The sequence below is a fragment of the Amblyomma mixtum genome, chromosome 5 (assembly GCF_055824585.1).
Source record: "Amblyomma mixtum isolate Tamu chromosome 5, ASM5582458v1, whole genome shotgun sequence".
In the NCBI taxonomy this organism is placed as follows: domain Eukaryota; kingdom Metazoa; phylum Arthropoda; class Arachnida; order Ixodida; family Ixodidae; genus Amblyomma; species Amblyomma mixtum.
The window spans coordinates 184,276,216-184,413,893 of record NC_143016.1 but is presented as its reverse complement, the minus strand read 5'-3'; the positions used below and the strand labels follow the sequence as shown (position 1 = coordinate 184,413,893).

At 48.6% G+C, this 137,678-nt stretch overlaps 1 protein-coding gene across 6 annotated transcripts; it reads left to right on the top strand.

Moving 5' to 3' along the window:
- Positions 1 to 61,983: 61,983 nt before the first annotated feature.
- Positions 61,984 to 137,067, top strand: LOC149345085 (tRNA-queuosine alpha-mannosyltransferase). Of its 6 annotated transcripts, XR_016283246.1 has the most exons (9): positions 61,984 to 63,165; positions 70,543 to 70,779; positions 78,169 to 78,278; positions 88,643 to 88,787; positions 92,411 to 92,481; positions 118,704 to 118,814; positions 123,925 to 124,016; positions 133,702 to 133,843; positions 133,940 to 137,067. XR_016283246.1 is itself a non-coding variant. In XM_089546425.1 (8 exons), the coding sequence occupies exons 1-8, from the start codon at positions 62,813 to 62,815 to the stop codon at positions 134,021 to 134,023; spliced, it is 1,203 nt and encodes a 400-aa protein (XP_089402551.1). In that variant the 5' UTR covers positions 61,984 to 62,812; the 3' UTR covers positions 134,024 to 137,067. The 6 variants fall into 6 exon arrangements, 3 of the variants coding, with proteins under 3 accessions (XP_089402551.1, XP_089402553.1, XP_089402552.1); XR_016283247.1 differs by lacking the exon at positions 118,704 to 118,814; XM_089546425.1 differs by lacking the exon at positions 133,702 to 133,843.
- Positions 137,068 to 137,678: the final 611 nt, after the last annotated feature.

The following is a 137,678-nucleotide window of genomic DNA, read 5'->3' as shown; positions in this document are numbered from 1 at the left end:
TTCAGAGCTGAGCCGACAATTTATTATGAATTTTTAAAAACCGTGCTTTTTAAAATTCACGAGCCGATTGGTGTCTTCGTAGTGAGGTTTTTTAAAACTAAAATCGTGAAAATAGACGTCACTAGTCCCGTGACGTCGGCAGGCCACCATACGCTGTCATTCGCTGGAGCCACGACGTCACGGGCACACTTCCGGTAGCCGTGAAAATTGTCTGCTCGCTCCGCCGCGCGACCCCCTCGGACAAGCGCGAGCCAGCTAGGCATCCGAGACCCGAGAGATGCTGCCGACGCTGCTGCTGAGTGCGACGACCGGAAGTCGCAAACCGAACTTCTGCGAATGGCGTAACCATGGGCGGGGCCCAGTTGCAGAGCTGTTTTCTTTATTTTTTTCGGGTGCCCGCGTGTACAAGTTGAGGGTTGTTGTTGATGCTAGCTCGAAAATTCTTGCGCTGGGGTGACGAGTGGTGGAATGTCGCTCTCGCGTCTGCTTTACGTAATCTCAATTAATTTATTGCATATCCCCTTTAAGGGATGTGCCAGTATACCCTGCGCTGGCAGGTGCTCCCAGCGGTGGGCCTTGTGCGACCAAGGTTGCTCTTTCCGGGCGACCAATAATTAACTGCTTCTTGCCACGGTGGGCAGTTTGCTCGCTATCCGGTGGCCAGGTTGTGATGGCGCCACGTGACCTAGGTGGCCCAGCTGCCTCCTAGGCTGCTCTCATGGGTCCCGCCTGCCAGAGTCATGCTTGTGATTTTTCGCTCACAACATCGACACCAACAACGCCGGCACCAGGTTTTCTGGATAACTGGGCCTTTAACGTTATTACGTTTATATTCGGTTCCGGTTTGACACCCTGGGCGCACCCGGTGGCTTGGTGTTTGGCCTTCTCGACTACAGCACCGTGACTAGCCACCGTGCCCGGGGATGGCTTCACTCGCGCTACCGCCGGTGGCCGTTTTTCTGCTACACCTGGACAGTCGCCATTAACACGGCACCAGTGTAAGGAGAAAAATTTCCTTCAAGCAACAGGACTAGACGAAAAGTCACGGGTTCGGAAGAGGGCCTTCTTACTGCAATGGTTAGGAGTTGAGGGTCACTGGGTTTTGACTCCGGGACCGAAGAGCGCTGCAGAGGATTCGCTCGTTGGAACACGCAAATACTCCGTCGAACGTTTACGCCATTTAAAAAGTAGCGTGAATGTCCTCGTTGAGCGTCGCCGACTCACGCTGCGACGGCACCATCCGGACGCACCGATATGCGATTACGTAACAGCTCTCCGACAACTGGCAAATACCTGCGACTTTCTTGAGGCAGCTTTGCGTGACAAGATTGTCGGCGTTCTGTGGAACTGCGACAAAAATTGCTATTAAAAGAGTCGACGCTGGATGCGACATCTTGCGGACGTACGAAGAGGCAGCAGACGGTGCCCGACTTTATGAGGACGGTTACGGGCGTTTCCTCGTCAGGCCCAGTGAGCAAGTGCTACCGGTGCGGCTCAGCTAGAATCTAGACAAACCGCGGGAATGCAAGGAGCGTGGGAAAGGTTGTGCAAGGTGCCACAAGGCTGTGCATTTCCAAATAGTGTGTTAAGGGCGCGGAGAAGCAGAAGAGCGGGCTATTCGCGATGAAGACGGCACGGAGGTATCGGGCGCGCTGACGGCGACACAGGCATAACGGGGAACGTCAGTCAATGTGTGCATCGATGAAGAATAATTGCAGCTGCTGGTCGACACCGGCTCAGCTGAGTCTACTTCCATGGGCGTCCGGAAGGAGGGGCAACGGGGGGCTCCCCACCCTGGAATTTCTGACATTTTTTATGCACTAGCAGAAAACATCTACACAGCTTGGTTAGCACGCTTAGGTCTCGCATACCCGTATGAAACGCCCTTCAGGATTGCGAGCCAACTTTGCACGTTACACACTGTGATTTAGACGCTGCTGCTGACAAAGCCTTCATCGCGTTTGGTCCACAGGAGAGTTGTCACGTCGCGGGAACTGACTGTGCAATCGTATGTCAACAGAATTCTATTGGCGTCACATGCACAGTCAAACCCACTACCGCAATACCGGTTAGAACAATATATTGGATAACAATGAACAACCAGCACCGTCAGCTTTCACCATGTGTTCTACGGCAACATAAACCGCTTGTGACAATGCTGTCATAGCACATTATCGGTTCTAATAATTGCGTCATGGTCACTAAGAGACAACCTTAAAATATACGAAACCATGGAAATGCTAGAACTACACCAGCCAAACCACGCTCAAAGCAAAAGGGCACGTTGTTATTAAAGAGTACAGGCCTCCAGTTTCAGGAATTAACCAGCGGACTCCCTGATTTCATCCGGGTTGCGTTCGTGCCCGCAAGGACTAATTAGCCACTTCAACGTCGACTGCCGAGCCATGGCCGGGGACCACTTCTACGAAAAAAAGCTTGCTTGCTTTCACCAACGTTCGGGATTCCTACTTCAGCGGAATTCCGCCAAAACGGCCAAGGGATGCTCATCCCAGACCAGCCCATTCAACGAGCAGCGCACGCCGTGACGAACAAAGTCTGTCCGGTTCGGGGACGACGCGTCACCCGCTCCCCTCTCTTGCTTAGCTGTCAAGCGTGCTACTGCCGCTCTTGGACGCTTGAGACGGTTCCAGGAACCGACCGGGAAAAGTTCCGAGAAAAAAGAAGATTCCCGCAGATATGCATCTGCGTGCTCAAGGGCCGTGCCCACGAAACAGACGGGAAAGGGCACGAACTGGAAGCGCAAAGGTTGCCTCATCGGGAGGACTTCCCTCATTATTTCTACCTTGTACAGTCTGTCTTGTTTTCCTTGACTCTTCCTCCCAGTCTCCTCCTAATTTCTCTTGCGAAGCACCACTGCGGACCGTGGCACGCAACAACGTGCGTGCGACGAGCACATGACCATTGTTACGACTCAGCTTGAGACCCGCGATGATGACGGTGGCGGATTCAGCAGCGGAAATTTCGAAAGGTCGTTTGACCTCAAGATGACCCCAACAAAAAAAAGGATGACTAGCTGGGAAGTGGCCGATGGAGCTCTTCCCACGCTCGGCTCGGTGCGAACGACCTTCCCTTTGGTACGGACGACAGGGAAGAAATGATTCACCACGTCTGAGAGGAACCGGAACGAATCGGGGGAAGCCGGCGCAGATGCGGCCGCGGCGCCAGCCCGCCTACGCCACACCTGTGTTCGATGGACACGTGCTGCTTGCAGTAATGTTGCACCGCAGTGCGAAAGAGGTGCAGACTTGCGTTTCCTCCTCGACAATTCCCACGCGTGGACTCTGCACCAGGTGCCTCCGTGCTGTGCTGTGCTGTGCCGATCTGTGTGTCGTGTTGAATTGCCGCCTGGTGAAGGGGCGGATCCTTAGGGTATTTAACCAGCGCCCCAAGTGAGAACGAACGCTCTGAGCCCTGCCGAAAAGGCCCATCCAGACGCTCGACGCTTTGAACTCTTAATTTTTGATTCTTTGCTCTTTTGTACAGTATGTAAATAAGTGTCTTAAAAAGTGCCATTAAACCTGCTTGTTTTTCCGTTTCCCAAATTCCGAAGCTTCAGGCATTCCCTCATCGCGGACGAGCCCCAGGGACGCAACAACTGGTCACGCTACCCGAGCTATGATAACAGCGGTGGGATGCTGCTACACGACTTGTAACAACTGGTGGAAGCGGTGGGTTGCTGCAACCCGAGCCGCAATAGCTCATGGAGGCAGTGGGCGCGCCGGGTAAGCTTGCATGCCACGGCGACGCGAAGGAAAAGATTTTCTCCTGCGCCAATTGGCACCAAGGCAGAGGAGAAAGTGGGCGGGTCTCTTTGCGCTTTGCATCAAGCGGCCGTGATGTGTGTGTGCGGTTGCTCGACGGTGCGGTCAACACCGACGTGTTGTCTTCTCCCCAGCCAGCTTTGCCTCGAGCGGTCCCAGGTGATGGACATCCGACGCTTCTTCAAGGGTCAGCAGGTGTCTAACTTAGTGATCCCCGCAGGGGGCAGCAAAAAATAGAGCCACATCCCCCCCAAACGAAGCGACCTTGATGTCTGACAGAAATCCGGCTGCCCGGGCCGAAGGTTCTAGTGTGTCACGTGACAACGCTGCAGCATTTGAACATAGTGATGCAAGCTTTCATCAGTGGACAGCAGCTGAGGTCGTCGACTGCGTGGTAGGGACTCCACCATGTAGTGCCGGAGCCCACATTTCGCTTAAAGTCCCTTTATGAGCTTTTCTAAAAAAAGCTAAGTACCGAAAACGTTTGCGGCGCCACCGACGCACACTATTGGACAGCGCCCACTTCCGGTTGGGAACTAGTTCCGTTCCGCCATGTTCTTCCTAAGTCGTCCGGCTGCATAGTTTGACGGCGCTTGCACGCTACGTTTCTTCGTGACGCGAGAAGCGCCCGGACTAACCTCCACTGATCGCAGTCGTGCAGAGCTGCATCTACGTTTTTCCACATTACTGTAGATGATCCTGACCTGGTTGTCTCGAAGTTTCCTTGCCGGCTTTAAATTGAGCGATGCCGCGAGCGGCCGGCATTTCGTAGTTCGGCTACTGACGAGCACGTCTGTTGCTTACGGCGCCGCCGAGTGATTCAGTTGTTTTTCGGGCGCAAGTCAGCACAAATAAAGAGCTTCGTTTGCAAGTTTTGTTGCTGTCTTCCTGACCGCTGGACTGCCGTCACTACAACGTGACAGTATAGTTGTGCTGGCCACGGACATTCAGTGGAGGTGACTTTATATTTGTCGCTGTTTGCTGGAAGTCACTTTAGTTTATCGGGCTCTTTTTTTGTGTCAGCAGCAGCAGCCGAAATTCCGGGCTGTTGCACCTTCGGGTACTCAACCCAGTCAGGAAAAGGTCTGGCGTTGTTTTCAGTGCCGCTGGCGAAGAACGATATTGTGCGACAGAAAGCGTGGCTCCACAGGATCGGGAGAAAAAATTTCAAGCTGACGAATTCTAGCAAGTCATACGATGTAAGCTCAATTCCTGTTTTCCATCGTTGAGATTCGATGCTCTAGTAGCAAACTTTGGCTGGCGAGTCAGAATTGCTAAAGCTCCCAGCTCGCACTATGCTTGACGATTGTTTGATTACGCGCTGCTGTCCGCCTTTATCATTTCGAAAACATGCATGTCAGTGCAAGTATGCGCGCGTATTTCAGCCTACGGCCCCACTCCGGCACCTACTGCAGCTGGTCCATTGAGATCAAGTAGCCAAAACCTTTTCGCTCAGTAATGCGCCCTGAAACCGTCACCTCTTGCAAAGTGTTCTGCGGTACGCCCTGCCAATTCTTTAATAGTACCGCGCGACCGTCGACCAGCCGGCTTGTCAGCGCCTGATGACAGCGCTGAGCGGCAAAACGAGCGAGAACCAGTGCATCTGAAACAAATGCGCTTATTCTCGCTTGATTCGCGCTCCGCGCCATGATAAGGCGTTGTCCAGTCGACGCTCGCGCGGTACTATTAAAGATTGGCGGTGTGTACATAACTCGCGCTCCAATTAGATGAATTTACATGTGTTCACACTCGCGCATAGCATGTCTGATTTATTGGAGTGTCTGCTGCACAAGTGCTCTACGTGCCAAAATTTTGTGACGCGGGCGCAAAGGAATTTTATTGCTGTGCGAAACCAACGGTCAGTCTCAGCATCCAGTGCCCATAATATTCCTTTCATTCTATTCCCACCATACAAGTAATCCGCGAGGCAGCACCGTAATTATTTCGTGCATACCGGCACCCCGCAGACAACGGCTTCCGTCTGTCCTAGAAGTTCATGAAGGGACTTCAGTGTGTTCACCTGCACAGCTAGGTTTTTGTATTTTTCATCTTCATATATATTCCTAATACGACTACCCTTCTTTAAAGCTCCATTTTACTGAAGATCAATTCGAGCCCATAATTCTGAGGAAGCTTAGCATAAAGAAACAAATGCACTGCTGTCCCGTCAATATTCTCTCACCGGCCAGCAAAACTGCCCCGCAAACCGCCACAAACCGCCGTTGGTAGTCTTTGCAATAATATGCTATATAAAGTTGCACGCGTGTCCGTGTTCTCTCGCGAACTGGCCGCTGCACCACAACTGCAGTTTTGCCGCACTCGCTGTCTCCGACAAAACTGAACGCAAATCACATTCGGAGCGCATTACTGGCACGTTTCCCTTCTTCTCATACCAAGCTCATTTACTACATTTTTCACTGCCCCTTACAGCAAAGCCGCGACTCTGCAAGGTCCGCCGTTCCAGTGCATACAACCGCGCCATCGGAGCGCGTCAGGAAGAACATGGCGGACGACGCGAGCCGCAGGGGAAAGGGCGGTAGGAGAGGAGGGACTTGTCGCTACTTAGCAAAGCTGATCTAGGGACTTTAATTTCGCTGGCTGGCCTCTCTGGAAACAAGCGCTGCGCGCCCGCCGGCGCTCAAAGCAGGCCCAGACTCTCTCGGACATGTCGCGACGTGCAGCGTGACTCATCCCGCCACGCCGGCGTCGACACGGACCCTTCCTCCTCCCCTCCTCTCCGTCGGTGCGGGCTCCTCCGACGCGTCGCCGGCCGTCGCCTCTCGACCATTGGTCTAATTTGAACGGTGGCCAGTGCCGTGACCTGATTGGAGGATTTGAACTGCTGGCTGCCGCAACCGACAGCGGTGGCTTTAAAAACGGAGCCGCGCTGAGCCCGCGCAGCAGACGGGCAGCAGAAGAGCCATCACGCCGGAGCTACGCTCGCCGCCAGGGCCGCCCTTCTTCTTTGTGCTAGCCCGTGGTGCTCTTGACCCTTGTATCATGTAAAAGCCCTTGTACATACTGTACATAAAAGTAATTTGACTCACCGTCGCCTCGACCGTTTCCTGGCTCGGACTCCCAGTCCCAACAGTGGTGGCAGCGGTGGGATGCCCAGTCCCAACAACCAACAGTGAGCTCCCAGGACATAGTAAGCCATGATGACTCCCTTTTACCTTGCGGTGACAACAGTGAGAAAGCAAGTAAGCTCTCTCAAGAATGTGACTTGTGAGAGTTTCTAGGCAAAGTTAAACTCACAGGCATCCCGGACTGTTTGAAGTTGACCCATGGTCGCCAAATGCTACATACGACTTTATAAGAGTACGTAACACCTGATAAAAGCACTTTTCGCTACCAGTGGCTGGCAGAATACGCTCCTTGGCTTGCGTACTCAGCGAAAGGCGCCCTTTGTCGTTTTTGCGTTAATTTTTCTCCGAATGTTCACCGGGGTACTCAAGGCAGTTTTATCGTGTGAGCTTTCAGTAACTACAAAAAAAAAAAAAAATGCGCGAAGCGTGCAGGGATCACGTAAAACCCTAATGGCACCAGGAAGCAATGGCTGCATCGCAGAACTTTATGGATGCGTTGACTGGCAAGCCGCTACCCGTTGTGCGGCAGCTGAGCAGATCTCGAGCACTACACGAGCAAGTTCAAAAGAACCGCGAAAAACTATTTCCTATAGTTTCCACCATTAACTTTTGCGCGACACTTGGCTTGCCAATTCGCGGGAAGCAGTTTGTCCGTGGAGTCTTCAATGATCTCTCTGACTTTCGCATAGAAGCTGTAGATACTCGACTTCAGGAACACTTCGCTTCTTCTGTTGGCAATGCTAAGTACACTTCAGTCCGCGTTCAGAGCGAGATCATCACAATCTGTGGAGACATCCTCAGAGAACAAATAGTAGCCGAAGCCAGCACAGCGTTTGCTTTTTCCATCCTTGCGGACGAAACTGCAGATATTGCAGGGACAGAGTATAGGCTCCGTGCGCTGCAGTTCGGGGAGAGCGCGTGGCGCCATCTGGTTAACAGCGGGGGCGAAAGATGGGGGCAAACACGGCCGGCTCGATCACGCGCGCGCGCCGCGCGCTCGATCCAGGGTGGCCGTGGTGCAAAAGGTGGATGCCACTCTCGTTCAGTTTGCAGACGGCGATAGTCAGCGGTAGCGATAGCATGAAAGGACAGGGGGAGCTTTGTACCTTATTTGCAAAATGCCGTTGGGCATTCATTTAATCAGTGCTCTCAGGAAATAGCTGAAATAAAAGTCCTCTAACTTTGGTATATACTCGTCAAGAAATGCTTCGTCCTTTTTGATTGTTAGAGCTTGGTTTTTGGTTTTATTGGGGTTTAACATCTCCGAGCAACTCAGGCTATTTATTTATTTATTCAAAATACCTTACAGGGCCCAGAAGGGCATTGAGTAAGGGGGGCAAAAACAATAGATTAAGCAAATAGGAAGAATAAATTAAAAACAACACGTGATACAAGGCAAAAATTAAACACAATTATAAATATACAGGGCAAAACGAAACTACAAGACATACATCACCGCGGGCAACAAAAATTAAATTAGTAGCAAGAATGCATCGCATGTGCCCAATACACATCAAAAGAAAAAGCAGTAGCCATAAAAAAACATACAAATGGTTGAAATTGCACAAGAAACCAAAACTTTGTAAAATACCAACGAGAAGAAAAGGGAACCAAGGACACAGAACAACCTGAAACAAGACACAATGTCGTTAAAGAAAATGTTTGTGCAGCTGGTCTTGAAATGATTGGTGGTTGCCGATAGATGCGATACTGTTGGGAAGATCATTCCAAAGAATAATGGCACGTGGAAGTCAGATGAATTGAATGCTAGGGTTCTTCCGTAAATGCGTTGAATGCTATACTGATTATGTAGGCGGCGTGAAATGCGTGAAGGCTCTTCGAGGGGCAAGGGAGATGGCCTGGTGCTGTGACGATATTTATGAAGTAAGCATAAAAGAGCGATGGAGCGACGAATAAGTAATGGTTCGAGGGAGATATCAAGTTTAATCTTAGTGATACTGGACTGGGGGTGGTACTTTTGTGTGATGAAACGAGCGGCTCTATTTTGTACGGATTCAAGCATGTTGGTCAGGTAATTTTGATAAGGGGACCACGTAGGTGAAGCAAATTCTAATTGAGGACGCACGATTGTTAAGTAAGCGACTTTTCTCACGTTATTAGGGGCGTTTCGCAAGTTCCGGCGCAGGTACCCAAGTGATCTTGAAGCTTTGGCACAGATGGATTGAATGTGTGTGGCCCATGAAAGATTATCCGTGAGGTGAATACCTAGATACTTATAAGATGATGCCCGAGACACTGCGGTACCTTCAATGGAGTACGAGAAATTAGAATTAGTACGCTTGCGGGTGAAAGAGATAGCCTTGCATTTAGATGAGTTGAGCATCATTTGCCATTTACTACACCAATTTGAAATTAAGTTCAGGTCAGTTTGGAGGGCAAGGTGATCATGCATAGAATTAATGGGCCGGTAAATGATGCAGTCGTCAGCAAAGAGTCGTATAGAAGAAGATATGTCTGTGGGCAAGTCGTTAATGTATATTAGAAACAATAAGGGGCCAAGAACACTGCGTTGGGGTACGCCAGACTCTACATCACTGAGTGGGGAGGTGAAATTGTTAACTGTAGTGAACTGCTGGCGAAATGAAAGAAAGTTACGTAGCCATGACAGTGTTAAAGAATCTAGGCACAGAGCAGACAATTTTGAGAACAAGCGGGAATGTGCAACACGGTCGAAGGCTTTAGCAAAATCTAAAAATATACAGTCAGTTTGAAGGTTAGCATCCATGTTGAAATGCAAGTCAGTCGTAAATTCTAGCAGTTGGGTGTCACAAGAAAAACCTTTCCGGAAGCCGTGCTGATTAGGAAAAAAGAAAGAATTAAGTTCCAGATGGCAGTAAATGTGGGAAGCGATAACATGCTCGAGTAATTTACAGCAAATGCAGGTTAGCGAAATGGGGCGGTAGTTTTCTGGTGAATTTCTGTTTCCACTTTAGAACACCGGAACGATCTTAGCAATTTTCCAATCTGTAGGAAGTAAACCAGATGATAATGATTGCTGATAGATGAGGCATAGAATTTCACTGGAGATCAATACGGTGTTTTTCAATATTTTAGAATTTATGTTGTCAACACCTGCTGATGAGGAAACCTTAAGATTTGCAATGAGACGAGCGATACCTTCAGCGGTAATGGTAATAGGGGCCATAAATTGGTAATCATGATCAGGAACAATGGGTATGTTGGAATGATCTTCCCGAGTGAAAACTGACGCAAAGTATCTGTTAAATGCTTGGGGACATTCACTCTCCGAAAGCTGCACGTGATCGTCGCTGCACAGTGAAAATTAGTTGGTAGTACTGTCGGGAGATATCACGCGCCAGAACTTTTTGGGATTAGATTTTAGGAGGGTGGGTAGGTCATGGAAAAAATATTTTTTCTTTGATGCCCGGAGGGCCGAACAGTAAGATTTCAGACAATCGTTGTATTTTTTCCAAGCATCCGATGTAGATACCAACCGAGCCTTTCTGTACAAACGCTTTTTCTTTGTTTCGATGACGACGGAGAGATCTATTGAACCATGGATTAGATTTGTCGTTTGAAATTGAAACCAAGGGAACATATTTGTAAACTAGATTGGACATCATGATCTTATAAAGTACCCAGTTCTGATCGACGGACCTGTCCGCAAATGAGGGCAAGAACGTTTGAATAAAAAAATCATTAAGTGCAATATTCATATCTCTATATTAGCTCTATTGTAATCGCGAATTTTCCTGGATGTAAGACCTTGAAACGCTAATGGGACATTAAGTTGTAGATGAATGAGCTTATGGTCACTAAAACCGTCAAGGAGCAAGACTTCGTTAATCGTTTCGGGCGCATTGCAGAAAGCTAAATCTAAAATGTTTGAACCACGAGTGGGTTGGTTAATCACCTGAAAGAAATTAAAATCTAACATAATGTTGATAAGTTCTGTTGAGGCGCGGCAAGATGACGACAAATGTGACCAATCTATCTGCGGAAAATTGAAGTCACCAACCAGGTAAATGAGTTCAGTTGGGCATATTTGCATAGCTGAAGTAATACTGCTATGGAGTTTAGAAACGAATGAATGATCTGAATCAGGCGGACGGTAGCAAACACCAACCAGTACCTTCACCGATGCCAAAGTACAAGCAGCCCAGACTATTTCAAGCGAAGACCCGGTGTTAATGAGGAATGAATTTAATCCTTTTTTGATGGCGATAAGGACACCACCACCTTTTCTACCGGAGCGATCACAGCGATATACGTTGTAGTTATCTTTACTGGGGAAAATTTCGTTTTCCGCTACGTCAGGGTGCAACCAAGTTTCTGTTAGTGCAACAATATTGTTACGGGGAAATACTATTTACATTTATTTACAAGCAATCGGTGAATAGTTCCTAGCGGCGAGCATAAGGAAGCACCAACGCCAGCAGGAAGCACCAGCAACCTCTTCTTCTTCGTGCGACCCTTTCACGCGAGAGACCACTTCGACTTCCACTTCCTCTTCGTCGTAGCATGACCCCCGGCGGCAGGAGCGCCGTCCCGGCGTTAGGCCGGTGATAGAGGAGCGGCGTGGTAGGGCTTGAGGCGCATAACGTGAACAATGTCGGTGGGTGGTGGACATGAAGAGGATGCAGTTCTATGAGGAGCAACTTCATACGTGACATCGGTGACCTGACGCACAACACGATAAGGACCATGGTAGGGAGACAAAAGTTTTTCAGAGAGACCGATGCGACGGGAAGGAGACCACAGAAGAACGAGCGACCCCGGTTCGTAGGTGACATGACGATGGCGATTATCGTACAATGACTTCTGCGCTTGTTGGGACGCTTGGAGCCGAGTTCGGGCGATTTGGCGAGCGTCTTCAGCTTGAGCAATGGCGTCCCGGGCGAAGGCGGTGACGGGACGGTCAGCGGATGGCACGAGTGTGTCCAATGGCAGGACGGCGTGTATGCCGTATAAGAGATAGAACGGAGAGTAACCAGTTGTGTCATGCCTGGAGGTGTTGTAAGCGAACGTCACATACGGCAAGGCGAGATCCCAGTCTTTGTGGTCGGGGGAGACGTACATAGACAACATGTCTGTTAATGTTCGATTCAAACGTTCGGTTAGCCCGTTTGTCTGTGGGTGGTATGCTGTGGCAATCTTATGCTTGGTAGAACTCGAACGCAGGATGTCGTCGACAACTCTGGACAGGAAATAGCGTCCGCGGTCTGTGAGTAATTGACGAGGGGCACCATGTTGTAGAATAAGACTGTGCAAAAGAAAGTCAGCGATATCGGTCGCGCAGCTCGTAGGCAGCGCACGGGTGATCGCATACCGAGTGGCATAGTCTGTGGCTACTGCGATCCACCTATTTCCGGAATCCGAGGTCGGGAATGGTCCGAGGAGATCGAGCCCTACACGGTGGAACGGCTCGACAGGCACGTCTATAGGATGCAGAAGACCAGGAGGTGGTGCCGAAGGCTTCTTTCTGCGCTGACAAAGGTCGCAATTGGTGACGTAATGCCGGACTGTACGGTATAATCCAGGCCAAAAGAAACGGCGCCGTATGCGGTCGTAAGTTCGGGCCACACCAAGGTGGCCAGCTGCAGGCAGGTCATGGAGTTCTGCAATTATAGAAGACCGCAGCTGCTGGGGAATGACTAGAAGGAGTGAGGGCCCGTCAGGACGGAAGTTGCGGCGATAGAGAATGTCATTTTGAGTAACGAAGAGCTGCAGGGAGCGCTTCAAGCTTCCAGAGCTGAGACCCTCGATGATGGTTTGCAAATATGGGTCTTTGCGCTGCTCCTCGGCGATGTTGTGTAGATCAGAAATGCCAAACAGGGAAGGGATATCGTCAGTGTCACTGAGAGCAGGTGGCTCGACAGGGTACCGAGACAGGCAATCAGCGTCTTGATGGAGACGTCCAGACTTGTACACGACAGTGTACGAATATTCCTGAAGGCGTAGCGCCCAGCGGCCAAGACGCCCAGAAGGGTCTTTCAGCGAGGACAGCCAGCTTAGGGCGTGGTGGTCCGTGACAACAGAAAAAACACGCCCGAACAAGTATGGCCGGAATTTAGCTACAGCCCAAACCAGAACGAGGCACTCACGTTCCGTAATGGAGTAGTTTCGCTCGGCAGGTGAAAGAAGACGGCTAGCATACGCAAGCACGTGGTGTGGGCCCCGGGAGCGTTGAGCCAGCACGGCTCCGATCCCGTAGCCACAGGCGTCCGTGCGGAGTTCAGTAGGGGCCGCGGGATCAAAATGTGCCAGAATCGGGGATGATGTCAGCAGCCGGACAAGCGTGGAAAACGCATTTTGTTGATCAGAGCCCCAGGTAAAGTCTGTGTCCGTCTTCAGGAGGTCAGTGAGGGGACGAGCGATAAGGGCAAAATCTTGAATAAAACGGCGAAAGTAGGAGCACAGCCCAAGAAAACTGCGCACGTCTTTCTGAGAATTTGGGCGAGGGAACTGTTGCACCGCTGAAATTTTAGCTGGATCAGGACGTACACCGGAGGCATCGACGAGATGTCCCAGAATGGTGAGTTGCCGGCGGCCGAATTGGCATTTGGACGAGTTGAGCTGGAGCCCAGCCGTACGAAAGACAGTCAGGATACTCTTGAGACGTTCAAGGTGCGAGGCAAATGTGGGCGAGAAGACAACAACATCGTCAAGGTAGCAAAGACACGTAGTCCACTTAAATCCGCGAAGGAGTGAGTCCATCATCCGTTCGAAAGTAGCTGGTGCATTACAAAGTCCGAACGGCATCACTTTGAACTGGTATAAACCGTCAGGTGTGACGAAAGCTGTCTTTTGCGGTCTTGCTCGTCAACGGCGATTTGCCAATAACCGGAACGAAGGTCAATGGAAGAAAAGTATTGAGATCCGTGGAGACAGTCGAGAGCGCCATCGATCCTGGGGAGTGGGTAGACGTCTCTTCTTGTTATGCGGTTCAGGTGGCGGTAGTCGACGCAGAAACGCCAACTGCCGTCTTTCTTTTTAACAAGGACGACTGGAGAGGCCCAAGGACTGGACGACGGTTCGATTATGTCCTTAGCGAGCATCTTTTCGACTTCCTGTTGTATCACTTGGCGTTCGGAACTGGACACCCTATAAGGCCGGCGGTGCAGAGGAGTGGCGTCACCAGTGTTGATACGATGCTTCACAATAGTCGTACGAGCTAAAGGGCGGTCATTGAAGTCAAATATGCCCTGAAAAGATGTCAGAAGATGGGTAAGCGCCTCGGCTTGGTCGGCAGAGAGATCTGAAGCGATCATATTGGCAAAGTGGTCAGGTCTCGAAAGAGCGGTGACATGATCGTCCGGAGAGGACGATACACAATTTGTGACTGCAGAGATCACGTATTCATCGGTAGGGGACAGCGTGGCGAGGCGCATGCCTTGAGGAAGCGTCTGGACGTGCGTACTGAAGTTGAGAACAGGTAACCACGCGCTGTTTGCCGAGACTGCGACAACCGTATGGGCAAGGGCAACATTCTTTGTGACGGGCAAATCAAGGACAGGGGTGATGATATACTGGCCGTTAGGAAGAGGTGGAACAGATTTAAACAATACGTAAGTAGCGGCTTCAGGTGGTAAGCGGGTGAACTCGGCAGTACAGAGACGGTGCACAACTGGGGCAGGTGGTTCTGAGAGGTACGGTAGGTCCAACTCAACAACACTTGTAGCACAGTCAATAAGGGCTGCGTGCTCACTAAGGAAATCAAGGCCGAGTATGATGTCATGAGGGCACTGATTCAGAACGGTAAAGAGCACGGTGGTTTGGCGGTCAGAAATCGTCACACGAGCAGCACACAGGCCGAGGACTGGGGACGTTGTGCCATCGGCAACTCGAACAACGGCTGTAGGAGCAGGCGTCAGTACTTTGCGGAGGCGGCGTCGTAGGTCGGAACTCATCACAGAAATGTGGGCGCCCGTGTCAACCAGAGCAGAGACGGCCACGCCATCGACTTGTATGGTCAGTAAATTGCGCGGGGCACGAAGAACTAAACGAGGATTTTGGAGCCGGGTCGTATCTGCAGCATCACCTCTGGACGCTGCAGAAATTAGTTTTCCGCCTGTGATCGTCCGTAGGGGCCGGGAGAGGAAGCGCGCGGTCTTTGCGGCGAACGGGACTGGCGGCGCTGTGGAGATGGTGAGCGGCTGAAGCGGAGCGGCGGGACGTCGGTGGTGGGTCTTGACGTGTCCAAGGGTCGCGAGAAAGAGCTTGAGTCTGCAGCGTCGGGGCGATAAGGTGGGGTCGAGTAACGGGTCCGCTGGGAGGAGTACCATCGACTACGGCAATGACGGGCGATGTGGCCGACACGGGAACAGTTGAAACAGATAGGCCTGTCGTCGGGCGTACGCCACTCGGAGGGGTTGCGCGGTCGAGGAGCGGCGTAAACAGGCCGGACAGGGTATAGTGGAGGGACTTCGGGCACTTGGGAGGTATGAAGAGCGGCGACAGAGGTCAAACCCAAGTTAGCAATTTCCTGGCGCACGACGGCATGAATAAGTGGAAGGGGCAGGGCCTGGTTGGCTGCAGGTGTTGCTAAGGAGGCCGGAGCAATGGCTTCAAGCTCACGGCGTACGATACGGGTCACGTTCTCTGGTGAGGTTGGCTGGTTCCGTGGGCAAAGATCTTGGCAGGACGAAGACGCAGCCGTGTTGGGCAGGCGTGCGATATGCTGGGTGATCCGTCGGCTTTTGGCGTCCTCGAAGCGGCGGCATTCTTTTACGATGTCTGCAATCTTGTCGCAGTTCTTATAAACGAGCAGATTGAAGGCATCGTCTGCAATGCCCTTCAGCACATGTCCGACTTTGTCAGCCTCGCTCATCTCCTTATCGACCGTGTAGCACAAAGTCAACACATCCTGAATATAGGACACGTAGGACTCCGTGGATGACTGGGCGCGACTGGCAAGATCTCTTTTAGCGGCAAGCTGCCGGCCGAGTGGTTTGCCGAAAAGGTCAATAAGTTTCTGCTTACAGTCATCCCAACTGGTTAATGTCTCTTCGTTACTATCATACCACTTCAGCGCCGTGCCCTTAAGGTAAAAAACCACGTTCGCAAGCATGAAAGTTTGGTCCCACCGGTTGTTAGCGCTGCACCGTTCATACTTGCGAAGCCAGGTCTCAACGTCAGCGTCGTCGTCCCCAGAGAAGGGCCCAGGATCCCGAGGGTGAGTGAGGACCACCGAGGACACTGATGCTGCCGAATCTGGAGGAGCGGCTTCCGTCATTGTAAGCCGTGGAAGGTAGCGGCGGCGTGAAAGGTACGTCGGGGGTGGAAGGTAGCGTCCGCTGCGTAGTTCCGTCTTGCCGCACCACCACCAAGATGTTACGGGGAAATACTATTTACATTTATTTACAAGCAATCGGTGAATAGTTCCTAGCGGCGAGCATAAGGAAGCACCAACGCCAGCAGGAAGCACCAGCAACCTCTTCTTCTTCGTGCGACCCTTTCACGCGAGAGACCACTTCGACTTCGACTTCCACTTCCTCTTCGTCGTAGCAATATCATCGTCAGAATCATCCAGAAAAGAACACACCTCTTCACGTTTAGGCAGTAGGCTTCGGATGTTAGTAAATGATAACGATAACTGTGGACTGGAGCCACAAGACCTAGGCAGAGCCTTTGTGGGATGGCTGTTGCTGAGCTATCTGGTTGATAGAATGAAAGAATTGGTCTCGCTATCATATACGTAGGTATGTTTGTCAATGCGCAGCTTATCAACGACCAGTTTGCCTTTCTTATCCTGGAGCTTGGCGAACCCGAGTAGCTTTTGCCGTGCTTGCCTGGTTGGCAAAGAAAAATCCTCTCGAATTGAATGATTCGAGCCTTTTAGCTTATACGCTGACGAAAGAATCCGCTGTTTGTCCTTAAAAAAAGTTAGTTTCGTGATAATGGGCCTATGCTTGTCGACAGCGAACTTTCCCAACCGATGTACACGCTCAAACTGGGAGTTAGTGACAGTAATTCCCAGTTTTTCGTGGCAGAAGGTAATTATTTTCTGTTCCGAATCGTCCCAGCTTTCGTTCTCATCGTCTGTGAGCCCAAAGAACAACAAATTGGACCGCCGAAGCCTGTTTTCAGCATCAATACACCTTTCTGTAACTTGTGCGAGTTTTTCAGTAATGTTATGCAGACCGGGATCGAGAGTGCTGGCGTCAGGTTGGCTAAGTGGTACAGCTTTGGCCTCCAGTGCTGTAACTCTGTCAGAAAGCTGTTTAATCATCACATCTGTAGCATCCTGTTTTTCTTTAACACCCTTAAGCTCGTTCAATATTTCCGTTTGACCAGACTCGAGCCTCTGCATAGTTTCCAAAATCGAGGAAAGCACGTCTTCAGGAGAAGGACCTGGGTTCGATTCAACGTCCCCGGCAAGTAAGATCCACAAGGACAGGGCAAATGACCAACATCGCGACACTGGCAGTAGAAAACGCTTCACTTTGGCGCGGAACTCTGTTGGGCACGACACCGCTAGCAGACAGTAATCATCACTCTTGGCACAAGTAGCACCGTTGAGGTAACTAACCAGCACAATCAGGACCGGTAAGTTGTGCATGGCTGACGCGGTGTCGAGCCCAATTCCGCGCGCAGCTCTGTCGCCCTTATATACCGGGTTGGCTGTGACGTGGTCCGTTGTCGACCGATGTTTTGCGCTGTTCCATCAAGAATGAATAACCAACATGCCCAAGCTGCTGTCCTGGCCGTTGTCGACATGGAGGAAAAAAAACTAGGAGAGAGTGCGCTCAGCCTCTGCAAGCCATCCTCCTCTGACGCCGCTGCCGAGGGCCCTTTTGCGCACTGGCTCTTGGGAAATAGGCCCTCCTCCACAGTTACCAGACTGCCAACCAGCGGTGTTTTTTAGTGAACGTCCGTGCTCCGATGTAGCGCAGAAGCGCAGCGCCTGTGTTGCAGCTTTGGCGGAATGCGTACCGAGATCGAGGTTGTCTGAAGGCTCCGCGTCTCAACACTTCTGTTGATTACACTCGAGTTTTTGGGTGCACTGTAGAAAACTGCAGGTAAACTTTTCATCAAAGGGTGCGTCCGCGACCTCGATCGTCACTGTTCAGCTGTGGTTCATTAAGAGAATGGAGAGGAATTCCTTTCGTCGTTATACACACATACGGAGCGTTTATTTCAGCGCATGCTGTAAGCGGAGAACTCGAGAGTAGGCGAAGAAAATGAGCCTCTAAAAAAGGGCGCAATGTCTTCCAGAGCGCTCGCGGCGGACGGACGTGTTTAACGAGCGCTCCGACGCGCTGCGAGAGATTCTGTTTCTCGGGCAGGCGGACTTCGGCCCGCCCATGGGCCCGCCGTTCTCGAGGCACACGTCGCGCCGAATACGCTCGCGGTTCCGACGTGAAATGCAGCAGTGAGGTATTTCTCTCTCTCGCTGTCGAGAGAGAGTGCCGGCGGCTTTACGTCTGCGCGGGGTCTCCCGGCCAGTGCGCACAATCACTTACAAAAAGAAGTAAACTGTATCTACTACATAGCCGCGCGCACGTAGCGTCCTGTCTCGACTAATCGCGCGCGCAGCATACTGCACTAGCGGCCGGGGTGGGGCGCCCGGCCGCGTATACCGTCCGAGGCAGCAGGAGCGTTCGTGTCAAGCGTGCACTACCTGGCGAAGAGCAAGCGGGAAGGCAAGCCCGCCTGCTCGATGAACGCACAGAGGCTCACCATTGTTCCGTCACGGGTGCGAGCACTAACGCGCGGCCACAGGAGCGCTTCGAGACTGTCTGGTATGATTCCCAGCGCCCTGTAGGCCGCGAGCATCTCGCGACGCGGCACTGCAGAAGCGGCACAGCGAAGGAGCATGTGGTCTCCACTGCGCCGCAGTCATCGCACGCGTCGCTCGGGGGTGGTGGCCGCTGCGGCGAGCGAGCAGTTTGCGCTCACCACGGAGCCGTCAGTGAACACAAGCAGATGGTCGCACAGTTGTTCGTAGAGCGAGAGAGCGAAACCGAAACCGAAATCCGGCTAAGAGCTACCGCTGCCTTGTCACGTGAGGGCCTATTTCCCATGATTCTTCCCATTATATTTTTTATGACTAGGCTTCAAGATTGTGACGTCGTGCTCCCTCCTAGTTTTTTCTTCCTCCATGGTTGTCGACGATGGATGTTGCCAGATGAAAGTGTCGGTGGCATCCAAAAACAGCGAAGGCGGCAGTGAACCAAGAACGGGCGGCGGCGATGCTCTAAAACCAGCCTCGAGGTAGATGGCCGGCCAGCAAGCGACGCCACAGATGAGAGCACCCTGCACAATCAGGACCGGCAAGTTGTGCATGGCTGACGCGGTGTCGAGCCCAATTCCGCGCGCAGCTCTGTCGCCCTTATATACCGGGCTGGCTGTGACGTGGTCCGTTGTCGACGATGGATGTTGCCAGATGAAAGTGTCGGTGGCATCCAAAAACAGCGAAGGCGGCAGTGAACCAAGAACGGGCGGCGGCGATGCTCTAAAACCAGCCTCGCGGTAGATGGCCGGCCAGCAAGCGACGCCACAGATGAGAGCACCCTGCACAATCAGGACCGGTAAGTTGTGCATGGCTGACGCGGTGTCGAGCCCGTAGTGAAGGACGCCGTAGTGAAAGGCTCCGGGAATCACGACCACCTGGGGTTCTTTAACGTGCACTGACATCGCACAGTACACGGGCCTCCAGAATTTCGGCTTCATCGAAATTCAGCCGCCGCTGCCGGGATCGAACTCGCGTCTTTAGGCTCTGCAGCCGAGCGCCGTAACCACTGAGCCACCTCGGCGGGTGATTGTTAGAGCTATGCTTCTGTGAGGAGAATACACATAAAGTAAAGCAGTGTCAATTCTCATGACATACAGCATTATCATTATCTGCGTGTAGTACGAATGGGTTTTACGAAATTGTAGTGCCCATTCACATAATGAATGTCACATAGCTGATTTGTCTGGGTCAATCAGACACTTGTTTCTTTGACTGTAAGGGCACTTAATTTCAATAAGTTGAAATGTGCCGCCCGATGTTACACTGCCGTCGGGACTGCAACATAGACATGGTTGCTCAGAATCGATGATCAGCCCAACCTGAAAGCAATAGAAACTAGATGTAGCATGCCATCATTAGGTTTGTACTGAAGTTACTTCGTGAATTGTTGTCCCAAGTGCCAGCTCCAACTCCTTCCTGTCTAGCTATTTTTTCGATCTTCTTTCCTGCATCGTCATGGGGAAGTTGGAACAGAACTGCGTCGCATCTTGCAAAGACACTACTGCAAATGTTATGAACCACTTGAGGAAATTTGTAAGCCACCTTCTTTGCAAGGTTTGTTTTCCCTTGAAAGCTCTCTTTCCCGTATGACACTCTCGCAGTCTTGGCGGAAACGAAAAGCGGCAGGCGTCTCTTTACGGCGCATTCACATTTGCGAGTCGCTCTTTAAAGCTGAAGCCTCAAGAATGGGCCGAAACCAGTCATGCTGGAAAAGCAAGGCGCTGAACTATCCCCTTCACCCTCTATTTTACTGATAAATGGGTGGTAGTCAACCCATGCACCCTTTGGACACCCTGACACCTGACACCTGATGACACTTGATGACACCTGAGTCATCTTGTAGTCTACTGGAAACATTCCTGGGTTAACATAGGATTAACTTGCCTTTTCTCGTTTCTTCGAATAATACGAGAGTGTCTTCGGGGAACGAGACCTTTTGGTTGGGAAAAAAGACTTGTAAAGAAGCTGACAGGGATTACAACGAGTGGTCAGTTTAAACCGCTGTACAGAACATTTTCAGAGGCCAAATACATTAAGCAGGCCACGAAGCTTACCGTAAGAAGTTGCAGCACTACAGAACATCCTTGGTGACGTAAGGGTATGGCTATATACTGGAAGTCGGAAGTTCTTGTTTTTATGCGGTGTGCTGTCGAACTGCTCACGGGCACATTTCGTTCTTGGTGCTACCTTCATCAAAGATACATAACTTCTGCTCAGGAACATAAATAAAAGCAATCCAAACAAAAACAAACCGTCGAACTGCTGCCAGGCCTTTTGTAATGAAGGCAATTTCGATTACCTCATCAAGATCTTGTTGGACGACCTTTTTTGTAGAAGAACATCTCTCTTTTGTCCAATGTATGCTCCATGTCCCGCCTTCTCATTTTCAGCGGGGAAAGGCCTGTAATTTCGAACATTGCACAAATCCGCATAAAAGCAGGTCTCCCGCCGAGGTGCCATTCTCGCAACGATGTCACAGCGCGTCTGCTATGCGGACGGGTTGACGGAAACACACTGGGCATCCAGTTAACGCGGGGAGTGCCGTGCGGGGGCGCCGGCGACGCGGTCGCTGGTGGCTCCACCATATTAGCGCGCGGAGCCTATAGGCATTCGCTTCATTGACAAGGCACGCGGTTAATAAAAAAAAACATCCAAATGCCAATAACTGGCTTGTCCTCTAAAGCCCCACCTCGATGGACACTTCCGAGGCGTACACGCGAAGCGCCTGCGCGTCCAGCACGCGCCGCGACGGACGTCGTAAAGTGCCGTGCACCTCCTTGCTCCTGGTGCTGGCTCGCTCCCCCTCGCGAGCCGACTGAAAAAATGTCAAGCCGTGAACAGAATATGGTTGGGGAGCGTCAAGGATTCCAAGAAAATGCGGATGCGCAAGGCGCGTCGCGCCTTGCGCATCCGCAGGCAGGCTCCAGCGTACGCCCGTGCGCGTAGGCGCTTCGCGTGTACGCCTCGTAAGTGTCAAAAGGTGGTTTTATTTAGTCCATATAAATGGTGTATTTTATTTACTCCCTTATATAAAGGAAGTATTTAGGAGTACAAGGAGTAAATTTTTTGCTACCCACAGAAATGGAGCCCAAAAATGGAAACAGGCCGTAGCTGCGCGGGCCGCCGGCAACCCAACTTGGGAAACTGCGCTGCCCTAATGTGACCCCGCGTCACACATTCTTTTCGCCGTCTGCAAGCCCAGCGGCGCCGTAGGCGGCAGGAGTCGTCTGCTTTTGCTGCACGAGCTCATTTGGTTGGCCATGTTCGTAGATAAAGGGATGTAACATTATAATCAATAGTTGAAAACTGAAAAGGAGTCACTGGGTAGTTTTCACGGTCATGCACCACGCTATATTTGACTAAAAACCAGACCAGGAAAGTTGAAATCACCCCTGATGGTAGTTTGGAATGGCAGTGTTTGCTTTCATATTCACTTCATTAAGGCAATCAAGAGCTCGGCGTTGAAACCATGTTCTGTCACAGTTCCATGTTCATGCAACACATAATCATCTGCTGCAACACATTGCGAGAACCACACTGAAAAAAGCCTGTGAGAATTAGGCCTAAGCGGGGGCTGTAACGGGGTGGCGACACTAACAAAAGAAGGTCAGGTATGGTTAGAGAACTGGAGGCTTCCCAGAAGTAGTTCGATTATGTAGCTTACCGTAGCGGGAAATGGCGACAAGCCGATGTCTTGTAACGCGGCAGGCGCCCGTGAAGGAGCAGAAGTGAGCGGAGATCCAGCGACGGCGGTAACCAAGCTGTCTTCACTCACCGCCATTATCAGACGACTGACCAGAAGCAGACGAGACTCTAGGTGACGAGGCGGATTGCACAAAATGGTTTTTTTTTTTACTCCGTTGAGGACTTGGGGTGCATTGAGGCCAAGAAACTTAATTTAAAAATGCATACCTCCTTACTGAGTGCAGGGAGTAAAATAGGTCATTTCTCCTGCATGTTTGCAAACAAACGACGTGGCGCTGCAGTCGCTAGCGGGCACAGAGGCCAGGGAGCGGCGGCGCGGTAGGAGTCGAGCGCGGGTTTTCAAAGCGTGTAGGTGCGTTCTTAGTTTCTTAGAATCAAAAGAGTGCTTGATGCATTCCGCTCAGCAATTTCGCTCAATGTCCAAGGGGCTCGCGGGGGCCACATCCAGCGTATACCACGAAATACTTAGGGAGTGTATTGCATAAGTGGTGGTGGTAAACAGAAAGCGTTGCTGCCGTTGATTTCTATGCCAGACATTGAATAAAATCAAGGCTGCGGCACTCTGTACTTGCTGGCATGATATTATTTCGAGGCAGTAGTGAGGAGGAGCGCTGGTATCGTCTCGGACGAGCAAGCGTGCGTTCGCCGTCTGTTGACACACCTGCCGCGCAGTGCGTTGCCAGCTATAACGCTGCACTTAATCAGCTCAATCCCCATTATCTTGCTAAGACTGCAGTGAAGTTAAACCCATATTCAGCCTCCGCGCACAGAATTCCTCCGCGACGAAAACGCAGTCCGCTGATATACGTTTTTTATAACGTAAACAAGAAGTTTTATCACAAGAAAAAAATTATGATTTCTAGAACTTTGATACATGCATTGTCGGATATAGTCAAACATTAAAAAGCTGATTTCGTTTACAGTTGCGATTGGCCAGCGGAGTAATACAAGACGCCGCGGACCACGGCCCAGTAATAGCAACTGCAGTTTTTTTTTAAGTTGTATCGTACTATACAGTGTTTCACCCGAAAGTTGTCGTTAGCTTACACCTTTAAATAATCGGGTGCCGATTCCTTCAACATTGTGGGAGGAGGGGGAGCAGGAAGGGCTCTGCGGGCGAAAGAAAAGTACCAATGCGGCGTGAAGCCTCTGCGCCTGACAAACGCATGCTCAGTAGTCGGATACTGAGAAGGGCACCTAGTGGGAAGAGAAAGAGGGGACAGAAAAGGCAAGATGGTTGACGGGCTGGTTGCATCGCTTAAGGGGGCGAGGATGCTTTCCGCGATTTTTTCTGACGAGTTGTAAGGTCTCCAAAAGGTGCCTGCACGATTTTGAGAAAAGAAAAAGCTACATTCCGGTAGAAACATGGCGCAGTGGTAAACAGTGTGCCGTGTCTCTCCGGCGCCGTATTTTTCGCCACACACGCGCTATGCTACACATACGCACGCACACCCGCACGAACGCAAGCTGGAGCACCGAAAGCACACGTAGCGTGCGCCTGCATATCTGTGCCGTGTCATGTGGCCGATTGAGTAAATATCGCACTGGAAATATGCGCTGAATTTTGAGAAAACAACTATAATCGCAAAATCAAGAAACAAGTATGTAAGAGAAATGTTGTTAGACTTATTTATGGTGACAGCGACTAAGGGATAAGTGAGCACGCTGTCTGCCTCATCGACCAAGTAAAATTATAGTAACAGAAATCAGAGAGTGAAGGAAAACGAGGAATTCGTTTCCCACACTCCGGCCATGCGATGAGGTGATATATTTTGTTTTTGTGCAATGCTGTTCACCTGTGGCCATGAATGTATCGTTCAAGCGTGTATCAATACAGGCATGCATTTCGAGGCTACACCTTCGACTTTTATTTATTTATTTCAGTATACTGCAAGCCAGAGTTGGCCCAAGCAAGAGGGGCATACAACTAAAAAAAAAATTCTATAAGAGCATCAGTTACAACACCGCGAGTCAGTAAACTGGACACAAATCCAGAGTCATCAAACAAAATACTAGGAGCCATACAATAAGTTCTTTAGCTCCTTCTCAAAATTCCTAGACTTACATAGACCCGAAGGAAGACCATTCCACTCCGCGACAGTATTCGGAAAAAAAAAACTGTTCTTAAACCCACTAGTTCGTGCGAAAATTGGTGCTAATGACTGCTCATGTACATGACGTGTTCTCCTAGTGCTCGCCAGCTTCACACAATCAGGAAGATCTGCCTTCAGATTTCCAGACATGTAATTATGAAGCAGTACTAGACGGGTAACTTTTCTTCTTATCGCCAAGAACTGTAAATTACTCTTTCGAATTAATGCAGTTGGAGAGTCTATCCTTCTATATTTCCCATAAATAAAACGAACTGCTTTTCGCTGAACACGCTCCAGTTGAGCAATATCTTTCTTGTTATGCGGGTCCCACACTGCTGCCGCATATTCAAGTCGGGACCTAACACAAGCCTTGTATGCAGTGATTCTGGTACTGACGGGAGAGTTTCTGAGTTTTCTTTTAATAAACCATAATTTCTTTACTGCTGATGAGCAGATGTCAGCTATATGAGTGGACCAAGTAAGTTTGTTCGTGACGGTTACTCCGAGGTACTTATAGCTTTCTACTTCTAAAATGGGATGGTTGTGGAGTATATAACTGAAATCTGGGCGCTTTTTTTCTTGTGATTCTTAATAATACGGTTTTGTTTGGGTTAATATCGATGCCCCAGCGCTCACACCAGTCTGTAATTGCTAGTACAGTTTTTTGAAGTGGCAAGTGGTCAGAATCACTTACTACCTCTTTAAAAATTATACAATCATCGGCAAATAGCCTCACCTGTACATCCTTTTCAACAAGATCCACTAGGTCATTCACACAGATTAAAAATAACAGGGGTCCCAAGACACTGCCTTGAGGAACCCCTGAAGTCACATGCAGCATGTCTGAACAAGAGTCCTGGATTGCTACAAATTGCTGCCTATCTGTAAGATAGGCATGCACCCACTGAATTATAAACGAGGGAAGTCCAATCGATTCAAGTTTAAACAATAATTTTCCGTGAGGCACCTTGTCAAATGCTTTACTAAAGTCAAAAAATAAGACGTCTGTTTGTCCGGAAGCATCGATCACTCTTGAAAATTCATGCACTACAGATAAATGTTCAGTAACAGTAGACATACCTCTCCTAAAACCATGTTGGTAAGCTGTCAAAATATTACGGTCCTCTGTCACCCAGACTTCGCGCACTTTTAGTGGGAAGCTCCCAGACACCCTTAGAGCGTGTGGGGGTAGCGGTCTCGGACTCAAAGGAGATGCCCTCGACTCAGCGTGGCAAACTCAGCGGAGACCAGCTACCAAGTGACAAGAGGTTTTTGGGCGTCTGGTGCCCAGCTTTCGCCGGTCGCAAGCCAGAGAATGGGTCGGAGCCAAAGGTTTACAAAACAAAACAATGTTTATACAGCAATGAGACGATACAGAGGATTTCACAATCACTAGTACAAACACATACAAAGTGATTAATAAAGCAATGCAACTCGTGCAAAGTTAAACTCGAGAGAGAATACAATTTAAAGGCAACATTGCACCTAAAGTGCACTAACACAAGAGAGAGGTAAACAAACAAAACACAATTTGTTCACCGGGCACTGCGGCAGTCCGACGACCAGAGTTCCACGACGATGCCGTCCCGCAGACTGGCGAACGTTGTCTCGTTGGTCCGATGCTGGCCGAGTGGTGTTTTCCCGGGAGTCGAACGGGCGCGCTTCGATGAACCTTAAACGGCGGTCCGGATTGACTTGACAGCGGTCAACGTACTTCTTTTATAGGCTCGCTTCCACGTCTGTTTGTTCTAGGCGCCAAAGTAGGCGCGCACATACACGCAGCATCTCCCGTGTAGTTTCCCTTCCTTTCTCTCGCCGGCCGCGCGTCCTCATTGGTTGAAGTCAGGAGACGTTTCGCGAAGGTTCTGGCTACTTCTGTCGTGACGCCGCCGCCGACGGGCGAGGGGGACGTAGTGCACGCAAGGCTACGCGCTTTTCCCCCCGTCAGCTGTAGAAGCGACTCGGATGTTCTAGAGAAATCTTCCGCATGGATGACTCATTCGGCGCACGCCGCGTCGGTGAGCGGTGGTGGAGGGGAGAGAGCGCACACGCACACAGGCTAGGCGCCCAGCGGGGGTTTCCTTCTCTCCCTTTCGGGTCGCGCCGGCGAGACGCGTCCGCGCGGCGCTGTTTTTGCTTCTTTGTTTCCAGAATTGCGCCGAATTTTGTGACATCCTCTAAAAATTTTACAATATAACAAAAAATAGCATGCTCTAACAACTTACAGCAATTGTTCGTCAAAGAAACAGGGCGATAATTGGTAACTAGTTGGCAGTCACCTTTCTTAAGAATAGGGACAACTCGAGCCTTACGCCAATCAGACGGTATAACACCTGTTGTCAAAGACAAGTTAAACATATCAGTTAAGTATTGAGATATTTGTTCCGCGTAGCGTTTAAGAAATGAATTCGGAACACCATCGGGTCCGGAAGATTTTTTTGTGTTAAGTTTAAGTAACATTGCTAAAACTCCTTCGCGAATAATTATCAGTTCGTTACTACAAACAGAAGAATAATCATTACTACAAACACTGTGAGGTTTAAAATCATCTAGCTTTGTGAAGACACTCTGGAAGTAATTGTTAAAATGCGTTGCAATCTCATTAGCGTCTGTTATAGTCACCTCGTCAATTTTTATCTTCGTGATTTCGTGCCTGGAAGGATTCAAATGGCGCCAGAACTTTGATGGGTCCGACCTCATGAACTCTTCAAGCCTGTTTTTGAAAAAGCTATTTCTGGCTTCTCTTACTCTGTCTGCCATCTTGCTTTTTAATGACTCAAACAGTGGAGTTCCTGTCCTGTGCTGTTTCCTAAGTCTTTTAAGTTTCCGTTTAACATGAATTGCCTCTCGATTAATCCAAGGATTTTCACTGCGTTTAACGACTTTCTTGAGCGGAACAAATTTGTCAATACAAAACTTTGCTGCATTGCAGAATTGTGTCCAACAACCCTCACCATCACTGGTAACAGAGCTAAGGTGACATTCCAAATAATCAAGAATCGCGACATCATCAGCTCTGCTAAAATCTCTGAAGCTGATCACTTTAACGGTTGACGCTTGCCGCAAGAAGTCACCCGAAAAAAAAAAAAGTACATCTGGAATAATTTCAAGTTTCATCGTGTTTCTAAACTCTTTTAAGTGCGCAACCATAAAAGTGTGTGGCTTTGTGAACAGCTCGACTATAACCATAAGTCACCAGTGCATGTCTCTAGGAGTTATTTATACTTGCAAGAATTAGCTCTCTACCCTGAGCGGCGGGAAGCGACTGCATCATGGCAGAAAAGCAACACGAAAAGTCTAGAAACGGAGCCAACAGACAGAAACACTAAATGGATGGCCTAGGCTCTACAGTAAAACGGAGTTGTCGACATGAATGGGAAGAGAGGAGAAATTAGTAGTCCGAAGAGGCGTACTTTCGCCTGGCTCCGCAAACGCCACGACAAAGCGACAGCGGGCCGGGGCATCTGTCGCGGTGAAGAGGCGCCGAGATCACCTTCGCAAACAGCGACCGAGAGCTGAGAAGCGACGTTCATTTCATGCAGTAGCGTTTCCAGCATGTAGTCTAGCCAAGCCATCACCACACGCCCTTGGACACTTGGTCATAGAAGCCAGAACACTAAATGAGGTTCCCCTTGAAGTTTCCCTCACGCGGAAGGCGTCCGGGGCGACAGCACGTAATGCAAGCGCAACGAAACAAATTCATAAAGGTTTCCGTAGTGACAACGCTCGATACATATACATTGCTACAAAACACGGCACACTACCCATGCATTCTTGCAATGTGGTAGTCCAGGAGGAGCACGGATTGGAACAGTTTCTAATGCGAGAGCATTATACTCCTGCCATACTGAAGCGTTTAGTGCCACTTTCAACAAGTGACATTTGCTTAAAGTGTCATTTGCGCACTGTCACACGATGACACTCGCTGCAGAACGCACTTTCCTCGCAGTGAGTTTGGTGGGCTCCCTCAACTTGGTCCGGCAAAGCGAGAGTGTATACCTCAACAGCAGTTCTCCGGCATTCAAAATTTGCTCTGAGAATTAAAAATCTCCATCTTATTTTCATGATTGCGCTTCTTAATGAAAGCTTGTTTTAATTCATATGCAAATAAAGATAATGCGCACACTTGAACAGCTACTCTCGCTTTGCTGACGGCGACCCCCTTCCGCGGTAGGCCTGATGAGTCCACTGGGTGTGTGTACGCAATTTCGGTGATTGGGGAGAGCGAATTCTCAAGTTTCAGCGAACCCAAATGTACAGCGAGTGTAGTTTTGCCAGAGGTGACCTGAAATCGACTGTCGCTTACATTACAGGGCGCGCATGCACTGAACGGGAAGCGCCGTTGGGACTCGGACTACCGCTCAATGTTTTAGGCAGCCAGCAGCAGTCGCTGCCGTCGCTTGTGGATGACAAATAAGGCCGTTTCATTGAATGCGAACGGTCACCGAATATGCTTCTGCGTAAACTGATCCAAAATGAGGTATTCGTCTCATCGAAGAAAGCAGGGACGATTACCGAGAAGCGCCGGTCCTACGCGATATGTCAGCAACCAGGCTACCAAGTGTTTCCCAGGCGTGCAGTCGCATCGGCGCTTCCTACAGAGTTGTCGCACTTTGTAAATAAGCAAGGGTACAACCGTTACAAAAATGAGATTAATTAAGATAACTAATGCGCAGGTCGCGTATTATGCCATGCAAACGAGCACTAGCAGTTTGCATACGGTGATGCAAACAAGAGTACTGGAATGCAGTCGTACTCATCGGTGCATCTCTGGGCAAATTTCGCGCTTATGCGGTAAATATTCAGTCATGTACTATGGTCTTCAAGCACTCATTTAGCGTGTACACAAAACATTTGCTAAAAAAAAGAAGAAAAAAAAGCGAACAACCGACATGAAAATATTACATCTCCGAATGATTGTCTTTGGCTTCGTCATTGACAAGCCGCAATTAAACTATACTTGTTTTTTTCGGACTGTTACTGCTTTTTTTTTGTTCTAACCTGCTTTCCTTTCCGTTAAGTCCTTTCTCCTTATGACCACGCTTGCTTTAGCCGTTTTAATTGTATAAGCACTGAAGTCGTTTCCATAGGGCGAGTGAACTTTTATTGGTTCAGTGAATTTTTTTTTTCTGCCTTACAACAAGCTAATTCCATGTGCTCTATCTACTCTCGAAGAGTGGAATTTCATTGATCAGGGCATATTATGTACTGTATTTTTTTTTTAAGCAATGCCACTGTACCGCTTTCTATAGTGCTCGGGGGCGTGCGGCTCTGTCAAGCTCTCATTTATGACAACTTTTACTGCCGGCCTCCACTGTTCTGTACCCTGTGAGACGCGAATAAAAGCACAATTGTTATTAAAATCAATGTCCACACAACCAAAGCAGTCCGGCGTTGCTGCAGGGGGAGGGGGGGCGGGCGAAGCGATGGCGACGGCTGTTGGTCAGTGCGGGTAGTGCAGGCTGTGTTCGAGCTTCGGAGTCATCCCTAAATCTCGAATGAATTCGCGCAGCTTCGTTGACTGGAATGTATCTCAGCCGAATGATATTATAAATTTTGTCTAGCAGCATTATGCTAGTTTTATTTGTGTGCATCTTTTTTATAAGATAAATATTCCTCGTTCCACCAAAGAGGAAGAAATGAAGGCCCAATGAACGAAATCTCTTGTGGGAAGTGCCTGACGACGTGGACTGGTGGAACGAAAAGCTGAAAAATAAAATCAGCGCAAGAACTACTTTCGGAACTTCTTGAGGGAGCGCACGGAGCTACCGGTCATCCAGATTGCACCGACCACGAAGGTACCCTGAGAACACGACCGAAAGACGCGGGTTCGATCCCGGCCGCGGCGGTTGAATTTCTTTGGAGGAGAAATTCGAGGCCCGTGTACTGTGCGATGTCAGTGCACGTTAAAGAACCCCAGGTGGTCGAAATTTCCGGAGCCCTCCACTACGGCGTCTCTCATAGCCTTAGTCGCTTTGGGGCGTTAAACCCCATAAACCAAACCAAACCAAACCAAACCAAAATTTCAGTCCAAGTTTTAAGCACCAACTCCACGGACCCTTCCTGGGCGTACGCCAGAACCACTGTGCGCATGCGCACTGCAGGAGACGCCAGCGAACCTCGGCGAGGCGCCGATGTCTGTCCGTGATGATCAGCGCACGGGCGCTCGCGTACGCGTCGGAAGCCGGGTGCGGTTTGCAACAATCGGAGGACCGCGGGAGTCTCGGTGACTCTTTTCTTCGTGGCTTGAGCCTCCTTCAGGTTCCCCGAACTTTTCTTAGCAGTTTAATTGGTCCTTTCAGCGCCCCCAACCCCTTTTCTTCACGGCTTGAAATTCTTTCCCTCGACTCGAGAGGGGTAACGAGCCAGCACCAGACACATAGAGATGCATGGCCCTTTACTGGCTCCTCAGCCAGCGTTTAAAGGAGGCCCTCAAGCCAATGGCGTCAACCGATTGAGGTGACTTCGCGGCTAATCCTGTTAATCCGCGGTTAAGGCTTTTGCACCTTCCAGCCCCCTGCATTGTAATTGTTGGAGGTGCGGTGGGATTAACCACGGCACCATGACAATTGGCTGCTGCCATTCGCTAGAGGGTCTGCTTTGTCGGGCATTTGCCGCTTAATTCTTGAGCTCTATCCGACTGTATGCAATCTCCCTACAGGCAGCGTAGCGAAATGCTACAGCCGCTATACATACCATTTATATCTGCCATTTGTAAACTGCTTTCTTGCAGAGGCCCATATAAGAGCGGTTTTTCGAGGGACAGAAGTCGACAAAATTAAATTCGCCACTTTCTTCGAAACAATTAAACAAAGTTGGTGGTATCTCGTTGTACAAAGAGAACTTTGGTGACTCAAAAGCGCAGCCTCATTTCTGCAGTGACACCCCACAGATAGGATCCTGGCTATACGTCATGCATGCATATGACAGAAGTTTGAATGAAAGAGCACCAAAAAGAAGTCGCCCTTACGGCGTGGTTCAGGTGTCTACAGAGATATGTGAGGCAGATACTGCGCCATTTCCTTTCCTCAACCCCTCCACCCCCCCCCCCCCCCCATAAAAAAGCCTTATACTGTTTACAATATTTCCAAAAATATTTAAAAATGAACAAGTTCGTGCCGCTCGCGCGAGAGTGTCCAGGCACTGTCCGAATTTTAACCGCGTGCTAGCGACCACTGCGCATATTTACAATGCATAAAGACTGTATACAAAGCTGCACGCACGTCGCGTCCTAATGAATCCACTGCCCGGACAGAGTGATTGGCGTTCGGTGCTCGTACTTCGAAATCGCCAGTAGTTCATACGCTGCAGCGCGTATCAATAGTTGCAGCGTGTGAACTGCAAAATTACTCCACGCTATTGATATGCACGTGTGCCGAAGTCCGCTTAATGAACGTTGAGGCTTTCCGTGAGGCGAGGCGAGCCGTGTTCTGCAGTCGTTGAGCGCGTGCGCATCCCTGCTCGAGTGCAACGATGGCTGAGAGGGGTCCGTTCGGCTCATTATAACCTCTTGAAACTACATATGCGCGAACTTCCGCGAGAAAACAGGGCCGCTTCCTGCTTCCCGGTTGCTCCTCCGTGCACTGCGGCTAAGCACGTCTTCTCCTCGTCAAGCTCACTGGCCCGCCCAGCAAACCAAAAACCTCTCAGAGACGTCTAGCTAGACGTCTCTGAGAGGTTTTTGGTTCGCTGGCCTGGTTACCTCCGCTGTACACACATGACCGTCAAGAAGATTCTAAGTGTCTTTTGCCGTGGGTATCAGGTAGGACATAAAAAATTAAACGATGAATGTCCTATGAACTCTGTTTGTCTGCTAAAAAGAGCTAGCAAAAAAAAAATGTTATGGATTACCTCGTACTTATTACGGAATGTTTTTTTAACGGTCAGCAGCATATGCTGGGTACGGCGGCGCAGAATCTCAGGCGCAGGACTTAAGGTCAGGGGATTCTCGGGGGGTCTGAGACCCCCTTCCAATATTGACGAGGGGTCTGAGACCCCCTTCGCATTCATTGTATTTGGGTATTGTCTAATCGAAATTTGCACACAGTGATCTTTATTTTTTTTTGCGAGTGAGCATACACAGACCCCTCCCCCAAATTCGTGCACGCACGCACCACGGTCCACAGTTCATATAGCTTCACCGCCTACTGTCTAGTGGTGACTTGCTCGGTTGAATGGTTGAGGTTACGGGTGCGGTATTTGTCTACCCCCCAGGGGAGCGCTGCACAGAACCTGGGGGAAGGAAATGGGAGGAGGGGTAGAGAGGAAGGATGGGAATTGGTGGCTATCGCACTGGGGCATGAGTGAAGGCTGTGTACGGCCTAGAGCACTCTGGACAGGCCCGTGTTATTTAGGAAATCAGCAAGGCCTTGCAGGGCCTGAAGTCGCTGCTTGTTTGGGTGAAGTACTTCAGTTTCTGTGTCAGTAGGGAAACCTAATTGTGATATTTCTGCAGGAGATAAAATCTCTCTGTGGTATAGGCAGGACAGGAAATAAGAAGTTGTCCAGGCGACTATCGCAAGTGGACTCATGATAATCGCTTTATAGTGAACTTTTGCCACTTTTTAAGCAAGGCTTGTTTACACTCCTTCTTATAACTTTCCCTTCCTTTTTCATTATGCCTAATGGCAAACATCTCGAATAAAAAAAAAGGTTTCTTTGTCACCACAGGATGAGTAGTTAGGGGAGGGGCTTAGGCCTCGGCAGTATCTTGTGGACGCCATGCAGCAGCAACCGACCCTTGGTCTTAAAAGTAGCGACCGTTCACGCCTGGTCAGGTCATGTGTGGGCAGGGGCTTAAATGAAGAGCTAGTGGAGATCCTGGTATCTGCATGATGGGTGATGAGGGTTTCCCGTATGATGTGGCAAGAGTAGTCACAGGGGAATACGTGTTGTGATATGGGAGGGTCTTCGTTATGGGCGGTCTTTGCTAAAGCGTCGACTTCTCCGTTCCCAGGGATGCCCATACGTGATGGGAACCGATGGAGAGAGAGTTGAAGGCCCTAGTTCACTAGAGATAGGAGCCTGTGTTCAAAAACAGCAGCTGTGATTTGGGGGTGGCCTTAGGCCTAGTTAGGCTTAGTAGCGCCGCTTTGGAATCGTAGAGTATAGCGGTGGGAGTCGTAGGGGGTAGGGATTCAAGTATGTCGGCTGCAAGGTGAAGGGCTGTCATTTCTGCTGCGGTAAAGCTGGCTTGAAAGTCCAAGCGACAAGTGCGCGAAAGGGCGAGTGATGGGACGAGGCAGGCTGCAGTGGCTTCCCCAGTGGTCGGAAGGACAGAGCCATCTGTGGATATAAGGAGTTTATGCTTAAGTTCTTCAAATAGAGCACATGTTGCCTGCTTAATATGTGCAGTAGGAGAACGCCCCTTAGTGACCGCGTCAAGGTGTGTGTAGATGGTCAAGGACGGGTGGGTGGCGAAAAGGGAACTGATGTAGGGCAGATGAGATGAGTGACGATATCGTTGTATGTTGCGCAGAGCTTCCCTGATCTTGATGACTGGTTAGATGTGAGTCTTGAGAGGAGGGACATTCCGTTAGGGGCACGGTGCAGGCGATCGATGACATGTAGGCCATGTCGAAGGAGGGAGAGTGGCCAGACTCCAGCCTCTGCAAGTGTGGCAGGGATTTGTGATATCTTTGGGAGTCCTAGGTATTATCTGATAAAATTACTTCGAATGGTTTCGAGACGTTGTAGTCTGGAGGGGCGGAGATTTACCAGTGGCAGGGCATAAAGTAGTACTGAGGTCGCCGCTGCCTCAAAGGGTTTCACAGCAGGATTTTGGCTGCAGCCATTTCCTTGCGCGAGGAGTTTGTAGACAACTTTACCGGCGCGTGTTACTTTTGGAAGGAGGGCCTTTTCAGTAGAAATTCAGCTGAGTTTATAGTCAAAGATTAAACCAAGGTATTTAACCTCCTTCTTCCATAGGAATGGAGTTCCTGACAGTTCCTGGTGACCTTGGCCCGTAGGCCTTTCGGATGGATAAGCAGAGCTTCTGATTTTGAAGGGGACAAGGCCAGTCTGATGGAGTTGATGCAGTTCTCGACAGCAGTAATGGCCCTCTGTAAGGTTTTTTCGAATAGAGACAAGTCGTCTACGAGGGCCACAGATCCACAAGGCAAGGTAGTCTGCGTAGATTGTGCAGTAGACTTGGAAAGGAGTGTAGGTTGGAATTTTTTGCATGAGTCCCGCCAAGGCGACGTTAAAAAGGAAGGGACTTAAGGAGGAGCCTTGGGGTACTCCATTACTGAGTGAGCTTGGTGAGCTCAGGACATTTCCAACTCTGACTCTCACTTGGCGTACTTGGAGGAATGATGCGACAAAGAGCCGAAAGCTTCCTTGTATTCCAAGTTGGTCAAGGGCAGTAAATACGGATGTGTGTGGAAGGTTATCAAAGCTGATTTGATGTCAAGTAGTGCCAGGATAGCCACATAAGCGGTTGCTTCAGCCTGCTCTAAGGATGAAACAACACCTGAAATGGAGTCGGTGGTGCTGCAATGACGACGGAAGCCTGTTTGCTGTTCAGGGAAGAAGGGTGTGATAGAGGCTATCCAGTCTAGCCTTTCAAGGGCTGTAGCCTCTAATGTCTTGCAGGCTACTGAGGTGACAGTTCTGTAAGATGAAATTAGCTGCGTGGGTTTACTTAGCTTTTCGATGGGAATGACGATTGCAGTATGCCAGTCCTGAGGCAGGTCCTGAGGCTCTGCTCCAGATTTCATTGAATCTTTCAAGGAGGGCTAGTTTTTGCGGATGGTCAAGGTTGCGGAGCATTTGGTGTGTGATACCATCTGCTCCTGGGGCGGACTTCTTTTTTGCTTGGTTGAGAACTCTGAGTAGTTCATGTAGTCCAATAGGAGAGTGACATGCGGCATGGACTGCTTCAGCTGCAACGTCTGGAGTGGTGTGACTTATTCTTGAAGCAGGAGAGTGATGAATGTTGTCTCCTGAGCTAGATGGACTGCTGGGTGACCCTTGAGGTTCTTGGTGTGGAACAAAGTTATTTGCAAGATGGTCTCAAAGGTCTTCTGTGGTTAAGTTCTTAGCTATGGCGACTCCAAGAGCCGGGTTCCGAGGTATAGTGGGCTGCAGAAGAGAGTTAAGCAGTCTCCAAGCTGAAGCTGAACTTCGGGAAGTCTCTAAACTCCTGCAGATTCCAGCCCATGACCGTCTTCTCCTTCGTCTTGCATGTCTACGACAAGCTGCGCTGATTTTTTTGTGGGGAATCCAATCAGCTGGGTTTTTGTCTTTATGGCCTTGCGCTCTGCTCTCCGTCTTGCCGCTCTCAATGAGAGGAGGCGAATGTCTGGGAGAGGTAGAGTTCCCGGAACACTGCAGTGGTTGGTGGCTTTGGAGGCACATTCCTTTATGTGGTCTAAGGGGTCACCCCTGGGAGGCCGTTTGCAGAGGTCTCTGAAAGTTTCCCAGTTGATAACGCCATATGTTCTATTGCGTGGACGCCGGTTCGAATCTGGAGTGATAAAAATGGGAAAGTTATCTGATCCCCATTTATCAGCAGGTTTTTATAGTTTATTGATGTGAAGGCGAGATCAATGGTTGATGATGCGTTGCCCCATATGTAGGTAGGAGGAATGGGCTGAAGTAGATTACGACAGGTGGCAGTAATAGTCTCACAGAGTAGGCGGCCCCTTTTGTCGGTATAGGAACGGCCCCAAGTTCGGTGGTGGGCATTAAAGTCCCCACAGATAATGACGCTTTTTCCCAATCTTGCATGGATGGTGGCTATAGCAGAGGGGTCCCAAGGGGTGCAAGGAGCCGCATAGATGGAGGCCACGGTGGTGTCTACAGAGCCCGTGCGAACCCGGACCGCGCAACACTGGGGACCGCTGACTAGATCTTGAAGGTCGATTGTTGTATGGGGGAGGTTGCTGCGGACGAATATGGCACTGCGTGGTCCGGCCTGTTCGTGGTTGGGAGATCTGCAGGAGGCTGACGGGCAGGAGCGTACTTTGCATTCTGTAGGGCTTGCATATCCTACGTAGCCTGCGATTCTGAAATCCTGCATGGGTACGCGAACTTCTTGAAGAGCGAGAACATCAAACATTTGAGTATTGGTTTTTTAGTAATTCTTGAAGTTCAAAAAGTTTAGGACGCAGATAATTGGCGTTCCACTGGAGGATGCGTGGACCCACAGTGGTGCCATGCTCTTCTAACCACGCTGAGGAGTGGTGGGGTTCCGCGGCTGCAGCGCAGTTTCGCAGATTAAGTTTTCGAGAGAGCTTGTTGCGAGTTGTGCCGTGAGGGCTCGTACTGCGAGCATGAGGGCGGAAGTAAGATTGTCTTTTTGAAATGGACTCACTGTATCCGCCTGTGAGGAACTTCTCTGTGGCTTCCCAATGGTCTGAGGAGCCCTAGTCTCCTTAGCCACTTCTAGATATGTACGCTTTGGAGGGAGGTCACTGGGTTTTGTCGTACAGGCAGGTAGAGCTGAGGGAGGGGAGGAGACTGGCTTGCGATGTGCCATTAGAATGGCTCTACGTTCCTTTGTGTTGGCAGTGTTTCGGAGAGCTGCAGTCACCTGGCTCTCTTTCTGCCAGATTGGGCAGGATGGGTGGTTGGCTCGGTGTGGTCCACTACAATGCACACATTTGGTGGTGTTGGCTTCGCAGTGCTTTAAGAGGCGCTTGCCCCCCCCCCCCCCCCCCCCATTTAGTACAACGCGGGCTGTTTCTGCAAGACGCTGCTACGTGATCGTAGCCTGCACACTTAGAGCACTGAAGGGGTGTGTTCCTGAGGGGTTTGGCATTGTATATCATGCCCCAGATGAACACAACGTCTAGCGGTGAGGTGGCTGCAAAGCGGGCAGTTACGTTGCGGCCGCTCCGTTTTATGCTGGTGATGTGAACATCAGCCCCAATTGATTACGCCACGGCATTAAGGTCTATAGTGGGGTCAAGGCCATATATTATGCCTACAGAGCCTTCACTGTTCGTGGCCTCGAAGGAGCGAACATGAATGCCACAAAGGGATGTCAGAGTCAGAAGGCATTGGAGGGAGTCATCATCAGTAACACCGGCAGAGATGAGATTTCGACCGCGGTTGATTCGTACTTCGGTAACGCCCAAATGGGAATAGAGGTAAGCACTTATGTCTTCTTTGACAGCATCTTTCAGAGATTGGTAAGGGTTCGCTGGCTTTAATAGGACAGTAGCATATTTTGCGGGAATACAGTGGCCGCAACTGCCTTAATTGGAGAGACATGGGAGAGGTTTTTGCCCTGCAGTGGGCGTAGTCAGGCTGATGATGATGATGATATTTTGCTTTCGAGGGGTGAGGGCGTCTGGTTTTCATTTTAAGTTCAATCCAACCGCCCTCAGTCTGGTTCGAAGTGTCTGCGAGAGCATGAGAAGTCTCAGTTCTAAACGACTCGGGATCAGGTTCTGAATAGTTTGACTCGCCAGCGTAATCGGTTATGACAACACCACCATCCGATGTGTTATCTTCCTCAGTACAGAAAGGTATATCCTCTGATGATGAGCAGTGAGAATGAGTGTCGTTGCGCGCTTCTTTAGGAGAGAAGGAGAGAGTGACGGAATGCTCGGAGCGAACGGACGCACCTCTCATGCGTTCCTGATTTCTTCGGCAAAATTTCATTTTCCCGCCCACTTTACGTTCATCTTTTTGCCCTGGATGAAAAACTACCGCCCCGGACCCGGTGTTGTGTTTTTGAGACCCAGGCAGGTAAGAATTCCTGAATTTTCGACCAATTTCGTTTGGCCACGTCAGCAGCAGCGGCAGCTAAGCATGCCGACAGCTGCCGAGCGTCCTCGGCGCGCTCGCGTGCATCTACGGCGGCGACGCCGCGTCCCGCCGAGCCCAACTACGCCTCGACTATGCTGTACACTTTGGAAGGCCGCCGCGGAGTTATCCGACGGCACATGGACGGCGTTCGAGATGCAACGCCGGTACTGAAGACCATCTCCGACTCATCAACAACTTGTTGGAGCCCAGACTCCGGCCTCGACACCTGCTGTCCCGAAACCGCGGCCTCGCGGCCGCCCTTCCCCGCCGACCAAGAAGCTTCCACTTCCCCGCCTACCCTCGGAAGACCTCAAGATAGTCCTCCACCCGCATGGCACACTCAACCTCCACATCCTCGGCCCCGCATGACTGGCTGTTGCCATCTGCGAAGCCGCCAAAGTCGACAGCCTGGCGGTCACTGCAAACCAGGCCCGAATCCAACCCAAACACAGTCACAGTCAGCACGCCCGACCGTGCTCGTGCAATGTCTTACGCCAAGTTGCAAACCATCACCACCGACTCCACAACAGTCCCGGTCGCCGCCTATGCCCCAGCCCCGGACAATTCCGTGCGGGGGATTCTGTAAGGGGCCTACAGCTATGAAAGCGACGCTGAAATCCTCGCCGAGCTTCGGGCTCGCAACCCCGACCTCCCTATCGTTGCTGCGCGCCGTATGGGCAAGACACGACACTTTGTCGTCACTTTCGCTAACACCAAGCTGCCCCGATACATACGGTACTTGGGCTTTAACCTTCGAGGTTTTCCCTTACAAGGGACGCCCGAAAGCGTGTTTCAACTGTCGCAAGCTGAACCACAGGGCGGACGTGTGCCCTCAACCTCGCCAACCCACTTGCCGCCGTTGCAGCGTGGCCCATGAGCCCCAACCAGCCGGCCAACCACCCACCTGTGTCAAGCCACGTGCATCATGTGCAAAGGCCCACATCCCACCAGCAGCAGAAGCTGCAAATACCGTTTCGTGGCCACCAACTGGCCCAAATCATACCAATCATCTACGGATACGGACACTGACTCCGGAACCTCATCACATGGCCGCCAGTCCCGTTCCCGAGGCCGCGGCCAACAACGACCCCCAAGAGATGACTCCCGCTACTGCGAAGCAGCAGCTCCAGCCACAACAGCCGTAGTCGCTCCTCGTCACGCTCTCGGGATTCCCGGGCTAACTCCCAGACCAAGCCGGAGAGCAAGCCCGCCAAGCAGGTCGGATGGAAGACTCCTTCACCAGCTACAAGCCAACTGGCCAACCCGCAGGTAAGGGAACCGGCAGATGTGGTCAAATAACTATAGCTCCAGTGGGCACAGGCCAATGCCAAAATTCGCAGCCTGGAGTCCGCACAGGCACACCAATAACCGCAGCCGCAGCAGATGGCTCGCGTTCCCTACCCCGACCACAGAAAGGTTTCCAACATGGACACCGACCAGCCCAAACGCTCTAAGCACAAGGCTCCCCCACTATCCACCTCCGACATTGATGCCAAATTCAACGCCTTTGACGCCCGTATCTCTAAAATAGAGGACGCCCTCCAACGGCTGACCCCCACTATTGACCGTCTCATTGACGGCTGTGCCGCCATGGCAGTCAATATCCACACCCTCACCATCCGTCTGACCGCCTTACGGGCACCCTGCAAATGGTCGACCTCACTATCCTCCCGCGCACTCAGTCGCCTGGTCCGACTCCCGCGCCCGAGAGTACAGCCGCGCTCGCGTGTGCTGGCGGTATTCTCAAAACCGCTATAGCGCTTCCGCAGCGCCCCGAACCCTACACGAAACGCGATGGCTAGCGCGCCCATCATGGTATGGCAGTGGAACTGCAGGGGCTTTAAGGCAAAGCGGAGAGCCTTGGAGTTTACCCTTCAGGCCCAGCCATACACACCCCACATTGTCGCGCTCCAAGAAACGTAAACCGGTTCCAAATTCACTATATATGCCGCCTACAACCAACTGATGGTATCGGATCTCCGCCCGCAAGTACCGCCATCCTCGTACATCGCAACCTCACAGCCAATCAGCTCGATCTTGACTACGCCGAAGTCCCGCACACTTTCGTGCAGGTCCTTCCTGACAGCCTACCCCATTCCCCGCTAAACATCTTAAACGTATACAGCCCCTCAAGTGACAAGAGCACTAAGGTAGCCACTCTCCTCCGCAAGGCCTGTGCAGCCGCGCGGAACGAGACGCTACTTATAGTGGGCGACTTTAACGCACCGCACGCCGAGTGGGGCTAGCCCCGCAATGCCTGTGGTAGCAAAAGAGCCAAGGTGTGGGAGACAGCCTAGACACTGGGTCTCACGCTACTCCTCGACCCCGAACGACCCACCCGTTTCGGCAACAGCGTCACGCAAGGCAGCTGTCCGGACCTCACTTTCGCCCACAATATCCCAGACGCGCGCTGGGAAAATCTCGATATGAACATAGGTAGCGATCATTATGTTTTCAGCACTACCTTTACTGCCACACACAGCAAGGCCCCTCATCGCACTATCGCACACACCAACTGGGACGCTTTCCGGTACGTGCAAGCTCAGCGTCCGCAGAGCCCCATAAACGACCTCGACACATGGAAAGAGAGACTGCTCCGCGACGCCGCCAACGCCACCTCCATGGCCAGCCAGGAAGAGGATGGCCCTACCCCCGATGCCAAAGTCATGCACATGTGGGAGGCCCAGCGCAGCCTCCACACTCGCTGGCTCCGATGCAAACACTACCGCCCTCTCAAGCTTCGCCTCGCTCGCCTCGAACGAGAGATCGAAGACTAGTCTGCCAAACTCAGTCAGGAGCAATGGCACCAGACTTGCGACCGCCTCAACGGGCAGTTGGGATGCAAGAACACGTGGTTTCTGCTCAAGCACTTGCTTTATCCGACACACACCAAGTCTGCATCCCACAAGAATCTGAACCGCGTCATACACGCGTTTCAAGGCACCAACGAGGAACTCCTCGCTACCTTGAAAGACAAATACATCAACATCTCCACAGACATACCGATCCCCTCGGAATACACGGGTTCTAAGAACTCAAACATGGACAAAGACATCATGGCGTCGGAAGTCCGCGCCGCCCTCAACCACATCAAGACTACCGCGGCCGCCGGCGACGACCGCATCACCAACAAGATGCTACGCAACCTCGACGACCATTCGGTCAAAGCACTTGCGATCTTTTCAACCACCACTGGCATGAAGGTCGCCTTCCAGACTCCTGGGAGCATGCCAAGATAATCTTCATACCCAAACCAGGCAAACGACTCGAGCTGGGCAACCTCCGGCCCATCTCGCTCACGTCTTGCCTGGGGAAGGTTATGGAGCACGTAATTCTACACAGACTTCACACCCACGTAGACAAGGACGACCTCCTCCCCCCCCCCCCCCCCCACCATGATTGGTTTCCGGGCTTGACTGTCCACCCAGGACATCATGTGTCAGATACAACACGACATACTTGACCCGGATCCCATCCGGGCCACACGCACCATTCTCGGCCTCGACGTCAGTAAGGCGTTCCACAACGTGTCGCATGCATCTATACTGACCAACCTCTCCCAGATCAATGTAGGCACCCGCACCTACAACTATATTGCCAACTTTCTCCACAACCGCTCTACAGAACTCCACACTGTAGACTTCTGCAGCGACAAAATCACCATGGGCACCCGGGGGACACCACAGTCTTGTCCCCGTTCCTCTTTAACATCACTATGCGAGGCCTTCTCTCCCTTCTGGACACCATACCCCATATCAAACGCTCATTATACGCCAACGATATCACCCTCTCGATCAACTCTGGCTTGGACGGGAAGATACAAGATTCACTCCAGCAGGCAATCGACACCGTCCGCACTTTTGTGCATGCAAACGGTCTCGTTTGCTCGCCCACCAAATCCCAACTGCCAGTCATCCGGGATAGGCGGGTTCGCTGACCAGTCCCCGACCCCCATGAGCCAATCACGCTCCACATCGACGCCCATCTCATACCTCCCGTGAAAACCATCCGCGTGTTAGGTATGCTGTTGTAGAACAACACGCAGAACTCGGAAGCCATCCAACGCCTTCAAACCACCACCCACCAGAACAGCCTCATCCGCCGCACTGCCATTCGCCGCAGAGGCATGCGGGAGACCGACCTCTGCCGCCTCACACAGTTAAGCCATCCTTCTTTTGTTTATTCTTACCCCTATTACCACCTGCGCCGCAAAGATGAAGAGGGGTTAATAGCGTCATCCACTCGGCGTACAAGGCGGCAATGTTGCTGCCCCAGTTTGCCAGCACGCAGCGTCTGCTCCAGCTCGAGGTACACAACACCCTCACAGAGATTATCGAGGCACACAAGACTGCGCATATACACCGCCTTTCTCGCACCAAACCCGGTCGTTACATTCTCGACCGCTGTTAAAGATGAGGTATAGCATGGTCGTGCGCCGGAGAGGGAATGAAGGAGGTCGGAGACGAGGATGCGGGAAAAGACAAGGAGAGAAGAGTTTATACAGCAAAATTTACATATTTACAAGTGAGCTCGGTAACGATACGCTCACTGCTGGAATGCTGCATCAGAACAGCATATGAGGAGACCATCAGATGAAAAAGCCCCTGATGAAAAAGCCCCTCGTCCGTACCGCTGCCGAGGTTTTAAAGAGTTCCCTTTCCCTAGGTTCCCTAGATGGGGGCCGGGCCTGCCCAGGAAGGAAGTTCTCAGTGGCACCAATCACAAACACACACACACTCCCGAGGGATCACCGCCGTCACGCGCTGGGAGAGGGGGAACGATGCCATCCATGTAGCACAGACGCCGGAATGTCCACGAGCGGCGTTCCCGCGCATTTCATGCGTTCGAACGTGCGTTCGCACTCGGTGTAGGGGAAACGCTCGCTCAACCGGGCAGAGGGACGCGGCTTCCGTGGCAATCCAGGCGCTCACCCAACGCGCGTCTCGGGGTTAGTCGGCGTTCCGCTGCAGCCATGCCGTTTCCTTCCCCACGACGAAGGCGAAACGTAACACCACCTTAACATCAACCCTACAGGTGATATCCACCCCACTTCTCCACTTCCAACTGGAGTCTATAGTCGGCTGATCGTCCAACCCATGGCCAAGAACATGTTGCCCGGCCGCCACGATACGCGCCGCCAACTCAAGGCCCAGGCTCTGGACGACACGTACTCCACCTACGAGCACGCCATGTACATGGACGCTGCGAAATGTGACTCCAACACATACGTGGCCAGCGTAGCCACGCCAACCACCGCCCTCATCAATGCCGCCACAGTGCGCACACATTCTCCCACCGCTGCCGAAGAGTTCGCGATCGCGCTGGCCATCGTAGATCTTCGCACACGCACGATTCTCAGTGACTCTAAACGAGCCATTCAAAATTTTTCGACGAACTCAATTTGTCTGCCTGCCGCATACATCCTACGCGGCTGTACTCTCGACCGCACTGTAAGCTTAGTGTGGGTACCTGCGCACGCGGGGAACTTTGGGAATGAAGGGGTCGACCGTTTTGCCCGAGGCCTAACCAACCGGGAAGCCGGCTGCTCGAACCCGGAGGCTCTCGCCGAGGCCCCCCTATCCTATGTGGAAATCGCCAACTTCTACAAGGAGACAATTAAGACGCGTGTACCCGCCTTCCCATCCCGACCTCGATCGAGCGCAAGCCACCATGCTTCGCAGACTGCAGACCAATTCTATTCTCAGCCCTTCTAGACTATACCTCATCACTGACGGGGAATACGACCCCGTTTGTCCTAATTGCGACCACGGAGTGTTTGCCACTCAGGCACAGATCCTCTGGGGATGCGAGGGTAACCCGCCCCCACAAACACTACGCCCCCCCCCCCCCCCCCCAACTTTGTTACAGGGGGGCAGCGCCCCCCTTGTATCTTTCCCGATAGCTGATGCGGTTCGCCCGATCGGCGGTGCTCGCCGCTTCGGTATAAGCACATAGACGTACCAAACGCAGACTTATGCCGGTTGTTACATGGGGCTCGCCTGCGACATCCCACCGCTGTCGCACGCTAGCCCCATGGGTAGGCGCTGACCTGGCGGCCCGGTGTCCCGGGGAGAGCATCGGCAGGTTCCGGCAAAGGACGATGGCATCGTCTAACAAGAACGAGGTTTAATACTGCATCTCGTACGAACGGCAAGAGCAGCTGGCCCCAGAGTGAAACTTGACAAGCCCACACAGCAGATGTCTCGACGGCGACCTAGCGGCGGGAGCATCATTCAGAGGGAAAGGAGTAAGGTTCCGAAGACGCGCACGTGTCGAACCAGCGGTCATGTTCATGGCAAGCGTTGCGGACTCAGACCCGGCGGCGCCGTGATCTGGATCCATCCGGCCCGGGGCGAACACTCTCTCCCCGAGCGTCGTGCTCTCACAAGCGTTTGCACACACGCACGTACGCACACGACGTCACGTGGAAAGTGGATCTGTCTGGACACTATTCTCGAGACGGCTCTGGGCAGCAGTCGGCCAAGCGAATTGTCCGTTGCTCGGAATGATACTCCTGCGTCCACTGCAGCCACGTTGATCTCTCACGGCGGTGGCGAAACGTAACGCGGTCTACTTGCACGTCTCTCATCCCTTGAGTGTATTTTTTAATAACTGCAGATTTACAATCTCGTTGCCTCGGAAGATATCTGGGTCTCAAAAGAAGATCAACAACATCTTCGTGCCTGGGACGAAACGTTTAGGCCATGGAAGCGAGGTTGCACAAAGTATATTGCGTCACATTTTTGTCACCACTTTGATTATTGATGTGTTCTTAATGCCCCTTCGTATTTTGACTGGCAGCGGGAAGCACCTCTCATGAAAGTCAACCAGATGAGCGTGCGATAGGAGCAGCAAATACTGACGGTACGTTTTTGCAATGTTTTATTTTCACCGTGCTCTTCATGTGCCTTTTATGAACTTTTTTGCGTGTCATGCATGTTTTGCATATCTTACTATATTTCTTTTTTTTTAAAGAATACCATATATACTCGTGTAAGGGCCGCCCCCGTGTAATGTCCGCACCCTCAACTTGGCCGCCGGCAATCCGAAAAACAAAAGGGAGCCAAAAACTGTTTCATGCGCTCATAATTTTGGCCGCGTAAAAATCGCTACGACCACGAACCCGTCGTCCCGCGCGCCGTGCTCGGCCTGGAATCCCGCACACGCGGTCCGTCATCGACGCTAGCTCGCTCGGCGTTCGCACCAGAAAGGATTGGCAAAACGTTATGCTGCGAAAAAGCCAGGATGGGGTGCAGGCGTGTTGGGTGTGCCTCAACGTGCAAGAAAACGCGAGTGGCGCGTTTTTGGGCGGTGACGCGCCGCTCCAAGCCGTCACAAGCGCCGCACCTTAGGTGGATCTTAACTTAGGATCACGTGAAATTTTCCATTAAAGTAATACAGTGATCAAGCAACCGCTAGCAACCTATCATACTCGCTGTTTCGCAGCCGCCCAGAAGGCTTAAATTCACAGACAAGCCTGAGGAGCTTGCAGCGCTTGACGGAAAGTCATTACAGAGAAAAGAGTTTTTTGCCGTCATCGATCGTATTACCACTGAGATCCGACGGCGATTTTAACAGCCTGGCATGGAGCAGCTGATTTGCCTCGAGCGCATTTTGACTGACGCTGCTGAAGGTCGAAACGTAGCGTCAAACGACCTAAATGAGCTTTTAGGGGCACACGCTGCACATTTTGACATCAGCAGGCTTTCAGCGCAACTCGTGCTTCTCCCAATGCTCCTGTGTGACGAGGGTCCGGTCGCAAGTGAACGCATTTTACAAATTCTGCAGGGGAAGTCTGCAGACATGCGTAATATGATGGACCAGGTTGTCTGGTAGCTGCAACTCGTGTTTTCTGTGCCTGCGTCAGCTGCTTCAGGAGAGCGATCTTTCAGTGCTCTGAGGAGAGTAAAAACATTTCTGCTCAATCGAATGACGCAGAGTAGGCTGACACACCTTCTCCTCCACGAGCACAAAAGAGAGTTGCGGACCTGCATTTGGATGCCGTTATGAAAGAGTTCGTATCTAGAACGGCAGAACGAACAGCAACCTTCGGCTTCCATTGAAAACCTCTCCTGCCCAACGTCCTCTTGTCATGCTAGCCTTGAAGCTCGTCAGTCTGCGATAATATAGCTTTGTACCTATAGTCACACGTGAAGCTCCACCCACATTCAGCCTCCGCGCACAGAATTCCCCCACGACAAAAAGTAGTCCGCTGCTTAAACGTTTCTTATTACCTAAACAAGAAGCTTATCACAAGCAAAAAAATTATGAGTTCTTTAATTTTGATACGTAGATTGTTTGATATAGTCAAACATTAAAAAAGCAGGTTTCATTTACTGTTGCGATTGGCCAGCGGAGTAACACAAGACACCGCGGCCCAGTGTCAGCAACTGCTGTTTTTTTAAGTTGTATCCTACTATAGTGCCTACTTTCATGTCTACTTGCATGAATATATTAGTTCACATTTGCTTCAGTGCGAGCGCGAATTCAGAAATATTAAAAATGTTTTTTTCCGCAGCTTTCGAATCCGTTTACTCACTTGCGGGGCCTGCGCAGGTTTCAGTAATTATGAAATTTCCAACCATTTTTAAAGTGTATATACCAAAATTGAAATGGCTACAATGAATTGAATCATTAATAATTAATAAGAATAAGAAGTTTGCAGGAGTCAACTGGATGCAGCTAACACAGGACCGGGTTAATTGGAGCAATATAGGAGCGGCCTTTGCCCTGCAGTGGGTCTAGTCCGGCTGATGATGATGAAGCAAAGACAATACTTGCTCCCCTACTCTCAAAAACGTTTCGGAGTCCCTGCTGCCAGCTCCCTAGCTCCTCGGAGGGTTGAATCCAACTCCTTGCAAGACCAGACAAGAAGACACAGCTCGTCTCGTTGGCTCACGACGTCGCCCCCACCTGGGGGTCACACTCAGCCCACCTGCCCGAACTCCCAACCCTGGAGTGGCAAATAAAGTTGTTCTCTCTCTCTCAGGAGAGAATGGAGGGGGATTGCTGGGGTGGGTGGTAGAGGTAGTGCTGGGCAAGTCATTGGCCTCTTTGGTGGAGAGAGCTGAAGACTGCACAGTTTGTTTGGGTTACGACTTTTTTTCCCCTTTCGCTGTGGTTTGGGAGGAATTGGCGGAGGATTGTTACCCTTGAGAAATTGAACCTTCGAACGAGTTAGTGCAGGTGGATTGTTGGTTCATATTTGAAAGGTAAAAACGTAGCGCAAAGAGACAAGGACACAGAAAGACAGACAACACACGGCGCTATTTTACAGTCGAAGGATCCACAGAACACATAAAAGGGCCCGTTGTACTAGAAATATATTTCAGAAGGGTAAATGCTTGGGCTTGTTGGTTCATATTTGAAAGGTAGAAACGTAGCGCAAAGAGACAAGGACACAGAAAGACAGACAACACACGGCGCTATTTTACAGTCGAAGGATCCACAGAACACATAAAAGGGCCCGTCGTACTAGAAATATATTTCGGAAGGGTATATGCTTGGGCTGGTTGGTTCATTTTTGAAAGGTAAAAACGTAGCGCAAAGAGACGAGGACACAGAAAGACAGACAACACACGGCGCTACGTTTTTACCTTTCAAATATGAACCAACAAGCCCAAACATATACCCTTCTGAAATATATTTCTAGTACAACGGGCCCTTTTATGTGTTCTGTGGATCCTTCGACTGAAGGACTACTTCAGGGCGTACCTGGCGCTTATGACGACTTTTCTCTGTTCCATCACGGCTTTTAGATGCCACAGAGGAATGGGGTCGGGGGAAAGGAGCTGGGATGGGTGCATCGTTTCCCTGTTCAATGGGGGCTTCGGAATGTTGTGGACCACAGTCCCTCAAAGATGATGCTTGCTCGAGGACTCTCTGCCCCTCTTCATATGCACTGAGAAGGTACTCTCTTCTAAGATGTAGGTGACGCAGAGAGAAATGGGGTTCGATGCCCACCCTCACGCTGCGACGTCTGCCAGAGTCTTGCAGTCCACGGCCACGGTGGGCGCATCCAGTAGCCATGGCAGTAGCTCGGTAGGAAGCCCGAGAAACCGGGAGAGCTGGCGTCAGGGGTCCGCTCTGTTCGGAACAGACGCGAGCCGCGTCTGTTTGTTTCTAGCGCCAAACCAGGCGCGCACATACACCTAGTATCCCTTGTACATACTCTCATTCCCGCGAGCCGGTCTCGCATCCCCATTGGTTAGGAGTTCATCATCCGTTCTCGGAGCTTCTAGAGATTTCTTTCGACCCATCGTCGCCGAACGCCGAAGGGGAGAAGGAGACTTTTAGGTTCATGGGTTCATGCTCATATATGCAGAATTTGTCTTTCTTTATACTTAAAATTACCACAAGCACGGATTCACTGGGATTTAACAACATAATACTAAAAAACATATCTCACAGTATTTTCCAAGTTTTGTCGGCACTTTTTTCTCAGTATTTATCATCTGGCTCCATCCCTCACGACTGGCGTATAGCCAAAGTAATTCCAATTTTCAAATCTGGCGTCCGCTCTGATCCTCTAAACTATAGACCCATTTCATTGACTTGCACGTTCTCCAAGCTCCTTGAACACGTCCTACACACTCAGATCATTCATTATCTTGAAGATCATAACATCATATTTAAATATCAGCACGGTTTTTCGCAAGGGCTTTTCTTGCGACACTCAGCTCGCCGGATTTACTAACGACTTATTTACTTCTTTAGATGCAGCAATTCAAGTCGATGCTTCGTTTTTAGATTTTTCAAAGGCATTTGATCGGGTTCCACACCATCGACTACTTCTCAAGCTATCGCATCTTAATATTCACCCTCAGGTACTAGCATGGATTAAAGACTTCCTTTCATCTCGCGTTCAGTTCACTTCTGTTAATGGTTCTAACTCTACATTGGCGCATGTCACATCTGGTGTGCCCCAGGGAAGTGTTCTTGGTCCCCTTCTCTTTCTAATATTTATTAATGACTTACCAAATTGCATTTCTTCACAAATTAGACTTTGCTGACGACTGTGTTGTGTACCGAACCATTACAAACGACTCTGACCGACAATCTTTACAAACTGACCTCGATTCTATTAACACTTGGTGCCAACAGTGGCTTATGACCCTAAATCCCTCTAAGACAAAGCTCGTCTCCTTTACTAGAAATTCTTATCGCATCCCAACCACATACTCTCTTAATGATATAACAGTTGAAACAACTTCCACTTACAAGTATCTAGGAGTTTACCTTCAATCAGACTTAACTTGGAACTATCATATTAACTTCATTCTAGCAGCTGCCAACCGTTCTCTTGGCCTTTTAAAACGTAACCTTCGACATATCCGGCACACGTGCGTAAACTTGCTTATATTACACTAATTCGACCTAAAATTGAGTACGCTTCCGCCATATGGGACCCAGATCAAGCCTACATCAAAGATAACATAGAATCCCTGCAAAACCGGGCTGCTCGTTTCATTTATTCCGACTACTCACGTTTTACTAGCGTCACGGCGTTAAAAGCTCGTGCTGGTCTTGACAGCCTTTCCCATCGTCGTAAACTCTCCCGATTAACTCTTTTTCACAAAATTTACCATCATCCTTTGCTTCACGACGATTTCTTTCACTTACTCACAGCAGTGTTTCCACGCCGTGACCATCCTTTCAAGATCAAACGCATCACATGTCGCACTTCAAGTTTTGCCAAATCATTCATACCCAAAACCACTATTGATTGGAACCGGCTGCCTTCCACAATTGCAACTGAAACTAACGCGACATCATTTCATGAACTTTTAAAAAATCAAAGCGATGTGTAGTTTTCTTCTAGTTCTGTTCTGTTCACCGTAATGTGTTTGAGTTTCGCTTTTCGTTCTGTTTATTTCGATGTTATTATTTTTTTGTTTTTTTTGCGTCTTGTTGTTCCGCCACATTTCGATTGTTGCTGACTACCAGTTATTGCTCTTTTCTTGCTTCTTTTTTTGCCCTGTTACTCATGTTAAATGTTCCTTTTATGTATACAATTTGTAATTTTTACCACCCCCTATGTAATACCCTCGTGAAGAGGGCCTTTAGGGGTATCTTGAAATAAAATAAAATAAATAAACGTCCATAGATCCTGGGAGTCCTCATACCACTCCTGGCGCGGTGGTGTAGCTAGTAAGTGATGCGCGACTGCTCTGCGATATGGCAGTCGCTGCCACCGGTGGAATTTGTACGATCCAGGTTGCTATGGTCTAGCGGCCAATCATTAATTTAACTACCACCTGCCTCTGTACGCAGTCTGCTCGTAACCCGGTTGACAGGCTGTAATGACGCCACAACGTTACGGGACCTACACTGCAAAAAAATTCCGTACCTATAACGTAGACTTTCTACGTTTAAAAATATAGAACCATTCCTGTTTTGGATGAAACGTAGGTAATGACCGTACTTCAATCCAGTAATGAAGGAAACGTCCGTGTTCCACCGTAGTCGTTGCGGGGGAAAAAACCTAAACATTATATTTTAGGGATCACAACTTAACACGACACGACGGTTGACCCCATCGGCGTTGTGTACCACCATACACAACAATGTCCGCAAACTAGCATGTCTAATGAGATTAATCCCATGTGCAATGGTGAAGATCCGAGGAGGGGTGATAATCGAATTAGACCCAAGTGGCCCATAATGTGGCGTCAACGTTAAGTAATTGCTACAAATTGTGAGCAACGTTAAATAGCAAAGCCTAAAACATTTGCTATAACTTCAAAAGAAGAACGTTGACTTCATAAAAATAAAAACGTTTTCACCATGTTGCTAGCCGCATGACAGGGTAACATTTAATAAAAATGTTACAGCAACAATTGCTTTCTGTGAGAAATGCAGCGTAATGAGGTCAACAGTTCAGAAAACACTTAGACACAGACAAAGGTTAGACAACTTCTCCAAATTGAAAATCAGCTGAAAATACATTGCATATATGATGAAAGTGCACAATTTCAAAGCCGAATTATCATCTACGTTTGTAAAAAACGAACCACTGAGAAAACCAAAAGCACGGGCAAACAAATCTGTGAACGCAGTGTAATGTAGCAGCCACATCTTTGCTACACAACCATCAATCAAAAACGCTAACTCCTTCATGGATAACAAAAGCACAGGCGCAACAAAATATTGCTCATTGCAATGTTTAATTTATTAGGTACCTACCGCCTGCCTATCATGCCTGCTCTTCCTGCAGATAAATGAAACGCTGTCAAAAAGCAGCGAGAACAGAATGCCCGTAGCTCTCGGCCGTGCACACTTTAAAGCTTAGGACGAACTTTCGAGATACGACAAGCAAAATAACCGCAGCAGTCCCGAATAAGGTAAAATCGGCTCTGCTTGGCTGCAGTCATTCGAAATAAATCTGGTCGCATCTTGCGTCCAAGTTGTGGGGTTTAAATAGGGAGATAAATCCGTTCTCCCCGTTTAAAGGGCCACTGCCCAGGGTCCGGACATTTTTGAAAAACAAGCCCACTGCATAGATGAGGCATCCAAGATAACCTCTGCAAAATACTAGAGCCATGCGCGCCCCGAAAAGCTGCGAAAATTCAAATCAAAGCCCGTTCGTTCTTTCCTTCCTTCAGAAACGGGCCCGGCCCACTACTCTGCACCCCGCTGACGTCAAGGGGGGCTACTTTCGCTAAAGGCACTCCATTGGTGCATCGTTCTGACTGACGGGAGAAGGTTGGGCGTAGCCTTGGCGTCGCGTCGTCTGCACAAGGCTTTCCGCAGCGCCTTCTGTTCTGGCTCATGCCTACAAACCCGCATGAAGGAACAAAAAAAAAAAAAACTGCGGAGGGAGCGTGCGGCGACAGCCTTGAACCCTAGCAATAAAAAGTAAAAAAATAGTAAAACTGAGGGAGTTGGTTCGCCCCCCCCTCCCCCCCCCCCCCCGCCGTGATCACGTCACGAGACGCTCTGCGTGCGCGCTCCCTTCTCAGTTTCTTTTCTTCTATGCGAGCCCCCCAAAACAAGGTTTTAATTAGTAGTGCAGCAGAGCCTTTCCCTCGCTCGCCCACTTGACCGCTCCGCACACACACCGCTTATCTTTCGTGCATCTTGCGTACGCCTTGACTCCAATGAATGACATATGCTTTGGAGCGGAGAAGAGACACAAACACACAGAACCCAAACACGCATGGAGAAAAGCAAACGGGCGGTTGCCGGGTCCGCGCTTCGCCGTGTGTTTCGAACACAACCGACTTCCGCCCCTCCGCTCGTGAAACGGTGGGGAGGCCTAAAAGAAAATGAAAAGGTGGGTCGTTAACTGGGAATGACAAACAGATGTATGAAAGGATGCGCTCGCTAACAAGTCTAGGTGGTCGAGCCGATCGCGCCTCTCGATCGTTCAGTGTGCGGAGAAAATGCAAAAACCAAGAAAAGAATTCTATTGAAGGCGGGGCCATGACGTCGCCCTGTGACGCACTCCACAGACACCACGCCTCCGGCTTACACCGGAGAAGGAAGGGGTGATTTTGCCTTGCCGAGCCTACTCGACGAGGAGCGGGAGGGAAGAATTTCGAGGAGGGAATGGAAGGAGAGGAGGCTCGCTCAAAGAGAGGTAGAGAGTGTCTGCTGCGCTGGGGTGGGCACGGGCCCTTTAAGCGCGGCTGACACGGTTCAAAGCCGCGCGGACCCCACCCCGTGGTCGCGTACGCTACCGAGCGCACGCCGACCACGGCGGGCCGTGCTCTGCGGGAACAAAGGAACGACACACTGGCTGACACAAACAAGATATTTATTGTTATAACAACAATAACGCCAGCTAGCAACAAAATACTGTGACGAAGACGAAGCTGGCAGTGGCGCGGGACGGAGCGCCCGCGCTAGGCCAGCGGCCATTAAATCATCTCATAGCCATGGTTCACCACGTCTCATTCTTCGGCTGGCCGCCGCGTAACATTTGGTGGAGGTGCGGGGGTCCCTTCATCGCCATCCTGGTCCCGGAGCTTCGGTGTCCTGCGCCTGCCGTGGACGTCGGCCGTGAGTGCCTGGTCCACGCCGCCCGGCCATGCCCCAGCCCGCCCGACCTGGACCGACTTCGCCGCTCACCCCAGCCCCGTCCCCCGCCCGGACCACAAGACACGACGACCCAAGACCCGACCGACCCGAGACCCGACCGACACGAGACCCGACCGACCCAAGACCCTGCCCACACATGAGGACACCGTCCCCCTGCCCCTGCCGTTCGGTGCGTCCAGAGACCTCGGCCGTCAGCTCCTGGCACCCTACGGCCCGGATGCTTCGTGGACCGGGACTCATTCTCTCATCTTTCTCATCGTGGCGGCCAGCACTGCACCATCTTCTACACATTGTTCGATCCTTCACTCAAGACCATCGCCATTTCGCCGTCTGTTCGTCACCGATCGGGACGATCGCTCGGAGGCCCCGGGTAGTGTGACGAAGACGAAGCTGGCAGTGGCGCGGGACGGAGCGCCCGCGCTAGGCCAGCGGCCATTAAATCATCTCATAGCCATGGTTCACCACGTCTCATTCTTCGGCTGGCCGCCGCGTAACAATACACTGAGGAATCGAGGATGTCCGACTCACCAGCACGGTTACGAGCGAACGTTCGCCCACGCTAGGGCAAAGGGATAAGCTCCGAGGCCGGACGGGACGGGGTGGCGGGAGCAAGTTCCGACCGCGAGGCGCCCGCATCGAAGAGCGGAGCGGCTCGCGAAACGTCCGCGAGCTTCCCGGTCCCAAGGAGAAGAGAGCCCGTCGCCCCCCGCGAGCGCGCAGCAAAACGCCATCCATGGCGCTGGTGTCGCTGCGACGCGAGCGCCCTCCCCTGTTAGTTAAAGTAACCAAACTGAGAAGAGTGCGTTTCGGGGAGCTAACTACAGTAGGGGGTGCAATGCGGGAAAGCGAACCACGGGGAGGCGAGTGCATCCCCACATCCCCCCAACCTTAAATAGACCCACGCGCCTGCAAGTTACATGCTATGGAGGAGTCTCCTGGTCTTCATGCACTTGAGGCAGGTCTTGCAGCGGAGGTCACGCCGACAGCGTGCACGCAGTCTTCCGCGGTATTCCGAAGGCGGCCTGAAGGTCTCTGCTGGGACGTCTCGCATGGCCCGCGAAGAGGAGGGCCTATTGGAAACTACAGGCCAGGATCCTGCAGTAGTCGCCAGGGTAACAGCAGCCGGAGGTGGCTCTTGTCTGGTCTCGCCACGGCTGCCCCGGATGGATGCGGCGAACAGGATACAGGCCGCTCCGTCGCAGCAGGCGGCAGCGAGACGATGTGCACACGACAGCAAGCCGGAGTGGCTCCACTGGATCTGCAAAATTTCCGAAACACACTCCGCATGCCTTTAACGTAGGTCATGGGAGGGAAAACGGCGTACACGAGGGCCTCGTGGCTCAATGCTCAACTCGCTAGCAAAACGTGTCGGGCGGCCGTGCAACGCAAAGTTCGAGTGAACAAAGCCCTTTTTTGAGTTGAACGAGACTGCTCAGTTCATGCGAGGTTAAGAAAAAAAAACGGGTGGCCAGCAAAGTGCGCCCCCTCTGAACACCACGGTCCGGTGGTCGTGTCACTTTTGACATGGTGCAGGCAGCTCTGAAAAGCCTTAGGCCTCACTACCATAGTGACGGTCGACGACCCCCAACAAAAGAAAGACCCGAAACGGGTTTCGTGCGTGCAGCCGCGAGGAGACATCAGCTTTGTGAGGTGGTCCTACCCCGCTCACTGCACGAAGCAGCTTCTAGCGGTCGGCGCCCACCATGGCGCCCACAGTATCGGACCCTGCACCCGCCAGGCACCGCCACCGTCGAGGCTGCGTTCAGCTCCCCCGCGCGGCCAGTTCCTCGTCCCTGTCAGGAAGGCTCGCCCCGCGACTTCGAAGGGATGGCGTCTGCTAGCGGCTGCCGCTGTTCGTAGAGGCGGGATTTCGACCTATTCATTCATGAGGCTGAAAAATTCTTTCGAGGAGCGAACGTCAGGAACGGAACGAAGCTTTTTGAAGCAGGCCATGTACACAATGTGAAAGAAGTGGAGTCGTGCGACGGGAGCGAAGTAACAGCCCGGTGCATTGCGCAGACAAGCATAACTGCGCCACCGAAAAGATCAAATTAACGCTAAGAAATATTTATATCAAATGTCTGTCAGCGCTGCACTCTCCCTCAGTTTTTTTCATGAAGCTATCTTCCAGCAGAGAGCTTGTTGCCGCGGGCTGCAGTTGCAAGGCAGGCAAACGTAAACACGCTGCTGCCGTTGCTGTGTTTTTGGAGCGGTGTGAAACGCTCTCCAAAACAAGCCGCCCGTGAGCCCGGGGTGTCCTGCATTTAAAAACGCTTAGTCTAAACTTTCAAAGACAGCCAGGCGGCATAACATTGAAGGTAATTAGAAAACTCCAGCTTCTGAGCGAACGGCGCAAACCTGACTTCATAACATTCTCGTTTGCCGCACCTTCGGTGTTCGATGTGAAACGCCCTGTTCAAACTACGCCTTGAAATGATGTGCCCATTGCGTAGTCTGCCACTCATATTTTCTAATTTTTTCAGCAACTGCCAGGTCATTATCGCTGCAACACGTGCGTCAGTATTTTGATGATATGAAATGTCTAATGGACGAGCTTTTGCAAGCAGAAGAGAAATGCAAGCTGCGGCGAAGCGCCTGTGCACACTGAAACTCCTGCAGAAAACAAAACTTTTTGACTGGGATTCTGCAAAAAAGGAGTATCCCGGCTATTTCATGCAGGACTCTTGTAGAAAGCTTGTGCTCAAAAAGCGGAATTTCATTGCAAGGTTTGTTTAATGTCTACGCATTTAGTACAAGTGCCCTGACTCTTCGACATTAGGATATATGATTATTGTACTAAATTAGCACCCAGTCGTTCAGACCCAGAGGCAAAGATTTATCAGGAGCATGTTGCCGTTGCCCCTGAAAACGTGCCTTTACTGTCGAAAAAGACGCTGGACGACAAGGCGCAGTAAAAGCGAGCAAGGATTCTGCGCATAGTTGGAACTAAGGTGAACGATTCTTTGCAGCGCAAAATTTGGGCTCCTTCCTAAGGTGTGACTGCGGGCGATTTTCGGCGTGGCTTTTTAAGCTCACTTATTGTTGACAGCCAAGCCAATGACCGGAAATCGTGGGTGCAAGAAGAGGGAAGGGTTCCCAGAGAGCCATCATTCCTCTGAGTCTGCTGAATTTTCCATGACTCAAAAACCTGTCTAGGAGGTAATGCATGAGTCAAGCAAGCGTATTCCGCACGGGTTTGACCATTGCTTGGCCAGAAGCAGCGCGCGCGTGTTGCCCGTCGCGAAGGGTGGGCCGTCTCCCAATGTCGCGTTGGAAATCCATAAAACCTTGTCCGAGGCGAATTTATATACGTATTATTGCATCCTACAACACAGCAGCGTGTCCTGCTGTTGTTATGTGCCATTTTGTGCTCGGGAAGGAGGCACACAACCGCTTCGCGACAGCGCGCGCAACACAGCGGGAGCTGTCTGACTGCCCCCGCCTTCCTGACAGGGACGCGCCCGCCGCCGCCAGTGGCGCGCGCGTCGCACTGGAGTTAGATGCGCAGGGAGCTCGTAGCGGCACCCGTGGCCCCAGGCCACCCGGCTCCCAGAGTCGAAAAAGAGACAGCGAGAAAATATATACAGAAAACTCGGACCACCCACGCGGCTTCCGTACTCACTCGCTTCGGGCTCGGCAACTCCGCGGGCGCTAGGCCTCGCGCTCCCTCGATGCGGATCAAGTGGTTCTCGGGCTGAAGGTACACCAGAAAAGAAAAACTTGACGAAACAAAAACATGCTGAGCATGTCGAAAAGTTCAAACATGCTGCAGCGCAATACACCTCGCACTCAAGAAAGCATCCCGCAGGTCCTAGCGATCAAAATTCACACTAGGCCTACCACTTGCCAAATCCGGACAAAGAGCGTTCCTCGAACCGAACAGGACAGTCGTCCAATGATCCAAGAGCAGGCCCCACGTTGGGCTGCCAGATGTGGGGTCTTAATTGGGGAGATAAACACGTTCTCCCCGCTTAAGCGCGGCTGACATAGTTCAAAACCGCCCAGACCCCCACCCCGTGGTCGCGAGCACTACCGAGCGCACGGCGACCACGGCGGGCTTTGCTCTGCGGGGAACGACACACTGGCTGACACAAACAAGGCATTTATTGCTATAACAACAATAACGCCAGCTAGCAACAAAATACACTGAGGAATCGAGGATGTCCGACTCACCAGCACGGTTACGAGCGAACGTTCGCCCATGGTAGGGCAAACTCCGAGGCCAGACGGGACGGGATGGCGGGAGCGTGTTCCGGCTACGACCGTACGACGCGCCCGCGGCGAAGAGCGGAGCGGCTCGCGAAACGTCCGCGAGCTTCCAGGTCCCAAGGAGAAGAGAGCCAATCTTCCCCCGAGCGCGAGCGGCAAAACACGCCATCCGTGGCGCTGGTTGGATGGATGGATGGATGGATAGGAGCGCCCCCTTTGAAACGGGGTGGTGGCAATTGCCACCATGCTCAGCTTTTCTTTATTTATTATTTTTTTTGTTTACTGTGTTGGCAATTCTCATTAAGATTCTCCATAACCTTTGCCTACGGTTTCCTACAATTCTAATTCTAACCTTATGCCACATCTCTGCTTTTCAGCCACCAATCCTCCAATCGCTTTTTGCTGACTTCCACTGCAGATTTATTTACATGACCATTGTTATCTTTAAACCCTAGGGCCTCAGAAAGAGTGACTGTGCCTGCATCGACATCCGGATGGATACCATCACATTTGATTATGAGGTGTTCAATTGTTTCCACAGATCTACCACACACTGCACATGTGTCATCTTCTTCGTTAAATTTCTTTTTGTAGCTGCGCGTTCTAAGACACCCTGATCTAACTTCAAAAAGTAGGGCACTGCCTCTTGAGTTATCATAGAAAAATTCTTTCCTGATCTGTCTTTTCCAGAATCGATATAGTTCTACACTATGTTTCTTTTCCATTGAATTCATCCAATTTTTAACTTCCGCGTTTTTAACCTGTCGTTTAATACTCTTTCTTTCTCCGTCCTCATGACCGGCATACTTACTGGTTAGTTTTCTAGTTCTTTTCCGCCACTGTGAGTCAACGTTCTTTCTGCATAAATATTTAAATACCTTAGCTGCCCATCTGTCATCGTCCAATTTCCTCAGGCGTTCTTCATATAGTATTTTACTCTTAGCTTCCCGTGCCTCGAACGATGCCCAGCCCATATCCCCTTGTACTGCCTCGTTGGTGTCGCTGCGACGCGAGCGCCCTCCCCTGTTAGTTAACCCAACTAAAGGGAGTGTGTTGCGGGGAAGCTAACCACAGGGAACTAGTGCGTTGAGGGAAAGCGAACGCAGGGGACGAAGGCGTCCCCACAAAGTAGAGGTGACAAAACCGCGTCCCGGCGGTAACTGAGTGATCGCCTGGTTATGGCCAATCTCCTTGAGGGTATGTGCCTTCATTTGAGGCCAACAACAACATCAAACATAACGCAGCGTTACTGATGAGTTTTTGACCATGGTCAGTGATGACTGAACTTCGTGAGCCATGATCCCTAACCAGACGGTATGCCGTCAAACCATGGATTACATCCATTTGAGGCGTTGCCACCCTCTTTAAGAAGCATCGCCCCGATGCTTCATAAAAATGTGTCAGCAATGAGAATGCAAAAAAAAAATCACTAAGACACAGAGTCCTTTAGCACGCATTAGTAAGGCTTTAGCATGCATTAGTAAGCACACGGGTTGTTGTGGTTGGTTAGTGGCTATTTATTAATACAAATACAAATAAAAAATGGCTGAGGCTTAGCTAAGGTTAAGCCTAGTCAGATGCGAAGCATATTGATGGCTAGGCTTGGTAAAGTTCCTCGCTTTGTTCTTCAGTTGTTGTAGAACGTTGTCGCCGAGCCGCATATTGAGCACGCCGCTTAGCCAGACGTTCATCCCGCTCTTCATCGGTCTCTGTGGCACGCTGAAGCTTTCGCTTCTCGTTCAAATCAGCCCTGCTTCTAGGCGGCATCCCAACACCTGGCCGCCTCGTAAGTGCCCGAAGAGCGAGGCAAGCTCAGCTTTACACCGCTGCTGTAGCGTCACGTGGTCAGCTGCAGCGCCTCTGATGTGGAGCCTCCACCGCCGCGGCCGACCGCGCGAGCCGGCAGCCCATCTCTCCTCAGCTGTGACGTCATGTTGTCACGTGGTCAGCCGCCGCGCCTCTGATGTGGAGCCTCCACCGCCGCGGCCGACCGCGCGAGCCGGCAGCCCATCTCTCCTCTGCTGTGATGTCATGTTGTCACGTGGTGTCACGTGGTCACGCTAAAGGTCAATGGTAGCTCCACCGCCGCGCTCGATGGGCTGTAGTGTAGCTCTAGTAATATGCTTCGCATAAAAAATTCAGGGGGAACTTTGGATCTCTGAAGTGCAGCAAGGCGAAAGCGTTTCCTGAGACGCACTGTTTTTTTCCGCGGTGGCTCAGTGGTTATGGTGCTCGGCTGCTGACCCGAAAGACGCGGGTTCGATCCCGGCTGCGGCGGTTGAATTTCTTTGCAGGAGAAATTCTAGAGGCCCGTGTACTCCCTAGCAAAAAAACTGATAGAAATTTCTACAAGTCTCTTAAAAGTATGTATAGGTCGTACAGGTCCTTCTATTAGTCTGATTTATATTCCTACCTGACCTATAGAACTCTGTACCAGACTGGTAGGGAGCAGATAGATCTCACTGTGCCATGTACAAGACCTGATAAGATGATGTATCAGTCTTTTACAGAAAACAGAGATCCTCATACAAAATATAGAATTCCAACTGACACACTAATAAAGCCCGGTAGAATATTACAGAAGAGGGCAAATACGGGCTGGTTGGTACATGTTTCACGAATTGGAAAAGCGCTGGTGTAAATTCCTAGTCAAGTTTGCTTCAGTTTCGTGTCTTTCAGGAGTGCAGAGATATTTTGCATTTTTTTTCTCCACTTGTTCTGTGGTTGATGTTGATTGCTTTTTGTAGTTTGCTTATAGCAGTTTTCTTTTATTGCCTGCTACTCTGGGCTCCAGCTTTTACTGTTTAATGCGAAAATATTATTCCTGTTTTAAATGTGATCACCCTTCTGCTATTCCTGTTGTGTTCTTGACGAGAAGGTATGTGTTCATTTACAGTGAATTTCTAGTCAGTGGCTCCTTTCGTTTGTTTTATGGTTTACAACTTGCAGGATATGCAGTGTTTTGAAATACTTTCTGTCACTCCTCCTGTTGGTGTGGTTGATTTTTATTGGATTAATACTTTCTTCAGAGCATTTTTTTTTTGTTTCCTGCAGGACAAGGCAGGTGTGAATATGATGTGGGTTTCATTGTTATTCAATGTAAAAACCTTTGCTGTTTTAAATGTGATCAATTTATTAGTCGTTTTTGAACTGCTTGGTACATTAATTTTGTTGTGTAGATTTTTATTATGCATTCCTTCACAAATTGTTTGCTTCATCATTTGAATTATATGTACTGCCTTTTGTGATAATACAGAAAGATTGTTTTTTACTTATTTTCTTGGCTGTCGAGAAAGCTTGTTTCTCCTCGATGCACATACTACACCTATACAACACATATAGGTACTGATAGGCGCCATAGATCTGGTACACTAATACGAATACTCTAATACACTGATAGACTTATATACGCAGAATAACGCTGATACATCCAGAATAGAACTAAAAGGAATTTTATCAGTGTATTAGTTGTATCGTTTCATAATGCAATAGACAGAACTGATAGGATTCTTAACAGTTTATCCTATCAGAATTTTTGCTAGGGTACTGTGCGATGTCAGTGCACGTTAAAGAACCCCAGGTGGTCAAAATTTCCGGAGCCCTCCACTACGGCGTCTCTCATAGCCTTAGTCGCTTTGGGACGTTAAACCCGATAAACCAAACCAAACCACAATTTATTTTATTTTTATTTTGTTTCTTCTCTTATTTTTATTTTGTTTGTTTCTTCTATTTTAATTATGAAACCCATGCATTAGTTCACCAGATGCACCTTTATTCATGCTCAAACCCTGAGCCTTCGTCGCGGAGTGGTATATAGCTTCTCCACTGCAAATACCATAGGCCCTGGTTAGATTCCCAGCCTCGACACTTAAGTAGGGACGCTGAAACGCGGACACACTTGCTAACATTCCTTGGTCACGACAATATGGTCACGACATTTTTAAGGCTTTCGCCTTAAAAATGGAATGTTGCTAGCCGCGGCATCTGCCATCGAAACTTGAGGCACCTAAGCTGCGGCTAGCGGGAATAAAAGGAGAGGGAAAGAAAGAGGTGAGGGATAGTAAGAAAGGATAGCGGTACAATTACAGGCTGGGCGCCTTTTGCGTTTCGTCTCCTTCGAAAAACGGCCGCCGTGCTCGGGTTGGCAGCAGCAACAAAGCGCAAATGAATTTTACGCCCTGTACTTGTACAAAGTGTATATTGCTGCCCTACCCCAATCATTTCTTACTATTGCTCCCTCATTTCTTTCCCTCTCCTGTACTCTGCCTGTCCTTTTATTCCCGCTAGCCACAGCTCAGATGCCTCAATTTCGATGGCAGATGCTGCGGCTAGCAACATATTTATTCTTTCACTCCCACCTTTCTCACTTTCCTTACGGCGTGGTTCGGGTGAACACCGAGATGTGAGACGATTACTGCTTCATTTCCTTTCCTCAAAAACCAAATTACAATTTTCCGCTCTGTCACAGCCTGCTAGCAGCGTTCAAATCACGCGCGCCGGCTGGCAGTATCACGTGGAGAAGCAAGCTCCGCCCCTGATTATTCTCATGACGCCACGCCAGCCGCATGTGCGTAAACGCGCTAATATTAGACAGTTTTAGTATAGCGTACGCAAAACCTTTGCGTACGCAATAAAATAGCGCATGTAGAATGCGCATGCGCAGAACGCTAAAAGAAGCTTAGCGTTTAGCGTACGCACGCAATTTTCTGGAAATAGCGTAGCGTCTTTGCGGGGCTTGCGGAGACAACATGGCGGCGCCCTGTTTGCCCGCTTCGGTTCTAAAATACCTCGTCATTGAGTTATTCGGCGCTCAACTGGTAATAAATGGTGGTATTCGCTTCCGCTTTCTGTCGTTTCACTGGGACGCAATGTTATGTGCGATAACTTGCCGGTACTCTTGAGATAGCAGTCTGTTTTCAAGCCCGTAAGCCTAACAACAGGTTGTGTACACTGTCGTCATGGCAACGGCCATTTTTAGCACTTCTCAAAACGACCTCAATTTTTTTTTTCGACGTGTGGTGGCGCTAGGTACTTACCCAAACGGGGCTGAACCTGGATGTTGTATGTCTACTTAGCGCCTATTGCGGAACGGTCCGCAAACGATCACCTAAAGGTGGTGTTCGCGCTTTGAATTTAGCGTACGCAAACATCTTGCGTGTTGAGTACGCAAAAAACGCAAACGCTATACTAAAACTGTCTATTTAGAAACTGAATGGCGTACATGCAGCAGCCCTTTTCCTGCTTGAAGTCTCAATCTGTTGTGGGCTGTGCGCGGTTTGCCCGGAATTTTTCATTCGGAGTTTACCTGTCTGCGGATCTGCAACAGTACGGCGCGAACTTCGGACGCGGTGGAGTGACGCCGTTCGCGCGGTACTTTGCACGCTCTCCGTCACTCGCGATCGCCGACGGTGGCGGAGGATGTCGGTGCTTTTGTTGGAGCCTTTCTACGGCGGTTCGCACCGGCAGCTGATGGATCTGCTGTGCTCCGAACTGGGGCCACAGGACTGCCGCCTGGTCACGCTGCCAGCCACCAAGTGGCACTGGCGCGCGCGGACGGCCGCGCTGTGGCTGGCCGAGCGCATCGAGCCGTCGGCACAATATCGCGTGCTGCTCGCTAGCGGCGTGCTCAACCTGGCTGAGCTACTGGGGCTGCGGCCGGACCTGGCGCCGTTGCGCAAGCTACTCTACATGCACGAGAACCAGCTGGCCTATCCGGTGCAGAAGGAGCAGCAGCGTGACTACCAGTACGGGTACAACCAGGTAGCCTCCTGGTGAGAGCCATTTCGAAATTGTGGCCTTTGGTGGGAAGTTAGAGCTGCGACGAAACGACGCGTCATCCGGGGACCACTGTCAGCTGAAAAACCACGTAAGCTGTCTCGACTAGAGTGACTGCTGTGAAGAAGGATGTCGTAGTTAAGTGGGCGTCGGTTCCCGCGCAGAGCATGAACACAGCAATCGTGAGGAAAACTCTGCAGATCAGGAAGTAACAGAGCTAAAAGACAGGACATCTACACTTACACGTCCCCCCCCCCCCCCCACCCCCCCCCCACCCCTACCCTCGCCTAAGTAATCTTTTAATCCCTGACTTGCACCGAATGACCCAAACCGCCACATATCTGCTACTTGTCTCTGTAAAAGATTAGCAGGCGAACAGGAGCACCTTTAGTTTGGTGGCATATCATGCATTCTGAGCCACATCATGCCGAAGCTGGTATATACCTGTGGTGAGGCTTTAAAATGAAGGGTAGAAATCACAGGTAGTAATGTTCGGGGTCCTGATCCAGTCTCGGCTGAAGGGCTCCCCATCTGTATACCAGTTGGGGTGCTCAGGGGCCTTTGATTGGAAGGTTGAATCTGGGGCGAAAATAATATAAACGGTGATCCCGGGTTTCCTTCTTCAAAAAGGAATGATTGACCCCTGAAAAGAGGCTGCACTGAAGCAATGCTTGGCAAACCACCTTTCTGAAAGGAAAACTGGAGAGTTTCCTTTCTTGGTCATATGCTGTGTTGGTAAACACACTGCATTGACCGAAGAGTCTGTGTTGTCTATTCCTGAGTGATTACAAGCGTATGACAGGCAAAGTTCACAAAGTGAAATTCCTTTTGTCTAGCGATCACCTTGTCAAAGTTACCTGAAAGAACCAGAGTAGTAACATCGTGAAGCGGCAGACCTTAGCTGAACTTATGTCTCCATGGCACTGTGCAGGAGCACGATGAGTGCACTTGGAATTGATCACTGTCTTGTGCAAAAGACAGATTCTGATCTCCTTGAGGGCGTGTGCAGTTAGGGCATTACTGCTGTATGCCACATCGCGGTACAATGGGGCAGGGAAGAGAAAGTGACATCTCGTACTCATATCGGGCTCACTTTCAGCAATGCACAACTCATTGAGCAGTGCCATCCCCTCCTGCCCTATGCCCCCTATCCTCCCACTTTGCCACCCGGCTATTATTACACATGTCAAAAATGTGGACATGCAACATGAACATGTCAGCACAAACTGACGTGTGCAAAGTGTAGAGAACTTGATCATACCACTGAAAGCTATAACGCCACCCAAACGCAATGCCCAAAGTGGCGTGGACCACACCTGGAGGATTGATGAAATGTGAGCAGCTACGCAGGCACTGCATGCTGGGGGGCTGAGTGGTGCCTAGTGTTGGCAGTATGCAATGCTGACGTGCACCTGCCTCAACCCCCTTCTAGGCCGGTTGTGGCTGCGCAAGTCTTCTACACTCTAGGGCTGTTCTCTGTGCTGGTCTCTGGAGCAGTGGAACCTCCCTCCTAAGCCACCTCCATCTGCGGGGCCTCCACTGGAGATGGTAGATGTGGTACTGTGTCCCATGGCATCAGAGATGCTCAAGGAGCCTTAAAGGGACACTGAGGAGAGCTCTATTAATATTTTTTTAAAAGCAAAATCCGATAGTTCGGCATGTCATGGCTTTGTTGCCACTTGGCCGGCAGCGAAAGATGCATTTATTTCTAAGAAATTTGGATTCGAAGTTGAAAAAGTTTTTCCCGCCGCTCTGATTCAAACTTGGAATTCTTTTATGACGACACACGATGAAGTGACGTGAAACATGACGTGCACATGACGTAACGCAGACTCCGTGATTTCTGGCGGCCAGCAGTGCCGCCTAGCAGCAGCCTAAAAGAAAGCTACCGCTGGCCGCACGTTGAAGACATCTATCGGCTATTGCGGCCATCGCTACCGTCGCTTCGTTTACGTTTGCACCGGCGTTTTGCCAGCGTTACGATGGATCCCGTCCTCAAAGTCGTCAATGAAGTTCTCGCAAATAGACACCTTTATCATACCGTGTACCTTGTTACCGTTAGCGGAATACCAGGAGTCCACCTACTGCCGGTGAGCAGGCGCTGATTGGTCCCGATGCTGCAGGCACGCGTAGCTGCCGGGTACATGGCACCATCTGGCAACGTCAAGGAGATTTGCGCATGCATTGGCTGCGCCTCAGTGATTCGTGGTTTCTTGTGTCCCAGTGTTGCTAGAACCATTGGTTCTAGCAACACTTTTTTGTCCTATGACGTCATCACGCTTGTACTTGCGAGTTTGGCCTGTGGCGGCGATACCTGTATTTTGGTTCTTGCTCTTTTCTATGTTACAAGAGCTTTGTTGCCAATATGAGTGGCGTTTTTGTAATCAGGAGCTGGTATTCTGTCGATACAAGCCAACTTCAATTTCTCCTCAGTGTCCCTTTAAGGGGGGCACAGCTTTGAAATCTCCAAAAAATGGTCAAAAAAATTTATTTTATGAAAATTGTTGTATTTGTATGCCACATTTTTTATGCTGTCCTGAAGTTTTATCGCTGAAATTGACTGGGGAGTGCTCTGAAACAATTGTTCCGTGAACTGCGGCGGCTGTGTGTTGTGGGGAAGCACTTGAACAATGGGCGTTTTTATCCGTTACGGTTTTCTGCCTAGATACTCACCTTGGGGGACAGATTTTTTCACAACTGTGTTATCTACAAGGTTTGTTCAATTAAGACTGATACTGTGAAACATTTAATTGTTAAAATACTTTATTGAAACCTTTTTTCTCCTTCAAGGTACATTCCGTTGAGCAAAATGCACTTCTCCCAATACAGCCATGGGCAGCATAGGGAAAGCAAACGCAAAACTCTGGGAGCCTATACAATAACTCTAACTGCATTGTGGATGGGGCTGCCTTTAAGTGTACCCATTTCCTGGGCTGAAGGCACCAGTGGCTCTGCATCGATGCAGGCTTCCCTGTTTATCTGGCGTGAACAACTCGATCCCGTTGCCAGCAGATGGCAGTGCTTGGTAATGATCATCATCATGATCGGCCTGACTACACCCACTGCAGGGCAAAGGCCTCTCCCATGTCTCTCCAATTGACCCTGTCCTTCGCCAGTTGCGGGCACTGTATCCCCGCAAACTTCTTAATCTCATTCGCCCACCTAACTTTCTGGCGCCCCCTGCTACGCTTGCCTTCTCTTGGAATCCACTCCGTTACCCTTAAGGACTAGCGGTTATCTTGCCTTCGCATTACATGCCCAGCCAAGCCCATTTCTTCCTCTTGATTTCAACTAGGATGCCATTAACCCGCGTCTGTTCCCTCACCCACTCCGCCTCTTCCGATCTCAATGATCAATGGCTGATCAATGGTAATCACTGATCAGTGGTAATTAATGTTCAATGGTAATGATCAATGGCTGGTAATGAAGAGGCCAGTCATCATGTTTCTAGTGCCCATGACCTCTGCGTCCCATCATAGTCCAGTTTTTTCTCAATGGTGCTTGTCTGCTGATTCTCCGGTGGCTCCTTAGTGAGCACCTTAACAGGCACATTGCTTTGGCTGGATCCTTCTCTCAACCTGCATGTGAGCCTGGTAGCACTGGAGGGCTAAGCGCCATTCTGCCCAAACTGCATGTTGGTTGTGCCCTGGCTGCTGAATGCTTGTCCTGACAGTGGCTGACATCTCTCTAGTTCACACTGCTCTGCCTTTGAATCGATTAAGACAGTTTATTTATTTATTTAGAAATACTGCTGTCTAGGAAAAGAGACATAGCAGAAGTGGGTACATACATTAGTAAAAACGAATAACATGAGTAGCATAGAAATAGATAACATAGAAGTATTAAAAACAGATCAACAGGTCGAATTGTCAGGCAACTGAACAACGAACTCTTCAATTGGCAATAAGCGAAGTGAGCCGTCCAATCGATTCCAAATTTTAACAGTTAGAGGGAAAAAAGAAAATTTAATGCAGTCTATATATCACTTCCTCTTCCTGCCTTCCACTGCATCTCAGCATGACTGGTCTCAATGTATTCTGCCGACTTTTTTTAAAGGACTATAGGCATCTAATTTTAGTTGCATGTTTTCTTCTTTAAAATGATGCATTACACATTAGATTACTTGGATCACTGCATGGTATTGGCCTATGACCGTCAGATAATTTATAATCTAATTTCTTTTCTCTTGCTATTTTAGATTCATCAACTGAACAACGGCTGTGACGAGTAGTTGGCATAAGGTAATGTGAGGCATGAAAAAAAACTGTTGTTGAAACAGTGATATACAGTTTCCATTCGCTACAACACTTAAACCTGCCTGCTTCGAGAGCTGCGATGACAACATATCAGCAGCTATACTGCCGTTTTTTTGGGGTCTCACGTGACCTAAAGACCAACTACACATTGCAACCATCATTTTGTTGATGAAACCAAATCCGAAACAGCGTCAAGAAGATATTCAACTATAAACCAGTTGGCGGTCATAGGTGAATGTCACAGTGTGATCCATGTGTATTAATGTCTAATGCATTATTTGAAATAAGGAAACTTGGAAGCAAAAATTTGGTGTGCATAGCCCTCTAAGGCCATAGCCTCAAAGTTGTTGCATCATTTCAATGGAGGCGAGATGCTAGAGGCCCGTGTACTGTGCGATGTCAGTGCAAGTTAAAGAACTCCGGGTGGTCGAAATTTCCGGAGCCCTTCACTACGACATCCTTCATAGCCTAAGTCGCTTTGGGACATTAAACCTGCACAAACAAACAAACAAACAAACAAACAAACAAACAAACAAACAAACAAACAAACAAACAAACAAACAAACAAATCATTGTTTCTGTTTGTCTCCTTTATGCGGTACTACTGCTTTATATGTCATGAAGGTATGAGGTACATTGTACTTATGCACTACGGCGAACAAGCTGGCAAAACAAAGGTCAAATTGCAGCCTAGTTTTTCTTTGTCTCATCCTCTTGGTCATTTGGTGCAGGCCAGTGGGCTGCCGGAATAGGCGGACCACCCAAGGCTCCAGTAATTGCCAGTTTAAATAAAGTTTGCAATCAATCAATCTTGTGCTGATGGCACAGTATGGCACACCTCGTGTCTCTGTGACATACAGGGTCGGTCAAAAGCTCTTGGGTCACAAGGTCTGCTTTTGATACACTTTTTGGGGAATTTGACACCCCCGAATCTCAAAATCTTTGTTGGAGAATGGAGAATTATCACACTCACGTATGAGAACCTAGGAAGCTTCACAGGCATGGAACATACTGCTCAAAAGGAGAGATCATGTAGCCTCACTCTCTTGTAGCGTAGACACGGTTTGGCAAGCTTTGCGTTTCTTGCACTGTTGAGCGGCATTGTGATTTTTTTTTTTCGCATTTTCCTTTACATTTTCTCCCTTCCTTAATTTTTCTTGTGTTTTCCATTCTTTCCTATCTGTTCCCCAGCAACACTTGGCAGGTAGGCGTTGTGCCACTTCTGGTGCTAGTTGTCAGCATGATTCTGCCTGTATCCCTGTGCGTGTTTTGCAAGTTTGCATGAAGAATAATGATCATATAATGATGACAGCACTGGCTTTCTATCTTGTACATTGAAATCTGTTGCTCAGTAATCTTAGTCCAGTGATTAGGGAGAATATGTGTAGATGGAGCAGATTTCATTGATGGAAATAATTGCACAATTGCATCATCCTGTGTGAAATTAATACAGCTAGAAAAGAAAGCTCAGCAGCTTTCTCAGAGCTTTTTTAGTTGACGAAAATTTGTCCTGCTCTGTCCCTGTTTTGTGTTTTGAATTAGTCAGCCTTGCCATGGTGAACTTCATTGGTAGAGTTCCTGACAGATGATAGCCTGAGTTTTCCAGTCTTTGACCGGACTGGAAAACTCTCCCGCTGTGAAGATTCTGAGGGAGCTAATGAGTAATTGCTGCCTTAAATGAACATTACTCAGTAAATGCCAATCTCATTGTACATGGGACTTGTTACAGTCAGAGATTTTATAGTTTTTCTGTTTTATAAATCCTTTTGAATACTGGAGACACTTGTGATTCATTAATTCTAATGGTTAGTCATCGTGCTCCTGAGACTGGAGTTTCGATGACTGTTCCATGCATCTTTGGCGTGTCTCCTTGCATAGCGTGACTTTCGGCGTAAGTATAATATTGTTACCGGCGCAAAACCTTTGCTCAAGGCCAGTGTACACCAGGTGTACCAAGTTGGCTCCCGGTAGTGTCCAGCCGACCCAACTTCCACTTCACTCTCCAAAAACACCCTCCATGCTTCTACCACCTTGTCTTCGCTCGTCCGTGGCTAAAAAAAAATGTGTAAGTCAGCTAAATAGATCAGAGAGGAAGTGCGAGTAAATGATGTCCTAACAGGACATGTAATGCAAAAGTCCCACTCGATAATGTGGATTCCATGTGAAGGCTACCCTAGCAGGGGGAAGCTTATGAGAACAGGGTAACCTTAGGTGGTACAGAACAGGGTTAAGGGGGGACACTGGTCTTAGACCTATTTTCCTTACTTTTATCCCAATCCTAACGAAACTGTACCACCTTGCTCAGGTTATTATACTGATCTCAATAATGCAATTACCTTTCTCATAAACCAGTCGGTTCCCAAGATAATCAGTCTTAATTAGTCATTCATTAGTACCTCGGTGCAAAAAAAACTGTTCAGTAAAAAATCATTTTTAATCCATGGCTACATAGTATGGTGAGTAAAGAGTGCAATAATCAAAACCATTTTTCCATTTTACCCTCATTAGTAATTTTACAGCACTTCGAATATCAATGTTCAAGGTGTGATTGTAAATGCATCGGTAAACTTTGCGAAATTATAAATTTTTGAATTGTGATTGAACAAATCTGCTTCGATTATTGTACACACTATGCCTTCAGCTTCCCTTAGCAAACAGTGACATCTCTATCTGTCCTAGATATTGAGATATCAGCATACTAAGGGAGCCAGATGTCCAAAATTTTTATGCCATCAAATTGTCAGCTCCTGCATAAATTCAGCCCCCATGTTGACCTGAATTTGATATTATGGTTAAAATACTGATTTCTTGAAGGAAAAAATTGGTACAGTTGGAGAATAATAGCTGTAAATTCCACAAATGTCATTTTTTGAAAATCGAATTATTGGTCATTTTTTGGTCTCAAAGACCAGTGTCCCCCCTTAAGTGGAGGTCGTTATGGAGAGGCCCCTGTCCTCCACCCAGCAAACCCATCCAGCATTAGTAGACCTCTCAGAGATGTCTAGCTAGACGTCTCTGAGAGGTTTTTGGTTTGCTGGGCAGTTAGGCTGATGATGGTAATGGGCTGGACTGGAATCGGCGTCCTTCACCATCCCTTGCTGTGGTGCTCCTGTGCAGCCTGGCGGCTGATGTGGTGCTGTTCAACTCGTGCTTCAACCGGGACTCCTTCCTGGCGGCTGTGGAGCCCTTCTTGGGCAGGGTGCCCGGGGCAGGCTGTCTGGGACCCCTGCGACCTCGCCTGGAGGCCAAGGCCCGGGTGCTGCCTTTCCCCGTGGACGTGGGGCCCTTGCCAGGCCCGGTTGCCCCCGCCAGGGATCCCGCTGCACCTCTGCACATCGTCTGGCCACACCGATGGTCAGTGGGCTGGGATGGACAGGAGGGTGTGATTGGCTTGATGTGTAGCAATATGTTTGAAGTTCGAGGTTTATTTTTTTACCACAAAGCAAAAAATGATACATGAGATGTGGTAGGGAAGGTGGGAAAAAAGCTACACATTAGTAGCTTGACTAGCCCCACCTCCCAATAACTGACAGCAGATACTTTGAAAAAGGTGAGTAGCAGATATTAACGCAACAGATACCACGACTACAATGCTAGTGTGCAAACAATAGAGATCAAATGCAAACAACTCTATTACATAAGGAATTGGAATAGGCACAAGTACTGCATAGGGTGCACGCTACTCCCAACTTCAAAAATGATGGCCTGCGTGTGCACGCATGCAGATGAGAGCAGGCGTGAGGAGGCGTCTAAACTCGGCGCCTAAACAAATTTAATTCGCTGCAAAACAGCACAGCTCACATACCATTTAGGTGTAAATGTGTTTATTTTTAATAAATTAGGGTTCTAGCAATTATCTGGCTACTGTACATTCACTGTTTTCCAAGTACTTTGGTTTCCTTTGGGTTTGACTGACAGTTGCTAGAATGACAGTGTTATGGTAGGTGCATATCTAGCTTATTCCTTATTGACAGTCCATGTTCTCTGGCTCTTATATTCTGGCATTATCAACTTCAAGCACAATGGTTTCTGCCCAGCGCATGCCAGCAACACTGGAGGCTTTGTTGTAAAGTGAGAGGGGCTATTTCAAGGGAAAGGTTTAGCGGCTATGGAAAAGAGTTCAGTCGGGAACAAGTTAATCTTTCCAAAGCATAAAGACCAATGCACCAGCCGTATGCGCAAAGATTTCAGAAATGGTCCCAGACTATCAGCAAGAGCAAGGGAAACTCATAGATCATGTTTTGTTCGTGCTAGGACCCACAAGTAGGATTTGAAGTTTGTTTCAGAGCGATTATTTGTGGAAAGGAATTATCCTGTCTATAAGTCGCACCCTGCTGCAAACAAAGTTCTACCGTCATCATTTATTCAGTATTAAAGGTGCACTGAAGAGGAATCTGAACTCATCTTTTTACCACGGGAACTCGATCTGCACATTCCGAGCATTCTTAGAAACTTCGATTTATTGCCCTGTGTGGCCGATTTCCCTAATTAAATCGAATTAGCGTCCTGCTCCCGCCTTTTTTTTTAAATTCTCCCCCGTACGGTGGGTCGAGTCGACCAACGCGTGGAGTGCCTTTCATCCAGTCCCGTGGCGGCTTGCCGCTCTGCCATCGGCGGAGTAATACGTAGTAGTCCGTAGAAGCAAATAGTCCGCGCGTATTTTTATTTCTGCGGGCTTATTTTGCGGCTATGTTATCTGCGAATAAAACTATTTATTCACGGAAACCTAAAAAACAAAATAAAGCGGAAGCAAAGCCTCCACGGAGCTGGCTGAAAGGCACTCCACGCGTTGGTCGACTCCGCCCACCGTACGGGGGAGAATTCGAAAAATAAAGGCGGGAGGCGGGCGTTAATTCGATTTAATTAGGGAAATCAGCCACACAGGGCCATAAATCGAAGTTTCTAAGAATGCTCAGAACGTGTAGATTGAGTTCCCGTGGCAAAAAGACGAGTTCAGATTCCTCTTCAGTGCACCTTTAAGGAACCCTGGGAGGGGTATTACTAAGGGGGGATGGGGGGGGGGGGGGAACATTGCAATAACATAATAGGCTACAATTAGTATCATGGTCATAGTCAGGCAGGATACGAAAAGAAAAAAGTGTATAAACCCTGTAGACAGGTGTAGCCAAGCACAGAACTACAACATAAAGATGAAATCCAAAGACAAGAATAACCTATATTATGTTTTCAAGTATGTCAGCAGTTGCCGCAACTTACATGCATCGCTTTTGATAACAATGCAGTCAGGTAGCGAATTCCACTCTTCTTTGGCAGCAGGCAGAAATGATCCGTTAAATGTGTTACAGGAGCTGTGGAGTCACAGAATGCTCATGGAGTTGAAGAGGCTGTGAGATGTTCTGTAGGGTGGGAGCGGAATGGAGTCTCATAGTGAAGGAAAACAGCAGTGCAGTTTATGAAACAAAGACAAACAGCCAATTTCCCACCTGTGCATGAGAGGCTTGATTTCAAGAGATAATTTTATGCTGTCAGTGCTGGAGTGGGTGTCGTAGTCAGATGAAATAAAGTGGGCTGCATGGTTTTGGATGGCTTCTAGACTCAGTTAGGGGGACACTGGTCTTTGAGACCAAAAAATGACATTTGTGGAATCTGCAGCTATTTTCCAACTGTGCAAATTTTTTCCTTCAAGAAATCATCATTTTGACCGTAATATCAAATTCAGATCATCGTGTGGGCTGAATTTATGCAGGAGCTGACAATTTAATGGCATAAAAATTTTGGACCTCTGGCTGTCTGAGTATGTCGATATCTCAACATCTAGGACAGATAGAGATGTCATATTGTTTGCTAAGGGAAGCTGAAGGCATAGTGTGTGCAATAATTGAAGCAGATTTGTTCAATCGCACTTCAAAAATTTATAATTTCGCAAAGTTTATCGATGCATTACATTCATACCTTGAATACTGATATTCTAAGTGCTGTAAAATTACTAATGAGGGTAAAATAGAAAAATGGTTTTGATTATTGCACTCTTTACTCACCATACTATGCAGCCATGGATTAAAAATGATTTTTTATTGAGCAGTTTTTTTTTGCACCAAGGTACTAATGAATGACTAATTAAAATTAAGTATCTTAGTAACGACTAATTTATGAGAAAGGTAATTGCATTATTGAGATCAGTATAATAACCTGAGCAAGGTGGTACAGTTTCGTTAGGATTGGGATAAAAATAAGGAAAATAGGTCTAAGACCAGTGTCCCCCTTTAAGTAAGCTTGATGTGGATTCCAAATTGGAGAGGGAAATTCTAGTTTGTGCGGACGGAAGTTTTGTAGTCTAAGCTGTGGATGGAAGGAGGGCAGGAACTGATTTGCTGCTGATAAGCCTGAGTGATTGCATAGTTTCAGTTGCAAGCTTCAGTGTGATCACACCACGTGAGGCTGTTAGTGATATCCAGATTTTAACTTGAGAAAGGTTGGTTGAGTTTAATGAGCATGTGTAGCTGACGTTAGTGTGCTACCTGTTACCTGCATGTATTTGCACTTTGCACTTGGGTATGTTGAGTTTAATTAGTCATATGGAACACGGCTTTTCATTTCTATTTATTTTGAAGTAGTACTTGGTCATTGTTGGTACATGGTTTTGTGAAAAAATTGCACATAAGTTGCACTAGTGTATAAGATGCATCTGTTCATTCGGTAAATGCTATAAAGACGTGATGAGTATCTCTTCGCCGGAGAGTGCACCAATTTTTCGGACTCCAATTATTAGGAATTCACAATATTTAGGACTTCATTGAGGAACACGAACCATCACGTGACTCAGGGGAATGTGTATATTTCACGACTCTGTGGAGTCGGAAATTTTGATTTTTCGAACTGATATTGAGGCCAGGCATACTGTGGAGATTATTTGTTGACCGAAACTGTTTTTTTCAAACTAGCATACACGTGAGTAGGCATCGCTGTCACAACCAACCAACCCTTCACCGCCGTGAGAGGCGCCATCTTGGATTTAAAAGGAGTCATTCGGACAGACTGGCTTGGGTATTGAGCCTCAGTGTTGCAATTCGAGTTAATGGCACGCTGTTCGATGCCATCAAGGTGGCCCACAAATAAGAGCTGCCCTTGCTCGTGTTGACTGCGCTTGAAACAAGACCGCGGCACCGTCCGCCTCGGCTTAGACAATGCGACGACATCGTCTGTGGTGCAGGGCAGGCAGGGGGCGGGTGGGGTGACATGGGATCGGGGGGGTGCTGTCGGATGTGCTCGCTTCCGCTCGTCTTATCCTTTGGGTTCCCACTTTCAGCCTTTGCAACCGTCGTTGCCCAGGGAAGTGTGTGTCTACTCGTTCCTGGTCCCTTGTCCTGTTTGCGCTATTGCTCCAAAGTATGAACCAACAAGCCCGAATTTCAACATTGTTAAAGTGGGCTCTGTTTTTGCTTCGTGCGGAGTGCGGTGCGCTCACTGCATGACCCGCGACCGCATCGCTGGCGTGAGGTGGGTGCGCACGCGATGGAAATGAGTCTGGCTGAAGGGCAATTTAGTATTATTGCTTAAAAACGGAATGTGGGAAAAGGCGAGGCTGATTCTTCATGGCAAAGTTATTTTTTTTTTAAGTGTATGGATTTTTTGGACTGGACGATTATTCGGACCGCTTTCTTCGCCCCTCCGAAATATCGGTCAGCGACTGTACACGTTTACGGCAGCTGCCATGCGCAGATGACCTTCGAGCTGTGACAAGCGTACCTTCTTCCTGCGGCCTGCCTTTTTTGTTGGCTTCATCGATCAGAGTGCTGTTGAGGGCTTGCACTAGCCCCAATAATTTTTTTCGTTACACTGAACTGTCTCCCAGCGGCCCTGTTCCCATTCTTCAGCATTTAATCAATGGCACGCAACGAATTTCGCATCATAGCTTCTTCGCCTCCTCATAGGTGGCATCGTATTGACCAGACAAAATAACCGCATGGATGCTGTGCCGAAATCAAAACTTTCGATAATATGGCGGCACTGAAATGTAGTGGCTGCATGAAGCGCGCACTGCATTCAGTCCGGTAGATGTAAGGTTAACATTTTAAAAATTGACATTTTTAGCGTAATGTGATCTCCTAACTAGAAGAATAAGAATGGGGTTCTCTCAGAACATGAATGGCAGTTTACCAATATCCCTCAAGAGAAAAGTATACAACAGCTGCATCTTACCGGTACTCACCTATGGGGCAAAAACGTGGAGGCTAACAAAGAGGGTTCAGCTTAAGTTAACTCTTTCGCTACCGCGGAAAAATGCACAATTTGGAGTGTACTGAAAGAAAAATTTTTTTCACAAGAACTAATACACCCAGCACATATTGCAATGCATGAAATTGTAGCTTATTAGTTGCACTTCTGAATGAAACAAACAGAATAGTTGTGTGTGCAAAAGTAAATGAACATTTATTTGTGAAATTAGCTAAAAACACAAAAAAAGTATATATAAAAAACAAAAATTACCGGCTGCACGAAGCCCGAACTTGATTAGAGAAAAACTGGAATATACAAACTGTTGCACATGTTTATAGCTGTCGTTATTCACAGTTTCAGCTATGAGAAAAATTTACTGCACTTTCCATGGCTTGTCAAGTCAGGGGTCATGACTGTGGTGCCACTGTGAAGAGCAATCAGGGGTGAAGATGTGAAGCAGAGGTAGACTGACAGGTGCTTCACATAAGGTTTTATCTTTGTTCCTCTCTTGTTCTCTGATAGCCGAACTTGCAGTTTCTTCTTTTTTTCATTCTTTTCGGTTGGTGTTGAATGGATTCTATGGGAGGTTTGGGGGCGTGGACTTCTTTTCCCTCATCATACCTGAAGATTTCTTGAATGAGCTGCTGCCTGAAAGCCAGCTGATAAAATTTGGCATTTTAGGCAAGCTCTAAAACATCAGGATCGATGAAATAAGTTTTATCGATGTGGTTCAAAAGCCAGGACACTTTCCAAGTCTTGCCAATAGAAGCTGCCGCCACTGAATCATCCGGGTCCGTTACGTGCAAAAAACAAACAAACAAAAAAGCGAAAAACCAATTTTGAGAAATGATTTTTGATGGAAGAAGGCCAGAATAGACTATTCTGGTATTTCAGTAGAGATACAGTCGTGGCAGGTCAACAATTCCAATGTATATGATGATTCAAATGAACATCAGAATATCCAACAGATTCACGTCTTCCCATGAGCCGTCATGCCGAATTTGCTGAAAATCTTCATCCATGCATACTTATTAGTGTTTCCGCACACGGTCTTCATCATTTCCGCCGTGAAGAGCATCAAAAAAAAGTCGAGAAGTCGAGCGAATCTCCAAGCGCCGCTCCGCAGCGATGTGCCGATATGGACACCTAGCTGTTGTCTTGGTTGAAAAACGCGACGCGACCTTGAGCATTTGGCAAACTGTCTTTGCCATCCATTGTCAAGACCCTAAAGAACAAAAATAAACCACTGCCATCAATTACAAACCGTATGCATCGCAGAAAACACACAGCGAACGAAAACAGAGCTTACATGCAAGTACGCGCTGACTTTCCAGGCTCCCGAGGCGAAGTCTCGCTGTCGAAACCGAAATTCGACGTTTGTACATTGTTGCCCGACAAATAACCATTGCTTTCGTCGCAAAAAACGAAACCGAAACCGGCCGACGTGCTCGGTGTCGGCTTTCGCTTTCGAGGAGCGCGCGGCAACGCGGACGCCATTCTCTCCGGCTGACGCTGCTGCGGCCGTTCAAAGTTTTATTTTTCATGGCGCCCCCTCATGTCAAAACACTGAAACCAAGGCTGCAATCGAAAGAGCAGTTGTTGAGCTCGCTAACTAGATGGCGTAGCACGTCCACGATGCTCCAAAATGAGCTTTTTTGCGCGGGCGATTTGAATCGATCATATGCGAACGATGGCCTATGGCGCGGTAGCGAAAGAGTTAAGGACAACGCAGCGAGCTATGGAAAGAAAAATGATTATGTGTAACGTTAAGAGATCAGAAGCGGGCGGAGTGGGTGAGAGAGCAAACGCGGGTTAATGATATCCTAGTTGAAATCGAGAGGAAGAAGTGAGCTTGGGCAGGGCATGTAATGCGAAGGCAAGATAACCGCTGGTCCTTAAGGGTATACCGGAGTGGATTCCAAGAGAAGGCAAGCGTAGCAGGGGGCGGCAGAAAATTAGGTGGGCAGATGAGACTAAGAAATTTGTGGGAATGCGGTGGCCGCAACTGGCAAAGGACAAGGTTAACTGGAGAGACATGAGAGAGGCCTTTGCCCTGCAGTGGGCGTAGTCTGGCTGCTGCTGCTGCTGATGATGATGATGATGTGATCTGCTACCATGAACATCTATGCATGCACACATATCCGCGAGGAGTGCTCATCTGGCAATGCGTAGGTGCAGCTTTGCCCTCGCGGGATCGGGTCACAATAACATCGCGCTGCGTTAGAGCTCCCTAATAGTTCTGTGTCTATCTCTTTTGCAGATCGATTTTTTTTTCAAGCAGTAACTACGCCAGTAGCACTAATATATAAGACACACCGACTAAAAATCCACAAAACAAATACGACTTATACATCAGAAAATGTGGCGAGCTGTGTCATGCCAAAGTACCTGTCTGCCCTGTATGTGAAGGAGCTCTTTCTGCCAAGAACTCCTATGACCTTATCCTTATTTTAGACAAAAAATTTCAATTTTCTTGGCTTCATTTTTCTCGTTAGTGTTTGAGACGTGTCTTGCTCCGTTGCTCATTCCGGCTGGCTAGATCAAGTTAGGCTCCTTGGTTTGCAGGGAGCATGACAAGGGCCCCGAGGAGTTTGTGGCCGCCCTGCGAGAGCTGCAGCAGCTGGGGCTCCGCTTCCACGTGTCCTTTCTGGGGCAGAACTTCACCGAGCTGCCTTGTGAGTCACCTGGCCTTGCTGCTGCTGCTGCTCACTTTGATTTCGTGAATGCGGGTTTAAGCGGTTACCTGTACCACCTTGGATTCACCACAGTTCTTGGGTTGCCGGAATGGCGTTTTGGCACAGCAATGATGCAATTTCATCAAAAATCATCGGTGTGTAGCAGCAGGTTTATGGAAATGGCTGAGGTTGGTGCAATTGGGGCAGCATTCCCACCACTGCCAGTCATGGGGTATGCATCGCGAGCAGCAAGCGGTGGCACAAGGTCCATACTGCCATGTAGTGGTGACTGCACTCCGGAAAGCAAGAAGCCAGCGAAAAGTTCTTCTAAAAGAAAACTGCTTATTGGGCTGACTTGCGCCCACAAAGAACTGCATGAGTCGGTAGTGACGTAGCAACAAGTATCCTTGGCAGCCATCGAACCGATGCCCGCCGCTCTCGGCCGTGCGCAATTAAAAAGCTCACAGCGAACCTTCGAGATAAGGCGTGCAAAGTAAATAGAACATTCTGGAACAACATAGAATGGGCACCGCTTGAATGTGATCAATAGAGATAAATCTGGTCGCGTCTTGCATCACGAAGAAACCGATAAAGCGACACAAACACTACAAAAATTCGCGGCAATACGTTGCCAACATTGCTACTGCCAGTCATGCAGTATGGACTGCGAGCAAGGAGCGGTGGCGATGCAGTCGCAAGTAAATCCATCCGCCTTAAACAGATCTGCGCAACCCGTGCTTCCACTTACAGATTTTATTCATTTTGGACGAAATGAATTTCGGATGACACAAATATTTTTCAGGATTCCGCGAGATTCGCATCACTGAAATTCCACGGTAAATGACGGCGTAGCCTAACCTGAGAGACCTGCATGAAAAAACTATCTTCACGTCACTGTAGTTTGCCTGCGGAAACGACCGATATTGGCGACACCTGTATTTCATTTTTTTTATCTTGTCTAGTTTACAAAAGCCCTGTTTTCAGTAAAAGTAGCCCCTTTGTCAGTACGACGCAGTGATCTACTGACAGAGGCCCCCTTTAATTTGTTCTCGGGGTTGCATTAATATGCACAGGCATGAGTCATCTCTCAATGTATGACGAGAAATATGAGCTATGGAGTCCAAATCCGCCCCATTTCACTTCTTAGTCCTTTACCGCCCACTGTTAGCACACAGCATGCATGCGCTTCGCACATCTGCCTTGACGACGCTTCCAACATTGTCCGAAATGAACATGGCAAGTGCACATGCAAAAAGAAAAATGTGCTTTTAAGAGTGTTGGCGCAGCACGATTCCCTTTCCCATGGGATGAATATTTGCTCACGAGTAAGGTTTTGCACTTGTTACAGCTGATACCTCTATTTCGTGGACTTCATTCATGAGGCTCACTGTAATCCTGGACCAGGACGAATTTTTCTTCAACTACGAGATTTCTATGAAATCTGTTTGATTTTTTTTTGTGGCTATATGTGTGGCTATGCTTGGGAAAATACTAATTAGTAATTACTCTAGTTTGTTTGCACAGTCATCAGCATCATCAGCCTCCCTACGCCTACTGTAGGGCAAAGGCATCGCCCATCTCTCCAATTAACCCTGTCCTGTACCAGTTGCGGCCACCCTATCCCCGCAAACTTCTTAATCTCATCCGCCCATCTAGCTTTCTGCCGCCCCCTGCTACATTTTCATTTCTCTTGGAATCCACTCCGTTACCCTTGAGGACCAGCGGTTATCTTGCCTTCACATTGCATGCCCTGCCCAAGTCCATTTGTTCCTTTTTATTTGCAGTAGGATATCATTAACCCACGTTTGTTCCCTGACCCATAACAGGAATACATGATTCAAACTTTCGGGGTAGAAAGTTGGTTCGTATATGTAGGAGGTCATATTGAAGCACTTACAATGACGGGGTTGGTATACCGTGACCACACTGTGCACTCATGATCTCGAGCTTGTGTTCTTACGGGATGACCTCTGCCATGTGAACTTGTGAACTATAAACCTGCCGCAGTGGCTCAGTGGTTAACATGCTTGGCTACTGTGCTGGGGTACCCGGGTTCAATCCTGGCCACGGCCACCACCTTTTAATGAATGTGAAACACAAAGGCACCCGTGTGTTGTGCGATGTCTGTGCACATTAAGGAACTCCAAGTGGTCTAAGTTATTCCGGAGCCCTGCACTGTAGTGTCCCTCATGGCCTGTGTATCTTTGGGATGTTCAGCCCCTCAACCCCTCAGCTGTCATGCAGGCATTGCGGAATCAGGGTGTGGAAGAGTGTTATGTGAAAATATTGGAGGATATCTATAACGATTGCACTGCTACCATAGTCCTCCATTAAGTCACCGTTAAAATTCCAATAAGGAAAGGTGTCGGGCAGGGAGACACGATCTCACCAATGCTCTTCACCGCCTGTTTACAGGAGGTATTCCGGTGCTTGAAATGGGAACAGTTGGGGCAAGAGTTAATAGAGAATACCTAAGTAATTTGCGATTCGCTGATGACATTGCCTTGCAGCAGAGCAGAACAGTGGGTCTAAAAATTAAAACGAAGAAAACCAAAGTAATATTCAACAGAATAGCAAGGGAACCGCAGTTCGCAATTGGTAGCGAGGTGCTGGAAGTAGTAAGAGAATATGTCCACTTAGGGCAGGTAGTGACCGCAGATCCGGATCATGAGAGGGAAATAACTAGAAGAATAAGAATGTGGTGGAGCGCATATGGCAGGTTCTCTCAGATCATGAATGGTAGCTTACCAATATCCCTGAAGAGAAAAGTATACAACAGCTGTATCCTACCGGTACTCACCTATGTGGCAGAAACGTGGAGGCTAACAAAGAGGGTTCAGCTTAAGTTAAGAACAACGCAGCGAGCTATGGAAAGGAAAATTATAGGTGTAACGCTAAGAGATCGGAAGAAGGCGGAGTGGGTGAGGGAACAAACGCGGGTTAATGACATCTTAGTTGAAATCAAGAGGAAGAAATGGGCTTGGGCAGGGCATGTAATGCGAAGGCAAGATAACCGCTGGTCCTTAAGGGTAACGGAGTGGATTCCAAGAGAATGCAAGCGTAGCAGGGGACGGCAGAAAGTTAGGTGGGCGGAAGAGATTAAGAAGTTGGCGGGTGGCCGCAACTGGCGAAGGACAGGGCTAATTGGAGAGACATGGGAGAGGCCTTTGCCCTGCAGTGGGCGTAGTCAGGCTGATGGTGATTATGCATTTCATTAAGCAGATTTACTTTGTAACCCAGAAATAAGTAAAGAATTATATTTTTGCACCAAAACCAAAATGCCTCAAAGCCATTTCAGGAAAAGATGGTGACACATTGCATGCAATACAACCGACGCAAAGCATTGCATCAGTGTGACTCATCACTGCTGCCGCGGTGGCTCAGTAGTTATGGCGTTCTGCTGCTGACTCGAAAGATGTGGGTTCGATCCCGGCCGCGGCGGTAAAGTTTCAGTGGAGGTGAAATTCTAGAAGCCCGTGTACTATGCAATGTCAGATCACGTTAAACGACTCTAGGTGGCCTAAATTTCCGAAGCCCTCCACTACGGCGTCTCTCATAGCCTGGGTCGCTTTGGGATGTTGAACCCCATAAACCAAACCAAACCTGACTCATCTCTGCTGGGTAGGAATATGCTTATTTGAGCGCCTTTTTCCGCGTTTAACTTCGAGGGCACGTACACAGGTTTTTGTATGTGCTCTCCCACAAGCCTGTTGCACAGCTTTGTATGGACGTTGCTGAACTTCCAAGTTCCTTTCACATGACGCACATTGTGGGGGAATCCAGAGTAGCCAACATGCACCTGACACCAGCAGTTGGTTGCTAGAAAGATCGTGCCTCCGCTTGGACACTCCAAATGCTTGGCAGTCTCCCAAACCGTTAATTTAGATCAACTTTTGTGGCATGTGGTGATGCGATACTGTTCAGAAACTCCGTTTTTAAATTTTGGCATTTTTTTTTCTTCTTCTGGGCAATGAAAACACTCGACAGAAAAACATTTTTGTTCCCAATTTTTTAAGATTTTTTTTTTTTCAGGTGTTCACATCTCTAGTGTGGGCTTGTTCAATTTCTGCCAAGCTCAGCAAGTGTTCATTAGAACTAAAGTAACAGCATTTTGCGTTGAAGTTGCTATACTCGGTGGCAGCTTTTGTTGGCAGTGAAGGGAATGCTACAAGAGTGAAGCATCCGTAAAAATCGGGATTAATTTCCCCAAAGCCATCACCTCTTTATTTGGTAATTTTAATTCCCCAAAAATCAAATGGAGTACCTTAAATGCACCGGCTCATGACTTGATTCATTTCTTTGACCTAACCTTGCACTTTTCTTTAACTCAACTAGTTCATCAAGCTGCACGTGGCCTTAACATATTACATCTATTCCTCACATCAGCTCCCGACAGTGTAAGTCCGATCACTATCACAGATGGTTTCAGTGACCAAAAACTAGTTCTTCCAAACACATCAACTATAACAGGGCGAACTGTGATGCCATTAACCTTGGTTTACAAACCTTCTGCGGTTCTTTTCTGTCATCATTTTCTCATTGATCTGTTTAACAAAAACTGCCATCAGTTTAAAGAAAAATAGCTCGGTTAATGAACGTCCATGTGCACTGTGCATCTTTTTTTGCTAACTCATTGAAACCTTGGTACCACAGGACCCTTCATACTCTGATGAACAAAAAAAGGAGAATTTTCAAAACAGCTGGGAACACAAACATCATGGACAACTCACAAGGACACTAATAAACAATATTGCACAACCCTCCGAAAAGCAAGGTGTAAGTTCAGGTCTGATGATCTTGCATCCCTCGGCACAATGCAAAAAAATTTTGGAAAACAGTTGGAACTTCTCAGATTTCTGTATATTTTTTGCTGTTTGATGAGGCTGATGATCCTGTCGCTCAAGATGAACACCCTCAGACTTTCCACAGTTTTTTCACCAATATCTTCACGAGATTATGACTGCCTACACAAGCCCACTCTTGGTGGCATCGCATCATTGACTCATAATCTAAAAATAACTACTTCATGTGATATCGATGGCATAAACTAAAAAAATTTTGAAACTTACTGTGCTTCATTCCAGCGTTATACTCAGTAATATTTTTCGACAATCACTTTTCGCAGGTGAGGTACCATACGAATGGAAAATTGCAAAGCCATTCTAATTGTGTAGTCTCATGACTGAACAAACATTGCTAACTAACGCCCGACTGACGCCTGACATGCACATCTTGCAGACCTCTCGAACACATCGTTGCATCTGACACGGCACTACTTGTATTAAGGAAAGGTTTCTTTTCAAAACAGCACGGGGTTAGGAAAGGGCTGTCATGTGCCTAGCGAATTTATTGTAATCAATAAAACTGTTTTCTGTGACCTTCAACGTTGAAACTCGTCAGTTGTGTTAGAAATATGCCTTAAATAACGAATATTCTCAATATCCTGTGTTTCGAGAGAAAACTAATAACTGCAAGCAATGTCTATGTTCTGCTGTGTAGGAAGAGAGGGTGTCTCTCAGCTCTGTAGCTTAAGTTTCACTGCCTGGAAAAGTTGTTGCGGAGTGTAGCTGTGAACGCGGGAGGGTAAGGCAACAACTGCTCCCTGAACCCATCAGCTAGGATGATTTTGCAAAGGTGTAAAAAGAACCAAATTCCTCCAACAGGCATGCTGGGGGATCATTCCTAGCTCTCTTTGGGTTACACTGTACTACTTCATCTCTAAAGTTATTTGCAGCACTGTGAAAGGTAGAGTTCTGTTGTCCAACCAGGGCCAAGAAGGACAACAAATAGTCCCTCAGATATTTGAGCAGTGTTGCGACTATTGGAGTGCATATTGCAACCGCGCAAAACGACGAGGGACGAAGAGAGGAAAGCACAGGACAAGACGCGGAACTTCAACTAAGGTTTACTACGGGAAAACCACATTTATACAGGATTCGTAATCGCACCTGATAAACAGCTGACACCATCACATTATACAGGCACGTGGGCGCGCGTGGCACAAGTTAGCATCTAGATAGTTGAATTCTTTCTTGGATAATGATACTGAAGTGGAGCTGATGCAACGGTCATTTTCTTTTTTTATGCAGTAGGCTTCAAAAATTTCCCTGCTAAGCTGGGTCACCAATTTTTTTCAAGACAGTTATGTCACGGAACCTGGGCGTGCAGTTACGACAATGGCGACAATGTTTTGCCAGTTCCCCGCCCCCTGCCAATGATTCAACGGCTGCGCGATGCTCCCGAAGTCTAGCATTCAGGCAACGTCCAGTTTGCCCTATGTAGCAATTCCCACATGTGAGGGGTATTTTGTACACCACCCCAGTTTTGCAGGGAACGAACCTGTCTACGTGCTTAGTGCGGCACTCATTCTTTTTGCCACTTCCCTGCACCATATTGCACATGCCCGAAAACTTTTTGGCCGCCGTGAAGACCACCGGGACATCACATTTCATGGCCACTTTTTTGAGGCGATGGGAGATCTGGCGGAAGTATGGCATTGCCACGGGTCTCCGGCGTTGCGGTTCTTCACTTGGGCTGTGCTTCGGTGGGCAACGAGCTTCCTTGGCAAGGGCTTCAACCACCAACTAGCCCGCCTTCATTTGTTACTTGCGACTATTTTTAAAACAGTTATCGCTGTATTTCAAGAGGTTGTTCAGGAGAGAGTTTTGGATTTACAGTGAGCGTTTCATTCACTGGTTAAATTAGCAGAGAAAGTCTGAATGAACAGAGCACTGTGGAAGCATGTTTGAAGTTGTGTTTGAAGCGTGTTTGAAGAAGTGTTTGAAGTTTTTCATCAAGAGGAAGGAATGGGCTTGGGCAGGGCATGTAATACGAAAGCAAGGTAACCGCTGGTCCCTAAGGGTAACGGAGGGGATTCCAAGAGAAGGCAAGTGTAGCAGGAGGTGGCAGAAAGTTAGGTGGGCGGATGAGGTTAAGAAGTTTGTGGGGATGTGGTGGCTGCAGCTGGCAGAGGACAGGTTTAATTGGAGAGACATGGGAGAGGCCTTTGCCCTGCAGTGGGCACAGTCAGGCTGATGTTGATGATGGTGATGAAACATGGCGTCTGCTGAGACGGTCGTGCGCAGCGCCTTGATGCTGGTGCTCTTTCCTTCCCAGGGATGGAGCCACTAGTCGTGGGGTGAGGGGCACTGAGAAACACCTTTTGCAGTGCACGCCGCTCTGATTGGCTCAGATTGCCGCAGCCTTCACAGAGCTGCAAATGACTTGCAAGACGGAGGGGAGGCATGCTGCAACGCACAACACATGCTGTGGGACAGATCTGGCAGTGTTTACCACTTTCCGGCACTCAAAACTGGCGCCAAGAAATAAAAAAATTAATCACATGCAGGTTGCCTCCTAGGTGAGGGGACCAACACAAGCAAGCCGAGACTGCTGATACAAACGCCATCCTGCACAAAAACTGAGAAAGTTGCATTAACAATTTTGTCCACTTTTGATGATGACGTGTTAGGTATAAAGAGGCAGTTACTTTAAAGGGATCCTTTAAAGGGGACTGAAAAATCGGATGAGACTGATAGGTTAACGTCGCGTGATAGCAGATATGCCATTTTTACCAAAAAGTGAGCTTTTATAAGTCATAAAATAGTGTAAGCGAAGTACCACTTGTGTATATGTGCAACAATGGTGGCATCGTATTTATGAGCTTTCTCAAGGAACACTATTTCACCGTCAGTGGGCAATTGCTGTCAAAATAAGAGGAGAGCAGCGTGGCAAGCGTATCCATGAATGCAGAGAGTCTCATAATTAAACCAGTGTAAAAACAGACGAGGGAGAGGAAGGTTGGATGCAAAAATGAGGGCTGAATCTTTCTTCTCGTATTCTGCGCACATGGCCTGCGTGACGCCTTTGTACGTAGTGAGTTCAGAACCACAAACTCTCAGTGGCATTCACACTATGTTGGGATTGCTAGGTGGCTGGTGAAGCAGTCTGTTCTCTCTTCAGCTGTTGAATTGGCTACTTTTTGCAGCTGCAGGCATTCTGAAATTGCAAAGTGCCTATTTCGTTTTCTTTTTCTTTTAGTACGAGCTCATGCAGACATGCACGTGAATGCATGTCGTCAGCATGTGAAACGCTATGAGAACGCCTGGTTTTCCACGTTTTCTGTACAGTGAAAAGGTGAATATGCTCTGAGGTATGCTGAAAAATAACTGAGAAACACCACATGCATGCACTATCACCTCTCATTTGTCTCGCAATGAAAATGGTTGTCCAGTGTGGGTCATCATGCATGCTGTACATGGTGCACTGGTGTGCAAGGCCAGATTTTAGTGCCTTTTATTTGAGTGCTTGTGGTGAACCTGTTGCATATAGATGTTATGTGCAGTGTGGGGTTTTAAATAGGGGGAGATAAATACGTTCTCCCCTTTTAACCGCGGCTGACAGTTCAAAACCGCGCGGACCCCACCCCGTGGTCGCGTACGCTACCGAGCGCTCGCCGACCACGGCAGGCCTTGCTCTACGGGAACAAAGGAATGACACACTGGCTGACACAAACAAGGCATTTATTGCTACAACAACAATAACGCCAGCTAGCAACAAAATACACTGAGGAATCGAGGATGTCCGACTCACCAGCACGGCTACGAGCGAATGTTCGCCCACGGTAGGGCAGAGGGAATATCTCCGAGGCTGGATAGGACGAGCTGAGGGGAACATGTTTCCACACGAGGTCGCCGCCGGCGAAGAGCGGAGCGGCTCACGAAACGTCCGCGAGCTATCCCGGTGCCGAGCAGAAGAGAGCCAGTCTTCCGCCGCGCGCGAGCGGCAAAACACTCCACCCGTGGCGCTGGTGTCGCTGCGACGCGAGCGCCCTCCCCTGTTAGTTCACCCAACTAAAGGGAGTGCGTTGCGGGGGAGCTAACCACAGTAGGGGGTGCAATGCGGGAAAGTGAACGCAGGGGACGAAGGCGTCCCCACAGCAGTTAAACTGGTATGAATGGTTTACATGCTTCTGTGAAAAATGTTTAAACAGCTGATGTATGTTAGTTGAAATTATTCGTGCATCCTGGTATGTTCCCTGATTGTTTTCCTTTTACAACCCGCAGAAAGCTAGCAATTCACAAATATAGAAATCGCAACAACCACAGCAGAATCAATCACAGTGGTTGTCTGTGGTCATACTTACTGGGTGGCTATTGAGCAAACATGTGATAATCGACAGCAGAGTGCACGGTGTGACGAGCATTGTGCACGTAATTTTCCCTCAGACGTGGTGTTGCATGAAATGTGTTAGACTCCTGCTCGCATGCTTTTGAGGATCCATCGAAGCTTACGTGTACACTTCATGACGGCACATGACACACCAGAGGCCACAAGCCCGCCTCTTTGTTGTCAGTGTATGTGTGAGTGCGGTCAGCAGTTTGTTTCATAGTCAGCAGCTGCCTTTTTCACTTTGTTCCTTTCGCACCTACGGAACCTATTTCTACCTTATGTGTGCACAGCAACGAGGCGCAGCCACACGTGATGCAGTGGGGAACCCCCATGGAAATAGTGGAGGGCTGAGGTGGCCGACCTAATGCCAGCTGCCATCAGCACTTCAGCCGCGAGCATATTGTGTCTCTAGAGATGCTTGCTGGTGGGTCTTAGCAAGGAGCACATTACCACGCCCGAGAGCTTAGAGAGCACCGTGATAGGTCCAGCTTTGCATAACTGAAATTTTAAAGAAATAAGCACCACTTTTGTCTGTGTTCTGTTTTTGGCTGTAATATGGAAAGCCCACTTAAGGCGAACTTCAGGTACAAGATGAATGCAGTCTAGTCGACCATCAGGTTCATTATTAGTGGGCTCGACTGTACTGGGCCAGAACTAATCTGTATGCCAGTTTTTTATGTTTGCACCATCAAGGAATATGGTTTATTAGTTTATTGGGGTTTAACGTCCCGAAAGCAACTCAGGCTGTGAGGGACGCCGTAGTGAAGGCTTCCAGAAATTTTGACCACCTGGGGTTCTTTTGCGTGCACTGACATCACACAGTACACGGGCCTCTAGAATTTCGCCTTCATCGAAATTCGGCTGCCGCGGCCGGGATCGAACCCGCGTCTTTCGGGTCAGCAGCCGAACGCTGTAACCCCTGAGCCACCGCGGCAGGGCAACACCATCAAGGAATGAACTGCAGTTTCAGTGAAAATGTTTTCTTTTTTTTTCTTAACACTGTTATCCTCCTCCTTGCAGCAGCACCTTCAGGCTGAGGGGAAGGTAATGTATAATCGTTGTACGAAACATAGACATTAACTGCCCTGCTGTGTTCTTAGGGCCAGTCTAAGGACAGAGCATTCGTTGAGGGGCCGGTGTGGTTGCATGTGCAGATGGTGCAGTGGCCTGAGCTGTGGTCGTGCATTATGCAGCATCCCTGGTTGGCTTCCGGGAGGAACTGGGTGCGCACGTGCTCCACTGGGGTCCCCTGCCCGACCGTGGTGACTACCTGGGCCTGCTGCGCACTGCCGACGTGGCTGTCTCCACAGCCCAGCACGAGTTCTACGGCGTGGCCATGCAAGTCACTGTGCCATCTTTCCTGCCCGTGTGTGCTAGACACGAGGAAGGGAACAAACTGGACCCCCGCATATTTCTTTCTTTCCTTGTATCCTTGAGGTTTCACGCAAGTTTTCAATAGGGATGTTAAAGCAAGTCCCACCATACTTCTTTCCATTTAACACCTGTTGCTGGGCTAGCGCGTTGTCCTGTCCACCTTTCTTGTGATTGTCTCGTGTTTTGCACTAACTTTTGTACGTAGAACTTCTTTCCATGTTCACTTGCCTCCAGTTCTGTTCGGGGCAGCTGAAGTGTTAAGCAAGTGTTCCGTGGTGCACCCTAAGAGCACATGTGCTTCTTCAGGATGGAGCTTTATTTCTGGATGTCTAGCTTTGCAGAGCGTGATCGGTGACAGGCAAAGCAGAATGCTGGGCCTAAAAATTAATATGCAGAAAACTAAAGTAGTGTTCGGCAAACTCAAAAGGGAACAGCAGTTTATGATTGGCAGCAAGGCGCTGCAAGTGGTAAACGAATACGTCTACTTGGGGCAGGTAGTGACCGCAGATCTGACCCACGAGAGTAAAATATCTTGAAGAATAAAGAATATGGTGTGTAGTCTATTTGGCAGGTTCTCTCAGATCATGAATGGCAGTTTGCCAATATCCCTCAACAGAAAAGTATACAACAGCTGTATCCTACCGGTACTCACCTATGGGGGCAGAAACGTGGAGGCTAACAAAGAGGGTTCAGCTTGAGTTAAGGACAACGCAGCGAGCTGTGGGAAGAAAAATGATGGGTGTAACGTTAAGAGACAGGAAGGGGGTAGAGTGGGTCAGGGATAAAACATGGGTCAATGACATCCTTGTCAAAATCAAGAGGAAGAAATGGGTTTGGGCAGGGCATGTAATGCGAAGGCAAGATAACCGCTGGTCCTTAAGGTGTAATGGAGTCGATTCCAAGAGAAGGCAAGCGTAGCTGGGGGCGGCAGAAAGTTAGGCGGGCGGATGAGATTAAGAAGTTCACGGGTATAGGGTGGTCGCAACTGGCACAGGACAGGGTTAATTGGAGAGATATGGGAGAGGCAGTGGGCGTAGTCAGGCTGATGCTGATGATGATATCAATGTATTTTAATATGGATACAGAGAACCAATATTTTTAGAAAACTAATTACAAGATGGACAGTGAAGTACACGCCTTGATGTGGCCAGCACCTTCACGCTTTTCCAACACAATGATGAGAAAGTACAAAACAACCATCAGCTCCACTTCGCATTCTGTGCATCCAACGCCATCAGCAGACCACTTCCTGTTCTAAAAACAACATGATGTCAAGGGGCACAGCCTGATGTGCAAAATCACTGATTTTGTGCTTCCCCACTGCCTTTATTCTCGCAATTAATGCGGCCTGTCGAACCATGCTATCAGCAGTCAGTTGCATGTTTTGCCCATCTGACCCGCCACACCTGCTCTGGGTGGCTGGTGACCTCAGGGGGAGTCAGGATAGATGTTGACTTGAGAACCAGCCAGGGACACACATCAGAACGACTTTTTGAATTCATCAAATCCGACAGACATGAAAGGAGACATGAGGGCACTGGCCCCTAAGCAGAGCAAGGCTCTTGAGGGGAATAAAATTAACTTTCACTAAGCGGGAATGCATGCACATGGGCATTTACAGTCAGAAACTGCGGGGCCCCTGAGGTGCTCATAAATGCACTACGGTGCCCCATATGCACACTCTAAAGCGTGGGAAGGCTGTAAGTAGACATGACCATGCTCGGCTAGTCAGTCCGGCAAGGTGCGTGGAGGTGGAGTGTGGTGGCCAGGGGCAAAAGGAGGAGCGCCGTTCTGGGAATAAACGCAGAGCACTTTTTCATTTTGTGATAGATTGGAGAGGCAAATAACTTGGAGAAACTAGCTAGTCCAAGTATGGCTCTTCCAGACAAAACACCCTGTTGGGACTAGGGGACAACGCCTTGCATGGAGGGGAATGCCCTGTGGGAAAGCGAGAGGAGGAACATGCTTGGAGATGCCCTCTTCGTCATTGTGGTTGGTGGCCGAATGTAGCGTATCACATGATTGATAGCATCAAAAGAGTGAAAATCCGCAAACCTGCATCACATGTAAAGGCAGGTTTACATTGGCGGGTTGCAGACGTCTTGAGACAGGTTTTAATAGATTCGTTCTGCTTGCGATATCACAGGCAAGTCGTGAGCGACCGGAATGAATCAACCAATATTGTTCATGTGACATCAGTGGCTTGCTGGTGTGTGAGTAGACAAGGAGCTGGCAAATGCCCAGAAGGTGACCTAGACTTTTAACGACTGGGACAAATGTCGTTGACCCAGCTGTGATCAGAGACCAGAAATGATGCCACTGCCCGCCGGATGTAGATGTAGCCTACAGTCCAGCCAGTGGCTGGCAGCCAGCATCAGTTTCCCATATTCAGATATGTTTGTCCCATTGGCCGCTGTGTTAGCTTGTCTCTTCTCTCTTCATGTTCATACGTTCATATGAAGATTTGTAAAGATATGGAATTGAGGGTACATAGGTCACCGGTCCGAATCCCTGCAGTGAGCTAGGCTCGAACTTAACTGGTAGGTTTATGCTGTACGAAACGCTGGATCGTATGACACCGTCTGGAACTTTCTGCGGCAAATGGTTGGCCCACAAACCTTACACAAATGTCGGGACTAAGTGGCCAGAATTTGACACCTGCCAGACATGGATAATATATATACCGAATCGACTTAGTTTACTTTTGAGTTGTAGCGCTCGGGCATCACACTGCCGCCTGTTATTATTTTATTCCATTGTGTAACCACCTCGGTTACCATAGCAGCCACTGGGTCACGATTTGTGTTAACGCATGGCGCTGAGACCTGAAACGCGAGAATTAAAGCTTAACGCTCTAAAATTTGTGGGCCTTCCTTCTTAACCACATCCTTAAAGTATAAAATGAGATATCATTTAGGTCGCCCACAGTGGTCTTTTACCTGCCAAAACTTTGGTTGGCAGATTTTCATATTTGGCAGTGCTGATGGCGTCGTGACCCTCTCGACCAATCAGGGAATTTTGTGACAGAGAAGCCAGAAATTTTTTGTGACACAACAATCCAAATGCTATTGCATTAAAAGGACAAAAAGAAGAGAGAGAGAAATGGACAGAAAGGCAGGGCGGTTAACCAAACAATGCCCAGTAGGCTGCCCTACACTTGGGGAGGGGAACAAAGGGGAAAAAAGGAAAAAGAGCGGCAAGGACATGAGTTTTTCAAGTGTCCATCGACCACTATGTCAAGGGGACAGAGGGTGCGCACTAACAACTTAAAGATTATAGACGGGAATACAACCCCGAGTCCTTTAAGAATCTCGGGAGCACACCTATGTTATGTTATGCACCTTCTAGTCAGTGCTGTCCTTGCTGGATGCTTGTAGCATCCGTGGACGTGCACTGTACCTGTTCAGCGTACGCCCCTGTCCCTATTATTCCTTGTTTCCTGTTTACGCTGCCGATTTTTGCACTCTCTGTGCTGAATTTCCCCTTCTGTGACTGTTGTGCGCCAGCCTACCTGAGGGCAAGCTTCTCTGCTGACGTCTGTGGAGGTTGTGCAGGCTTTGATGCTAGTTGTGCGTTTGTGTGTGCAGGCTGGAGGCCAGCCTACTGGGCTGCTACCCGCTCTGCCCCAACCGGCTTGTCTACCCGGAGATCTTCCCCCGTGAGTTGGCCTCCTTGCTGGATCACTGGGTAGATGCACAGAGGCCTGGTTGGGTTATCACCCTAAAAGACCCCCTTAACCGTTTAGCCACCAACCCCGAATTGTACTCGCCATGGGAGATTGTGCCAGTATCGCCATCACCATTGACAAGTCACACTCGTCCAACCCAATGTTCCACATACGAGTTATGGTTGGCAATTGCATTGGTTGAAATTTTAAACACCAGAGGGTGGTAGTTGTCCATAAAAAGTGTGTTTCCTACCTTTAGTGTGTCTTTTAAGCCTGGCAATGGTCATTTTCTCCAAGAATTGCCAAAAATTTGGTGATTTTGGCACACTTTTTGGGAATTAATTTGATGGTAAAAGGTTAAGAGGACACTCTGGACAACTCCACTCAGTTATTGTTTATTTATTTGTTTATTCAGTAAACCCCTAAAGGCCCTTAATCGAGGGTATTACATAGGGGGGAGCATTGACACACAAGAACGAAAAACAAGAATGTGCAAGCGCCAAGGTGCAATACATAAATACAGAAAACACATGTAGACAACGGAACAAAACAAACAAACAAAAACCTGTAATATACATTGTAATTTACATGAAAAGAGAACAGATATTGCATTAGAGGCTTAACATAACCGCAGGAACAAGACAAAATAACAAAACACCTGAATGTAGCTTGTGGTACAATCAATCAATAAAGCTAAACAGACATTTGGGTCTGTTTGATTCTTAGCAAAAATCGATCCTATGGCTCTTTTTGGCTATGCTGAAGTTTGTTTGACAGCAAAAAAGACACATTCGTTCCAAAGAAAAATGGTTTTAGAAATGGAACGTTCGTTTTTCCGGTCACTCAGCTCCGACTCGTGACAAGGACAGAAAGGGACTCGGGGATGACTGACTGTAAGTGTCCGACGGTCTAGCCGAGTCTCATTCAGGGCTGCTCATGCAAAAAACTGTCTTGGGGTCACAGCAGTTTGCTTGCAAATGTGGCTGCTGGTTGTAACACCTTTACTTCATTTTTTTTTACCTTTTCTAGTTTAGTTTATAAAAGTTTTGTATTCAGTGACACATTATTGTGTACTTTTGTGTATGCATGTCGTGTACGTAATGTACTTCTAGGGGAATTGTACATATGCGGTGGGCTTTTCTACTTGGAAGAAAAAACTGTCGCAGGTAATCATTGAACAAAATGGCCAGTTAAAAGTTGCAAAAGTTACTGGGGGCACTCATGGCATTTATGTGCGAGCAGTGCGAAAGGGCAATTTTATTCCTGTTTTATTAGTTTTGTTCTATCTCTTTGTAGTTGGTGCAGTTGTAAGTACTACCACAGACTCATCATCATCATCTTCATCAGCCTGATTACACCCACTGCAGGGCAAAGGCCTCTCCCATGTCTCTCCAATTGACCCTGTCCTTCGCCAGCCTCGGCCACTGTATCCCCGCAAACTTCTTAATCTCATCCGGCCATCTAACTTTCTGCCGCCCCCTGCTATGCTTGCCTTCTCTTGGAATCCATTCCGTTACCCTTAAGGACCAGTGGTTATCTTGCCTTCGCATTACATGCCCTGCCCAAGCTCACTTCTTCCTCTTGATTTCAACTAGGATATCATTAACGTGCGTTTGTTCTCTCACCCACTCGCCCGCTTCCGATCTCTTAATGTTACACCCATCATTTTTCTTTCCGTAGCTCGCTGCGTTGTCCTTAACTTAAGCTGAACCCTCTTTGTTAGCCTCCATGTTTCTGCCCCATAGGTGAGTACCAGTGAGATACAGCTGTTGTATACTTTTCTCTTGAGGGATATTAGTAAACTGCCATCATTCATGATCAGAGAGAACCTGCCATATGTGCTCCACTCCATTCTTATTCTTCTAGTTATTTCCCTCTCATGATCCGGGTCAGCTGGCACTACCTGCCCTAGACATATACATGGTCTGTTCTGAAAGTAGTAGGACTGGTTTTTTCCTGGGCGAACGGGCGGACGAGAGGTGGTCTGCGTGTGCAGGATCGTTGAAGGGGGATATTGGGAATGCTGGGGAAAATCGGCAGTCGGCTCTCGGCCGTTAAAAAGAGGAGGTCGCTTGTACTGTGAACCCCTGTCGAAACGTCTCGTCACGCAGAATCGTTGAGCGTTTACTGGATCAGCGATACGCGATCAAATTTTGAGTAAATCTTGGTAAAATGGGCAAAAAGACTCACAACGTGATTAAGGAGGCCTACGGTGACGCTTCCATGGGTAGATCAGGTGTTTTTGATAGGCACAAACTTTTCCGAGAAGGTAAGGAAAGAGTGGAGGAAGACGACCGCTTCAGACGCCCTTCGACCAGCAAGACCAACGAAAATGTGTAGCAAGGGAAACATTTACTTAACAGTGATCATAGAATGACTATCAGAATGATTGCTGATGACTTGAGCATTCCTCAAACCCAAGTTTTTGGGATTGTGACAGAAAACTTATCCATGAGGAAAGCGTGCGCAAAGTTGGTGCCGGGAGTGTTGTCAGAGGAGGAAAAGGCCAACCGGTAGGATCTTCTTCGTCATCTGAATGAGGACCGCGATTTTTTGCCCAGCATAAGGCGGCAACGCTGCCTCAGCCCCCCTACAGCCTCGACTTGGCTGTGCCAGACTTTTTTCTATTCCCGAGAATAAAATCGACGCTCGAGGGGAAACATCACGGATCGGTAGAGGTGGTTCAACAGGCCGTGACGAGGGAGGTAAACAGCATTCCGGTCCAGGCGTTCCTGGAGGCGTACGAAAACTGTAAAACTCATTAGCAGCAGCGAGTAGGTGCGGAAGGGTGCTACCTTGAAAAATTGTAATCGTTTGTACTATTGTCTTGAATAAATTTTGTTTAAAAAAATGAGTCCTACTACTTTCAGAACAGACCATGTATATTCTCTTACTACTTCCAGCATCTCGCCACCAATTGCTAACTGCTGTTCTCTGGCTAGACTATCGAATATTACTTTGGTCTTCTGCATGTTAATTTTTAGCCCTTCCGTTCTATTGACTATTACTGGTTAACATTTCGTATTTTCCTGCCTTTGATAACGTTGCACCATATCGACCAATCGCGAGTTTCGAAACACCGACACTTTTTGGGTGACGCCAGGTTTTCGCGTCAATGAGCAGTCCAATGCTCTCGCATTTATAAGAAAGATGGCCAGGTGGTAGCAGTGAGCCTGTGGGGGAAGTCATTCCAGTCTGTGGCGGGTGGGCAGAAAAAGCAGGTAGTTGCTGCTGCTGTGACACAGTGCTCGACTGAGGGAATCTAAGAAGGAGAGGGAAGAGCCCAACTAGAGTGAATGCATGCGGATGATAGGATGCCTCGTGGGAGACGTCACCCCGAAAGAATTCTTTTTAATGCGTGATAAGACTGCCAAATTGAGAGGTAAAATATTTAACGTCTGCCATTTTTGTTGCCGTAAGTTTTGAGCTGACGCAAATGGCAGACGCTGAATACTTGCCTCCGACACCACTGCTGCCTCCAGCTACGGTTGTACTCCTGCTCTCATTGCAACCTGGAGTGGTGAGTGTCGGATGCTGGCTGTGTGGAGCAGCATTGGAGTGCTGCAGGGAATGAGCGGGAGCTTGCTTTGCACTCTACGTGTTGCATGCAACTACTTAACTTGGCTGAGGCACACTCTAAACAGAAAGGAATAAAAAAGGGAGTCAGCTGTCCTCCAGCACTCTCCCTTATATAAAATGGGGAAAATCCCCTTTCACAAAAGGGGATTTCCGTACCCATTCAACTCGGTGTGCTGAAATTACTGCACATAATCCGTTCTGCCAAGCAGCGCACAAAATCCACAGAAAACTTTTTCCACCTTAGGTGGAGCCCTCACGATGTGTCTCTCCGAATGATTTATCGGTGCTAACTTCGGAGTGACAAAATTTTTACACTGGCGCAGCAATCTTCACCAAAACTCAAGTATGCGGCCCCGTGAATGCTGTTGCGCAAAGCGGTGCGTGTGGCCAAGTGCACTACAATGAGCCGGGAGGGTTGCCAGAATAGGTCGGCACACTCACTCATGATTGCACTTATGAGTGCCAGTGAGTGGATGTGACTGGGGGGTCATGAGCTAGTGAGTGAGTGGGTGAATGGGTGGGTGAGTGAGTGAGAGCGAGTGATTGAGTGGGTGGGTGGGTAGGTTGGTGGGTGAGTGAAAATGAGTGAATGGGTGAGTGGGCGGGCGAGTGAGTGAGTGAGAGAGAGAGAGTGACTGAGAGAGTGGGTGGGTAGGTTGGTGGGTGAGTGAGTGAGTGGGTGGGTAGGTTGGTGGGTGAGTGAGTGAGTGAAAATGGGTGAGCGGGCAGGCGAGTGAGTGAGTGAGAGAGTGACTGGGGGGGTGGGTAGGTTGGTGGGTGCGTAAATTGCTGGGCTAGTTGGTTCATAATGTTGTCAGGGTGGAACTAGCGGAACACAGACGTTGGACAAGAAAAAGGAGGTACACACACCACACCGCTGGACTTGCAACTGATTTATTTCGAAGAAAACCACCACATTTAAAGGTTTCCCTGCGCAAGCGCACACTATGGACGATGGGAACAACTGTATTAAGATAAAAGAAAGTTATATTCTTTATCCGTGATAAAAACCGAGGGATCGCTGACACACTTCTCCTTGTTTTTCCTGATTAGAAACGCTTCAAGAATTTCACGCTCTCGTCTTGTTTTCCTCAGACCGATAACGCTCGTGTGGTGAAGCAAAGGAGAACATCCTTTGCATACCTTAACATGCAAGGCTAAATTGCTTCCAGTGCCTGAATTGAACGTTGTTCGGTGCTGCCTCAGACGTTCATTGATGCACCCCCCGGTTTGCCCGATGTAGGTTTTCCCACAGGACAATGGGAAGCAGTACACCACCCCTATTTCACACGAAGTGAACCTCGTCTGGTGCTTGGTTTTACAGGTCCCCTTTTTCTGCGGACCACAAGAAATATGGGCGCACAAACCAGACAGTTTCCGGGGACCTGTAAAACCAAGCACCAGACGAGGTTCACTTCGTGTGAAGTAGGGGTGGTGTACTGCTTCCCATTGTCCTGTGGGAAAACCTACATCGGGCAAACCGGGGGGTGCATCAATGAACGTCTGAGGCAGCACCGAACAACGTTCAATTCAGGCACTGGAAGCAATTTAGCCTTGCATGTTAAGGTATGCAAAGGATGTTCTCCTTTGCTTCACCGCACGAGCATTATCGGTCGGGGGAAAACAAGACGAGAGCGTGAAATTCTTGAAGCGTTTCTAATCAGGAAAAACAAGGAGAAGTGTGTCAGCGATCCCTCGGTTTTTATCACGGATAAAGAATATAACTTTCTTTTATCTTAATACAGTTGTTCCCATCATCCAGAGTGTGCGCTTGCGCAGGGAAACCTTTAAATGTGGTGGTTTTCTTCGAAATAAATCAGTTGCAAGTCCAGCGGTGTGGTGTGTGTACCTCCTTTTTCTTGTCCTGCGTCTGTGTTCTGCTGGTTCCACCCTGACAACAGTTGGTGGGTGAGTGAGTGAGTGAAAATGGGGGAGCAGGCGGGCGAGTGAGAGAGTGAGTGAGAGGGTGAGTGAGTGAGAGAGTGAGTGGGTGGGTAGGTTGGTGGGTGAGTGAGTGAGTGAGTGAAAATGAGTGAATGGGTGAGCGGGCGGGCAAGTGAGTGGGTGGGTAGGTTGGTGGGTGAGTGAGTGAGTGAAAATGAGTGAATGGGTGAGTGGGCGGGCGAGTGAGAGAGAGTGAGTGAGAGGATGACTGAGAGAGTGAGTGAGTGGGTGGGTATTTTGGTGGGTGAGTGAAAGTGAGTGAATGGGTGAGCGGGCGAGCGAGTGAGTGAGTGAGTGACTGAGAGAGTGAGTGAGTGAGTGGGTGAGTAGGTTGCTGGGTGAGTGAGTGAAAATGAGTGAATGGGTGAGTGGGCGGGCGAGTGAGAGAGAGTGAGTGAGAGGATGACTGAGAGAGTGAGTGAGTGGGTGGGTATTTTGGTGGGTGAGTGAAAGTGAGTGAATGGGTGAGCGGGCGAGTGAGAGAGAGAGAGGAGTTGGTGGATATGAGTGGGAGTGGAGATGGAGTGAGTGTGAGTTGACATGAATGGCGAGTGGATCCGACAGCAAAGTTTGCGATGTGTGTTCCGTGACGATGGTATCAGCTTAGCTGTTTTCATGTTAGCAGCTGATAGGCGCAAATATTCACTGCCAAGGGCATTCGAGGCAGCATGGTGGTGTCACCGACAATCTTTCATTCCTCTTTCACTCCACAACAGCAATCTTTCATTCCTGTTTGCCTTATTAAGCATGGACGCAGGCCCTTTGCAGGTGCAATGAGCCGCTACGGGCTGTGCTGGATCCTTTGATCGAATTTCGCATTGCCACTTCTAGACAGGTATGTCTCTTGTCAGGCCTCCTACACTGCCTGAGCTCAAATACGCAGAGTTTCAATGCTTGCTGCTTAAACCACAACTCTCCCCTTCTCGGCAGTAATTGGTGTAAGGCGGGATCTCAAGTAGTGCACTGCACGGGCTCTGGCCAGCCCAAAAGCCCGTGCCCGGCCCACGGGCTGGGCCGGGCCGGGACATGATCTGTTTTGCCAGGCCTGGGCCGGACCCGGGCCTGAAGTTGCGGGCCCGGGCCGGGCTCAGGCTTAAAGCTACGGGCCCGAGCCATGCTTGGGTTCGTACGGAAATGGCTGGTGTCCGACTTTTCATTAACTATTGCAGAGTGAAGTACACAACTGCGGCATTGGAGCAGTGATACGGATGAGCTATGAGTTATAGTATGTGCTGAGATAAAAACTAAGCTTTATTCATTGACTTATTTATTTCCTTATTTCCCCCCGTGGTGGCTTAGTGGTCAAGGCACTTGAATACTGAGCCGGGGAACCAGGGTTTGCTCCTAGCCTCGGCGGCGGCATTTCTGTTTAGGCGGCAAGCATGACAGCCATGTACTTTGCAGTATCATTGCTCGTTGAAGAAACCCAGGTGGTCGAAATGATCCGGAGCCCTCTGATTCGGTGTCTCACAGCCTGACTCCCCTTGGGCCCTTAAGCCCCAAAAACATAGGTTTTATTTTATAGCTATATTTTTCTTAAGCGAGAAAATTCACAAACTAAAGCACGTTTGGTTTTCTTTTTGATCAGCTGACTGGAACGTCTCGTAAATGAAGTAGCCACAAAAGCTTGTGAGAGCTTGTAAATCTCATTGATTCGAAATGACAGAAAGCTTGACTGAGCTGTTTGCAAATCGAATCGATCAGCCTCATTTACAGTGCAATGTGCAAGTAATTTTAGATGCGCGCCGGCCACGTTGTACGAAGCAAGCAAATACGCTGACTATTCTCGGTGACCGAGGATCAGCATTCAGACACTGCTCTCGTGTGTTCTAAACTGCAAAACCCAGACGCTTCTGTGGTGTTGTCTGGAGTAGAGTAACGCCTCACATGTGGCTAATTTTCCTCAAGTGCATAGAAAACTAAGCATGGCAGTGCATGGATAGTTATTGAGCACGCCCTCGCTTCCTATGCAGCGGGATGTGGTCCCCCTGTTGCAGTTAATAGTGAGGTTCTCAAACAAGGTGTATTGTCAATATTCATTATTTAAGATACATTTCGAACACAACTGCCAACTTTCAACGCTGAAAGTTAAGAAAAAACCAGTTTTCTTCATTACGCCAAATTTATTTGCTACAAGAAGCTCCATTAGATGGCGCCAGCTGCTCTAGTGGTGAAATGGACTTACCGCAGGAAGACCATGGGGGAGAACAATGCTTGAGGCGGCCAGGTGCAACATGTTGTGGCCGGACTATTTGGCGGAATGACACAGCTTGAACAACGGCAGTCCTGGCCTAGGTGTGAATGGGGAACAACTGCGCCAGAAGATCCATCTCGCGGTGCCCGAACCTCATCTTCGGCGTTACTCACCGACAAAATCATGCAGCCTGGCCATATATTGAAGCCGACGAGCTGAAATAGCGGTGAATATGTGATGGCTACTTTCTACTTTCTCATACCTTGGATTCATGTGGTACCTGCTTCTGGGATGTAGTATTTTAGTTGCATGAATCTTGTGGCACGTGTTCTGTGCTAGTGAGGTCACCTGCATGCACCTGTGTCATTTGTCGTGCTCACAAACTCTGCTACAATGAGTGCAGTCAAGCTGAAAAAGGCCCTTGCTTCAGGAGAGCTCAAACTCATTTCCAAAGATGCCAAGAAGAGCGATGTATGGAAACGATTTCTCCAAGTTGTTGATGCCACCAGTCTGTCACCAGTGGGGGATGTCCAATGCAAAGGATGCAAAAATTTTTTTCCGTACAATGGTGGGAAGACTGGAACGTCGCCCTTGATCCACCATAAATGCAAGCCTAAGGGCTGCTCAGCCATCACTAGTTTTCTTAGCGAAAAGAAGCCAGATATACCGGCGAATATAAAAAGAAACCCTAACGAAAGCGTGTGTTGGGTGGTTCGCAAAGTATTTGAGGCTCTTCGATATTGCATGTGGTGATGGTTTCTTGAAAGTCGTCGTCGCCGATGAGCTAATCCGTATTGGGGCGTGGTATGGAAGTACACCTGCCAAGAACGTGCTCCCACACCCTACAACTGTGTCACGCAAAGTCTCTGAAGTGGCTGCTACAGTTCGAGAGGAGATAATCCCTGAGGTTCAATCAGCAGTGAAAGAAGGTCGTTGTTCTATGACCATTGATATGTGGACTGACTATTACGGAAAGGTGGCCTACATTACTGCACCTGTTCATTTCATCAGCGACAAATGGGAATTGAAGAACTTAGTGCTGTTCACCAACGATTTGTCCCCAGAGAAGAAAACGGGTGGTAACATCCGCAAAGAAATTGTGTGCAGGTGTGCAAGGTTGGGAATCGACGAAGGCATGCTTAGTAATGTGGTATTTGTTACTGATCAAGGGGCGAACATCATTAATGCACTGCAGCCCTACGTGAGGTTGAACTGTAGTGCCCATGTGCTAAATACTATTCTCCGGAACACTTTTGGGGAAGACTTTCTCGCCAAACAGCTTCACGACTTGCGTGAACATGTGCTGAAAGTAAAGGCCATTGTGAAATTCCTTAAACAAAGTGGGCTTTCTAGCCGGCTGCCCCATGGAGTGTTCCAGGAAATAAGCACTAGATGGAACTCGTAGCTTGCGATGTTAAAGTTGGTTTCGATACAGTACGAAGCCATTGAAAAACTTTTGGTCGAGAGAGGTGACCACCTGATGGAGGACATGAGCAATGCAGCGCCGAAAGAAATCGAGTTGTTGGAACCATTCAAGGAGGCCAGCGACAAACTGGAGCAGGAAAAAGTAGCGACTTTGCCCCTGGTGCTCATGTACTTCATGAAAGTAAAAAGACATCTGTCGGCAACTTCCACAGACAGCTCCGCAATCTCTGAGCTGAAATCTAGAGCACTGGGATTTCTTGACGCTAAGGTGCAAGTGGATGAACTTCATAAATGTACGACGTTTCTGCGGCCGCCCTTTCGCCAGCTGCGCATGACCAGTGAAAGCGAGCGACGGACCACTTATGACACAGTCCGTAAAACGTTGGTTGAGCTGCGTCCATCTTTTCCTGCGGAGGAAAAAAGTGATAATGAACTTGGCAGTAAGAATCCATTCAAACGCAGCAGGGTTTGTGATGGACTGGCTTGACGGCACTGAACCTCACGTAGCTAGTGGTGAACTACAAAAATATCTTCACACCGCTGATTCATGTGAAAGCACCGAAGACTTGCTGCAGTGGTGGAAAAGTCAGCAGAGCCAACTTCCTCGCCTTTCCCTTTTTGCATGAAAAGTTCGGTCTGTTCCAGCAACGAGCGCAAGTAGCGAAAGAAACTTTAGTGCTGCCGGCTTCATAATTCAGGAGCGAAAAACGCGCTTAAAGCTGGCAACGGTTGACAACTTGCTCTTTCTGCACACAAATATGTAGGCAATCCAATCTGCTTTGTTAATCTAGTTTTGTTTACGTGAAATATGAAGCTTTCATAACTTTTATTTCTGTTTCTTTTGTGTACGCAGGATCAGCATAAAGTTTATAGCTTTCATTTATATTTAATTGTAAAAGCTATCCACTTGTTCAAAGCGAGGCGTTGATGGTCATATGATTGTTAGCCACAATGTTATAGCATTTTAGAATTCACATTCATTTTACTTAGAGTTGTTTTGGGATAATAACATGCTTTAAACACTTCTGTTTCAGAAATTTGATAGTATAAAGGATAAGGATGTCACAATTGTATCTTTTATTGTGTCAAGTGATTTGGTATAAGTATGCATATATGCACTTTTATTAAAAATTATTGAAAGCAGTCGATGAGTTAAGCTATGTTTTGCGGTATTCCTAACGCAACAACCCTTCACCTGTGCTTGTCTGAAAAGGAGCTTCTTGTCTAGTGAGTCAGTGCTGATGTGGATTCTAAAAGCTGTCTGTGTAACACATGACCTTTTTTTTGCTAATGCAAAGACGTATATAATAACCGCACCTATCCCTCCTAGCTTCTTCAGCCTGGCTCTCATGACAAGTGTTTTGCCCTGTAAGTTATCACGTGGTTCGTGTATTATCTTCCGTTTCACCAGTAAGTTTCAGTTATGCAATCGGTCTTTATCGGTCATTGATCGTTCGTCATCCCAAAGCATACCTGTACACTATTAGAAGTGCATTCGGGAAGGACCTATTAGTTTAGGACGCTTATAGTCTTCAAACACACACCGTGAAATACTGAAGCCTTTTAGCTTTTCGCTTCTACTAAAAGGCGATCAGTACGGCTATGAGTTCAACCTGTGAGATCATGTTCACTAAAAAATGTCATCCCACTGCTTGCGAGGATGTTTAAATATTTATACTTTGCGGACGGCAAAATATAACTAATTAAAATCACAGAGAAATGCAAAGTAGTCTATCACGCACGTACGCAGCCCTTTTTATTTGGCTCTCGGAACTTCCAAGTTTATCTTTGCCCACCTACACGAGATCACTGTCCAAAAGATGGACCTGGCGAGCACTACTCTTAATCACTTCCTTCTGGGTTAAAAAGAATCAATCTGCAAGCCAAACTGCTGTTTCAGAACCTTTGTCGGGCAGTTCCTTATTGGTGTAGTAGAAGCCTACTTGCTCAGAGTGAGCAGTATACTTCAGGTGTTACTGTGAAACGGGCCGAGCCGGGCTCGGGCTAGGCTTCACTCCAGGATTCACGGGCCAGGCCGGGCTCACTAGAGTGATAATTTAGCGGGCCCAGGCAGGGCCCGGGCTTGAAGCCGCAGGCCTCGGCTGGGCTCGGGCTTCAGGTCTCGGGCCTCGGATTGAGGCCCGTGCTGTGCTCTAATCTCAAGTACTACAGTGGACGCAATGCTTAGGTTTTTCTTTGCCTGGCTGTTTGCATTGTAGAGCTCTACACTGACCATAATTACTTGACTAGGCCGGACCCAGAGCCAGCAGGGCCTTTCATTGCCCACACGAGGAACATGACCTGCATGGCCCGGCTCTCGAACTGCACAAGCTTGGCTCAAGCCCGGAAACGAAGCGAAAACCAAGTGTGCTTTTTGGTAACGCTGGAAGTTCTTGTTTCTGCCATATACTTTAAGGAACCCTGTGATTCAAATCAAGCACGTGGTTTTTATTTTTTGTATGCATGGCATGAGACATTGTGATGATGCCTTGGCCCCTAGGAGATAGCCAAAAAGGTAATACCTCACGTTTTAATCTGCTTCAGAAGGGCTCATTTCATGCTGATGGTGACGAAACATTGCGCAGCTTTTCAGCAGTGGATGTGAGGTGGCATCCGAATTGGCCGCTATCTTTTTGATTCGTTGGGCGGGCAGTATGAGCTAAATTCTTCTTTATTCTGGAAAGGGATCCAAAATATAATGTCTCGGAGTGTTGTCAGCTTTTTGCTCAAGAAAATAAATACAAGATACAAAGCATTACAAGCGAATATGTATGTTTAGGGCAGGTAGTAACCGCTCATCAGGATCATGAGACGGAAATAACTAGAAGAACAAGAATGGGGTGGAGCGTGTATGGCAGGCTCTCACAGATCATGATGGCAGTTTACCAATATTGACACCGTCCATTCATCGTCTTCGTTCTACTAGACCCACGAGAGCGCGGAATGCGCGCGCGAGCTGGCCTTAGGAAGAAGCCGAAGTGTTTGGCTGCGAATGCTCCGCTTTTGGGACCGCTACTGACGTCCGCTGCAATCACCTACTTCGAAGTGTCCAACCGAGCCGGGCGTACTGTACCACCCGTGACATCTGGTGGAGGGCGCTGGGTAACGCATTCCATGCCTCGAACTCCCCCAGCAAGCAGGGATTCAAGTCCTCGAGGGTCATCTGCCATCGAGGTGACGCCTGTACACCACGGTAGCCGCCGGCTCCAAGGCCTTCAACCCGAGTTTGGGCTTCTGGAGTCTCGCTCAACACAAGCGGTTCGTTCAGCGCCATCGTCGACGACCGTCCAGCCCGAAATAGGCATGCAGACGACGATTAGTTCACCTTCTGTTGTGCTGCAGCAGCCTCGGGAGCCACCGATCTTCCAAGGTTCTCCAGGCGAAGACCCGGAAGACTGGCTGGAGAAATTTGAACGCGTAGCCCGGTACAACAGATGGGCGGAAGACTCGAAGCTTCAACACGTGTTCTTTTCGCTGGAGGGCGCAGCTCGTACGTGGTTCGAGAACCGGGAGTCGTCCATAACGACATGGAACGTATTTAAAGGCCAGTTCCTGAAGGATTTCACCACGGTGATTCGAAGAGAACGGGCCGATCTGCTCCTTCAGTCCCGAACCCAGCTACCAAATGAAAGCATACTGGTATAGACCTTATGCAAAATTGCTGCCATCTATCGGAGAAAAGAAGAACCAGTGGAAAACGGCCATGTTGGAGGATGACTGAAGCTCGTTTCGCCTCTGCTCTCTGGATTTAGGCGCGCCCTGCGATAGCTTCCTTGCGGCTGTGCTGGCTCGAAAGTCTTATTTCCTCTCACTTGAGCCTGTAAACACGACTGAAGCATCAGTCGACCTGTTTCTGCTGTCCAAATTTCCAAGTGAATTCGCAGGCACTTATTACGCGTCCAAAACACTTTCCGAACTCCACCGCGTACGGAGCTACACGTTTTTCACGGAGTCCTACGTCAGTCTGCCGACGCCGAAGACCAAGAAATGTACCTGGCAAAGACAATTTTCGTTTGTGCCTAAAAATGCGCATATTTTGGTCTAGATTATGTAAATTTTTATTTGGTTCGATACTTTTTGCGAACGGGTGTGCCGCTTGAATTGCTGTGGTAGCGTTTTCTGTCTTGCGTCGGCGCCGAAAGCAAACGATAGTAAACCTCGCGCTCATGTTGGTAGTGTCGAAAAATGTGGCCTCTCAACATGCGACGCTTTTTATTTTCCTAGAAAAGTTCATGCAGCATTTGTTTGTTTGCCCTAGTGCTTAACGTTGCTTCGCGCGGCGAGCGGCCAGTTCGTACTAGTGGTGAGCAGCCTTGCGAAGAGCCTCATAGTGGTGTGCTGCATGATAAATGGAGTAAATCCTTGCTGTTTCCATCGAAACAAATATTCGCACTAAAACTAACGCGTGTAATCGCTGCGGCGGATAACGCTAGGAGCGACGGTTCACACAAAGCGCGACCAGTACCAATGAACAGCTGATCAATTCACACTTGCGAGTCGCAAAGGGCACGCGACCAGCAGTCGCTTCCGACCAAGCAGCAGCTCGACAACACCGTTGTTCACACTTGCAAGCGCGACCAGCGGGTCGCTTTCTCGTTAGATTCTCGTTTGAAGCGAAAACTCTCGAGAATGAGGTTGTTCGAGCGTTTTCGAGAGTTTCGTCTGTTTTGGCCGCGCCTACTGTACTCGCGCTCGGTAGTCTAAACTGCTATTCGCAATGTACTACAACGACCCGAGCGAAGATTAGGTTGTCGTGGCGGTTTTGATGCGCACCGCGGTCGTACAAGCGTCATGATGACAGAGGCGCGCTTCTCTGCAGGGCCGGACTACCAGCCTGCAGTATGCCGGCCGCCGGCGTCAGAAAAATGCGCCAATATTACTTGTTCGCGTTCATACCAAGCTCTTGGGTACAGGAATGTAAAAAATGAATCATTTTTGAAGATCGCTGGCCACTACCGAGTTGCTGGTAGAAGTGATAACTGCGACACAAGCAAATTTCTTCCCAGAGCCGCTTTGCTGCTGCTGCTCCATAAGGCTCGACTGTTGTTTGCTAGCCCCGCTGCTGAAGGCGTCGCGGAAGTCGAGCATGTTTTGATATTATTATGATACGCGGTCCACAATAAAGCGGTGACGAAAGCAGCATCTTAATTACTAGCGCTGGCCAGGATCCGAAGCGCCCTCAGCTGCGGCATCGATATGAAAGCGGCTAGGCTTAGCGACGACTAGGGCAGCCAGCTGGGAGCACCGCAGGTCTTCGCCCGGCGCGCCCGCGAGCGGTGTCGTTGCCGGAGGCTTGGCTCGCTCGCTGATTGGTTCAGCGGTTTGCGACTCGCAGTCGCGAGGCTGAAAAATCGAGCAGCGAGCGACTGGCCCGCGGCTGTCGCTTTTCGACCAAAACACTCGCGCGACCTCTGCGACTTGCAACTGTGAACGGAGGCCGATAGTTGCAGCACTTCACGGCCAATCGCAGGAGAACAACAGCTTTTGTGTGACATTTTCTTCGTGCCTACAAAGCTTATTTCTAATTTTATTAGCTGCATGGAGATAACGAAATGTGTTGCGCGATGTCTCGACATGTAGCGATGGTTCTGCAACATTTGTGCCGCTGATGTCGGGGATCGCAGTGCAAAAATAGAAATGCGCTCAATCAAGCGCTCTTGCCTTTTTCCCCTGGGCGTCTTTGTGACCCTTCTGCGTACAGCAAGGCACTAAGCAATATGTGGGCGTACTGAGGACGGTGAAACTCGACCGCGCGCGACGAGCGTGTACCGGTACGTGCTGTGAATCCGGCGGCTATCCTCCAACATGGCGGATCGCGCGCGGCGACCGCTAGATGGCAGTGCATTTCGCATAAGGTCTATACTTCGAAGAGATGGCAAAGTTATTTCGTCGAGCTGACCCGGACATGACAGAGCAGAAGAAACTCCGGTACCTTATGCGAGGTGTCAAGGAGCAAATCTTTGCCGGACTGGTTCGCAATCCACAGAGCACGGTCGCCGAGTTTCTGTCGGAGGCCACCACCAAGGAAAAGACACTCGATATGCGGTTGCGGCAATACGAGCGTCAGCCTTTGGCCATGACTGCGGTAGCCACGGACATCAGTAACACCCACATGTTTCGCGAAACCGTACGAGCTATCGTTCGCGAGGAGCTCCAGAAGCTGTTCCCGGCTACGCCGCCTGCGCCAACGGTTTCTGCTCTATCCGAGGTTATTCGGGAAGAGGTGCAACAGGCGCTTACAACACCAGCTCCCTTCCAGCCGTCCACAGCCCCACCGCGAATGACATACGCCGCTGTTGCTCGTCGCGCACAACCGCCGCCGAGTCGTCTTCAGGAAACCCCGGCCTCTTTTCGGCCGCCACCACCTGCTCGTCCTGCTCCATCGTATCCCCGTAAAAGTGACATCTGGCGCACTCCCAACTACCGTCCTCTCTGCTATCACTGCGGTGAGCCGGGTCACCTGTACCGCAACTGCAGGTATCGTCAGATGGGCCCGCCGGGGTTCCCTGCAGATGCACCACGTCCGCAGCCTGGGCAGCGACCCAGAGAAATCAACGATTATCTGGCCGAATCTGCCGGTGGGAGACGCAGGTCGCCATCTCCACGTCGTCGGTCTTACGGTGACTTTCCTCGGGGAAGGTCGCCAAGCCCCCGCCAGGAAAACTAAAAGCAGCAACCTTTGAGGGGGAGGTTGCTCACCGACGAAATGTAACAGACCCTCCTACGCCGCAACTAGGTGGCCACCCGATGCCACGACCGAATGCCGTCCAACACCGTGAACCGCCGACTCTACGTGAATGCCACCTGACGTATCGAAATGAACCCGCACCGCACCGCAGCCGTGACCGAACACCGCGCCATACCTCTCACACGACGTCTACGACAGCAAACCTGAGCATTTCCCTCGACGGAACAGACGTCACTGCACTCGTCGACACAGGGGCGGATTACTCTATCCTCAGTGGAACTTTCGCTGCCACTCTGAAAAAGGTCACCACTCCGTGGATGGGCCCACAGATTCGTACAGCCGGGGGTCACTTAGTTACACCGACCGGGACTTGCACATCAAGAGTAGCAGTTCAAGGCGCAACCTACCTGGCAACGTTCGTTATACTTGAACATTGTTCACGTGACGTCATTCTCGGGATGGATTTCTTGACCGAGAATGGAGCGGTCATCGACCTCCAGTCAAAGGCCGTGTGTTTCTCCACAGAGAACGCAATACACAGAGATCCAGACCATCCGACCGCACTTTGCATCCTGGATGACCACGTCACCATCCCACCTCGTTCGAGTATTATGGTTTCTGTCGGCGCCAAGACTGTGCGGAATTTCGAAGGCGTCGCGGAAGGCAACCAGATCTTGCTTTTTGCCAGGAGCCTTGCTGTCGCCAGAGGAGTCGTTAATCTCGTCGATGGAGAAACAGAAGTGCTGATAACCAATTTCGGTGGTGCACACCAACATCTGAACGTGGGAACCGTTGTGGCTCACGTTGATGCCATCGCCCATGTCAGCAGCACCCCCAGTATTTCCACAATGTCGTTGTCGCAACAGCAGAGCCCAGTCACTGGTTTCACGTTCGACGTCAATCCAGCACTCTCCCCGACGCAGCAACAACAAGTTAAAGATCTTCTTCTGCGCTACGGTGACACCTTCTCGGTATCATCGCGTGTTGGACGAACTCACCTAGCGAAGCATCGCATTATTACGGACGATAACATGCACCCTCTCCGACAGTCCCCCTACCGAGTGTCTCCCGCTGAACGCGACGCTATTGGCCGCCAAGTGAAGGAAATGCTCCGCGACGACGTAATTCGTCCTTCTCGGAGTCCCTGGGCAGCGCCAGTCGTCCTTGTGAAGAAGAAAGACGGAACATTGCGGTTCTGTGTAGACTACCGTCGCTTAAACAAAATCACCAAAAAGGATGCCTATCCTCTCCCCCGGATCGACGACGCTCTGGATCGCCTTTGTAGCGCGAAATACTTTTCTTCGATGGACCTCAAGTCAGGTTACTGGCAAATTGAGGTCGATGAGCGGGACCGTGAAAAAACAGCTTTTATTACTCCAGATGGCCTGTACGAATTTACGGCCATGCCCTTTGGACTGTGCTCTGCACCGGCAACTTTCCAACGCCTTATGGATACCGTCCTTGCCGATTTAAAATGGCAGACGTGTCTCGTCTATCTTGAAGATGTTGTCGTCTTCGCCCCGACTTTCCAGGAGCATCTTCACCGCCTCGAATTGGACCTACAAGCATTAAGGTCTTCTGGACTCACGCTCAAAAATGAGAAATGCCACTTTGCGTATACAGAGCTGAAGTTCTTAGGGCACGTTGTGAATCAAGCCGGTGTTCAGCCTGATCCTGAGAAAACAACAGCTATTGCCCATTTTCCGCCGCCGCAAGACCTGAAAGCTGTCCGCCGTTTTCTTGGATTGTGCGCGTATTACCGTCGCTTCGTGAAAGATTTTGCTCGCATTGCCGAGCCGCTGACACGCCTAACACGGTCGGACACACCTTTCAGATGGGAAGCAGCGCAAGAAAATGCATTCCGCAGCCTTCAAAGCCTCCTGCAGGCGCCTCCCGTTCTGGCTCACTTCGACGTCAACGCCGACACGGAGCTCCATACTGATGCCAGCAACATCGGCTTAGGTGCTGTCCTGGTCCAGATCCAAGCAGGTCAAGAACGGGTCATCGCTTACGCAAGTCGATGTTTGTCACCAGCCGAATCAAACTATTCCGCTACCGAGAAAGAATGCCTTGCCATTGTATGGGCCACTTCGAAATTCCGACCGTACCTTTACGGCAAAAATTTTAAGGTGGTGACCGATCATCATGCCTTATGCTGGCTCGCAAGCCTTAAAGACCCGTCCGCTCGCCTCGTCCGATGGAGTCTGCGGCTCCAGGAATACGACATGACTGTCGTGTACAAATCCGGGCGCAAGCACTCTGACGCCAATTGTCTGTCCCGCGCCCCAGTAGATCCTTCTACCGACGCCTGTAATGATGACGACATCTTACTGAGTGCTCTCAGCGCCTCCTGCCTCGCTGACCAACAATGCGCCGACCTCGAACTTCGAGATGTAATGGAATTTCTCAACGGCAGCAACACGACCGCCCCACGCGCTTTCAGGCGCGTGTTGCCATCTTTATGCATCCGCAATGGTCTTCTGGTCAAGAAAAATTTCGCTCCAAACAATACGCAATACCTAATCGTCGTACCGGCTAGCCTGCGCAATGAAATCCTCCAGGCCTCCCATGACGAACCCACTTCTGGACATTTGGGCATAGCCCGTACGCTAGCCCGAATCCAAGAGAATTACTACTGGCCTCGTCTCCGTGTTGATGTCACTCACTACGTCAGAACGTGCCGAGCCTGTCAGCGTCACAAGGTACCGTCAACCAAACAAGCTGGGTTCTTGATGCCCATTAGACCACCTACAAGGCCCTTCCAACAAATAGGAATGGACATGCTGGGTCCGTTCCCACGTTCGAACTCTGGCAACAAATGGATAATTGTCGCGACGGACTACCTTACCCGCTATGCAGAAACGTCAGCTCTACCCAGCGGCACCGCTTTAGAAGTCGCCAAGTTCTTCGTGCATCAGATCGTACTCCGCCATGGGGCACCTGAAGTGCTGATCACTGACAGAGGCCCTGCGTTCATGGCTGAGCTGCTGCAGGAGATCTTGGTTTACAGTCATACCGACCACCGTCGAACAACGTCGTACCACCCTCAAACAAACGGGTTGACTGAAAGACTGAACCGAACCCTTTCTGACATGATTTCCATGTACGTCGATATTGAACACAAAACGTGGTACGAAGTGCTTCCTTATGTCACCTTCGCCTACAATACGGCCATGCAAGAAACAACGCAGATGTCCCCATTCCACCTCGTCTACGGCCGTGCAGTGACGACGATGCTCGACGCAATGTTACCACATCTGGACGACTCTAGCCTTCACACTGATACCTACACGTTCCTGGAACGCGCCGAAGCTGCTCGCCAACTGGCCAAAGTTCGAATTCAGGACCAACAACTTCGAGATGCAGATCGCTACAATCGGCGCCGTCATGACGTCCATTATGCGCCTGGCGACCGTGTGTGGGTGTGGTTCCCCATTCGGCGACGAGGACTGAGCGAAAAACTCCTCCATCGCTACTTCGGACCATACCGCGTGGTCAGGTCATTGGGCGACCTCAACTACGAGGTCATTCCCGATGGATTTCGGAAGTCCCGACGGTCTCCGTGCCCTGAAGTGGTTCACGTGGTCCGCCTGAAGCCTTATCACGAGCGGTAGCCTCGCCCACTAATCCCGTTCATTCCTTCCGACCTCTCCACTCACTCCCAGCATCGGGACGATGCTTCTTTTTGCCGGGGAGTAATGACACCGTCCATTCATCGTCGTCGTTCTACTAGACCCACGAGAGCGCGGAATGCGCGCGCGAGCTGGCCTTGGGAAGAAGCCGAAGTGTTTGGCTGCGAATGCTCCGCTTTTGGGACCGCTACTGACGTCCGCTGCAATCACCTACTTCGAAGTGTCCAACCGAGCCGGGCGTACTGTACCACCCGTGACAATATCCTTCAAGAGAAAAGTACACAAAAGCTTTATCTTTCCAGTACTCGCCTATGGGGTAGAAATGTGGAGGCTAACAAAGAGGGTTCAGCTTAAGTTAAGGACAACGCACTGAGCTATGGAAAGAAAAATGATAGGTGTAAGGTTAAAGAGATCGGAAGCGGGCGGAGTGGGAGAGGGGAAAAAACGCGGGTTAATGACATCCTAGTTGAAATCAAGAGGAAGAAGTGGGCTTGGGCAGGGCATGTAATGCGAAGGCAAGATAACCGCTGGTCCTTAAAGGGTCAGTCTACTGAATTTTATCGACCATATTTTCTTTGCGGCAACCGATAGCTCTTTACTCAAATTACCGTTTAGCCAGCTGTGGTGCCAAGGAGTGCGGTAGAACATTTTAAAATAGAATTTATTAATGTGGGAACACATCTGTATGAGATGGTAGTCTCATCTGGCAACCATCTGGATTTCCGCCGCGCGGCGACAAAAATGGCGGCGCCCGTCGAAGCCGGACCTCTCGCTTCGGACTGAATTCTCGTTGCTGCTGTCTTTTTCAGTGCGTTCACTGGCCATAAATGGGGCGCCTGTCTTTCGCTTTGTCTCATCTCGCCTATAAGAAAACATATAAGAGATAAATTTGCTTTATTTTAATAATTAGAGCGACGATTCTGCCGCTCCTAGGCTTAAGTGGAGAGTCGGTTTGTTTACAGCAATGATTCCCGTCCTGACGACCAGATGACGCCACTATAGGCTGAGTTTATTTTTGCGTCTCTGCTAGCATACGCTGAACTAAAAGTGGGAATGTGCCTGCGTTTTGCGTACGTGTAACTATAAATATTCATGTGATTGACAGAAAAAGCGAGCGGTATGCCTTCTACAGTTTACTAGAACAAAACGTGCGTTTCTCTGACATTGGGGCATACAAATGGTACGTAGTATATTCACTTATGCTTCTACAAAAAAAGACTACCACTTTCTTGAACAAAATGAACGTTTGGGGTCGCCACCATGCTTTTTACGCGACTTTTAACGCCGAAATAAAATATAAACTCCTGCCTAAACCGGGCGCAGACCCCTCGTTATTGATGTTATAGGGTGCCAACTACCAGAATATGCCATTATTTATACACTCATTGATGTTATAGGGTACCAACTACCAGAATATGCCATTATTTATACACTCATCTCGGTGAGTAGACTGACCCTTTAAGGGTAACGGAGTGGATTCCAAGAGAAGGCAAGCATGGCAGGGGGCAGCAGAAAGTTAGGTGGGCGGATGAGATTAAGAAGTTTGCGGGGACACGGTGGCCACAAGTGGCGAAGGACAGGGTTAATTGGCGAAACATGGGGGAGGCCTTTGCCCTGCAGTGGGTGTAGTTAGGCTGATGATAATGCTGATGATGGCCACTGCAGTATGTAGCAGTTAATGACTAGTCGCGAGAGGTTGCTCATGAAGAGCAGCACGGATCTCACAAACTGCCTATTCCACAAACTGTACTTTAATTTTCCAGCACTTCGTGAAAACATTCTGTGCACTCCAGTACGATCATCTCGCCGTTTATATAATTCATTTAGCATTCAGCGCTTACACGGCTCCACCAATGCATTCAACAAATCGTTTCTTCCTTGCGCGATCGAATTTTGGAATAACTTACCTGAAAACATTGTCGTTGAAACTAATCCTTCCAACTTTAGACAGCTACTCATCGACCATTTCCAAGAAAAATAAAACTTTCCATGTATCAGCTGCGATGTGCTACAAAATGATCGCTTTATTGGACGCGTTGTTTTACTGTGGTGTGTATTTCTGTATGTTTTTTGTTTTCACATTGTTTTTGATTGACTATATTAATCAAATCAAATCAAATCAAATCAAAAATTTATTTTCAACATTGATACAATGTTGATGGCTTCCGTGACAAAAAGCTGTGAGGACAGCTTGACTAGGTCAGGGAACCATTTTGGCAGCAGCGACTTCATATACACTTCAATAATTCAAATACAAATGAAATGTGCAACAGAATACATACATTGTCCTACTTACTGAGTACAATAGTTAAAATGCAAGTGAATATTGTAATGGAATACACGGACTTCATTCATCAACTTAACTACGCCACAAAAGAACAATGTGCCCTACAATAAAACTACGCAACAAACGAATAAAAATTAGTACCATAAAGCGTTTTACACGTGAGACCCCGATGAGAAGGCAAACACACACACTCACTCTGTATGCCCAATTTCACAATCACCACTCAAAATCATAAAACAGTCTTAGAAAATTGCCCAGAAACAAACATGCTGCGCAATGCGGTGCGCGTTAGGCCAATGGAACCAGAAAATTGTGTTTTAATCTTGTTTAATAGAAATGGTACGTTGTACGTTAATGTTTGCAGAAGATAATTAGTGCGTGGCCGCGGTACAAACCATTCCTCAGACGCTCTGGTTCGATATGTGCGAGTTTGCAAAGTAAGAGTACACAGCTCCTTCAGGAACTGCTGGTAAGATACACTTGAGAAGTACAGCAGGTATAGTAGACGGTAATCGTAAATCTGTTGTATACTGACCAACTTGAACTGAGTAAAGAGGTCATGAGTGTGGTGAAAGTATGAAACATTAGCAATGCAACGAACAGCTTTCTTTTCGAGCCTATGTAGTATAGTTATGTTTTTTTTAGTAGTCGTGGCCCAAATTAATGTGCAGTAGTTAATGTGGGACCGAAAGACGGAGTGAAAAACTTGAAGTTTAATGTTAGTTGGAAAAATATCTCGAGATCGACGTATTAAGCCAACAGCGGAAGAGAGTTTTTTCACCAGTAATGTATTTACTATTTTGCTTGTTTCTCATTGTCTTTGATTGACTTCATAATTTGTTTACTGTTTTGCTTTGTCTAGCTTTCTTTCTAGTTTTTATTCTTTTTTTTTCTCTCTTCTTGTTCTTTTTTTTGCCTTTTCTTATGTATGACCGTCGGACACTTGTATCCCCCCCCCCCTTATGTAATGTCCCCACGGGACCCTTAAGGGTTAATAAATGATGATGATGATGATGATGGCCACTGCAGTATGTAGCAGTTAATGACTAGTCGCGAGAGGTTGCTCATGAAGAGCAGCACGGATCTCACAAGCCCCACCAGTGGCTCTGTTTGAGACAGCCACCTGCCAGGGCTGTGGCGCATCGCTTAACATTCATAGAACTGGATTTTCAACAGTGAAAAGTTTTTTTTTCATGCTTTCCTGTTGTTCTTTCTCATACTGCAGCTGTTGATGGTTCTGTTCGTGCTGAATACCTACATTGCCAGAAGTCACTATTCCCAGAAGGCACTTAAGTAAATGGGGGTCACACAATAGCAAAAAGTTCATCATCATCATCATCAGCCTGACCACACCCACTGCCGGGCAAAGGCCTCTCCCATGTCTCTCCAATTAACCCTGTCCTTTGTCAGTTGCCACCACTGTATCCCCGCAAACTTCTTAATCTCATCCGCCCACCTAACTTTCTGCCGTCCCCTGCTACGTTTGCTTTCTCTTGGAATCCTCTCCGTTACCCTTAAGGACCAGCGGTTATCGTGCCTTCGCATTACATGCTCTGCCCAAACCCACTTCTTCCTCTTGATTTCAACTAGGATGTCATTAACCTGCGTTTGTTCCCTCACCCACTCCACCCGCTTCCGATCTCTTAACGTTACACCTATCATTTTTCTTTCCATAGCTCGCTGCATTGTCCTTAACTTAAGCTGAACCCTCTTTGTTAGCCTCCACGTTTCTGCCCCATAGGTGAGTACCGGTAAAATACAGCTGTTGGATACTTTTCTCGTGAGGGATGTTGGTAAACTGCCATTCATGATCTGAGAGAACCTGCCATATGTGCTCCAGTACATTCATTTCCTACCAATCATTATTTCCCTCTCATGATCCAGATCAGCTGTCACTACCTGCCCTGAGTAGACATATTCCCTTACTACTTCCAGCACCTCGCTACCAATTGTGAACTGCTGTTCCCTTGCTATTCTGTTGAATATTACTTTGCTTTTCTTCATTTTAATTTTTAGACCTACTGTTCTGCTCTGCCGCAAGGCAATGTCATCAGCGAATCACAAATTACTTAGGTATTCTCCATTAACTCTTATTCCCAACTGTTCCCATTCCGGTCCCCGGAATACCTCCTGTAAACGGGCAGTGAATAGCATAGGCGAGGTCGTGTCTCCCTGCCGGACACCTTTTCTTATTGGGATTTTATTGCTGTCTTTATGGAGAACTGTGGTAGCTGTGCAATCGTTATAAATATCTTTCAATATTTTCACATAACACTCCTCTACACACTGATTCCACAATGCCTGCATGACAGCTGAGGTTTCTACTGAGTTGAATGCTTTCTCATAATCAATGAACACTATAGTATATAGGGGCTGGTTATATTCTACGCATTTCTCTATCACCTGATTGATAGTTTAAGTATGGTCTATTGTCGAGTACCCTTTACGAAAGCCTGCTTGATCATTTGGTTGATTGAATTCTGAGGTTGGTGTGACCCTCTTAGCGATTACCTTAGTAAATATCTTGTAGGCAACAGACAATAATCTGATCGGTCTGTAATTCTTCAAGTCCTTGACGTCTCCTTTCTTATGAATTAAGATAATGTTAGCGTTTTTCCAAGCTCTATGTATACTCGAGGTCACAAGGCATTGCATATACAGAGTGGCTAGATTTTTAGCACAATCTCTCTCTCATCCTTCAACAAATTTGCTGTTACCTGATCCCCACCAGCTGCTTTCCCCTTCTGCAATGCTCCTAAGGCTTTCTTTACTTCTTCCTTCGTTACTGGCGGCATGTCCCGTTGCTGTGCTTGACTGCCTCTCTCAGTAACACTCTGATTGCAATCGCTGCTGTGTAGATTTGTGTAAAACTCTTCGGCTACTTCACCATAGTGCATATGAATACATCAGTTAACTATAATAAGGGAGTAATTACTCATTGGCATCCACCCGAGCGCAGCCATACGGCTACAAAGGAAAGCTATACAGCTTTCTCAGAAACTTCGTAGTTAAAGAAAAATTCGTCCTGGTTCGGGGTTCGAACCTGGGACCACCGCTACACCGGAGCAGTCGCTCTACCAATTGAGCTAACCGGAAGGGCAAGCTTATAATAGGGCGAGAGCGAATTGATCAATAACGCGACTGCTCCGATGAAGTGGTGGTCCCGGGTTCAAACCCCGGACCAGGACGAATTTTTCTTTAACTACGAAGTTTCTGAGAAAGCTGTATAGCTTTCCTTTGTAGCCGTATGGCTGTGCTTGGGTGAATGCCAATGAGTAATTACTCCCTTATTACAAATCTACTCTACCTTGGGGGATTCCCCTAAACATTTGACCAACATCAGTTAACTATGAACAACACTAAAATCAAAGTTACAAAAAAACATGCGAAGAGTGCAATAATAATGTAGAACAATAAAAAGGGAGTATATATGAACAGCGCACACAGTACTATAGGTTAAAAAATAATAAAAGAACACTGAAAAACTCAATGAATAAGGCTCTGAATAGAATTTTCAATATTTCATTAATCGTGCTAGGAAAAAATGAATCTTTAAACAAATTAGTATAGCGCTGATAAGGCCTAAATTTGTTTGCATTGTCTCGCCTAGAGGAAAGTAATGCAGCTCCTTTATGTACACTGCTTTGTCAATACTAGTTTGTTTTGTTCCTGTATATATTGTTGAGGAATTTTAATCTTAGTATTTTTCTTTGCGACGGGAGTGTTTTCCAACCCAATCCTCAGCATATTTTGGATCCTCTAACTGTAAAATTGTAATTTCCTGTTGCAAATCATGCTGCTTCTTTCTGGGCATGTTCTATTTTAGCTGTGAGGTTTTTTGTGTACGGATCCCAGGTTACGTATGCGTTCTCTAAAATAGGCCTAATGCTAGTCATACCAGCTTGTGTTCAGTGATGACGTACAGTGCTTAAAATTTTTCTAGGAAAATAGAGGAGACGGTAAGCTTCCGCGGTAACTCAAGTCAGTGTGATTGGACAAGTCAAGAGTTTCAGTCAACGTAACTCTGCGGTGTTGAACATGTTCTGTGGTTTTCAGTGCAATACTATTTAAATAATATGCATTGGGGAACTTCCTTTTTCTTGGTACACTGCTCATGATAACATTTTCAGGTATTCGAAGTTATCCGCCACCGGTTGCACCAGATAGCTACTTTTTCTAGGTTGCCCTGCAAAGTAGATATATTGGCGAGGCATTTTACTGAATGATACACGACACAATCGTTGGTATAAAGTCTAATGTCACATTTAAGACCTGCTGCTAAATGGTTAATACAAACCAGAAATATAAGTGGCCTAAGTACAGTCTTGAGGCACTCCCGATAGCAACGTGCATTGGAGTTGATATGTCACCCTGTTCAGAACAGCTTGCTAGCTCGCCTATGTTGTGAGAGCAGTCCGGTGACAGCGAAGTGAGCTTTGATTTGTGTGGCGCCTTGGCTCCCAGTGGACTACCGTGTTGGCATGCAGCATCAGTTGTGGATACATTTGCCGGCCCTTGCAGCCACGTTGAGACATCATTTGACCATTTGGGCCACCTTTTGCGTTCTGAGCAGTGGTAAGGGACTAATAGTGTGCACGTTCTGTTGCGCCAAGTATGAGTTCCCGAATGCAATGCGCTTGGGGAGGCAAACTGTGAAGTAGCGGAAATGCCCACCTGACATTAGACCCTCTGCAGGATCGCAGAAAGGTGTCGCCACTTCAGTGACTGCATGTGGTTGCAGTCATTCTCGATGTCCATCTGTAGGAGTTGTGGGGTTGGAGTGGCTGTCATCAAAAAGTGATGGCATGACATATAAGGAAGACGCTGGTGGACTAGCCATTCAGAATACTTCCATAGAAGCATTTCTTGACCCAGTGGCACTGGAGTTTCAAAACGAGCTTGATGTGGCCCTGGAACAAGCGATACACTCCAGTGGGGCAGCTTTGCCGCTCACAGGCACTCTCTGGCCAGGCAGCTTTTGGAAGCTGAGTAGAAGAAAAAGATAAGCTCTGTGCTGAGCGTCACGTTGCTTACTGACAGCTGGATCAACGTGTGCGTGGTGAGTGTCTTGAATTTTGTTGGGGCCACACTGGACCCAATCTTGCAAGATAGCATTTCTTGATAAGTGCCTTTCCTCTGCAGTGTAATCCTTGATGTTTTTCTGTGTTCTGTTTCGTTTTTCACGCGTTTTCATATTATTTATTTCCTGAGTTTTTCATTAAACCTTCAGTTGTTAGTCAGCGTCCATGTCGTCGTCTCTTTCTTTGGTCCTTTGTCTATTTAGTGCTGGTCTTCAAGATAAACTACTTCCAACTCGCCCAATAGAGCGTGCTGTTAAATTATACTTCTACAGGGCCCTGTGTACAGGAAAGTACACAGCAGGTGAGGTGCCGAAAGGAATAAAAAAGCTTAGCAAGCAGCAAGTTTTTGCCTTGCTTACAGGTAATGCGAAGGCTGCGTGGGAGATCGTAAAGCAGCAGTATCCCACTGTCACTACGGTGGGTTGGAGTGCCCATGCACTTAACTTGTTCTTGTCAGATGTGGTTAAGGCAGGAACTCTAATAAGTTGTTAAGGAAGTGAAATGTGTGATTAAGTTCGTCAAGCACTCTCACAAGGTCTCTGGTCACTTTGCAATGAAATGGGAAGAGTGCTGCGATGGAAACCAGACTACCCTCAAACTGCCTGCTGAAGCGCTCTGGGCAGACATTAATATGTCACTCACAAAAGCCTTTTAAAGTACAAAGAAGCTTTGCAAAAAACTGATCACCAGTGAAGTACGAGTAAGCAAAGAAATTTAAACAACAATATTAGGTGGCCGTTTCTGCAGGTATTTGCAGAGCACTTTTGGCATGCTGAACCCGACTGCCCATGCAATCTCTGAAACCGAGTCTCAAAGAGCTCGCTTATTAGCCATTCACGAGATCTTGTTCGAAGTGTGTACAGAAGTAGAAAAGGTCCTCCCTAATCCTACTCTGACGCCAAATGAGAAATGTGCGCCTTGATTATAACACACAAGCTGTGGATGGCCTCGACCTGAGCGGCGGAAACCAAATTGGATGGGGCAATGCCTCTATCTTATCCAAAGAAAGGAACCCGACAACATGCCTTCTGTTGGAACACCTAATTATCCAGACCACGCAAGAAACTTTAAACAAGAACGAAGGCCCCATGCCAAGCATCTACCTCTGATAATTGCGTCATATTCTTCGCGTATAAATTCGCTTGTGCTCCTGTCATGGTCGTTGTGAACTATAAACCGGTACGGGCTTTGAAACATCTTTTAGCATGTTTATGGGGGTTAAATGTCCCAAAGCGACTCAGGCTGTGAGCGCTATAAGGGACGCCATATATAATAGAGGGCTCCGGTTAATTTACACCACTTGGGGTTCCTTAACATGCACTGACATTGCACAGTACGTGGACCTCTGGCATTTAGCCTCCATCGAAATGTGACCGCCGCGGCTGTGGTCGAACCCGCGTCTCTTGGGTCAGCAGCCGAGCGCCATAACCACTGAGTTACTGCTGTGGCTGAAACTTCTTTTCCCTTTTAGTCATGGTCAGTGTCTGCTTTTGAATTTCATTTGGCTGAACTTGCGGGCGTAAAAGCAAATAAAATGCAGTGCAGGTGAAGAGGACAGTGTCGTCCACATTTATTAAGGGAGGCCCGGTAGTCACAGCTGGTGAACCGGCGGATCGATGGTGCTGGCTCGGACCGGTTGCCGAATCTGTTTCGAGATCGGCGAACATTCGAGCTCGCGCTCCAGGCCTCTTCTTCATGGGTGTCGCTGCCGATACCAGCACCGCTACATGATGTCGCGGGCACTACGATGGTGAACGACACACAGCTTTCACGCTGTAAGCCGGAGCAGGGGGTTATAGGCGGATAATACAAATGTTCAGGCTTTTACTGTGCTCCTCATTCGGCAACATGGTAGCCTCTGTGATGTTAGTGCAAACCATCCGTATGAGTCGCTTTTCATTTCAGATTGTGTGCTGAAAGGAATGACTTGAGAGTAAGTGTACCAGTGCAAGCATCCATGTTCACGAGTGTAACTTGTGTTGAAACAGATACGAGGGGGGACCCAAAAGAAACCGGATTTTTTGTATAAAAACGTTATTTATTAACTCTTGCACAAAATTCCTTCAGTCACCTGCAAAGTACTCTCCGTGAAATGTGATGTACTTGTCAAGTCTTTTTTCCCACTGTTTGAAGCATCTCTGGAACTCTTCAACTCTGATATCGTCCAGTGCCCTTTGCGAAGCTGTTTGTACGGCCTCCACATCACCAAAACGCTTCCCTTTTAGACTTTTCTTCATTCTCGGAAAGAGAAAAAGTCGCACGGGGCTAGGTCTGGTGAATAGGGAGGGTGCGGAACGACAGTCGATCCACGAGAGGCCAAATAGTGGGTCACTCGTAAGGCCGTGTGTGCGGGGGCATTGTCTTGATGAAGGAACCAGTCACCTGATCGCCAACGTTCCTTGCGTTTCCTCTGCACATCCTCTCGCAGACGTCTTAAAGCTTCGAAATAAAAGTGCTGGTTAACAGTCTGGCCAGGGGGAACAAATTCTTGGTGCACAATTCCACGAACATCACAAAAGACAATGATCATTGCCTTCACATTCGACTTCAACTGCCTTGCTTTTTTTTTTTTGGTCTCGGAGAGTTGGGAGACTTCCACTGGCTTGACGCTTGCTTAGTTTCTGGGTCATACCCCTAACACCAACTCTCATCACCTGTAATGACTTTAGTCAAGAAGTTTGGATCACTTTCAATCTCTTTTTTTAAATCCCTACTCAAATTTAATCGAATGTTCTTTTGATCCTGTCTGAGAATGCGAGGAAGAAATTTAGCGGAAACACGTCTCATTTGCAACTGCTCAGTCAAAATTCGCTGACGGGAGCTCCAACTCACCCCTGTCTCTTTTGAAATCTGGTCGATCGTGAAACGACTATCTTTGTTCATTTTTTTACAGAATTTGCAACGTTTTCATCGTTTCGAGACGTTGAAGGACGCCCAGAATGAGCATGGTCTTAGACACTCATCTCACCACATTTCAAGCGCCTAAACCACTCGAAAACTTGTGTGCGGCTCATAGCATCCTCTTTAAAAGCGTGTTGCAACATTTAGTAAGCTTCCGTTGCCGATTTTTCAACCAGGAAACAAAACTTCGAACACACTCTCTGTTCTTTTAAATTTGCCATAAAGATTTCGCAGGCGGAACAAAATAACTGCAAGCGAAACACAACACTACGCTCATATTTTTGCCTGAAAATTTATGCCGGCTGCACAGTTGTTTCGTGAAGGTCTCTACTAACCCCATCTAGCGGTAGAACTCTCTACTACGTCTACGAATGGCGGCGCGCTCTCAGTCCGGTTTCTTTTGGGTCCCCCCTCGTACACCACAAAGTAGGATGATGTGTGATTGAGTGACATATTGTTATTCCGCATTACAAGGATTAAGCTGTGAAGGCAAAGCTGTGTGAGTCTGGTAGTGGCTCCACTCCATGTGACCTATAAACTTAAAAGTTGGGGGCAGTGTTTTGCTAGGAAGGCACAAAGTTAAAATTTTTTATTCGTTGTTTTCCGTTTGTTACATTTTTTGATAGATTTGTGTGACCGCTGACCACCATCAAACTACACTCATGGGCTAGCCTGCTTGTGGTTGAATATCTTGTTATTGGTTCACTTTATTTCAGAAAAGTGCAAACACTCTTTGCATAAGCCACAGGCCAAAAGCTGAAGGAAATAGCTTAAAGATGCCTGTGGCTCATCTAAAAGCCATTACAAAAATAAATAAATAAAATAAACACATACATACAACTATGGCAGGTCGCATACTAGCACACTGTAGCGAAGAAATTATAATATAAACGAGATTGTTATACAGAGAAAGTAGTTTTCAAACTAGCAAAACATTATAACTATACAAAATGCATTTGAAAGTGACACACTGATGGGTCGATGACAATCGGGAAAAGGACACTGATACATACACAAACTACAATATATAGCAAGTGTAGTGTGCCAACTGTGACAGGTTCCGCTACCGCCATGCGCTGACACTGCGCTGCGCCTGACGACGACGAAGTTATGCGCCGACACTACGCTGCGCCTGACGACGACGAAGTTGCCCCGCTCTCTTGGTGCTGGCTACGCCCGTCTACGCTGCCAGATCCTGCACGGCGGTTCGGTCTCTCGAGGACGCCTAATAAACGCACCCCTACACAAGAAGTTATTTAATATTATTTACAAAGTACACTTTTAAATCGTGGTCGGAGGTTATACATGCTAAGCGGTTAGATTCGTAGCTGTTTAGAACATGAGGTATAAGGAAGTTAAGTGCCTGTTTGCCATAATTTGTTCTAGCACGTGGAAGTGTCCATTTCTCAGTGCATCGGGTTTGAACATACTTTTCTATGGGCTTTAACATTGTAGCACTTGGGGGTCTTATTGTTGTCAGACAAGGTTTGCCTTAAATTTCGTGTGAGCTGCCGTGGCCGTAAATGTTGTACTGACTAACCCTGCATAATTGTTTGTTTAGATGTGGTTGTGGCCAGGACAGACCAGGCTGTCGGCCAGTGGCAACACACAGCTCACGGAAGGGAAATTTAGCTTGCCACTTGTCCACGCTTCATTGGCGACAGTGGGGCATCCCCACTGATGCGGCTTGCTTTCCCCCGCAGCCTGCTGTCTGTACAACACGGGGAGGCAGCTGGTGAAGCGGCTACGAAGCTTCTGCCTGCGACCCGAGGCTGCCCGGAGGACAGCGCCCAAGGTGGGTCTCCCACTGTGTTGTGCGTCACCCAGATGGGGAGCCTTCTGTGAGCAGCGTCACTTCTGGCCACGGAGATAGAAGGCTTTTAGGAGGCGCAACTCCAGGCCCCCGCGGCCGGCGCGGGCGGCCAGAAAACGTCACAGTGGAGGAGAGGAAGGGAGGTCGGTTTCCGTGGCGCGCGGTAGATGGCGCTCACGCGCGGTGCCCGTTTGGGCAGCGGGAGGCACCGCGCTGCGCGGTGCATGGCGCGGTTTCGGGACGGTTCTATCTCCGTGGGGACGGCAGAGCGTGGGAAAAAAAAATCAGTGCGGGAATATATTGGTGGGGTGTTACAGGGAACCCCTCCGTTTGTGGTCTGGGGCCGCTGATGGGGTATCAAGAATGTTGCCATTCCAACCGGCTTGCACGGAGAACGGCGGCTAAGTAGTTGTAGACGCCGTGCTTGTAGCTGTGGCTCAACTAGCCAGCTCACGGACGGGCTCACAATTTTTTTTTTAACATTGCACTGCTCCCTTTTCATCCCCTGCGGTCAGAGGGACGCCGAAGCGGGCTTCCAAACGCTGTACTTTCCCTGTAAGGCGGGTCGAATCCCACGATGGACGAGCCCAGCTGGCTCCTTATCTCCCCTGCCTCTTTAGCTGCAAGGACATCACAACGCTGTCACTGCTAATTGGGCACTGCACGTATCGGTACGGCTTCGTGTCACCGAGCGGCCTCTTTCATCTTGTTGTGGAGAGGTTGCCTGAGATGTCAGGCTCTTCTATTTGGGTCTTCGGGTCAAAATAGGCTAACACAATGCGTCGCTGCCCCGGTCAGACTGTCTTGAGAACGGCGAGGAAGACAGCCCTGGTTGTGCACAGTGACGGCTGGGAAACGCCCCCCCCCCCCCCCCCCTCCCTGCAGAGGAGCTCCGCCAAATCTTTTAGCAGCTTCGGACACAAACTGGCGGAAGACAAGAAACCAAGAAAAAATAAATAAATAAGGAATACACTGTAACACGTAACACCCTCGAAACAGCGAGTGGGGTCGTGTGCTCTAGTCTCCAGAAGCTGTGTGACCGGCGTGGTAGAGTGCTCGCGCTCGAGTCCTGGTCTATCTCCGTGGACCTGGTACGTCTTACTACCTCGCTATAGCATACGATGGGACGTAAGTGCTTTGTTCCGAACTGCAATAGCGGATACAAGTCCTGCAAAGAAAGTGTCATCTCCTTCAAGGCTCCCAGTGACCAGCAGCGATTGGAGGCATGGGCTAGGGCGATTCCAAGAAAGGATCGGGAGCTGAAGCCCTCTGACTACGTCTGCGAGAAGCACTTCACAAGTGATATGATCAAGCGCAGCAAGTATTACGCAGAGCTTGGAGGTGTAGCAATCCTAGACCAGCCAAAGAAACCGGTACTACATCCTGAAGCCGTTCCATGCATTTTTCCTGGATGTCCTCCCTACCTATCGTCTGCAAGGAAAAAAAGGAAGCCACCGAAAGTCCGGCAAGACACCGAGAGTCCCGGGGAAAAAACGAAGCGGGCGAAAAATGAAGTGTCGGATGATCAGTCTGGGACATGCGGGAATATTGCCGATGCTTTCAACTTCGACGAATCAGAGACAGAGCATCAGGTACCATCTTCCTTTCATGGTTTTTCTGAGCCTGCGGCAATTCCTTTGTCTCGGCATGCAAATCCTGAATCCTCTGCAAATGCGAGTGCCAACCAAACAAATCAACCAAACGCCCAGAGTACCGTGGTCCCAAGTCCAGCATGCAGCGCTTTAGTTCAGCCTCACACGGACCTACAATTTGAGACAGAAGCACAAATATGCAGCTCATCAACGGTGACATGGTCGGTGAGCAAACTTCTGAAAAATACGCAAATTGCATTGCCGGGCCCAGATTGGTATCGCCATGATATCAGCATAGAAGGCATCGAAAGTATTTGTTTTGTCCAACTGAAGAAGGTTCCAACAACACCGGTTTTCGTGAACAAAAGTCTTGAACTGGTTGCGTGTCCAGCAGGCGTGAAGGTGAGCCACTGTGTCCTTGAGCGTGAAGTGAGCAGCATGGTTGTCCCAGTTGATGTCAGAACTGAGAATGCCGGTGGCGCGGGCGCACTAGACGTCGCAAGCATGGTGGAAACATTTAACCAAAAACGGGTATGTCGAGGTGGCCCTGCGAAGCAAAATTTTCCTGGAATTGTACTAGAATGCGCCTCTGTAGACAAGACTGGATTCTGGAGGCACAATAGGTGCCCCCTTCTCCTCAGTGATGCGGAAGCACAGTGTTCATCATGCCAGGCGTTATCAAACACGCTACGCGTCCACAAGGCGCGAAAAGAAAAACGAGTGCAACATTCACGCGTAAGACTTCTGTTGAGTCCGTTGAAAAAAGAGAAATTAGACAGATTACGGAAGCAACGCATTGCCTGCTACCGCTCAAAAATGAGGCTGCAAAAAAGGAAGGAAGCGCTAGAGACTGAACTACTTAAGTGCAAGGAGCACGTCAAAACACTAACAGATAATGAAATTGGAGACCTGGCACAGAAGGCGAACCTTCCTGAAACGCATTGCATGCTCCTGACGGAGTGTGTAGCAGCTGCAAAGGCTGCGTCAAAGCACGGTAGGCGCTGTAGTGACAACTGGCTCCTACTGTGCCTTCTTCTTCATATCCGTACACCATCGGGCTACAGATTCCTTCAGGAGAACAATATACTACCTTTGCCCTGCGTTAGAACCATAAGAAAATATATTGCCATGGTAGGAATGAAGTGCGGATTTGATTCAAATTTTTTTGAGGCACTCAAGAAAAAAATGGCGGAAAAATCAGAATTTCAGAGGCATGGAATGCTCCTCTTTGACGAAATACAGGTGAGAGAAAGAAAATGTGTAAATTCCACAACGCTGACGTACACTGGCCTCGTTGACCACGGAGAAGGTTGTGGAGAGAGCTCTGCGCTGGCGAATCACGGGCTTGTTTTCATGTTTTGTCCGTTTGGGGAAAACTATGCGCAGCCAGTGGGCGTGTTTGCCTCGAAAGGAGCCACAAAAGGCACAGTTCTGACCCAGTTGGTCATCCAAGCCATTATAATGCTGGAAGAGGCTGGCGCCATTGTCGATGGCATTGTATGCGACGGAGCGAGCACCAATCGGAAAATGTGGACCAAGCTTGGCGTAGACGGAAAACTTGAGGCTCCAAAGCACTTCTTTGAGCATCCTTTAAATGATCAGAGGAAAGTCTACGTATTTTCTGACGTACCACACCTTTTCAAGTGCGTCAGAAACAGGCTGCTGAAGCAGCGACTCTTGAAAGTCAATGGAGAGTGGGTGTACTGGACTTATTACACGGCCGTGTACAAGGAAGACAGCAAGAACGCTGGTGGTCTCAAGGTGTGCCCTAAAATAACGAACCATCATATATACCCATCACACATGGATTTGATGCGTGTAAAACTTGCAACGCAAGTCTTCAGCCGATCTATGGCCTCAGCAATAAAATATTACAGCGAAATGAAAGTGCTGAATGCTGATAAAGCTGCTGGTACGATTGCCTTCACACAGAGAATGAACGACTTGTTCGATGCCATGAATAGGCGGCATCCAGGTGAAGGAGTGCGCAGTGGAAGTCGCGACCTCTCTCTGATCACGGAAAGCCTGCAATGGCTGAACGCGTGGGAAAGTGACCTCCGAAGTGGACTCATAACAAAAGATATGTTTCTCACCCAGTCAACTGCTGAAGGCCTGCGGGTTACGTTGTTATCAACGTTAGACCTCGCACAATATTTGCTCACTGAATGCAGGTTCAGATACGTCCTCACTGCAAAGTTCAACCAAGATCCACTCGAACGATTCTTCGGGAAAACTCGTCAAGCTGCAGGGGAGAACGACCATCCTGATATGCCTACATTTTTGCAGCTGTACCGGATGCTAAGCCTGTATAGCTTGCTGAAACCACCCAAGTTCGGCAACTGCGAAGCCCGAGAAGAAGGACCGGTATTGAATTTTTCTGCTTTCCGGGAAATTTTTAAAAGCGATTCGGAACGATCACCACTTGATGACCTAAAAGAGAAGTTGGACGGCATCATTGAAACCGAAGAATGGGAGTGCGATGAGGTACTGCGCAGTGACAACAACGATGCGGAAGTCGTGAACGCAGTTTTATATTATGTGACAGGGTTCCTGACTAGGAAACTAACAAAAATGTTTCCCTGCTCAAAGTGTAGAGCGTCTCTTTCAGTTGCAGTGCCAACGATGAAAGAAGCCTCTTTGACACTCTGCAAAACGAGGGGTGGACTCCTGCACCCAAACACCAAACTGTATAACCTGCTTCGCTGCGCAGAAGACTTTTTTTCGAAGAATATGGATGACTGCGATGTCTTTTGGCGCACCATCGACCATGTTCTGGACACCTTTAATGTAACGTTCCCTTGCCATGAGCATAAAAATGACGCTATCGCGAAGATTTTGCACTACTACGTCGCAATGCGTATGAGGCAACGTTGCATTGGGGAAACACGGGACACTCAGAAAACAACAAAAGAAAAGAAGAAAATGTCAAGGCTTTGTAAGGATTGAGACCGTGGAGTATCAAGCATTTGTGCGAGTTGTGCCCCACAACGACTTCAAGAAGCTCCCAATGCCAGGCGTCTGCGAACCATCAAAGTGCAGCACAGACACGAGACTGCAGTGTTAACTACTTGTGAAAGACATGTGGAAAGTGGCGCAGAAAAATAACTGATAGAAATGATTGTCACCGTATTAACTGACGCCCTCAATGTATATATGTAAATAGATTTGTACATAGTGTACCACTTTCCACAATCATTTCGTGTGGTGCGTCCCCTCGGAGGGAATGTGAATAAATGCGATGCCTTCGTATATTGCTGTTCATTTGTCCTATCTTATATGTAGATTTCACACTTTGGCGCTGGCTGAATTGAAAGCAACATACGAAACCATGAGAAGGTATAAAGTGCAATGATGTATTACTTGCAGCTTACAATGAATTTAGAGAACAACCTGGCACTGAATTTTATTTGACTGATTTGTTCCGACTGAAGAGGACACGCGAATCAGCAGGCTATGATGTAAGTACGTGTTGCCTTATGACCGATGCTTGCGCCTGGAGCATATTCACCTCTTCATCTTTTTAGCTTAGCTGCATGCCTCTCTCTTCTGGTCCCCAGGTCCCTGAAGGTAAGCGCACAAAGCTAAAATGCTTTGCATGCTTCATGTGTATCCAACGAATTTTCTTCACGACCGTCAAGTAAAAAAGGGCAGCCATCGCGCGCGGCACTGCCCACCAATAGGCGGAAGAGCGCCAAGCCGCAGGAAACATCAACGGTTAGAATTCGAATGTAGATTGCCTCCCGTACTATGAAGCCACGTTTTACCGCACGATAAATCAGGGCAGCATGACATTATTGTGAAGAAAATTTTGGTCGCGCAAATGCTCTCCCGCGGAAGCACTGCAATGCGCGCGACGGCGCGAGCGCGCGTCGTCCTCGGGAACCTGACGAGGGCGGCATCCGGCGGCGGTCGAAGGAAGCAGACAGCGCCTGTGACTCTCCGCGGTCGCGGGAGAGAGGCGAGTTTCGCCTCCTAAATGCTTCTATCTCCGTGCTTCTGGCCGAATAGAAAGATGCCGCCAGAGCTACTTTGGCCCTGCAGTGCTTACTACTGATGCCAGTGCTCACCCCTGTCGGGCTTTCACAGAATTCCTTCGGGTGGTGCAATTGGCGTGATCAGTCCATTCCCAATAAGCACTGAAACTCCACTGGACGTCCTTAGGACGTCCAGGTGAGTTTCAATGTCCATTGGGTTGGCTCGACAGGCCAACCAGTTTCACAACATGTCACAGTGTGTGGCTTCTGAACCCCTCTCTACAGAGAAATTGAGAAAGTTAACCGCACAAGAAATAACTGTGCAGCTGATCTTTTGTTCTGCACAACCTCAATCCTTCTTTGGTCTTCGCCGGTTCTTCGTGCTACTGATATACCTGCAAAATTGGCCTTGTTAATGGTCTTTACTTTTTGCACAATGAGTGCAGTATATTCCCATGCAATTCGGTGACCTGTATACGAATGAAAATGAAGTAGCCGAGGTCAGCTTAGGAGCACCACAGTCTGTGGTAGCTTATTGATTGCCATGCAGTTGCAGCCACTGAATCGCGTACAAATTGCTTGAAACCGCCACAGGCAAAACAAAATAGCTGCAGTCTATTTACAGTTCAGTCACATTATTGGTGTCGCCAGTCCACCGCACAGAAACCATAATGCACAGTGCGTGACCAATGAGTAGGACCTAACATGCCTCCACAACGGTAAAATGATGGTGTTGCGCAGTACAAAAATGTTCCCACCCTGAAAGCGGAGACGAAGCACCCTCAAAGCACCCTATAGTAGGATACAACGAAAAAAAAACAGCAGTTGGTAACACTGGCTATGGTCTATGGCGTCCTGTATTATTACTCCGCTGGCCAGTTACTACAGTGAACAAAATCAGGGTTTTAAATTTTGACTGTATCAGACAACTCAGATGCATCAGAATTCCTGGTCTTATAATTGTCTCATGCTTCATTCTTGTTTTGGTAACAAGAAAATCTTTTACAACAGTCTACTATTTTTCATGGAGGAATTCTATTCAGCGGCCCTGAATATGGGTGGAACTTCAATGCATTTTTAAGTTATACTCGACTATAAATAGATGCGCCACCGAGGGAAACTTAGGGACGGATGTTGCTTCGCGGCGCGCGTTTTTTGGAAGGGGCATGCGGTGGCCGAAATTTAAGCTACAGCACCAAAGGAAGGCACGTTTTCCAAATTCTAAACAGTGATGTAGCTGCTAACTGCTGGCTACAAATATCTGCACTCAGGTAGCTAACTATTAGAAATCAGTTAACCATCTTAGTAGTGAGCATAATTCGTCTGTTCTCTTATGTTCACCAACACTGGTGTCTACTACCGCAGCAGAACTCATCTCGACATCTTGGAAAACCACTTATAAAAAATTTTGGTTTAACTTTGCTGAAACAACCTGTATAAATGGTGTCCAAGGCAAGGCAGTCATTAACTAATGCTTAAATAGGTCAGCTGTTTGTCCGAGAGGGCTACGGAAGCTGTGCTATCATAGCCTTGGTCATTGCTGGCAGTCCGTTCTAATTCCATGATTTCCCGTGTAACACATTGTTTGCCTTCCTTAATGACAGCCGTGTTCTCTAGGTCAAGAGAGCAGTTCCTTGCATTGCGCCTTGGGGTTAGTCAGAGACACTTTTTCAAGCATTTCACCCCATAAAAAGCCGGGTACCAGGCCAGAGGAAATCTTAAACCCATTAAAAAACCGGCAGGTACCTGGCAGCACTGGGAATCGAACCAGGATCCCAAATGTGAGCAGATGCTGTAACCACCAGGCCACTGCACGTGTTTTTGTTGCGAAAGCAACACTATGCCAGCCAGCTCGGCTCGTTGCACTTCAGTCATTTGCCGTGGCCCACGAACGACCTTGAGCCGCTGTTGCTTGGCAACGCTGCAGCCGCATTCCAACAGATGGCGCCGCCGTCGACGCCGCTGGCTCCACCAGGTGTGCTCTGGAAGGGTAGAGGGAGAGGAGGTGTCGCCTCGCGGGGGGTGTATATGTATATATGCGCTTCGCCTCAGTGGATTCTAGTCGTTATGGAGAGCGTGAAAGAGAGGCAACAACGAAAGAAGGAAGCGAGGAAGAGACAACGCCCTCAACTGCTTTCGCAATTCAACAAGGGTTAACCAGAGCTAAACCACTGCCAGTTTTTTTTTTTCAACATGGTATTTATTATAATAATGCGATGTTTTATGTACATGAGCTATCTATAAACATTAAGAAGACAGTGGCACATCAACACACATGAGCAACGAAGCACTAGAAAAAAGTCAATTCAGAGCACATAGCTAATACATCATAATGTGACACATCTAAGCAACAAAGAACTAAAAAAAAGGCAATGAAAAGCACAGCACTAAGAGTGAGTATCACTCCGGTTCATACTCGGTCTGGGCATACAATTCTTTTAAGTGTACAATCATTCTTCAGAAATGTACTTTAGCAGAAACAACAGATTCACAATGTCCGTCCATCATGCGTGTTTTCTACAGGCTGTGTAATCCAATTAAAAAAAAAAAACATATCTAGGGGTTCATCAACAGATGGTAGTGCAGTGTGAAACTGTACAGAATGCGGCATCAGATTAAGTCTTTTTTTCAATGCCCGTTGCTTGATATCCCAGAAAAGTACAGCATCTTTACAGTTGGTGAATAAATGCTCAATTGTTTCAGGAGCATCACAAAGGTGACAGCTCACTGTAGACACGAAAATACCCTTTTTCTCTACCCATGTTTTAGCTGGTAATGTGTCAGTGCGCAGCTTAACAAGAAATGTGTTTGTACATGGCGAGAGGGGCATTTTACGCACTCTCTTGAGTACGTCATGTCCGGTAAACCAAAATACACAGAGCAATACATTGGTGGAGGAAAGAGCATACATATTAAGTCCTTGTACAACCGTTTCCTCGATACCAAAAGGAGGAGCTCTGGGGAAAAACGAACAAGAAGGAAACAAATAGACAAATAGACCTCATGTATGAATCCTCACAAGCACAGACTATAAGACACAGTGATGATCGATAAAGCATGAGTTAAATTTACTTGCAGGAATGCACGCACTGTTAGGTGTGTAGTGTCCCGGAAAAACATGAAACGTGAAACCATCTGTCGGACGTACAGGTGGACTAAACAGAGGCCGCCAGCGCTTACAGGCCGGAAAAGGTTATCTTGTCTCATTGATTCAAAAGACGAACCCCACACTAAAGTTGCGAAAATTCTGTGGAAACGTTGGATATAAAGTCTTGTGGAATGAATAATTTGCAGTACATAATGAATTTTAGTGCCGAGAAACATTGTGTGCGGTCGCCCTGCCAAAAGATCAAGAGACCATGGGGCACAAAAGTCTCAGCATAGTGCTGAAGAGTTGGCACACAGTCTTTCCAGTAATGTGCACTGTGCTTATAGGCACTCAAAGGAACACCAAGGTACTTTGGTGGCGTATGTGTCCATTGTATGCCGGCATATTCGGCAGGTGTCGTTCCCCACATTCCACACCAGAGACTGCAACTCTTAGAACAATTAATTCGAGCTCCTGACACTGATCCGAAGTCTGCCATTAAACTAATAACCTCATCGATGCTTGGCATCAGAGCAGAAAAAGGCGAGGTCATCTGCATAGGCTTCAGTTCATGACCCATAAAATGAAAACCATTTTTGCACTGTTTATAACACTTAGGCATAATGGCTCCAAGTGTAATGCAAACAGAAGCAGGGACAGCGGGCAACCCTGTTTCACAGAGGACTGAGAATCCGGAAGGTGAGACCTCCCTAGAGCTGCCACCCTTTCTTCTCGACCTGGAGCGCTGAGGAGATTTCTTGGTCTTTGACTTCCAGGCCACTGCACGTGTCCTGTATACTGTTCTCCTTTGTGCCTACAGCGCAGTTTTCTTCTTTAAACACTGCAGTAGAAATTACAAGACCTGACTGCAGAGGCAATGCTCATATTGCTTTATCTGCTTATTACACCTTTCCATCTTTAGTCGCACACTCGCAGGCGAATATCTGCCAGTTTAGATGTGTGACGCACCTCATTTACTCAGCCTGCTTTCCTTGGCATTTGCTACACTGCAGGAACCCAATGAACAGTTGCCATCCTCCCGCTGTGATGCGTACAGTATGAAATTGAAGTAACACGTGACAATGCATAGGACGGTGGGGAAATATGCAGACAACCGACAAAAATCTTGGGAGCAGTCATCGATGTCGTGCACTGGTAACGACTGAGTTGGTTTATTTCCTGTGTTCAGAAAGGGCCTATTGGGATTGTAGCAAGCGTCCTGGTTGCATTGGGTTCTCACTTCTGTTGCAGCTGGACTATGACCGCTTCAGTTGGAAGTCACTGCGGCCGCTCTACCGTGATATGCTGCTGGCGCCACCTGGTGTGCCCAGCTGATGACGCTCCTGTGCCTCTGGCCCAATGGGACTCCATCATGCCCAGCTTTCATTCCTCACTTCCGGGGATGCAGACTCCCTTTTTCTGGGCTGTGTGGACAGCCTGCCAGTCAGGACCTGCAGGCAAAACCTGGCCATCCACATCAGTCATTTTCACAGTGTGTGGTGCAGCGCTCGCCATTCAAGCTGCTTCAGAGCCCGGACGTAACATCAAAAGGCAGTCAGTCATTGCTTTCAAGAGCTACCTAAAGGTGCAAGAGTGCTAAAATTTTCGTACTTTTCGCTTTGGAAATGGTGTGAGACATTACTATACATGGATCGGCCTGAAGAGGTAGTCTAAGTTTAAATTTAAATTACATTTTTACCTCATGTTTCGGTTTCAATATTCTATATGTCCGTGACATGCAACATATTGCACGAAGCATACAAAAGCTGCAGTATTATGGCTGCTTGCTCACTCTTGTCATCCCGGCACTTGGGGCAGACAGTTATAACAGTTGAAATGTATAATTAAAACAATAAAGCAGCAATTATATGGCAGTTTTCATAGGCCTTACATGACCTCAACTCATATGCCACAGCCACCGTTTAGGTGGTGAAACTGAAAACAAAATGTGAGAAAAAGTTAAATATTAAATTGCTTACTGGGTGCAAGTGGATTCTGCGCGCAAGGTCATGTTTACTATAGTGTCATCGTTCCGAAGAACACACTGAAGAAAATCTTCATTTTTAATCTGGCAAACTGTGTGATATACACTGGCTCGACAAAGAGCAGCCCGTACGGCAATAAACACCAGTAGTAATTGTATAACCCGAAACAATGGTATCATCATTTGTGTGTGTGTATCAGTTTTCTCAAATTGGTGGTGCCAAAAGCCGGGACTAAACACTGTAACGTTCCGTGACGACTGAGGCCATCAAGCGCCGGCGACGTAACGAATCATGGGCCATCATCAACGATCCTTGAAAGTGCAACTGCCTTAGACTGAACGGTTCCAAGAATGATGCCTAGAGAAGCCACGCCTGACGCTGTATGAACGAGGCCTACAGATGCCACACTCGAAGCCTAGCTCGGCACTACGACCATGACCAATACTATGACGGGGCTACAATGGATCGGCTCAAGAAGAAACGAGGAGCTTTGAGATCTTGGGCGACTAAACTGATTTCTGAAGCGGATTCGTCTCTAGAAACACAAGCAGACGAAAAGGCTCCGAGCGTACTTTCAACAAGGCTTAGCACCCTTCAGACACAGCTTAACGAGATGGGCGCTGCTGTCGGACCGCTTGGGTCATTGTACACATGCACAGTTGCGTACAATGGCAGAGTAGTGGCCTACATTGCCAGACTTGGCGAGCAAGTAGGAACTCGGCGAGCGAACGCCTGTCCAGGAGTGGATGCTACTCGGGCTGCTCGCGACGGTGCCGAGAGAGCTGCCGGCTCAAAGGCCAAGTTGCCGAAGCTCGAGCTGCAGAAGTTTAGCGGCACCGCCGCGGAGTAGCAGCCCTTCTGGGAGAAGTACCAGCAAGCGATCCACTACAACGATGTCTTTTCCAACGGGGAGAGGTTCCTGTACCTGCAGTCGGCGAAGATGCAACCCTCCCATGTTTGCATCTTCGGTCGTCCTTATTCAAGCAACAGGGGCTGATTACACCATCTTCATCGAGCTTCTGAAGGAGCGCTTCGGACACACGGACGTGCTGCAATGTCCAGGAGCTAATCCAAGAGCACTTGACCCAACTGCTGGACTTGCCGATGATGTGAAGGGGCAAGAGGCAAGAGACCTACGTTACCTCTATGACCACATGCAGTGCAACATAGCCGCTCTCATGGCGCTTGGTGTTAAAACAGCTACGGAGCAATGCTTACATCCGCACTGCTGTGAATGCTGCCAAGCTACCTGGTCATTGAATACCGCAGGCATTGTTCAGCAGAGAAGGAGGAGGATAGCCTTTGCACGGTTTTCTCAAAAGCAAACTGGATAGTCGGGAGAAGGCGGTGTGGGCTAGAAGGCAAGAGCCCCAGTAGAAAACTGTACAAAAATCTTAGAGCTTCGAAGGCGTCAGTGGCTTTGCTTTCTTCGAAAGTAATTTGGAAGAGAATGAGCCCTGTGCATTTTATGCTGCCAACAAGCATGCGAATAAAGAGTGTGTGCTTTCTTGAAGGAAAGGGCACTTCGTCAGTGTGGTCGATGCTTCCGCTGTTCTCTCAAAGGACACACTGCGAAACAATGTTACAGCAAAGGAGTCAAGTGCAAGAAATGTGGTAAAAAGCACTTAACTCAGATGTGGCATCCTGGTTGAAAGCCAGCTATTGTCGGATACAACTTAAGTCTGCAGTGAAGCCCCGCCCACAGTAATGATCTGGCATAGCTGGTGTTGCATAACATATGAAAGATGGCGCAGCTAGTTACGCTGGAGAAATGGGTAGGGTAATTTCATGTAAGTTCGAAGAAAGCGTGGCTGCTTGAGCACTTAAATTTATATCAGTTTTTTTATATAGTTGCCTGATGACTGGAAAGAAGAGATCTGCAATTGGTTTTACCCCAATTTTTTTCTAAGCAACCGAAATTGACAATGGCGAAGTGGTGTTGTGCCACGCTCATGTGCTTTGCTGTTTTGGCCAACTTTGGATTTTATTTATATATTTTCTATACCCCCTGTTGCTGAAGCATTATAGAGGGGATTGGGTTTACGTAAATCAAAAAAAATAGCGGGAATTTTAGCAAACAAACGCAATACGATACAAAATTTACGAGCACTGAACTAGCACACAATACAAATATTAGCAAAGCTGATCACAGTGTAATGGAAGTAGTACAAATTCTCAACCAATAAACTAGGACTTCATGCAAACATGTGCAAAACGTATCATAGAAAAAATTAAGAATAAAATGGGGTACTTGTGAAGAAAACTAAATAACGAAACAAAAATGCATTTAGTGACTCGGGGAAAAAAAAGCCAAAATCGCTTATGTAGACAGTGTCTATGGGAAGGTGGTTCTAGTCATTTAATGTATGTGTTATGATTGAATAAAAAAAGCGTTTGTGAGGCAGTGACTCATGTGAACTTTGTGTTGGTCATCAACAAGTCACGAACGATACGTTGGCTCTGATATAAAGTGGTTGATGGGACGAGTGATTGTTTTACTTTGCTGGGTGCATTTTTTTTTTACTCCAGAGTACTTCGCTGTGCCTGTCGTGAAGCTTGTGGCTGGAAACAGTGACATCGCTCTCGGCAACTCCCCGTCGCCTGTGTGAATGTGCCAGTCCATAGCAGAATATTTATGCTGTCCCCTGACAGCATGAATAGCTATTTAGCCAGCTATAGCTGAGAGCTATTTATGCTGTCCCCAGTCTCCAGTGGGGGGGGGTCGAGCCCTCCAGCCCCCTCCCCCCCCCCCCTTGCAGTCGGCACCTATGCACTATAAGATATTTATGAAGGTTTTGGCAAAGAGGATGCAAGCTGTCATTCAGAAACTAATAGGGACGCATCAGACCTACGGCATAAAGGGCCGTACAATTATGACGAACATATACAGGGTCAGAAGTGTATCGAAATCTGTGACACCTTCTCAGGATGAATTGCAATGTTGCGACTTGACTTGCAAGAGGCTTTCGATAGCGTCTCACATGAAGTCTTGCCTTGTAGTTTGG

What these genes read in the sequence shown, in the direction of transcription:
- LOC149345085 (XM_089546425.1), top strand. Translation starts at nt 62,813, where the DNA reads ATGTCGGTGCTTTTGTTGGAGCCTTTCTACGGCGGTTCGCACCGGCAG. An exon ending in CTTTTGCGTTCTGAGCAGTG is followed by an intron (nt 118,815 to 123,924) that starts GTAAGGGACTAA and finishes TTTCCCCCGCAG; the next exon opens with CCTGCTGTCTGTACAACACG. An exon ending in CCCGGAGGACAGCGCCCAAG is followed by an intron (nt 124,017 to 133,939) that starts GTGGGTCTCCCA and finishes CTTCTGTTGCAG; the next exon opens with CTGGACTATGACCGCTTCAG.